General features: G+C 45.7%; 1 protein-coding gene and 1 long non-coding RNA gene across 4 annotated transcripts; one reads left to right on the top strand and one right to left on the bottom strand.

Annotated features, from left to right (window-relative positions):
• The first annotated feature begins 23,845 nt into the window (after window positions 1-23,845).
• On the top strand, window positions 23,846-63,289 carry LOC148137457 (uncharacterized). 2 transcript variants are annotated; one of them, XR_015754269.1, is made up of 4 exons: window positions 23,846-23,860; window positions 32,843-33,045; window positions 48,092-48,163; window positions 60,971-63,289. It is a non-coding gene; the product is annotated as an uncharacterized LOC148137457 (long non-coding RNA). The 2 variants fall into 2 exon arrangements; XR_015754270.1 differs by lacking the exon at window positions 23,846-23,860 and adding an exon at window positions 24,182-24,196.
• Window positions 63,290-67,607: 4,318 nt separating this feature from the next.
• marchf8 (membrane-associated ring finger (C3HC4) 8) lies at window positions 67,608-134,636 on the bottom strand. Of its 2 annotated transcripts, XM_043678706.2 has the most exons (7): window positions 134,338-134,636; window positions 88,386-88,436; window positions 79,983-80,062; window positions 78,412-79,230; window positions 73,473-73,653; window positions 71,572-71,719; window positions 67,608-69,702 (listed from the first exon to the last, which is right to left on the bottom strand). In XM_043678706.2, exons 1-7 carry the CDS (start codon window positions 134,365-134,367, stop codon window positions 69,398-69,400), a joined length of 1,614 nt encoding a protein of 537 aa, XP_043534641.2. In that variant the 5' UTR covers window positions 134,368-134,636; the 3' UTR covers window positions 67,608-69,397. The 2 variants fall into 2 exon arrangements, with proteins under 2 accessions (XP_043534641.2, XP_087838578.1); XM_087982452.1 differs by lacking the exon at window positions 78,412-79,230 and having other exon boundaries at window positions 134,338-134,629.
• Window positions 134,637-144,179: the final 9,543 nt, after the last annotated feature.

Genomic DNA, 144,179 nt, shown 5'->3' with positions numbered 1-144,179 from the left:
AACAAAACATCTTTACTGATACATCTTTATTGAAAGATTCTTTTAAGATTGAAATAATATGGGAGAGATGAAAGGATTTCTTTTATTCACTGCTTTTTGACCTCAGGACATATCTGGGCAATTTTCCACATTGGTAGGTAGACGCTAGTGCTGTAACTGTACTGGAACAGCTTGGCAAAGGGAACAGCAAGTTCTGGAAGACAGGTTGAGATTAACTAGGAGAAAGTGAGGACTGCAGATGCTGGAGATCAGAGTCGAGAGTGTGTTGCTGGAAAAGCACAGCAGGTCAGGCATCATCCGAGGAGCAGGAGAATCGACCTTTTGGGCTAATGAAGGGCTCTGGCCCGAAACGTCAATTCCCCTGCTCCTCAGATGCTGCCTGACCTGCTGTGCTTTTCCAGCAACACACTCTCGACTCTGGAGGACAGGTCTTCGGTACTGTTGCCAGAATGTTGTCAGAGCCCATAAACTTTGCGGCACACCTCCAGCCACTTCAAATATCACACGGAGTGAAGTGAATTGGTTGAAGACTGGTATCTGCGATGCTGAGGACCACTGGAGGAGGCAGCGATGGGCCATCCACTCAGCACTTCTGACTAAAGATTGCTGCGAATGCTTCAGCCTTATCTTTGGCATTGATGTGCTTGGCTCCTCCATCATTGAGGAGGGGGATATTTGTGGACCCTCGTCCTCCAGTGAGTTGTTTGAGCGTCCATCACCATTCATGACTGGATTGTGGGATTGCTGAGCTCTGACCATCACTTGCTGCTGAGGCTATTTGGTATGCAAGGAGTTCTTTGAATAGTTTCACCAGGTTGACAGCTCATTTTTAGGTATTCCTGGTGCTGTTCTCGGCATGCCCTCCTCCACTCTCTCTATTGAACCTGGGTTGATCCCCTGGCTTGATGGCAATGGTTGAGTGGGAGATATGCCAGGCCATGAGGTCACAGATTGTGCTGTGAAGACAGAGCTTTGTCTCCACAAGGACAGTGCGGTGGTCACTCTTACTGATACTGTCATGGATAGATGCATCTGCAGCCGGCAGATTGGTAAGGATGAGGTCAAGTATGTTTTTCTCTCTTCTTGGTTCCCTCATCACCTCTGCAGTCTAGCAGCTATACCCTTTAGGACCCGACCAGCTCGATCAGTAATGCTGCTGCCGGGTGGACATTGCGGGTGGACATTACAGGTGGACACTACAGTACAGTCCACTCTTGCGGGTGGACATTGAAATTCCCCACCCAGAGTATATTTGGCACCCTTGCCACCCTCAGTGCTTCCTCCAACTGTTGGTCAACATGGAGGAGTGCTGACCCATCCGCTGAGGGAGGACAGTAATATTCAGGGATGGTGATGGTGGCTTCTGGGACTTTTATCTGTCAAGTATGATTCCATGAGTGTAACTGTGTCAGACTGTAACTTGACCAGTCTGTGAGATAGTGCTCTCAGCTTTAGCACTAGCTCCCAGATATTAGTAAGGAGGAGTTTGCAGGGTCGACAGGGCTGTATTCTGCAAGTGTCTTTTCCAGTGTCTAGGTTTATGTCTGGTTGTAAGATTGGTTGTTTTCATTTTTAGTGGATGGTATGTCTCAACAGTTTGCTAGGACATTTCAAGGTGCAGTTGCAGCTCTGGAATCATATGTAGGCCAGATCAGGTAAGGATAACGAATTTCCCTCCGCAGAGACTGTTTATGACCATCAACAACAGTTTTGTGGTTGTCATCAGACCCTTACTCCCAGATTTGTCTGGTCTTAAATCCCACCATTGGCCATGGTGGGATTCAAAGCCAAGTCCCCAGTACAGGCCCTAAGTCAATGGATTACTAGTTTAGCTGCAACATCAATGAACAATCACCTCCCCCAAGGCAGAAGTACAAAACACCAGTCAACAAGATCCTCCAGAGCAATTTAACACAGTTCCTTCGGCAGTACATAAGCTCAATCATCAAGGAGGACAAGGGCAGAAGATGAAAGGGAGCTTCAGTAACTACAGAGCAAGCCACACACTATCGTGACATGGAAATATATTGCCATTTCTTCACTGTCACTGGGTCAAAATCCTGGTTACTCCTTTCCTAATAACATGGTGAGTGTCGCCACACCCCACGGATTGCAACAGGCCAGGAAGATTGCTCAGCCTCACCTTCTCAAAGGATCAGTCTGTGAAAGAACAAATAAGAAAGCTCACAGGAGGAAATGAGGGCAAATAACTAAAAGCTTGATTTGGAGGCGCAAGTGTTGGAGTGTACAAAGTTAAAAATCATACAACAGCAGTCGAGAGCGTGTTGCTGGAAAAGCACAGCCGGTCAGGCAGCAGCCGAGGAATGGGAGAGTTGACGTTTCGGGCATAAGCGCTTCATCAGGAATGAGGCTCGTGGGCCAAGGGGGCTGAGAGATAAATGGGAGGGGGGGGGTGGGGTTGGGGGAAGGTAGCTGGGAAAGCGATAGGTGGATGAAGGTGAGGGAGAAGGTCAGGAGTGAAGTGCTAAATTGAAGGCTTAGGATTGGGATAATGTGGGGGGAGTGAAAATGAGGAAACTGTTGAAATCCACATTTATCCCGTATGGTTGCAGGATTCCAAGGCGGAATATGAGGAGTGCTTCCTCCAGGCGTCGGGTGGTAGTGGTTTGGCGGTGGAGGAGGCCCAGGATCTGCATGGTCTTGATGGAGTGGGAGGGGGAGTTGAAGTGCTCAGCCAGAGGGCAGTGGGATTGGTTGGTGCGGGTGTCCCAGAGATGTTCTCTGAAATGATCCGGATTTCCCCGATGTAGAGGAGACCACACCGGGTGCAACGGATGCAGTAGATGACATTGATAGAGGTGCAGGTAAATTTCTGATGGATGTGGAAGGATCCCTTGGGGCCTTGGACGGAGGTGAGTGGAGTGGTGTGGGCGCAGGTTTTGCACTTCCTGCGGTGGCAGGGAAAGGTGCCAGGAGTTGGGTGTGATCTGGTGGGGGATGTGGACCTGATGAGGGAGTCACAGAGGGAATGCTGATAGGGATGGGGAGGGAAATATACCCTTAGTGGTGGGGTCTGTTTGGAGTTGGCAGAGGATGATGCGATGTATGTGAGGTTGGTGGGGTGAACGGTGAGAACCAAGGCGATGAGAGTGGGTTCTGTCCTTGTTGCTTTGGGAGGGGTGGGGTTCAAGTGCGTGAAGTAGAGGGGAGGCACTGGAGGGCATTATCAACCACGTGGGAAGGGAAGTTGCAATCTTGGAAGAAGGAGGCCATCTGGGACTTTCTGAGGTGGAATTGGTCATCCTGGGAACAGATGCGGCAGAAGCAGAGGAATTGGGAATAAGGGATGGCATTTTTTACAAGAAGTGGGATGGGGAAGAGTTGTAGTCTTGATAGCTGTGGGAGTCAGTAGGTTTGTAATAGATGTCTGTGGTTAGTCAGTCGCCGAAGATGATGACGGGGGGGTCCAGGAAGGGAGGGAGGTATCTGAGATGGTCCAGGTGAATTTGAGGTCGGGGTGGAAGATGTTGGTAAAGTTGATGAACTGTTCAACCTCCTCACGGGAGCATGAGGTGGCGCCGATACAATCATCGATGTAGCGGAGGAACAGGTGGGGGGTGGTGCCGGTGTAACTGTGGAAGATGGACTGTTTCACGTACCCGACAAACAGGCAGGCATATCTGCGTTCCATGCGGGTGCCCATGGCTACCCCTTTGGTTTGGAGGAAGTGGGAGAATTGGAAGGAGAAGTTGTTGAGGGTGAGGACCAGTTCAACCAGGCGGATGAGCGTTTCAGTGGAAGGGTATTGGTTGGGTTAGCATGAGAGGAAGAAACAGAGGGCTTGGAGGCATTTGTCATGGCGGATAGATGTGTATAGGGACTGGATGTCCATTAGTGAAGATAAGGCATTGGGGGCCGGGGAAATGAAGGTCTTGGAGGAGGTGAAGTGCATGGGTGATGACCCGAACGTAGGTGAGGAGTTCCTGGACTAAGAGGGACAGGACAGTGTTGAGGTAAGAAGATACAATACACAACAACACACACACATACACAACAACACACACACACAGGCATCCAGGCCCTCTCTCATATACTCACACATACACTCCCACACTTACACATGTACCTTCTCACAGACCGATACCCATTTACACTCACACTCAGACACATACGCACACTCTCTCACAGACACTCATATGATACCTGCCTCCACACGCAACCCACATGTACACACACACACACGCACATATACATGTTTGTGAGGTGAATTTATACTTGCAGAATTACGTTTTATTTTGCTCAAAATTGCACGATTCCATGTAAGACTCTGTAAATCCTTTTTTTAGATGAGAATCAATCTGAACATTGGGGCACAGGTAGCCTCACACCTGGGCCAATATGGCACTTATTGTTAAAGTTCACTTGAGAATGTAACTTTAAGAAAATTCTGGAACTTATATATGAAAGAACTGAAACCAACGTGTCCATTCTAAAAGATGAGAGACTCAACAAACAATCCAGGTCTTTTTCAATATATAATTTCAGTTACATCACACTATAAACTTCTGCCATAAATTCTGTGCCCTACGATCTTATATGCCACAACCACCTGATGAAGGAGCAGCGCTCCAAAAGCTAGTGGTTCCAAATAAACCCTTTGGAATATAACCTGGTGTTGTGTGATTTTTAACTTTGGACACCCCAGTCCAACACCGGCACCTCCACATCATAGAATCCCTACAGTATGGAAGCAGGTCATTCAGCCCATTAAGTCTAACCAACCCTCCAAAAAGCATTTCAACCAGGCCCTCTGTCCTATCCCAATCCTGGAACCTTACATTTCCTATGGCTAACCCACTTAGACTGCACATTCCTGGACACTAGGGGCAATTTAGCATGACCAATCCACCTAACCCACAGAGCACTCAAAAGCAGACTCAGGGAGAATGTGCAAACTTCGCACAGACCCAAGGATGGAATCAAACCCAGGTACCCAACCCTGTGTCACCTGTTAGCTGTGCTAACCACTGAGCCACCATGCTGCTGCCATCAATAGTGAGCCAATTATCAGTATCACTAAACCTTTAATCATTTTTCACACAGAGTAACCAAGCACATTCTCTACATTGTCTAAAAAAGCGCTGCTTTTTGAATTCTGTTTTTTGGTTTCAGGTGCCAACATTCGAAATGTATAATGAAAAATAAACAGATTCAGCTTCTGAATAAATATTCAGGTGGTTCTCTGAGCCAATTAACCATCGTCAAAAGTCGTGGACATGTCACCCACAGGTTTTGCAATGAATGTAACTGATGGCAAAGGCTGTTCTCAACAAATGGAAGGTCTTTGGGAGACTCGGAGTCACGATTTGACCGCACTGTCCCTTGGTTTGTAGACTTGGCTCACACTAACTCTGGGTGTTTCCATGACTCTCTTTCCGGGTGGAGCTGTGACAGGATATTTCCCTGATGATGGAGCTCCCAAATTCCTGAAGAATGAACACGAGACAAGTTCCAGAAGGTTCTGAGGAAAAGCTAGTCCACCCGAAATGTTAACTCTGATTTCTCTCCACAAACGCTGCCAGACTTGCTGAGCTATTCCAGCAATTTCTGTTTTTGTTTCCAAATTCCAGAGGAGTGAGCAGTGATCCATTCTGTCACATCACTGCCTCAATTTCTTTGTAAACTCGTGGGATGAGGGCATTGCTGGCTGGGCCAGCACTTATTGCCCACCCCTAATATCCCCTTCAACTGAGTGGCTTGTTAGGACCACTTCAGTGGGCAGTTAAGAAGCAAGCACATTCCTGTGGCTCTGGAATCGCATGTAGGCCAGACCTTGGAAGGACAACAGATATCCTTCCCTATAGGACATTAGTGAACCAGATGGATTTTTACAACAATCTACAGTGACAACGGGGTCAGCATTAGACTAGCCAGATTTTATTATTAACCTTTCACTATCGGCTATGGTGGAATCCATGTGCCCAGGACATCATCTAGATTACTAGCCCAGTGACGTTAACTCATTGCCTCTTCCTCCCAAGTCAATGAATGTATCTGGCATCCAATGCATAATTGAGCCTATGACCTTTGTGGCAGCATCCTTACCTCTGATCCTGAAGATCTGAGTTCAAGTTCCCAAAAGTGTGGTGTTGCATCTCTGAATGGGTTGGTTAGTGATTTTTTTTTTCAGTGTGTGTGACCACCGGGGGAACATATTACAGACACAATATAGAGTTTTAACGGGCCTGTGTTCTCTCAAGTTCCAAAGAATGAGAGACAATCTAGTTGAAACCCACAAAATACTTAAAGAATTACACAGGGTAGATCGAAGCAAAATGGTTTCCATGCTTGGGGTGTCTGGGACCAGGGGGTACAAATTTAAAATAATCGGGATGCTCCTGAGGGTCGAGGTGAAGAGAAATTCTTTTATTCCCAGGATGGGGAATTGTTAGAATTCTTTAACCTGGGCTGTGTAGAATGTAGAAGTCAATAATTAATTTCTGATGATTAATGGTACAAAAGGTTATATGGGAATAGTTCAGGTAAAAGGTATTGGAGTATTCAGTCAGCCACGATTGTACTAGATGGTGGACCAGACTAGTTGGGCTGAATGGCCTACTCATTCCCATGTGGGTGTGCCAGTTTTGCTCACATTCTGAAATGAAGAACAAGAAAGCTGGTAGCTGTTACCAGATAACAACACAAGCCAGGAGTAATTACAGACTTTGACCAAAGAAAATCAGAAAGCAGTAATCAGCTATTGTCTGCTCACAACTACTGCCTAAAGGAAGGCAATCAGCATCAGATTCAGATTTACAATCAGTCATAACTACAGCTGTATTAGTATTGTTTACTTGCTTTGTTTAGATACCGCTGTACCTTGGTTTGTTCTGATTGTGCTGCCTGGAAAAATTTATATAAACACACATTGAAACCACTGAACGTGATCTCCTTGATAACTGGGCTTTCATCCAGTGACTGCTCCCCATTAAGACAGTGTGATTCACTTGACAAAGGGATATGTTTTACTGAGGCATGCATGTAATAAAGGGCAGCACAGTGACTCAGTGGTCAGTACTGCTGCCTCATGGCGCTACGGACCCAAGTTCAAATCTACCTTTGGGGAAGACACGTTCTTTCCTCTAGATGCTCCAATTTCCTCCCATAGTCTAAAGATTAAATGGGGCTGTTAATCTGGTGCAAGCAGGGAGCCCTGGCTGACTGATATAAACAGGAGGGTCTGAGGTTCTGTTCAAACTAGAAGCCAACTCTGAACTAGCTGGGTCAGTGTCATGTAATTTGCTCTGGTAAATAAAGAGTGACTTGGTGATAGGATACCAGCCTTTGTGGAGTTATTTCAGAATCATACAGGCATACAGAATGGAAACAGACCCTGTGGTCCAACCAGTCCATCCCGATCATAATCAGAGTAAACTAGTACCACCCCCCCTGTGCTTGGCCCATGTCAATATTGATTAGAAATTAGAACAGTTGATTAGAAAAATAGGTTAGAGCATAGAACAGCACAGCACAGTACAGGCCCTTCGGCCCACGATGTTGTGGCAAGCATTTATCTTAATCTAAGATCAACCTAACCCACACACCCCTCAATTTACTCTTGTCCAGATTAAATTTAAAAAATTAAGAAGCACTGATCAAAGATGCTTATTGTGGGTCATTTCTCCTTGATGCAATTTTCAAGTTGCAAGTGTTTTTTTTCCCAGATGTCCAATGTCTCTTCCTTGGAGTTTTGAATCATAAACTCTACTCAAAAGCCTGAAATGCAACTGTAAATTGTAAAACTCCTCTCAAACCCCCCAACACAGCCTCTGGTCTAAAGGATTCAGTGGAGTGGTGAAGTCAGCCAGCCATCAATAGACATCCTCAATCACAGCTTTCCCAAATTCCTGTGGGTTTATGACGTTAGTATCTGCAGCCGCATAGAGAGATGCTCCAGCAGGACAGTGGGCAGCGTCCCTGCCTCTGAGTCAGTAACTGCAGGTCCAAATCCAACTCCAGGATTTTAGGGCAGGAATGTTTGTAATCTGGCCAAACATGTGCCTGAAGCAGTCAGAGTATGTGAAACTGTCTGTACGGTGGACAAAGTTAGAAATCACACATCACCAGGTTATAGTCCAACAGGTTTATTTAAAAATTGAATCAGTCTGACCTAACATTGGGACACAGACAGACTTTAACCTCACACCTTCAATGCATTACCTGAGCTGAGATGGCACCTTAAAGCTATCTTGAGAACATATCTTTAAAAAAGATAGGGATTTACATATGAAGGAACCGAAACTAACGTGGTCATTCGAAAAGATGAAAGGCTGAAGCTAAATTTGTTTAATATTATATTCCATGACACTGCAACCCTGGTACTACAAATTCTGTGTCTTATGATTCTGCTCCGCAGCTACCTGATGAAGAAGCAGCGCTTTGAAAGATAGTGTTTCCAAATAAACCCGTTGGACTATAACAGGGTGTTGTGTGATTTTTTACTTTGTTCACCCTCATTCAACACCGGCTCCTCCAAATCGTGTAGTAGACAGAGCACCTATGTACTATCCATGGAATAAAATCCCTACACTGGGGAAACAGACCATTCAGTCCAATGGCCTCCAAACAGCGTCCCACCAAACACATTCCCGACCCTATTCTTGTAACCCTGCATTTTCCATGACTAATGCACCTAACCTATGCATCCCTGGACAGTATGGGTAATTTAGCATGACAAAACCATCTAACCTGCACATCTTTAGACTGTGGAAGGAAATCAGAGCACCCTACAGAAACCCACACCGATTCAAGAAGAATGGCCAACTGTGGCGCCCATACTGTAGCTAGCTACAGCTCCAGATCACAACATGTATGTTACCAGTACAACCCAGACTCCCTGAATGAATGATGAAACATTTATGGTTAATAGCTAACTTGGTCATTTTAATCTATTGTCACCCAGGAAGGAGCAACAAATGTGTGGTAGCAGCTACAATGCCGAACAACAGAATTTTCCATGCAGAAAGAATTAAACAGAAGATGAGAAGTTGGCTCCAGTGATCTGACTGGAAAATAAATTCATTGATGAGTTAATGGCCAGTGAATGATGTACATTGAAATCAAATCAATTAGCAATTTCCTAGAAGACAAAGAATAGACCAGATCTAAAAGTTGAAGTTCCAAATTGGAGGAAGGCAATTTTGACAGAATTAGGAAAGAACTTTCAAAAACTGATTGGGCACAGATGTTCATGGGTAAAGGGACGACTGGAAAATGGGAAGTCTTCAGAAAATTCAGGGAAAGTATAATCCTGTTAGCTTAAAAGGAAAGGCTGGTAGGTATAGGGAATGCTGGATGACTAAAGAAATTAAGGATTTGGTTAAAAAAAAGAAGGAAGCATATGTCGGGTATAGATGGGATCGATCGAGTGAATCCTTAGCAGAGTATAAAGGCAGTAGGAAGAGGGAAATCAGGAGGGCAAAAAGGGGTCATGAGATAGCGTTGGCAAATAGAGTGAAGGAGAATCCAAAGGGTTTTTACAAATACATTAAGGACAAAAGGGTAACTAGGGAGAGATGAAGGGCTTATGCCCGAAACGTCGATTCTCCTGTTCCTTGGATGCTGCCTGACCTGCTGTGCTTTACCAGTAACACATTTTCAGCTCTGATCTCCAGCATCTGCAGACCTCACTTTCTCCTCCTAACTAGGGAGAGAACAAGGCGGCCTTTGTGTGGAGCCGCAGGAGATGGGGGAGATACTAAATGAGCATTTTGTATCAGTATTTACTGTGGAAAAGGACATGGAAGATATAGAATGTAGGGAAATAGATGGTGACATCTTGAAAAATGTCCATATTACAGAGGAGGAAGTGTTGGGTATCTTGAAATGCATAAAAGCAGACAAATCCCTAGGACCTGATCAGGTGTACCCTAGTACTCTGTAGGAAGCTAGAGAAGTGATTGCTGGGCCTCTTGCTGAGATATTTGTATCATCGATAGTCACAGGTGAAGTGCCGGAAGACTGGAGGTTGGCTAACGTGGTGCTACTGTTTAAGAAAGGTGGTAAGGACAAGCCAGGGAACGATAGACCAGTGAGCCTGACCTCAGTGGTGGGCAAGCTGTCGGAGGGAATCCTGAGGGACAGGATATACATGTATTTGGAAAGGCAAGGACTGATTCGGGATAGTCAACATGGCTTTGTGCATGGGAAATCACATCTCACAAACTTGATTGAGTTTTTTGAAGAAGTAACAAAGAAGATTGATTAAGGCAGAGTGGTGGACGTGATCTATATGGACTTCAGTAAGGCATTCGACAAGGTTTCCCATGTGAGACTGGTTAGCAAGGTTAGATCTCATGGAATACAGGGAGAACTAGCCATTGGATACAGAACTGGCTCAAAGGTAGAAGACAGAGGGTGGTGGCGAAATGTTGTTATTTCAAACTGGAGGCCTGTGACCAGTGGAGTGCCACAAGGATCGGTGTTGGGTCTACTATATTTCATCATTTATATAAATGATTTGGATGTGAGCATAAGAGGTATAGTTAGTAAATTTGCTGATGACACCAAAATTGGAGGTGTAGTGGACAGCGAAGAAGGTTACTTCAGATTACAACAGAATCTGGACCAGATGGGCCAATGAGCTGAGAAGTGGCAGATGGAGTTTAATTTAGCTAAATGCGAGGTGCTGCATTTTGGGAAAGCAAATCTTAGCAGGACTTACACACTTAATGGTAAGGTCCTAGGGAGTGTTGCTGAACAAAGAGACCTTGGAGTGCAGGTTCATAGCTCCTTGAAAGTGGAGTTGCAGGTAGACAGGATAGTGAAGAAGGTGTTTGGTATGCTTTCCTTTATTGGTCAGAGTATTGAGTATAGGAGTTGAGAGGTCATGTTAGGCCACTGTTGGAATATTGTGTGCAATTCTGGTTCCCTTCCTATCAGAAAGATGTTGTAAAACTTGAAAGGGTTCAGAAAAGATTTACAAGGATGTTGCCAGAGTTGGAGGATTTGAGCTATAGGGAGAGGCTGAACAGGCTGGGGCTGTTTTCACTGGAGCATCAGAGGCTGAAAGGTGACCTTATAGAGGTTTATACAATCATGAGGGGCATGGATAGGATAAATAGACAAGGTATTTTCTGTGGGTTGGGGGAGTCCAGAACTATAGGGCATAGATTTAGGGTGAGAGGGGAAAGACATAAAAGAGACCTAAGGGGCAACTTTTTTCACACAGAGGGTGGTACGTGTATGGAATGAGCTGCCAGAGGAAGTGCTGGAGGCTGGTACAATTGCAACATTTAAAAGTTAAAAATCACACTGTTGGACTATAATCTGGTGTTGTGTGATTTTTAACTTTGTACACCCCTGTGCATCTCCAAATCATAACATTCAAGAGACATTTGGATGGGTATATGAATAGGAAGGGTTTGGAGGGGTATGGGCCGGGTGCTAGCAGGTGGGACTAGATTGGGTTGGGATATCTGGTCAGTATGGACGGGTTGGACCGAAGGATCTGTTTCTGTGCTGTACATCTCTATGACTCTATGACTCTAAGTCATGTGATTTCAGCTAAATGATCAGCAGGACACCTGAGGAGATCCTTGCTGGTGTATTGCTGACTTTAGCTTTACAACCACCAGAGAGAGTGAGAGGAGGAACCGGAAAGTAGAGAGAAGAGACTAATAACAACAAAGGGGCTATTAATAATGGACACCACACAGTCAGGGCTAGGGGAAGTTGTGTGGTTCTTAGAAGTCACTGAGAGAAAGTTCCAGAAGCAGAAGGCAGTAGGAGTATCAAAGGGAAAGACATACCGCAAAACCCTTTTAGACATGTGTCTAGGGAACCCATGTTCAAGCATAGTGACCTGAGTTAGCAGTTTGCTTTAAAGGTTGCAAAGAGACACATTGACTGAAGAAAGTAGCATTTTGTGAATGTGCAAGGAAACCAATTACAGGTACAACAGCTGAACAAGAATGTATACGGTGGAGATAAGATAGATGTTTCATTGAGGTTCGTGGGTTTTTGGGTAATGTAATTTTCTGCAGTAAACTTGCGAGTTCTTTTTGTAACAAGTTCATTGATGGGGGAAACATTAGTAATTTTGCAGATGATGGTAAAATTGGTGGTGTAGTGGACAGAGATGAAGGTTGTCTCAGAACACAACAGGACAGTGAAGAAGGTTATTTTAGAGTACAAATGGACTTTGTTTGGACAGGCCAATGGGCCGAAGAGTGACAGATGAAGTAGAATTTAGATAAATGTGAAGTGCTGCATTTTGGTAAGACAAATCACAGCAGGACTTACACACTTAATGGTAGGGTCTTGGGTGTATTGCCAAACAAAGAGACCTTGGGGTGCAGGTTCACAGTTTCTTGAAAGTGGTATGTTGTCAGTGCATTATGTATAAGAGTGGGGGGGCGACATGTTGCGGTTGTACAGGACTTTGGTTTGGCCACTTTTGGAATATGACATTAAGTTCAGGTTTCCTTGCTAGGGGAAGGATGCTGTGAAACTTGAAAGGAGGTAGAAAAGATTTACAAGGATGTTATTGGGGTTGAAGGATTTGAGTGATAGGGAGAGGCTGCATGATCTGGGGCTATTTTCCCCAATGTCAGAGGCTGAGGGGGGACCTTATACAGGTATATAAAATCATGAGGGGCATGGACAGGGTAAATAGACAAGGTTTTTACCCAGGATAGGGGAGCCCGAAACTGGAGGGCATAAGTTTAAGTGAGAGGGGGAAGGTTTAAAAGGGGCCTAAGGGGCAACTTTTTCACGCAGAGGGCAGTGCATGTAGGGAATGAGCTGCCAGAGGAAGTGGTGGAGGCTGGTACAATTACAGCATTTAAAAGGCATCTGGATGGGTGTATGAATGAGAAGGGATATGGGTCAAATACAGGCAAATGGATTGATTTAGGATATCTGGTCAGTATGGATGAGTTGGACTGAAGGGTCTGTTTCCATGCAGGAGAGCTCTATGACTCTCTGACTCGAAATAGCCGCTTGTAACTATAGGAAACATTTGCGCGTCAGATGTTTAAAAGTAATATTAATACATCCCTGTATGTGATCTCATCCATAAGTATGTACACTCACAAGTCAGATATTCATAAACTGGGGATTGTCTGTCGATAATATTAGGCCAGCCATAGTAATCAGAAGTCCAAGATTCAGATAATCTGCAGAACTATTTATTACGCACCTTCATGCTACAGAGACAGCATCGAACTAAAATGAGAAACAAAGGGAGTGATTACCCCATTGTCTCAGTCATGAATGCAGCCACAATTTCCCTTTGTCTTGTTTTCCCAGCAGCCACACTTGGCTGCACCTGAAGAAGGGACAGGAATGGAATTTACGTTCACAGTTAAGTTCCGGCTTGTCGAATACTTATTGCTACTTCACCACCGTGTCATCTAATGATTTGAGATATAGGCAAAGGCAAGTTTTAATAAGCTAGGTGCAGCAGTTCAGTCACACTGAGGTTGAGGCAAGAACAGCATGAGGATTCCATGGAATTTAATCAGTTTACAAGGAGATACAGTGAAATGTCAGTATGGCAGTTTAAATGCCAGATTAGTGCTGACAGGCATGGGAACCAGGAGGGAAAGTAGGTTGGAGCTCTTTATAATATATATCTGTGCAAAAACAAAAGGATTGGCATAATCACTGGTGAATTGGCATTGTCCAGTGAGTAATATATAGTCAATAACAGTAATAAGCTTGTACATTTAATGGGAAGGGATTCATCTATCTGCTAATACAATAACACGTTATCCATGTACTAACTGCACCTACACATCTACTCATTGTCTTACACACTCACAAAGTCTGACTCCCTCCGCCACAGTGACACCCAGATATACCATTGAGGCACTGCCTCAACTCACCAAATCTCTCCAACTGTAGCTGTCAAACCCACAGCCACTAATACTTGGGAAGTCAAGAGCAGCAAATACATGGGACAGCCCCACTTGTACAGAATGAGCTGCCAATCATTCCGGACTTGGAAATATATCGCCGTTCCTTTACTGTCACTGGGTCAAAATCCTGGAACTCCCTCCGTAGCAGCATTGCACACCTCGTGGACTGCAGTGGTTCAAGAAGGCAGCCCACGACCACATTCTCAAGGGTAATTAGGGATGGGCAATAAATGCTGGCCCAGGCAGTGACATCCCCATTCCTGTGAACATATAAATTTTAAAAACTAATTCATTATTTAAAAATACTGTATGGCAGGAACTTTTTCTGGACTTGCAAGAAGTAACGTTTGTTTGATGGAATCTTGATAATAGATTGGATCCCCTACAGTATGGAAACAGGCCCTTTGACCCAACAAGTCCTTACTGACCCATCAAAGAGAAACCCACCCAGACCCATTTCCCTCTGACTAAAACACCTAACACTATGGGCAATTGAGCTTGGCTAATTCACCTGACCTGCACACCTTTGGATTGTGAGAGGAAACCAACACACACACACAGGGAGAATGTGCAAACTCTACACAGACAGTCACCCAAGGCAGGAATTGAACCTGGATCCCTGTGCTGTGAGGTAGCAGTGCTAACCACTGAGTCACTGTGCCACCCTAATGCTTGTTAGGGATAATATTACTGTGTCCAGTATTACAGAATCAAAGTACAGCATAGTTTTGGCTGTAGCTCAGAGTTCCCATCTCATTGTAAGAGACATTGAAGTCAGTTCCCAGGGGTCTTTGCCCAGAACCTCAAATACCCTTCCAGTGCAATGTACAAGTCTGAAACACAAGCAGAATTTGCTGGAGAAACTCAGCAGATCTGGTAGCATCTGTGGAGAGAAAGCAGAAAGGGTCCAGTGACCCTCCTTGCCTCCTGAAGAAAGGACTCAGCACACTGCTTTCTGTCCACAGATGTCTCCAGATCTGTTGTGCTCCTCCAGTAATTTCCACTTTCATTGCGGATCCACAGCATCCATAATTCTATGTTTTATTTCGATGTACAAGTCTATCGCACGATGAATGAGATATTAATCCACCAACCCAGGAGAATGCGCTTGATGAAAAGCAAGGAACATTTCCATGGTGGCCTGGTCAATATTAATCTCTGAAGCAACAACTCCACACCGATTATCTGGCCATGGTCTCATTATGTTTTTAAAAATTTGTTCATGAGATGTTGATGTGCTGGCCAGGTCGGTATTTATTGCCCATGCTTAATTGCCCAGAAGGCAGTTAAGAGTCATTGCTGTGGGTCTGTATTCACATGTAGGCCAGACCAGGTAAGGATGGCAGATTTTCTTCCCTAAAGGCCAGTGGTGAACTAAATGTGGTTTTCCAACAATCAACACAGTTTCATGGTCATCACTAGACTCTTAATCACAGAATTTTTAAAAATGGATTTCAAATTCCACTTTCTGCTATATTTAGATTAATTTAATATTGTCACATGTATGAAGGTACAGTGAAAAGACTATAATGTTGCCATGTTCCGGCGCCATTTTGGAATTACAGGATGTGGTGGGAATTGAACCTGGATCCCTGGATTAATAGTTAACTGATAACAGCAGTAGGCCACCCCTCCCCATATTCCTTTATGTAAGAACATTAGAAATAGGAGCAAGAGTAGGCCATCTGGCCCATCGAACCTGCTTCATCATTCAATAAGATCATGGCGGATATTTTCATGTCCTCAGCTCCACTCACCCGCCCGTTCACCCAAACCCTTAATTCCTTAATGCCCGTTCACCCTAAAGTCTGTCTATCTTTGCCTTAAAAACATTCAACAAGGTAGCCTCAGTTGCTTCACTGGGCAGGGCATTCCTCAGATTCACAAGCTTTTGGGTCCCTCCTTTGTTCAGTCCTAAATCTAGTGCCCCCCTTATTTTGAGGCTAGGCCCGCTAGTTTCGGTTTCACCCGCCAGTCGAATTAACCTCCCTGTTTCTATCTTATCTATTCCCTTCATAGTTTTATGTTTCTAGAAAATCCCTCCTCATTCTTCTAAATGCCAGTGAGTATAGTCCCAGTCCACGCAATCTCTCCTCATAAGCCAACCCCCTCAATTCTGGAATCACCCTTGTGAACTTCCTGTGCACCCCCTCTAATGCCAGTACATCCTTTCTCAAGTAAGGAGATCAAAACTGTACACAGTACTCCAGGTGTGGCCTCACTAGCACCTTGTACAGCTGCAACATAATCTCCCGGCTTTTAAACTCAATCCCTTTAGCAATGAAATACAAAATTCCAGTTGCTTTCTTAATGACCTGCTGCACCTGCAAACCAACGTTTTGTGATTCATGCACGAGGTCACCCAGGTTCCTTTGCACAGCAGCATGCTGCAATTTTTCACCATTTAGATAACAGTACATTTTGCAGTCATCCCTGCTAAAATGGATGACCTCATATTTACCAACATTGTATTCCATCTGCCAGACTCTTGCCTACTCACTTAACCTCTCTATATCCCTCTGCAAATGTTCAGTGTCCTCTGCACACTTTGCTCTACCACTCATTTCAGTGTCATTGCAAACTTTGACAAACTGCACATTGTCCCCAACTCTAAATTTGAAAATTGTAAACAATTGCGGTCCCAACACTGATTCCTGAGGCACACCATTAGCCACTGATCGCCAACCAGAAAAACACCCATTTATCCCCACTCTTTGCTTTCTGTTAGTTAACCAATCCTTTATCCATGCTAATACATTACCCATAACACCATGCACCTTTATCTTATGTGCCAACTTTTTGTGTAGCACCTTGTCAAATGCTTTCTGGAAATCCAAATACACCACATCCACCATGTTTGTAATGTCCTCAAAGAATTCCAGTAAATTCGTTCAACACATCCTGTTTTTCATGAAACCATACTGCATCTGCCTGATGGGACAATTTCTATCTAGATGTCTCGTTATTTCTTCCTTGATTATAGATTCAAGCATTTTCCCCACGACAGAAGTTAAGTGGGACTTGGCTACAGACAAATTGTCATGTTTCCCACTTACAATAATGGTGGCAATCCATCAGCTTTCCCTGTTGGATATTTAGGATACATAGAATCCCTACTTTTCTTTAAAAAAAAAGGAATGACAAATACCTAACAAATATTGAAATAAAGTTCTTAAAAAATATAATGCGAAGTCTCTATAGTCTGACCAAACCATAGGGTTGTTCTCTCACATGAGAAAGAGGGACCACTGGTGATGGTTTAACCTGAGGGCCACCGCATTTAGGCAAGGAGAGAGTCTGAGAAAGGCATCCTTCTTGGTAAACTCAGCCGGTGTAGGAATTGGCTCTATGCTGTTGGCATTACTCTACAAGCCAGACACCCAGTCAACTAAGCCCTTCCTGATGAAAGGCTTTTTCCCGAAATGTCGATTTTTTCCTGCTCCTTGGATGCTGCCTGACTTGCTGTGCTTCTCCAGCACCACTCTAACCTTGACCCAGTCAACTAAGCAAATCACCTCCCAGCTGGTGAGAATAAAGTGTAAAGCAAACTAGATATTTTATTTTAACATTTTTAAAATTTGCTTGCAACTGTCAGAAATAATCAATCTGGATGTAAGTTTGCTCGCTGAGCTGGAAGGTTCATTTTCAGATGTTTCATCACCATACTAGGTTACATCTTCACTGAGCCTCTGGACGAAGCACTGTTGATGATTCCTGCTTTCTATTTGTATGTTTGGGTTTCTTTGGGTTGGTGAAATCATTTCCTGTGGTGATGTCAGTTCCTATGGTGATGTCATTCCCTGTTCTTTTTCTCAGGAGATGGTAAATAGTGTCCAACTCAATGTGTTTGTTGATAAAGTTCAGGTTGAAATGCCATGCTTCTAGGAATTCTCGTGTGTGTCTCTGTTTGGCTTGTCCTAGGATGATGTGTTGTCCCAGTCAAAGTGGTGTCCTTCCTCATCTGTATGTAAGGATACTAGTGAGAGTGGGTCATGTCGTTTTGTAGCTAGTTGATGTTCCTGTATTCTGGTGGCTAGTTTTCTGCCTGTTTGTCCAATGTAGTGTTTGTTACAGTTCTTGCATGGTTTTTTGTAAATAACGTTAGTTTTGCTTGTGGTCTGTTTAGGGTCTTTCAAGTTCATTAGCTGCTGTCTCAGTGTGTTGGTGGGTTGGTGGGCTACCATGATGCCAAGGGGTCTGACATCCAGAAACTCTAGCCATTCTCCCCTACATCAATGACATCTCGGAAATGACTGTCACACTACTCAGACTGACTCTGTCTCACTAGTATCCTCACATACCGATGAGGAAGGACACCACTTCGACTGGGACAACACATCCAATCCTCGGACAAGCCAAACAGAGACACACACGAGAATTCCTAGAAGCATGGCATTCCAACCTGAACTCTATCAACAAACACATCGAGTTGGACCCTATTTACCACCCACTGAGAAAAAGAACAGGAAATGACATCACCACAGGAAATGACATCACCAACCCAAAGAAACACAAACATATAAATAGAAAGCAGGAATCATCAGCAGTGCTTAGTCCGGAGGCTCACTGAAGATGTTACCTAGTATGGTAATTATTTTTGTGGGTTGTTCCATCAAACAATGTTGTCATTCCACATCGTCCAGAGGAGCCCAACATCAGGAGGTGTTGGTACCTTGGGCCATGTTTAATTGGAGCTTTTTGTCAGCTCCAGACCTACGTGCCATTAATCCCCAGGCTTCTCACATCCAAGTTGGCCCACTGCCCAGGGTTCATTCATCTTAATCACTGTGACGAAGTCAGAGTAGGTCATTATTTAGAAATGAAACTGGAAAACTTGAAAACAAGTCTTTATACCTTTGGCCAAGTTGCTGCTAGTCATGTTGACGCTGTTTTGCCGGCTGTCAGCTGTAAAATGATCCTGTTTTTTTTGGAGATCTTTGAAAAGGAGCTTGTTTTTCTTTCTAACACTGGTATAGGTTGATAAAGAACTTTATCCTCCATTCTAATGTTACAATGAGAGATCAATAAAGCGCAGATCAAAACATGCATGTTCCAGCAGTAAAATTGGTGGAAATCCAGGGGAAACATTAACGTGGTTCATTCCAACCTCCTCTTCTTCCCAGGGTCATTACCAACTTTGAAGGATCCAGGGCTGCCATTAGCCATGAACTGCAGCATGTTACAGGTTGCTCAGTTTAATAGAATCCAGTAGTGCAGATGTAGGAAACCCAAAATAAAGCAGAGAAAACCCTGATGAAAATTGAAATAACTCTACAGAGGCTGATACCCTGTCACCAAGTCACCCTTTATTTACATGTGCGTAGTACTTGACACTGGTTTGACTTCCTCCGAGCTAGCTCTCAGAGTGAACAGAACCTCTGACATTCCTGTTTATATCTGTCAGCCAGGGCTCCTTGATTGGACCAGGTTAACTGCGTCAGTCAGGGAACTCTTATGAGGTCCACCTGGCTGATGTCATTACAATTGGGAGTAGGAGAAGGTGTGGTCCAGGTAGTTAATGGAAACTGTAGGTTTGTAGTAGGCGTCCACCCACTCAGTACCCTCTCCCTGTCTTCACCTATTCCCAATCCACCGCCCTGCTCCCACTCTCCCCTTTATCTGCAGCTCCTCCTCCCCCCCAATCCTGAAGAAGGGTTATACCTGAAACATCAGCTTCTGCACCTCCTAATGCTGCCTGGCTTGCTGTGTTCTTCCAGACCCAGGTAAGGGTGGCAGATTTCCTTAAAGGACATTAGAGAACCAGATGGGCTTTTCCTGACAATGAATTCATGGTCATCGTTAGACTCTCAATTCCAGCTTTTTATTACATTTGAATTCTACCATGGCAGGATTTGAACCTGGCTCCCTGGAGTATCACATAGGTCTCTGGATTCATAGCCCAGCAATAATGCCACTAGGCCATTGCTTCCCCTCAAATAACTGTCTGGGTCTCACCACTGACCTTCCTGTGTACTCACCCATTGTTGAGGCAATGCGGAGCCATAGTTTACCATGGTAAGACTTCTCTTCATTATCAACATGAGGAGGATGGCAAAGTCAGTGACTGCTGTGATATTTGCACACAACCCATCTGCAAACATCCAGTCACTACAGGCACTAAGCACTCTCTGTGCAGATCTTTCAGAAGTTCCCCTCTAACTCTTGCTTGTTTCCTGCCTTTAGTCAGGAAAAAAATATCCATCTGAATTCTCCAAATCTTTCAGTGTGTTGCAATAACATAAATCCCTTGAATGATTAACGAGCACAGAGAAACTTGGCTGACCCTGCACAGACATGTAAGATCTTCTCAAGAAGTATGGCATTCAAAGTGAATAGTCTTTGTAGGAAATTGAATTGTCGGAGAGAAAACTCAGTTGTCTGAGAAGTTGTTTTCTGAAATAAAGCTAATAATTTGTCTCAGTTAAATATCCAATTGGGATGAGAGTGCTTCGGATACTCTTGACCGATAGATGCATTGGACGTGAACTGTGAACTTATTGGGTTAGAAGTCACTAACTGACAGTCTTAAATCACTTCAGAGGCAACTCAGCTAGCATCCATTAGACTATTTGTGGATTAGCACTGATTGTTTAACTGTGTTGTGATGCCAATGTCACAGAGGCCCAGGCTAACGTTCATGAGTTCAAATCCTGCTACAGATGCTAGTGGAATTTTAGTCTCAGTGAATCTATTTGGAACTCGAGTCATAAGAGATCTACAGCACAGAAAAAGGCCCTTTGGCCCATTGCATCCACCCTTTTTAAAAACAAGCACTTAGCCAACAGCCTTGTATTCCTTGGCATTGTGAGTGCACATCTCAATACTTCCTAAGACTGATGAGGATTTCTGTCTCTAACCCCCTTACAGGCAGTGAGTTTCAGATTCCCACCATCCTCTGAGTGAAAATATTTCTCCTCACATCCCCTCTAAACTCCTCTCTCCTGATGAAGAGCTTATGCCCGAAACATTGACTCTCCTGCTCCTCGGATGCTGCCTGATCGGCTGTGCTTTTCCAGCACCACACTCTTCACTCTGAAACTCTATGCCTCAATTAATAAAGGCAAGTATCCCATTTGCCTTCTTAGACCTTTTATCCATCTTCGCTGATACCCTGACGAATTGGTGGACATGCACACCCAAGCCCCTCGGATTCTCAGTGCTTCCCAGGGCCCTAGTGTACACTTGTCTGTTGGACCTGCCTGACTGTACCACCTCATGTTTATTGACATTTAAAACTGAAAGCTCGTCTCAGTTTTGGTGACCCTGTAAGTATCATTGCATGATAAAAAAAAAACAACTGAAAGGAAATCTGCTATCTTAACCTGGTCTGGCTGATATATAGGGGCGTAGATAGGAAGAAACCTTTTCCCTCAGTAGAGAGATCAATAACCAAGGGGTATAAGGTCAAAGGCAGTAGGTTTATAGAATCCCTAGAGTGTGGAAATCCCAGGCCTTTCGGCCCAACAAATCCACACCAATTCTCTGAAGGGTAACCCACCCAGATCCATTCCCCTACCTTATTATCCTATAGTTTACCCCTGACTAACCTAAATACCCCTGAACACTACAGGCAATTTAGCATGGACAATTCACCCACATCTGTGGGTCGTGAGAGGAAACTGGAGCACCCGGAGGAAACCCACACAGGCAGTCACCTGAGACTGGGATCAAACCCAGGTCCCTCGGACTGAGGCAGCAGTGCTAACCACTGAACCACCATGCCACCCCACAGCTTTTGTTTCACTCAGAGGGAAGTGTGTATTTGGAACATACTGCCTGAGAGGGTGGTAGAGGTTGGAATCACTGTAAGAAATATATCAATGATTTCTTGAAACACTGTAGAATACAAGGCTATGAGTCAAGAGTTGGAAAGGGAGATGTGAGCAGATAGGTGTTTGATAACCAGCACATACACGATGGACCAAAGAACCTTTATTCATGCCGTGAGACTCAATCACAGCAATGTAAATGACTCTTAACTGCCTTGCGGACAGGTCTAGAAGCTGCTCAGCTCAAGGGCAATTAGGGATAGATAATAAAAACTGGCCTTTGCCAGGGATACCCACATCCAATGAAAATGTTTTTAAAAGCACTCTCCACCTCATGGTCCACACTTCGCTACTCGAAGTAAGTACTAGTTTCTTGAAAACATCATTAAAACAATGTTTACATTTGCTTTGGGAGTGTGTAGAATTATCATTTACAACGCAAGGATAATTAGTAATTATTAATCTCTTTCAAAACAAGTCCTTCAACCAAAAATGTTTGAGAAGTGTCATACTAGCAGTCAGGCCTGTATGGGTTATAAAATCTTTGTGAAGTGTTTGTCATTTTACAATGCAAGGTGGGTGAAAGATTCAAGATGGCCTCACTGTCCATATATTTCTAAAATAATTTAGAAACCACTAGTATTGTACTAAACTGAGAACCAGGGGATGCTTCTGAGACAAATTAGTGCATTGAAAACACAACTTCCTGACTTCTGCTTTTCTTCCAAGATCAGTGTGATCTCCACAGGATTGCTAAACCCAAAGATTTCTCAATCCATCCTCGAAGAGCATTTTGAACTCGTAAATGCGGTTAGATTTACAGATCGAGATGGTATAGGTGCCAAGTTAGGGCATCATTTTCCATATGAAGATACAAGGGAAAATGTCTTTTTGACTTTTCACATCCGTTTGTCTTTACTGTGTTTATAGGGAAATAAAATTATTTAATTTCAAGAATCTGAATTTCGGTTTATGAGAGAGCATGTTTGACATTATCGCTACACCAACAAAGCCTTTTCAGAATGTGAACGCAGTTAAATCTCCCTTTGTTTTTCCCTGCTTCAAAAACAATATCATTGTTTCTGGTCTCTCTACATAACCCTGGAAACATTCAGGTGAATCACGTCTGCTCCATATCCAAAATTGGGCATTCTCATTGTAACTTAGACTCCCTTCTCTGGCTGACTTCTCAGTGCTGTTTACTTCCAGTGAATTGTCAATAATCAATGTTTCCTGCATACTTTGAGCTGTTTTGATACAATTTCACCCAACCTTCCTGACGCACCCCCATCCATCACCCTCCAGAACCCCATTGGAAAGCACGGTGCCAATTGCCCTCTGTCGGACATGTCAAGGTTAATTGACAAGAGCTCTGTAGGGCAGTTATGGACTGGCAACACTTGACCAGGTGCAGGGCTGGGCCTCAAAGCAGGTTTCAGTGCCAGGAACTTTGCAATGCCCTGGCAGGGGTCAGCATTTCCAGCAGTGGCAAATGGAGAACACCACAAGTGGGTGCTACAGCAATGTAGCAAGGCGAGTGTGGGAAATCTCGCTAAGGTCTCCCTCTCCTTGGCCCTTGGCAATATTGACACTAAGCTGATCGCTGATCAAGTTGAACTCAGAGAGAAACAGAGTGAGAGAGGGCAAGAGGGGGAAGGAAGAAAAGGAGCGAGAGATGGAGAGGAAGAAAGGGAGATTGAGGGGGACAGGGGAAGGAGACTGAGGGAGGGGAGGAAGGAAAGGTGGAGAGACAGGCAAAGAGTTACAGAGAGAAGGAGAAAGAGAGTAGCAGAGAGTGGGAGAAGGGCAAAACTGTAGAGAGTGAGAGTTAAAGTAAGTCACAGTGGGACAGGCAGGGAAAGTTGGCACAGAATGATCACTAGGAGAAAGTGAGGACTGCAGATGCTGGAGATCAGAGCTGAAAATGTGTTGCTGGAAAAGCGCAGCAGAATGATCACACCAAGATGTCGAAATGAAAGACAAACTGAGAAGGATATTTTATCAGCGTTCCCCCACACAATCCTCTCCCTTTCAGCCGGAAAATAAATTAAAATCAACAGCAAAAACAAACCGCCCCACCCAGGAGTAAGCTAGGTCCTGCTCAGAATAAGCCCTTTTTCTGGGAAGCAGGTAATGTCAGACTGAATTCTAACTGCTGCTCACCTTGACAGCAACAGGAAGGCCAATTCATGATCAATGTGTAAACAGGTGAGTCAGTTGAGGTTAATGTCAGCACAAGGACAGGAATGAGAAGGGCTGAAAAGTAACCATGGTAACATAGACAACAGAGGGAGTGAGCCAAAGGAATGTTAAAGCACCATAACTTTGCACAAACAGCTACAATGCGAAAACGATGGGTGTGATACACATTAAACTGGGTATTGACGATACATCTCAAATCAAGGCACATACATCGTGTTTTCTCACTATTTGCATTCCAAACTAAAAGGCTTATCGCAAAACTTCCAGTGTCGACCACGACGAAAATAAATTATTCAAACAAATTGGGAGGAAGAGTAGGCATTCAGCTTGCTGTGCCATTTGGTAAGTTCTTATCTGATCCAACTGTGACCTCAAACCCACATTCTATCTATCCATTAAAGATAGACTTCTTTATTGGTAAGGAACCTGTCTACCTCTACCTTAAAAGTATTCGCTGACTTTACCCCTGGGGAAGAAAGTATAATAGCCCTTACATTCCTCTGACAGAAAAGCATTCGTCTCATCTCTTGTCCTAATGGGAGACCCGTCATTTGTAAACTGTGCCCCCGGTTCAAGATTCTCCCACAAGAGGAGATATCCAATCAGCACCCAACCTGGTAGGGTCCCCTCTGAATCTGATCTGTTTTAATAAGATCACCTCTCACTGTTTGGGGAGGTAGGCTGGCTCAGTGGTTAGCACTGCTGCCTCACAGCGCCAGGGACCTGGGTTCGATTCCAGCCTTGGGCGATTGTCTATGTAGAATTTGCATATTCTCCCTGTGTCTGTGCAGGATTCCTCCGGCTGCTCCGATTTCCTCTCACAGTCCAACAATGTGCAGGTTAGGTGAATTGGCCATGGGAAGTGCAACATTATAGAGTTGGGGTGGGGGTGCTGATCTGGATGGGATGCTGTTCAGAGGGTTAGTATGGACTTGATGGGTGGGATGGCCTGTGTTCTACGATTCTTTGAAATTCCAATGGATACAGGCCCAGCCTATCCAAACTGTGAGGAGATTTCTTCTCCCAGAGAAAGTCAGTGTCTGGAAATCTCTATCCCAGAGAGTCTTGGAGGCAAGATCACCAAAAACATTGAAAGAAGAGGGAGACAGATATTTGAAATACTCTTGAGTTTGGGGGTGGGGGGAAGACTATGTTAAGCTGATATGAAAACAGAGTTGAGGCCTGAAGTTATCAGCTATGATCTTGTTGAGTGTTGGGACAGGCTTGAGGGGCTGAATGGCCAACTCTTGTTCCTATTTCTTATGCCTTTATATGACTTTTTTATTGTAAGATCGCAGGAATTGAGCAGTGTAGAATTATGTCAGAGAGCCATAGAGATGTACAGCGTGGAAACAGACCCTTCAATCCAACTCATCCATGCCAACCAGATATCCTAAATTAATCCAGTCCTATTTGCCAGCACTTGGCCCATGTCCCTCTAAACCCTTCCTATTCACGTACCCATCCAGATGCCATTTAAATGTTGTAACTAAAGTAGCCTCCACCACTTCCTTTGACAGCTCATTCCATATATGCACCACCCTCTGCGTGAAAAAGACACCCCTTAGGTTTCTTTTAAATCTTTCCCCTCTCACCTTATACCTATGCCCTCTAGTTTTGGACACACTTATCTTCGGGAAAAGACTATACATCCTATCCATGCCCCTCATGATTTTATAAACCTCTATAAGGTCACCCCTCAGCCTCCAACACTCCAGGGAAAACAACCCCAGCCTATTCACCCTCTCCCTATAAGCTCAAATTCTCCAATCCTGGCAACATCCTTGTAAATCTTTTCTGAACCCTTTCAAGTTTCACAACATCCTTCCTACAGGAGGGAGACCAGAATTGTACAGCCTAACCAATGTCCTGTACAGCTGCAACATGACCTCCCAACTCCTATACTCAATACTCTGACCGATAAAAGAAAGCATACCAAATGCCTTCTTCGCTATCCTATCTACCTGTGACTCCACTTTTAAGGAGCTATGAACCTGCACTCCAAGGTCTCTTTGTTCAGCAACACTCCCCAGGACCTTACTATTAAGTGTATAAGTCCTGCTCTGATTTGCCTTTCCAAAATGCAGCACCTCACAATTATCTAAATTAAACTCCATCTGCCACTCCTCAGCCCATTGGCCCATCTGATCAAGATCCCGTTGTAGTCTGAGGTAACCTTCTTCACTGTCCATTGCACCTCCAATTTTGGTGTCATCTGCAAACTTAGTAACTACACTTCCTATGTTCACATCCAAATCATTTACATGTCTCTAAATATGAATGTAACCACCAGTTTATGAGAGCACTTTGGGTTATTACCTTTCCTGGATTGCACAGGAATCTCTCAAAAGTAAGGGTCTTGACTGCTGCAGAAATACAGGCAGCAAAACCCCACAATAACTGGGAGGGTGGGAAATGCACAACAGGGGGCAGCAAAATGAATCTTTCCCCTGCAGTCTAACCTACTTCATCAGGCTGGAGCTCATAGGATCATCCAGTTCAACACGCATACACACGCGCACACACACACAGTCACTCACTCACACACACTCACTCACTCACACACACACACACTTTCACACAAACACTCACACACACTCACTCACACTCACACATACGCTCACGCACACACACTCACTCACACACACTCACACTTTCACACAAACACAAACACTCACACATACACACACTCACACATACTCACTCTCACGCACACACTTACACTTTCACACACACACACTTTTGCACACACACACACTCACTCACACACTCACTTTCACACACACTCACATACACACACACACTTTCACACACACACACACTCATACACACACACACTTTCACACACACACACTCAGTCACTCACACACTCACTCACTCACACTCACTCACTCACACACACTCACACTTTCACACACACACACACTCACACATACACACACACTCACACTCACACACACTCACTCACACACACTCACACTTTCACACAAACACACACACACTCACGCACACACACTCACTCACTCACACACACTAACACTTCCACACAAACACACACTCACACATACACACACAATCACTCACTCACTCACACATACTCACTCACACACACACTCACCCACTCTCACACACACACTCACACTTTCACACACACACACATACACACTTTCACACACTCACACAAACACATACACACACCCACTCACACACACACTCACTCACACACTCACATACACACACACACACACTTTCACACATACACACTCATACATACACACACACTTTCACACACACACACAGTCACTCACACACACTCACTCACTCACACACACTCACTCACTCGCTCACTGACATTCACACACACACAAAAACGCACACACTTTCACGCACACATACTCATACTCACACACAGATACAATACACACTCTCACACACACACACATAAACACACTCATGCAAACACACACACATACTCAATACACAAACACTTTTGCGCACTCACACACAGACACAACAAACACACAGACACAAACACAAACAAACACACTTACAAACACACAAACATAAACACACATACATTCACACACACACATACAAACACAAACACACACACGCACACACACTGGTAAGACTGAGCTGATCTCTGCAATTTTAAGTGACAGATAACATCTGAATGAGTAAATTTCCCATTATCAGGAGTTACCACTGTTGTTAGCAATCACCTCATTCACGGGACACTCTCTTTCAAGGTTACTCAAGTTGATTTCCAGGTGCCCGATCCTCTTGATTTGTGAAACTCTGAGAGCTCAGAGAGATTCTCGGGGAGCACGACCCAAACGCACAGACACTCAGAAACAAATCGGCATCTCGTGCATGGATACACTACCACCCCAAAAGCTTCCTTCAGCACATTAATGATTCAAACTTTGAAATCAAACAGTTTATTAATGACACCAAGTTGTGTGGACTGGGAAACTGAGGAAGACTGCACCAGATTACAGGAGGGACTTTAGCAAACTTGTTGAAATAATTGATAAATGAGATTAATACAGATAAATGTGAGGTGGTTCATTTTGGAATGGAGAACAATAGAACATTATTTAAATGGAGAGAAACTGCAGAACGCTGCAATACAAGAGGATGTGGGAGGGGGACTTGTGCACAAACACAGAAAGCTAGCAGCCAGGGGTAGCAGGTAATCAGGAAGGGCTAATGGAACGTTGGCTCTTATTTCAAGGGGGTTGGAGTATGAAAGTAGGGACGCCTTATTGCAACTATACAAGGTGCTGGTGAGACCACATCTGGAGTAATGTGAACAGGTTTGGTCCCCTTATTGAGGTGAACATCAACTTGTAAATCCCTTCAAAATATGCTGGTGGCAGGCAAGAAGAATAGGAGAGACTCCTGATCACCGCCGTCGCAAATTCACCTGCACCTCCACACACATCATTTACTGTATCCGCTGCACCCGATGTGGTCTCCTCTACATTGGGGAGACAGGCCGCCTACTTGCGGAATGTTTCAGGGAACACCTCTGGGACACCCGGACCAACCAACCCAACCGCCCCGTGGCTGAACACTTTAACTCCCCCTCCCACTCCACCAAGGACATGCAGGTCCTTGGCCTCCTCCATCGCCAGACTCTGGCAACATGACGCCTGGAGGAAGAGCACCTCATCTTCCGCCTAGGAACCCTCCAACCACAAGGGATGAATGTAGATTTCTCCAGCTTCCTCGTTTCCCCTCCCCCCACCTAATCTCAGTCCCAACCCTTGGATTCAGCACCGCCCTCTTGACCTGCAATCTTCTTCCCGACCTCTCCGCCCCCACCCCCTCTCCGGCCTATCACCCTCACCCTCACTTCCTTCCACCTATCGTATTCCCAGCGCCCCTCCCCCAAATTCCCTCCCCCCCTAACTTTTATCTCAGCCCGTTTGGCACACCAGCCTCATTCCTGAAGATGGGCTTATGCCCGAAACGTCGATTCTTCTGCTCCTCAGATGTTGCCTGGCCTGCTGTGTTTTTCCAGCACCACACTTCTCAACTCGAGACTCCTGATCAGTCTTGAAAGAAATTTGGTGATTCCACCATTACTGTCTGTAACAGAATGTTCAGGAGCTGGTAGCAAAGGTGAGGGAAGGCATTGAGCCGGGCAGCTCAAACAGTTGTGTTGGGACGTAGATTTGCCAGGACTTGTCATTCAGAAATACTCCACACATCTCTTTCTCCCATTAAAGTGGACAACCTCACACTTTTTTCCCCAACATTACCTTTCATTTTCCATAACTTTTCCCTTCACTGATTCCGATTAAATCCACCTGAAATCTTCCTCACTACACAAATTTCCAATTAGCTTTGGATAATACGCAAATATGGAAATGTTACATTTCCTACCCATCTCTAAATCATTGATAAGTATTGCCAACAGCTGGGGCCTAAGAACCAGCGCATGAAGGTGATGGAGGGCAGTTAAGCAGTCAAAAGGACCTTCCCTGAAAGGGTATGCTGGGGGAAAGGAGATCTCTTGGAAACCAGACAAACATGTGAATCTTGGGCTTAATTCCATATCAATACTGTGTCTTCCATTTTTAATCGTAACTTCCTTGCATGTTTCTAATGACTTGATGTCAGTGGAATAAAGAATAAAGAATAAAGAATCCTTGGGCCATTTGTGTGTCAAAATCTGATGTTACATTTCCATAGCTCCAGACAACAACACACATGTATATCCGGTGGCTCAGAGGACAGCACAGGGCCTCAGTGGTTAGCACTGCTGCCTCACAGCGCCAGGGACCCAAGTTCAATTCCAGCCTCAGGCTGTGTGGAGTTTGCACTTTCTCCCCGTATCTGCGTGGGTTTCCTCCGGGTGCTCCAGTTTCCTCCCACAATCCAAAGATGTGCAGGTCGGGTGAATTGGCCATGCTAAATTGCCCATAGTGTTCAGGGATGTGGAGGTTAGGTGCATTAGTCAGGGGTAGAAAGTAGAATAACAGGGTAGGGAGATGCATTTGGGTGGAATACTCTTCGGAGGGTTGTTGTGAACTTGTTGGGCTGAAGGGCCTGTTTCCACATTGTAGGGATTCTATGATTTAAATGATGTGTCACCACAACAACTCTGACTCCATGTGGGGTTGGTTAGCTTAGTTAACCGGTCAAGACCAGACCGTTCTTGTTCCAGCCGGCCTAGCTTCAGGATCCACCTCCTGACCCTGAGGTCATGGTGCTGTGGGTTGGCCCACCTTCCAGGAGAGACCTCAAGAAGAAAACACTCAAAGGACAAAATAACATCTGTGGGAATGAGAAGTGATGACATCCCATCGCAAAGTTAAAGATGTAACAGCTCCTAAACCGGGAAGGAGGGGTGAGAGAAGGGCAGAGCCAAAGGGGAGATGACGGACAAGGATCAGTGACAGATGGGATGATGGTGTGAGGTAAAAGGGAAATGGCAATTGGACAAGTAAGAGAGTGTTTATATGAGGTAAAGTTGGAGAAATAACACCTCATCTTTCACTTAGGCATATTACAGCATTCCCCAATGAAGATGCTAATTTCCTGCTCCCATTTATTCGAGGGGAAAGGGGAATAGGCAATTGTCACTAACACTTCCTCAAGCCCCATCTTCTCTTTCTGCATTTGGTCAATTTCCATCCAATTTCACTTTCATCTCAAGTGACAGGCAGTGTGACATTTTTAACCATGAAAGGCGCTCTATAAATGCACAATGTTGCCTTTGTTGTTATAGTGAAGCTTTTCTGAAGTCTGTCGTTTCTGAAAGATTTCCTATAAAACCATCTGTTATTCTGGCCAAATTGAACCCTCAGGCAATGAGGTGTGCTGGGTCAGTGCGAGGGCAGATGCTATCTTTACAGAGTTCTAGAGCTGTAAAAACAGTCCAGTTCAGTGTGAATCTAAAATTGACACGCAACCTTTTCGACTTGAGGCTATGGGAAATCTGGAGTTCAGTCCTGAAAGAGTGTGAATGTTAGACCACCACTGTAAATTCGGTTAAGATTGATAGCTGCTTTGTTGGGTAAGGAGACCAACAGGTTGTTTCCCCTTTTCGAGGACCAGATAATCTCAGAATACAGGGTCACACCGCAGGGCATAATCTCAGAATACAGGGTCACACTGCAGGGCATAATCTCAGAATACAGGGTCAAACCAGAGGGGATAATCTCAGAATACAGGGTCACACCAGAGGACATAGTCTCAGAATACAGGGTCATACCAGAGGGGATAATCTCAGAATACAGGGTAACACCACAGGGCATAATCTCAAAATACAGGGTAATACCAAGGGGATAATCTCAGAATACAGGGTCACACCAGAGGGTATAATCTCAGAATACAGGGTAACACCGCAGGGCATAATCTCAAAATACAGGGTAACACCAGAGGGGATAATCTCAGAATACAGGGTCACACCAGAATGCATAATCTCAGAATACAGGGTCACACTGCAGGGCATAATCTCAGAATAAAGGGTCACATCAGAGGGCATAATCTCAGAATACAGGGTAACACCACAGAGCATAATCTCAGAATACAGAGTAACACCAGAGGGGATAATCTCAGAATACAGGGTAACACCACAGAGAATAATCTCAGAATACAGGGTCACACCAGACAGTATAATCTCAAAATATAGGGTCACACCACAGGGCATAATCTCAGAATACAGAGTCACACCACAGGGCATAATCTCATAATACAGGGTCACACCAGAGGGTATAATCTCAGAATACAGGGTAACACCGCAGGGCATAATCTCAAAATACAGGGTAACACCAGAGGGGATAATCTCAGAATACAGGGTCACACCAGAATGCATAATCTCAGAATACAGGGTCACACTGCAGGGCATAATCTCAGAATAAAGGGTCACATCAGAGGGCATAATCTCAGAATACAGGGTAACACCACAGAGCATAATCTCAGAATACAGAGTAACACCAGAGGGGATAATCTCAGAATACAGGGTAACACCACAGAGAATAATCTCAGAATACAGGGTCACACCAGACAGTATAATCTCAAAATATAGGGTCACACCACAGGGCATAATATCAGAATACAGAGTCACACCACAGGGCATAATCTCAGAATACAGGGTCACATCAGAGGGCATAATCTCAGAATACAGGGTCACACCAGAGGGCAAAATATCAGAATACAGGGTCACACCAGAGGGCATAATCTCAGAATACACGGTCACACCAGACAGTATAATCTCAAAATATAGGGTCACACCACAGGGAATAATCTCGGAATACAGGGTAACACCAGAGGGCATAATCTCAGAATACAGGGTAACACCAGAGGGCATAATCTCAGAATACAGGGTCACACCGCAGGGCATAATCTCAGAATATAGGGTCATACCCCAGGGGATAATCTTCGTATACAGGGTCACACCACAGGCCATAATCTCAGAATACAGGGTCACACCAGACGAAGTGGTGGAGGCTGGTACAATTACAATATTCAAATGGCATCTGGATGAGTATATGAATGGGAAGGGTTTTAAAGGGAAATGGGCCAAATGCTGGCAAATAGGATTAGATTTACTTAGGATATCCGATCAGCCTGGGCAAATTGGACTGAAGGGTCTGTTACCATGTTGTTATATCTTTCTAACTCCGGCATTTTGAACTTTCTCCCTGTTCAACCTGCTTCCGCTGAGGTGCACCTTCTCGAGAGAGGAATTCAAACACAGAACGAATGCAAGCACGGGGCAAAAGGAGTGACTCAGCGATCGCCAGGCATCCTCTCTATTTTTAAAAGTTATCAGGGATCCAAAAGTGGTCCTTGACTCACTTACTGGCCTTTCAATCCAGTTGAAAGTGAATTAGTCACCGTTCCTTTTTCTACAGAAACTGCTGGATATTTCCAGGATATTATTTTATCTTTCTCTCTCTCTTCAAAAATCATTAGGGTAAATACGTAGAAAAGTACTTTTGATTGACCAGGAAATTTATTGGGTTTCAGGGGAATTCCACCCCCTGCTGGGGGTTACTAAGAGGTGCCATTGTCTTCGCTTTCTGTATAAAGGCTGCTCTCAGTTCGCCTGTTGCTGTACACTCCTCATCAGGAGACGGTCAGGATGAGGACTCTCCCTGTCCTGTGCTGTGTGGTACTGATGGTTCTCTGCATGTCCTCGCTGGGTGAGACTTACGTTAAGAAATTAAGAGGTGAGTCGTGGTGCATTTGAATGTCTGGCGTTAGTGTAGAGACTAAATTTGTCCCACTCTCTGCAATACAGGTGTAAGTGACTCAAGTGATCCTTAACATTGCATTGGAGCCACAGATTTAGATTGAGATGATCACACTGCGTTTCCATTCGGTGCGGCTCCGTTTTAAAGAGTTTTGCTTTGTTTTTATTCGTAATTGTTGGGAGTGTGGTGCCCATCCGTTTAATTTAATGGGAATCCCTTGTTGAACCCACTAATACCCACTGCCCTATCCCATCCTCTTGCTAATGGGAGCGGGACTGAGGTTAAGAGCTATGAGGCTTCCTGACTCTTACTTCTGAGATACAACAACCTGCATTCAGATAGCACCTGGAACAGGGTAAAGCGTCACACCACAGGGGTGTTATTCAGCTCAACCCACACCAACCCCCGCCCCCACCCCCACCTCGTCCAACAGCCACATGCGGAGGTAGTGTGTAGGACAAGCAAACTGGTTGGACAAGCAGGTTTAAGGAGCTTCTTAAGGGTTGACATAGAAACAGTGCGGGATGAGACCATTCAGCCCATTGACTTCATGCTGAGTCTCAATCCTACAGAAGACAGTTTGGATCAGTTAGGATTATACTCGCTGGAGTTCAGACAAATGAGGTTGGGATCGCATATAATATTCTAACAGGATATTATAGACCAGGTAAACACAGGAAGGGTGTTCCCAGTGACCGGGGAGTCTAGAAGCAGGGGTCACAGTCTAAGGATGCGGGGAAGACCCCTTAGGACTGAGATGAGGAGAAATGTCTCCACCCAGAGAGTGGGGAGCCTGTGGAATTCTCTGTCACAGAGCAGGTTTTCAGGAAGGAGTTCGATAAAGTTCTTCGAGCAAGCAGGATCAAAGGCAGGGGTGAAAGTGGAAGCAAGGAACTGAGTTGGACAATCAGCCATAACTACAATGAATGGAGGAGCAGGCTTGAAGGGCCGAATGGTCTCCTCCTGCTCCCGTTTTCTCTGTATCAGTCAGTCCCATTCCTCCTGACATATTCCTGTAATCCCTGAGAGCATATTTCCCTCAAGCCCCCACTTAATTTTCTTTAAAAAGCACGCACCCTCTTCATCGCCCTCATGGACAACGTGTTCCTGACCACTGACTACTTGCTCCATTCGTCCTACATTCACTTCCTTGAAACATTGAATTCTGTTTCCCCCCCCCCCCCCACCACAACTGTGGGAGTCACAAGAGACAGAGCTGGAGAGAGGGAAGAGTATGGGAGCTGTCAGTAACTGAAGGCAGAGCCAGCAATGGTGGAGCTATTAAAATCAGACGTGCACAAGGCACAAGCTTAGAGGAGACCAGATACCTAAAGAGTTGGCATCCAAGTTCAACAGCTGGAGGTACTGTGTGCATTTCTAGTTACCCTCCTATAGGAAGGATATTATTAACTTGGAGAGGATGCTGGAAAGACTTATCTGGATGTTACCCGCACTGGAGGGTTTGAGTTATAAGGATAGGCTGGGACTTGTTTCCCTGGAGCATCTGAGGTTGAGGAGCGACCTTACAGAGGTTTATAAAGTCATGAGGGACATAGATAAGGTGAATTACCGAGGTCTTTCCCCTTGAGTAAGGGTTCTCAAAACTAGAGGGCATCTTTTTTGCAGTGAGAAGGGAAAGATGCAAAAGAGGCCTGAGGGAGATCTTTTCCATACAGAGGATGGTGCATACATGGAATAAGTTGCCAGTGGGAGTAATAGAGATAGGTACAGTTACAACATTTGAAAGGTATCTGGATGGTTATGTCAATAGGAAAGGTGTAGAGGGATATGGGGCACATGCAGGCAAATGGGACTAGTTCAGTTCAAGAAACCTGGTTAGTATGGACGAGTTAGACCAAAGGGTCAGTTTCTGTGCTGTATGACTCTGAATAGACTGTTGGCCTTTATTTCAAAGGAAATGGAGTATAAAACAGAGAGGTTGCAGTCCCTTTATCTAAAGACAGATTCACTGGCATTGACTGGTAGAGCAGCCCCAATGGGCTGAATGGCCTGCTTTGGCTCCTGCAAGTGAATGGTTAATTTTTACATTCCACCAATGGCAGAGAGTTTCCTGGTCAGACAGGGACATGTGATACCTACAGTTCCTGAGCCCTGTTAAAGGACACCACAGGCATGCACCATCAGCAAGGGTCTCCCTCATCACAACCAGGGAAGGACCATTCACAGTGTGGCCTGTTAACCAGTCTCTACGTACCAACTTACACATTACAAATAGGCCATTCGGTCCTCCAGCATGCTGTACAGAGCGTTGGTCAGGCTACAGCTGGAGTACATTGTGCAGTTCGGGTCACCTCACTACAGGAAGCATGTGATGGCACTAGAGGGGGTACAGAGGAGGTTCACCAGGGTGTTGCCTGCGATGGAGAAATTGAGCTATGAGGAGAGACTAGATGGGCTTGAGGGAGAAGCTTGAGGGGGGACATATTTGAGGTGTACAAGATTGAGGGATATGAATAGACTAGACAACAAGGGGGCTAGACAACAAGGGGGCATAGTTTTAGGGGAAGGGGCAGGAGATTCAGAGGGGATTTGGTGAAAAACCCTTTTCACTCCGTGGGTGAGGGGAATCTGGAATGCACTGCCTCGGAAGGTAGTGGAGGCTGGAAACCTTACAATGTGTAAAAAATATTTGGATAGGTACGTTGCATATCACAATGTTCAAGGATATGGGACAAGTGCAGGAAATTAGGATTAGTGCACTTTTAGTGACGATTATATTGGTGCAGACTCGATGGGCCACCTTGTAGGAATCTGTAATCTATTCCATAAAGTCATGACTGATCTGATTGTATTCCTGATTACTTTCCACCCCTTTGTCTTTTCAGGAAAGATTCTAAAGACTTCCTGAGATAAAATAAAAATGCATCTCCTCTGCCTTTCCAGTGATTTTCAAACAGTGATCCCTCGTTCTAGATTCTCACAGAAAGGGAGATCCTCTCTCAAACCTACTCTGTCAAAACTCCCTCGGAACATTATGTTTCATTCAACTCACTTCCTTCTATATTCCAGCAGCCTAGGCTGTCCAACACTTCACCACATGAAGACAGCCTCAAGTTCTATGTATTAGTCAAATGAACCTCTTGAACTGCTTCAACACATTTATATCCCTCCATAAATAAACTGACTTATGCTGTCCACACTTCTCCACTTATGGTCTCACATCTCCCGTATAACCTCTCTGCTTCTGTCTTCTTCATTACTGAAAGTGCTGGAGATGCTCAGCAGGTCTGCATGGTGGCACAGTGGTTACCACTGCTGCCTCACAGCACCAGAGACCTGGGTTCAATTCCTGCCTCAGGCAACTGTCTGTGTGGAGTTTGCACATTCTCCCTGTGTCTGTGTGGGTTTCCCGTGGGTGCTTTGGTTTCCTCCCACAGTCCAAAGATGTGCAGGGTAGGGGAATGGGTCTGGGTGGGTTGCTCTTCGGAGGGTTGGTGTGGACTTGTTGGGCCGAAGGGCCTGTTTCCACACTGTAAGCAATCTAATCTAATCTGTGGAAAGAAAGCTCATTTAACGTTATGAGTCTTCTGAATTTCAGTTCCGAACAAGAGTCTTACTAGACTTTAGAATCCCTACAGTGTGGAGTTTGCACATTCTCCCCATGTCTGTGTAGGTTTACTCTGGTTTCCTCCCACAATAACAAAGATGTGCAGGTTAGGTGAATTGGCCATGCTAAATTGTTCAGGGATGTATAGGATAGGTACATTAGTCAGAGGTAAATATAGAACAATAGGGTAGGGGAATGGGTCTGGGTGGGTTACTCGTTGGAGGGTCAGTGTGGACTTGTTGGGCCAAATGACCTCTTTCCACACTGTAGGGATTCTATGATTCTTCTGGGATTGGACCTTACCCCATCCCCTCGGAGTTGTTGCTCTGTCTCTGACCCAGTGAGTTTACAGTGTAGCATCCCATTGTCCAATCCTCATTTGGAAGCTCAGACTACAATGGTGGTTAACCAACAAACCTGGCTGAGCCCTAGTAGAAAAGACATTTCTGGGTGCAGTTTTCATGCAAATGTTGCATCAACCACAAGATGTTCTAACTTGTTTCTTCTGTACTAAAATAATACTTATAAACCACTTTAACTTTTGTGCTTATGTGCGGTTAGCGGGCCTGTCAGTCAAATTGCCATGAATAATTACCATGGTAATCAGATATCAGACCCCTGAGCCAACCAGGTTTGAGGCTTGTCAAACCAAGGCAAATCATGGAGACCTTTTGGCCCATCATGGTCGGATATGTCAAATACTGAGTTGCATTGCCCTGCCCTATCCTGTGTTTTTCCTTTTTCAAGCATTTGCCCAACTTTGAAATGTACTGTTGGTCTCCAGCAAACCCCCCCTCACCCCCCACCAACCAACCCCCCCCCCCCCCCCCCCCACACACACACACACACACACCATCATGGGGCACTGGCATCAGGTCAGGGGTAAAAAGGAGCTGTTGCACTGGGGCGGGCTTCACTTGATCTGTGCTGGGACCAGTGTCTAGTAAATCGAATACCTAAGGCTGGGATTTAACTTAAAGGACAAAGAGGGACGTCAGGCAAGGGAAAACATTGGCTTGAAACCAAAAAGATGCATGGCTTTAGCGGGTGGCTATTTTGATATTAATACCCAGAGTGGAACAGGAAGGGAGAGAGTGTACAAATATGAAAACAAGGAACAAATAGGATCAAAAGGGGAAAGAATGGTAAAAAGGTAAAATTAAATACTCTTTAATCAAGCGCATGTTGTAATCGGAACAAATTGACAGCATAAATAGAGGTTAATGGGTGTGGTCTTATAACCATAATGGTTACACTGAGATCAGAGCTGTGAACTAAATATTCAGAGGTATTTGACTTTTTGGGAGAACAGGCAGAAAGGGAAAGGTGGTAAGATAGTTTTGTTATTTCCAGAGATGGAATAAATACAATAGGAAAAAAATAGTTTTGGATCAGCTGATTTCCCAGAGGTTTCCTCCCACAATAACAAAGATGTGCAGGTTAGGTGAATTGGCCATGATGAATTGTTTAGGGCCTTGTAGGGCCTCCCACCCAACCACCTCCTCTAACCTTAAAGACCAGGGACATATCAGGTAAGCGTCTCTTCGTTTTTACTTTGTGATAAGGGGACTAGCAGGGACGGTAGTGCAGGGAGAGTGATGTTCCTTCTGCAAGATGTTTGAGGTGAGGGACGCCATTCGTGTCCCATCCAAGTACATCTGCAAGAAGTGCACCCAACTCTCGCTCCTCCAAGACCATGTTAGGGAACTGGATGAACTTCGGATCATTCAGGAGGCAGAGGCTGTGTTGGATAAGAGTTACAGGGAAGTAGTTACTCCTAGGCATGAAGAAAGCTGGGTGACTGTTCGAAGGGGGAGAAAACAGTCAGTGGAGGGATCCCCTATGGTTGTTCCCCTGAAAAACATGTATACCAGGGGTATGCAGTGGGACAGCGAGTGGTGGTTGATGGAAAATATTCAGCCTGGAGTCCGGTTACTACTGGTGTGCCACAAGGGTCTGTTTTGGGACCACTACTGTTTGTCATTTTTGTAAATGACTTAGACGCAGGCATAGGTGGATGGATTAGTAAATTTGCAGACAACACTAACGTCAGTGGACAGTGTGGAAGAATGTTACAGGTTGCAGGGGGACTTGGATAAACTACAGAATTGGGCTGAAAGGTGGCAAATAGAGTTCAATGCAGCTAAATGTGAGGTGATGTACTTTGGGAAGAATAACAGGAAGGCAGAGTACTGGATCAATGGAAAGATTCTTGGTAGTGTGGATGTGCAGAGGGATCTTGGAAACCATGTACATAGATTCCTGAAAGTTGCCACCAGGTTGATAGTGCTGTTAAGAAGGCATACGGTGTGTTAGGTTTCATTGGCAGAGGGATTGAGTTCCAGAGCCACAATATCATGCTGCAACTATACAAAACGCTGGTGCGGCCACACTTGGAATATTGTGTACAGTTCTGGTCCCCATATTTCCGGAAGGATGTGGAAGCATTGGAAAAGGTGCAGAGGAGATTTACCAGGATGTTGCTTGATCTGGAGGGAAGGCCTTATGAGGAAAAGCTAAGAGACTTGAACCTGTTCTCATTGTCAAGAAGAAGATGAGGAGGGTATTTGATAGAGACATACAAGATGATCAGAGAATTAGATAGGGTAGACAGTGAAAGTATTTTTCCCAGGACGATGACGTCAGCGTGTACGAGGGTGCATAACTACAACTTGAGGGGTGATAGATTTAAGGCAGATGTCAGAGGCAGGTTCTTTACACAGAGAGTGGTAAGGGCGTGGAATGCCCTACCTGCTAATGTAGTCAACTCAGCCACATTAGGGAAATTTAAATAATCCTTTGATAAGCATATGGATGATTTTGGGATAGTGTCGGGGGACGAGCTAAGAATAGTTCACAGGTCAGCACAACATCGAGGGCCGAAGGGCCTGCTCTGCGCTGCATTGTTCTATCCTTCTATGTTCTATGATGTAAAATCCTCCGGGTAAAGGTGAGGAATAACAGGGAAAAGACAATCCTATAAACCCTTATCAGGAGCTACACTGTAGGACAGAGAATAAATCGGGAGATAACAAAGGCGTGTAAAACAACAACTATATTAATCCTGGACAGTTTTAATGTTCACGTAGGTTAGCAAAGTCAACTTGGTACAGGTAACTTTGAGGAAGAATTGAGTGTATTCAGGTATTTTCCTAGAACAAGGTTACGCATCCAACTAGGGGTCAGACAATTTTAGACCTGGTAATGTGGTAATGAAGCAGGTTTAACAATTCATCTAAGTAAAAGATCCCCTAGGGAACATTGACTATAAGAAGGTAAAATACAGCATTCAATTTGAGAGTGAGAAACTTGAGTCAGAAACAACTATCCAACTATATATAACTGTACAACTACATATAAGCAAGTTATGTAAATAAATGTAATTGTGTAGGGATATGGGCAGAGCTGCCTACAGTAGTTTGGAAAGGGAGGCAGAAGAGAAGACCAAGGATGTTTATGAAAATAGTTTCTGACTCTCAGCAAAGATATACCCCAGTGTGGAAGAAGGGGATAAAGTGGAAAATGTGAGATCACGTACTTTGGCAGGAAGAGTAGAAGAGGTGAATATTATTTAAATAGAGAGAGACTGAAAAGAGATACAGCATAATGTTATTTATGGTCTTTGTGCACAAATCACAAACATCTAACGTTCAAGTTCAGCAGATAAAAGAGAAGGCATATGCTGGCAGTTATTTCAAAGGGAATTGAGTATAAATTAGGTAAGTCTTGTTAAAACTATGCACTATACTTGTTAGACCACACCTAGACCACTGTCAACAGTTTTAATTCCTTTATGTGAGGGAAGATATACCGGCATTGGAAACAGTTCACTGGGTTGATTCCAGGATGTTCTCATCAGGAGAAATTGAGTAGTTTGGGCTTGTACTCTTTAGTGTTCAGAAGAATGAGAGGAGACTTTATGAAAACATCCAAAACTCTTCAGAGACTTGACAGAGGATAGGTTGTTTCCCCTTGTGGGAGAGTCTAGGACTAGAGGGTACAATTTCAGAATAAAGGAGTTGTCCACTTAACACAGATGAGGAGAGATTTCTTCTGATAGAGGGTAGGGAATTCTTCACTCCAGAAGGCTATCGAGGCTGGATCATTTAAGTATATTCATGGCTGAGAGAGATATATTGTTAATTGGTTAGGGAATTAAGAGTTATGGGGGAAAGGAAGGAAGTGGAATTGATGATCAAGTCAGCCATGATCTGTTTGCGGGGAAGAACAGACTTGATGGGCAATGACCTAGTTGTGTGTCACACCTAATGGTCTAAGTGTCTCATCCAGCTCCTGCCGACATTTTGCCCACAGTTGGCAGCTTTTCCTGCACAGGATGGTAGCTGCCCAGGGGAGGGACATGGGTAGGTTTGGGATCCCCCCAAACCAATGCTTTTCCAAGATCAAACCCCCTTTATGTCCACTGGTCTCTCTCAGACCCGCTTTCCAAGCCACCCTCTCCCACTCACTCCAGCTCAAGCCAAACCCGCTCTGGTCGACCAGACCGGCCTATAACACAGCCTCCATCAGCTCCTCTTCTGCGGACAGTGTTTGTAGTCTCAGTAGTTCGCCATTGTTGGGGCATCAGGCCCAGTCTTTGAAGATGGGCCTTCTTCCCAAATTGAGTCAGACCACACACTACTTTCTCATGGGTTGAGGGTGTGGTGCTGGAAAAGCACAGCAGATCGGGCAGCATCCGAGGAGCAGGAGAATCGACATTTCGCACATAAAGCCCTTCATCAGGAATACAGTAGGGTTGAAATCAACCAGGAGCAAGTGAGGACTGCCGATGCTGGAGAGCAGTAGGGTTGAAATCCTTTTGCCCGAAACGTCGATTCTCCTGCTCCTCGGATGCTGCCTGACCTGCTGTGCTTTTCTAGCATCCCACTCTTGACCTGCAGCATTCTGCAGTCCTCGCTTTCTCCTAGGCTTTCTCATGGGGGTGTGGTTGGGGAGGGGTTGGGGTCTCTGCAGGGAATGAGGGTGCTCCGTAAATATAGCCCTTGGGTTCGAATCCCTCCGCAGGAGCTGCCAGAATAACTCTCGAGGTGAAAATCCAGTCTTAGTGACAGTGATCATGAAACATCCAGATTGTGGTAAAAATCCCACTGGGTTGAGGGGTGCTTTTTAGGGAGTGCAGTCTGCTGTCTTTACCTGGTCTGGTCTGTACCTGCAGTGGACTCCAGACCTCAATGAGGTTGACCTTTAAATGCTCTTAAGCCATTCAGTGGCAGCCAAGAATATTGGTCCCCACCACCTTCACAAGGACAACAGGGAACAAATACTGGCCAGGCATTACTTAAACTATTTAAAAATCCTTTGTGGGAAGTTAAGATTCTGCTGCTACACATTGTCACAACAACCAGATGAATAGTTATGGATGAGATTCGAACTGTCTACAGTAAATAACTATTTTAACTGTCTGGTCACAGAGCTCAGAGGGGAGTGCACAGACCAAAAGAACCATTTGGACGTGTAGCTCAGAATTAACTAAAGCCTTTAGCCCTCTCAACTCCCACCTTATCGGCAACGAAACAGCTATAGATTGATTAAAACCTTGCAAACACTCACACTGTTTACACTGCAAGGGTACAAAATAACACAAGGCACACAGGGTTTACATTTTAAATATTGATTGATCACTGAGAACTGTTTAAAGAATGTAGTCCCATTGTTACAGTACAGCAAACTGAACAATCCCGTTTTAGAACATAGAACAGTACAGGGCTCTTCGGCCCACGATGTTGTGCCGGGCAATTATCTTAAACTAAGATCCACCTAACCCACACACCCCTCAATTTACTGCCATCTATGTGTTTGTCCAGCAGTTGCTTAAATGTCCCTGACTACTACTACCGCTGGCAGTGCATTCCACACACCCACCACTCTCTGTGTAAAGAACCTACCTCTGACATCTCCCCCCAACCTTCATCCAGTCACCTTAAAATTATGACCCCTCGTGACAGCCATTTCTGCCCTGGGCAGAATTTTTAAAGTCAATTTTATCGAATTTATTTTCATAAAATAGATTTAGTAGGTACTCAAGGATGCTGGAGACAGCATCAAAACAAAATTGTAAACAAGTATGTTTGAGCTGTGGAGGTTTGGCATGGCTCTGTTGGTCACGGGCCCTGTTGGTCACGGGCCCTGTTGGTCACGGGTTCTGTTGGTCACGGGTTCTGTTGGACTTGAGCTCAGAGGTTCAAGGTCAACACTTCAGCGCCATTCTGAGGGGGTGCTGTCAACTGATGAGATGTTAAACTGAGGCGCCTTCTCTGCCTAACTGAGTGAAGATGTGGAGGTGCCAGTGTTGAACTGGGGTGGACAAAGTCAGAAGTCACGTGACACCATGTTTAAAGTTCAACAGGTTTATTTGAAATCGCAAGCTGTTGGAACGCTGGTCCCCTCATCAGGTGAAGTGGTACTTGAGTGAGCGCAGAAGGTCCCATTGACACTCTTTCAATAAAGAACTGGCTAATTCTCCCCAATGTTCTAACGAACGTTTATCCCTCCGTCAACACCACTAAAGACAGGCTGTCTGGCATCTGTGGGATCTTGCTGTGCACAAATTGATTTGCTGCATCTCCAATGTAACGATAATGATCACACTTTAAATTTTCTTCTTTGGCTGTAGAGTGTGTTGAGGTATCAAGCGATTGTGAGAAGCTGCTGTGTAAATGCAGATCTTGCTTTATTCAATAAAAACCCAAAGACCTCCCAGCGGACAACACTGGAAATCGGAAACAAAATCAGAAATTGCTGGAAAAGCTCAGCAAGTCTGGCAGCATCTGCGGAGAGAAATCAAAGTTAACATTTTTGGGTCGAGTGACCTTTCCTCAGAACTTGCTTTTTGTTCTTGCTTTACCCATTCGGACAGCTCTTCCACAGACACATGATGGGCCAAATGGCCTTCTCTTAACGCTGTAGGTCCCAAGGTGTCCATGTCTTACATTGGCGCACTGAATCCAGGTTAGCACCAGGGCGATTATTTTGTTGTGAAGTTGGATTCAATAAATCTGGTCATTTATGAACCAATAAAAGGTTTAATATTGTAATTGAGGACAGCAATATCATTGACATCCCTTTATAGAGGTCAGGTCCTGACCCCCCCAACTGGTCTGGCCTACGTGACCACAGTCTATGCTCTCAGTATTTATCTGTTTGGTGCTCTCTGCTGAATCACTCCACCGTGCCAACAATCACAGACTCTCACTGTGAGGGCCGGGCAATAAACACCGTCTTAGAAACTCGAGGACAAATTAAAGTCTATTTAATGGTGCCATGTATTTGATTCTAGTTGTGAACTGCCCTACAGTGTTCGTCCCTTGGGGGACTTGCTAAAAGGAGTTTGTCACAGCAGGAGGTGGGACACAAAATGGCCGCCTCTTCTTGCCCAGCCGGGAGCAGCCAAATGGTGACTGAAGGCCCAACTGAGGTCAGATACAATCCTGAATCTGACAGCAAGGCAGCTATCAGATGCAAGTTTATAATACAAATGACCAGAGACCAACAATATGTTTGACAGGGTGAACAAAAGGGCATTCCATCTGTTAAATTAGAAGATTAAGGAATGACATAATTAAGATGATTAAAGGAATTAATATTGTATTTGGGAGAAACAATTTTCTCTAATATTTGAAAGTGAGGAGTTTAGAGGGCTATGTAAATAGGGCTGGACAATGGGACTAACCTTGTAGCTCTCTCGGGAACCAGTACAGACATGATAGGCCAAAGGGCCTCCTTCTACAATGTAAAATTCTGTAATTACATGATTCTAACTGGGGGAGCCCAGAACAAGGAAGCATAGCCTTAAAGTTCAGAAAGACTAAGGTGATGGAAACAGGAGGAAATATGTTCATTCTGAAGATCAGTGGAATGTGTCAAAACTAGGAGTTCGAGTGAAAATAAACATTTTGTTGAAGGTTTGTCATTTTGCGTACATCAGAATGTTTGCAAGAAATACATGTCGTTCCTGTCTGCAAAGATTTCGTCTTGCGTTTTAAAATATCTGGTTTCCAGTAAATACCGATGCACCACATTGTGAGCCCAGCTAACAATCTTAAATTGGTTGCCATCTTAATTAATAGCATGGTCTGGATTATTCAGAAAATGATGTCCAATCATGTAATCAGACATCATTTTAAATTTTGTAAACATGGCCTGATTGGGTGTGAACAACTGAAGGGATATGCTGTTTGATACAATGCCCTAGTCTTTGGGATTTCCAGCATATATACATTACACACACACACACACACACTACTCTGAGGTGTGCTGGGAACTTTCCAGGACTGGCTTTTAACTCCTTTTTGTGATTTACCCAATCTGCGTGCTCTCCACGTTCAGTATGAAAAGGTAATTTCTTTAAATCGGTAATCTTGCAAATGTTCTGAAGAGTGCAAGATGAGAAACTTTGACAGAATATGTCTCTCTTCAGTTTAGCTCATAGAACCATAGAATCCCTTCAGTGTGGAAGCAGACCCTTCAGCCTAACAAGTCCACACTGACCCACCAAAGAGTAACCCACCCAGACCCACTCCCCTACTATCCTCTGTTTACCCCAACTTCTGCACCTAACCTACACATCCAGGAATACTACAGGCACAGCCAATTCACCTAACCTGCACACCTTTGGATTGTGGGAGGAAATTGGAGCACCCAAAGGAAACCCACACCGACACAGGGAGAATGTGCAAACTCCACACAGACAGTCACCCAAGGTTGGAATTGAACCTGGGTCCCTGATGCTGTGAGGCAGCAGTGCTAACCACTGAACCATTAATATCCTGTGATGACTGAGATTATTTGTCAAGGCCACTAAAGACCTTTTTGTTTTAATTCTCTGATGGGATGTGGCCAACACTGGCAAAACCAAAGTTTGTTACTGATCCCTGGATGCCCATTTCACTTAAAGAATATACCACATTACTGGGGGGGGTCTGGAGTCACATGTAGGCCAGACCAGAAAAAGATGGCAGATTTCCTTCCCTAAAGGACATAAATGAATCTGATAGGAGTTTAAAATAATACTCAATGACACGTTTGCTATTATTGAGAGTAGCTTACAATTCCACATTAAGTGAGTTTTAATTCTTCCAGCCACTATGGTATGGCTTGAACCCAGAGTATTAATCTAGGCCTCTGAATTTCTAGCCTATTGACATGACTACTAGATCACCAGCATCCTCTGGGACCACACTGAGGAGGTGGTTTAACAGACATCAAGCCATAGACTAATTGAATTGCGGAACAGGGTGGAGGGGCTAATTTAGTCACGAGCAGATTGGAGAAGACTCTGAAAAGGAATCCTATCAGACTCGAAACATTAACTCTGTTTCTCTCTCCATGGGCCTGCTGAGTTTCTCCAGCATTTTGTCTGCAGTCTGGGATTGCTTCAAACGGACGCCAGCATTTTGCTTCAAGTCACAAAGACTGACGCAGTCCGGCGCTGCAAAGCCAGCTTGTGAATTAATTTGGAAGCATGAACAATGTAGCTCCTTCCAGAACCATCAACGTCCCCTTGAAACAGGCGGTGATGGGTACACCCCCAGGAGTGGCGTTGTGTCATAGGGTTAGACAATGATGGATAGAGCACCGGGAGCCAGTCCACAGCTTCTGGTGTGGAGTTCAGTGGAGGGTTAGCCTGGTACTACTCTTTGGCCATCTGGCCTTTAGTTAGCATGAGCTTGGCCTCCAATGCCCAGTGGGGGAGGAAGCCCTGTCTCCGTGAGCCAGCTGCCAATCCATTGGCTGGCAGCTCAGCAGTGCCTCCAGAAGCCGTGGCTCCTTCTGGGATTGCAGCAAGTTGCAGAGAGAAACGATGGAGCCGGACTTTAAAATAGGACAGGGGTCTGGGGTGGGCAAGGTTGGCATGTCCTTGACGGGGGTGTGTTGATGTGACTGGACATAAAAGGGGCGAAGAGAGAGAGAGAGAGAACTGGGGGGTGGGGGCTGTAGTGGAGGAGGTTCAATTGGGTTTGTGATGTCTGGGGCTAGCTTTCACTTCCTCCGCCCTAGCCCAGTGAGTGAAGTACCAGAGGCTACCCTGAAATGGCCCGCTATCTCCTGTCTATCCCTACCTATCCCTGAACAGAGTGGCTTCTCAGGGCCATTTCACACCCTGTTTAAGAGCCAACTGGGATCCTGGAGGTCATGTGGAGGCCAGACCGGGTAAGGACGGCAGATTTCCCTCCCTAAAGGATGTTAGTGAACCAGATGGGGTTCTTTCACAACAACATTCCTCAGGTTGAATTGTATTTGCCAGTTTTCTGCTCCCTCCTGTCCAATCCGTTGAGATATGCCTGCAGTTATCTTCCTCACTATCAACCACACGGTTTCTATCGTCAGAAACGTTGTGACCACAGTCACGGTGTTTAAGAGTAAATCCCTGATACATATACATCATAAACAGCAAAAGAAACCGTACAGAGTTCTGTGGAACCCCAGCACAATCTGGAAGACAGACCAATCCCCCACTAGGGCTCCTTGAAACCGAAAAGGGCAGAGGGTTACTGGGGAGTGGGATTAAGAGGATACTCTTTCAGAGAGCTAGTCCAGGCACAATGGAAAGAATGGCCTCCTTCCGTGACAGTGCCAACCACTGACTGACCAGACCGGGAGAGGGACCGATACTAAAACGAAATACTGCGGATGCTGGAAACCTGAAATCAAAACCGGGAAGATTAGCTTAGATTACTTACAGTGTGGAAACAGGCCCTTCGGCCCAACAAGTCCACACCGACCCTCCGAAGAGCAACCCACCCAGATCCATTCCCTTGCATTTACCCCTTCACCTAACACTATGGGCAATTGAGCATGGCCAATTCACCTGACCTGCACATCTTTGGACTGTGGGAGGAAACCGGAGCACCCGGAGGAAACCCATGCAGACACAGGTAGAATGTGCAAACTCCACATAAACAGTTGCCTGAGGCATGAATTGAACCCAGGTTTCTGGCGCTGTGAGGCAGCAGTGCTAACCACTGTGCCACCGTGCCAGGAAGGTTGGAGAAACTCAGCAGGTCTGGCAGCTTCTGTGGAGAGAGAGAAACAGTTGACATTTTTTGAGAGTCATACAGTACGTGGAACATTAGCTCCGTTTTCCCACTCCACAGATTCTGCCCGGTCCACTGAGCTTCTCCAACTTTCTGTGTTTGCTTGACTCTTAACAGTGACTAGATTTCCCGAATTCAGCTTCACGTCTTGCAGAGGTGGGCTTTGAACTCTTGGCTGATGGATTCCTGAGATCACTCCCCCCCCCCCCCCCCCCCGCCCCCCGCCCGACAATATTGACCAGAAGATGGCTGTGGGTGAAGGTATAGCGTGGATGCATGTGGGGATTGTAGGCAGGGTAGAGTGAGTGTGGATGGGTGGGGGGAGGCAGTGAGCTGAGCGAGGGGGTCTGTCCATTTATGAACGATTGCACATCCCTCCGTGACTGTCTCTTTGTTTCAGGTGGAGACATCTTGTGCTGCAAGAAGAAGCTCATCCATTGCCTTCATTGTCCAACTGCAAAGGCTCGAAAAGGTAATTGGAGGAGCCCCTGATTGGACACAGCGAATACACTTAGAGAACGAATAGCAAGCCGTCACCATGACATGTCCAGTGTGTTCAATGGGTCAGAGGTCAGGTGTGGTTAGTGGAACAGTTACATGGAGGCGTCAAATCTTACCATGTGAGGGGTCAGCGGGCAGACACATGGGAGGTCAAGAGGGTAAACAGAAGGGAGGTCAAGAGAGCAGATATATGGGAGGTTAGAGGGCAAGCTCTTTGGAGATCAGAGGGTAAATATACGAGAGGGCAGACCCTTATAATAGGACATTTTAACCAGTTCACAGGAAGGGCATACAATGGGATTGAGTGAAATTCTGGATTTGTAGTCACCCTGCCAATCCCCACAGGAGACTCAGCCCAGCATTAGCCCTGATACCACCCATCTGCTAGTGGGCATTGCTGAGTCATCACCCGGACAGTCCTGAGGGGCACCAACATTCCTCGGAGAGTCACAGGAGCTGCTCCAATCAGGAGGGCCGAGGGGAAAAAGGGCTCAGCTATTTTGTCAGCATTCTCTTGTTGGCCTAGAAACCGGCTCCTGAGCTTTTCACTCATTTAAAATCACAAAAAAAGAACAAAATTCCTCACTTTAAAATATTATACTTCAAACAGAAAAATACAGAAGGCTGGTGGACAGTGGGGTTAAGAGGATAGCTCTTTCAGACAGATGGTGTAGGCATGATGGGTGAATTGCCTCCTGTGTCACATGACTCTGGAATCAGTGTTCCAGCGAAAAGGGTAAATTGGGTGGTCACTAGAACTTTAAACTAGTGAGTCGGGGGGGAAGGGAAAAGGAAAACGACAGGGAGTATGATGGTAAATAAAAAGGTAAGCATCGGGTTGGCATGTGTGCGGGAGGGTTTCAGCTCAAGACGGACTATGAAAGAAGCAAAAGGGAAGACTAACTCAGGAGATATTATTCGAGATGTTGTAAATTCATGAGGATAAAGAAAGCTAGCATAAGGACACTTTACCTGAATGTTCGGAGAAGTCACAACAAGGTTGATGAGTTAACGGCACAAATCATTGCAAATTAATATGATTAAGTAGCCATTACAGAGACATGGTTACAGGATGGTCACAACTGGGAATTAAATATCCAGGGGTACCAGACTATTCAGAAGGACAGACAGGAATGTAAGGGAGGTGGTGTAGCTCTGATATTCAAGGATGACATCAGGTGCTGAGAGATGACATAGGTTCAATGGAGCATGAGGTTGAATCCATTTGGGTGGAAATTAGAAATTCTAAGAGGAAAAAGTCACTGATAGATGTAGTCTATAGGCCATCAAATAACAACAGGGCAAAAGTGAGGACTGCAGATGCTGGAAACCAGAGTTTAGATCAGTGTGGTGCTGGAAAAGCACAGCAGTATCCGAGGAACAGGAAAATCGACGTTTCGGGCAAAAGTCCTTCATCAGGAATGCCAAATAATAACATCACATCGGGGTGGGCAATAAACAAAGAAATAACTAATGCCTGCAAAAATGGTACAGCAATTATCATGGGGGATTTTAATCTACATGTCAATTGGTCGAACCAGCTCAGTCAGGGTAGCCTTGAGGAGGAGTTTGTTGAGCGTATCCGTGATAGTTTCCTTGAACAGTATGAAATGGAACCGACCGAGGGAACAAGTTGTCATAGATCTGGTCCTGTGTAATGAGACAGGAATAATTAATGACCTCATGGTTAGGGATCTTCTTGCAAGGAGTGATCACAGTATGGTTGAATTTAGAATATAGCTGGAGAGTGTGCAGATAAAATCCAATACCAGGGGTTTTTATTTTATTCATTTGTGGGACCTGGGCATCGCTGGCTGGCCAGCATTGATAGCCCATCCCTAGTTGCCCTTGAGAAGGTGGCGATGAGCTGCCACCTTGAATCGCTGCAGTCCACGTTATGACTTTCTCGAATTGATACAGCTGAGTGGCTTGCTCGGCCATTTCAGAGGGCAGTTGAGAGTCAACTACAGTGCTGTGTCTCTGCAGTCACTTGTAGGCCAGACCAGGTAAGGATGGCAGATTTCCTTCCAGAAAGGACATTAGTGACCTAGATGGGTTTTTCTGACAATTGCCAAAGGTTTTATGGTCATCAGTTGACCCTTAATTCCAGATATTTTTGAATTCAAATTCCACCATCTGCCATGGTAGGACTTGAACCCAGGCCCCCCCCCCAGAACTGTGTTTGAAGAAGGGGGACTACAATAGAAGGAGGGAGGACTTGGCTAAAGTAAAGTGGAAACAAAGATTTTACGATGTGATAGTTGATAAGCAGTGGAGGACTTTCAAAGCAAACTTTCAAAGGGCTCAGAAAAAGTATATTCCAGTGAAAAGGAAGGACTGTAAGAAAAAGGGGTAATCTCCCATGGGTGTCTAAGGAAATAAGGGACGTGGTCAAAGTGAAAGGCATACAAAGTAGACAAAAACTTCATGAAACTAGAAGATTAGGAAAACTTTAAAGGTCATCAGAAAGGCACAAAAAGATAGAAGGTGAGAAAAAACTAGCACAGAATATAAAGGCAGATAGCAATCGTTTCTATAAATATATAAAATGTTGGTCCTTTAGAAGATGAGAAAGGGCATTTAGTTTTGCGATATGATGAAATGGCTGAGGCATTGACCAGGTAGTTTGTGTAGGTCTTCACAGTGGAGGATACTAACAACATACCAGTAACTGACAAAGAGACAAAGGTCGGTGAGGACCTGGAAACAATCATTATTATGAACATTGAACAATACAGTGCAGAGCAGGCCCTTCGGCCCTCAATGTGGCATCAACCTGTGAACTCTTTTCAGCTTGTCCCCCTACGCTATCCCAAAATCATCCATGTGCTTATCTAAGGAATATTTAAATCTCCCTAATGTGGCTGAGTTGACTACATTAGCAGGTAGGGCATTCCACGCCCTTACCACTCTCTGCATAAAGAACCTGCCTCTAACATCTGTCTTAAATCTATCACCCCTCAATTTGTAGTTATGCCCCCTCATACACGCTGAAGTCACATCCTAGGAAAAAGACTTTCACTGTCTACCCCATCTAATCCTCTGACCATCTTGTATGTCTCTGTCAAATCCCCTCTTCATCTTCTTCTTGCCAATGAGAACAGGTTCAAGTCTCTCAGTCTTTCCTCATAAGACCTTCCCTCCAGATCAAGCAACATCCTGGTAAATCTCCTCTGCACCTTTTCCAATGCTTCCACATCCTTCCTGAAATATGGGGACCAGAACTATACACAATATTCCAAGTGCGGCCGCACCAGCGTTTTGTATAGTTGCAGCATGATATTGCAGCTCCGGAACTCAATCCCTCTACCAATGAAACCTAACACACCGTATGCCTTCTTAACAGCACTATCCACCTGGGTGGCAACTTTCAGGGATCTATGTACATGGTTTCCAAGATCCCTCTGCACATCCACACTACCAAGAATCTTTCCATTGATCCAGTACTTTGCCTTCCTGTTATTCTTCCCAAAGTACATCACCTCACATTTAGCTGCATTGAACTCCATTTGCCAACTCTCAGCCCATATCTGCAGTTTATCCAAGTCCCCCTGCAACCTGTAACATTCTTCCACACTGTCCACTACTCTACTGACTTTAACATCGTCTGCAAATTTACTAATCCATCCACCAGCAGTGGTCCCAAAACAGATCCTTGTGGCAAAACCACGTAACCGGACTCCAGGCTGAATATTTCCCATCAACCATCACTCGCTGCCTTCTTTCAGAAAGCCAGTTTCTAATCCAAACTGCTATATCGCCCTCAATTCCATGCCTCTGCATTTTCTCCAACTGCCTACCATGTGGAACCTTATTAAAGGCTTTACTGAAGTCCATGTATACCACGTCAACTGCCCTACCCTCATCTACATGCTTGGTCACCTTCTCAAAAAACTCAATGAGGTTTGTGAGACACGACCTGCCCTTGACGAAACCATGTTGACTATCTGAAATCAAATCATTGCTTGCTAGATGATTATAAATCCGATCTCTTATAATCCTTTCCGAAGCCTTTCCTACAACAGAAGTAAGGCTCACTGGTCCTTAATTACCTGGGTCATCTCTACTGCTCTTCTTGAACAAGGGCACAACATTTGCAATCTTCCAGTGCTTTGGTACCAAACCTGTAGACAAAGATGACTCAAATATCAAAGACAAAGGCTCTGCTATTGCCTCCCTAGCTTCCCAGAGAATCCTTGGATAAATCCCACCCGGCCCAGGGGACTTGTCTACTTTCACTCCTTCTAGAATTGATAACACCTGTTCGTAACTAACCTCGATCCTTTCTAGTCTAATACCTCGTACCTCATTCTTCTCCTCTACAATATTCTCCTTTTCCTGAGTGAAAACCGATGAGAAATGTTCGTTTAGCACCTCTCCGATCTCCACAAGGTCCACACTCAACTTCCTACTTCTGTCTTTAACTGGCCCTATTCCTACCCTAATCATCCTTTTATTCCTCACATACCTATAGAAAGCTTTATTCTATTTGCTAAAAACTGCTTGTGTCCTCTCTTTGCTCTCCTTAACTCTCTGTTTAAATCCTTCCTAGCTGGTCTGTAACTCTCCATCGCCTCATCTGAACCATCTTGCCTCATCAACACATAAGCCTCCTTCTTTTTCGTAACAAGAAATGCCATTTCTGTTGTAAACCACGGCTCCCTTACCTTGTCACTTCCTCCCTGCCTGACAGGGACATACCTATCAAGGACACGCAATATCTGTTCCTTAAAACAGCTCCACATTGCCCTGTTCCTTTAGCTAATGGGAGTGTAACAAAGAGGGAAAGAAGGAGAGAATGAGAGAAAGAAAGAGACAGAGAGAAAGAAAAAGAAATAACTTGCAGCTTGCATTGTTCTGTGCACTCTCCAGCTAGTCTTTCCAACCTTTGCTTTACTGGAAATTCTGGCTGGGGAGGACATTCATAGTCTTAAAATAATTCACAGAATAATACCACACAAATGGAGGCCATTCATGCCGTCCTGTTAGTACTAGTCTTTGAAAGAGCTACCTAATTAGTCCCATTCCCCTGCTCTAGCCACTTGCAGAAGGCAAACCCAGTAAAACTGGTGAATGAGACACACTGGCCTGACTCCTCCACTTCATTTCCCAGTATTACCTTTTTTAAATCATTGATATTGCCATGCAAATCTTTCCGTTTGCTGTATTTATCCAATTCTCTTTACATTTTGATCCTTGCATCCATGGCTTTTTAGGATGAGCACTCCCTTTGTCCCCTCCTGCCACAGTTACCCCTGGATAGAGTCATACAGTCATAGAAATGTACAGCATGGAAACAGACCCTTCGGTCCAACCCGTCCATGCCGACCAGATATCCCAACCCAATCTAGTCCCACCTGCCAGCACCCGGCCCATATCCCTCCAAACCCTTTTTATTCATATACCCATCCAAATGCCTCTTAAATGTTGCAATTGTACCAGCCTCCACCACTTCCTCTGGCAGCTCATTCCATACACGCGCCACCCTCTGCATGAAAAGGTTGCCCCTTAGGTCTCTTTTATAATTTTCCCCTCTCACCCTAAGCCTATGCCCTCTAGTTCTGGACTCCCGATCCCGGGGAAAAGACTTTGCCTATTTATCCTATCCATGCCCCTCATAATTTTGTAAACCTCTTTAAGGTCACCCCTCAGCCTCCAACGCTCCAGGGAAAACAGCCCCAGCCTGTTCAGCCTCTCCCTATAACTCAAATCATCCAACCCTGGCAACATCCTTATAAATTTTTTCTGAACCCTTTCAAGTTTCACAACATCTTTCCGATAGGAAGGAGACCAGAACTGCATGCAATAGTCCAACAGTGGCCTAACCAATGTCCTGTACAGCCACAACATGACCTCCCAACTCCTGTACTCAATACTCTGACCAATAACCAATTATGAAAGCCTCACATGGTTTCTGAAGCCTCTCCTGTGTGTTGTTGTGCTCTGAGCAGGACAATACCAGCTTATTCAGCCTCTGGACACAACTGAAGACTCTCATGTCTGGCACAATTCTCTCAAGTCTCATCTGCTCCCTCCCCAAGGTCCAAAACAGTAGTGGACTCGCCAACTTTAAGGGAATTTAAATGGTCATTAGATAAACATAGGGTAATAATGGAATAGTGTAGGTTAGATGGGCTTCAGATTGCTTTCATAGGTCAGTGCGATATCGAAGGCCAAAGGGCCTGTCCTGCAGCGTAATGTTCTATGTTCAAAACTTGAGAGTTGGATTCCTGCAGTTTGCATCCCAGTCAGGAGAGGGAGCACTTTGCAAACTCTCCAGTCAAGATGGCCATGCCCCTGCTGACACGTACACGGAGGGGATTAAGCTTTTAAGCAGAATAAATCTCTCAGGACACTAGGAGATAAACTTGTTCCTCCTATGGGCTTGACATTTCATATTTCCTGAATGGAATCAAGAATGTAAGGCTTGCATTGAGGCTCTTCTTACTCTTGTAGGTAATGTCCCTACCTCTGAGCTAGGAGACCCGGAGTCAAATTCCACTATCCCAGAGGTGTGTCATACCATCTGTTAAAAATATCAATCAGGCCTAATCTGCGCAAGTGAAGCGGAACAAGGCCATTGGTTCAACTCAGCAGCACCACCACCAGTCCCTCTTCAGTACTGTAGCTAAAGCAAGCTTAAAAAGAAATTTTCGAAAAGAAATTCAGTATTTTCTGGTCCAGTTTCCATTTCCCGCAATTCTTCACCCCTCTCCATCTCCGTCTATCCCTCTGAGGAGGAGTCCCGGTTGGGATTTTCCCTGTTTTTGTTACTAAATTGGGAGCTGGGTGGGTGTTAGATAGAGATTAGCCAGTTCCTCCCCACCACCCACACCCCTGCCCCTGTTCCCATGGTGACTCGCTAAGAGATGACAGTGGAGTGAGGGTGGGATTCTCACCCTATCACAGCCTTCGACCTTGGTATGCCAATTAGAGGCCAACAGCACCGGCCTAATCTGGATGGGGTCCAGGACCGAGAAGCTGTCCGATGTTCATTGTCTTGTTGCAGGTTGGGGGTCATGGGGAATGGGATGGGGGGGAGGGCCGTGCGTGGGGAGTTTGCAGGGTCAAACGCAAGGACAGAGGATTAGCTTTCAGAGGCCACCCTCTGATTGGCCCCAAATCAGGGCAATTAGAGGACCCCTCAACGCCACAGGGGGTCACCCTGGTTGCCCAGAAGAACGACTCAGAGAAGACAAGTGGTCATTTTGAAGATTGAGGAGAAGGATAAATCTCGCAGCAAGCTTTAACATTCGAACAGGGACTTGACAGGGTAGATGCAGGAAGGTTGTTCCCAATAACTGGGGAGTCCAGAGCCAGGGAGTCACAGTCCGAGGATACAAGGCAGGCTATTTAGGACTGAGACAAGGAGAGATTTCTTGCCCTGATGGTATGGAGCCTGTGGAATTCTCTGCCACAGAAAGCGGTTGTTGCCAAGACAGAGGACTGCTTTGGATGATTGACGATGATCATACTGAATGGTGCAGCAGGCTCAAAAGGCCGAATGGCCTACTCCTGCACCTATTTTCGAGGTGTCACTCTTTCTCGCCTGCTGGGAAGGTGGGGTGGCTCATTGAGGCCGTGAAGTGCCCATTCATTGACCACGTTAGGGCCTTCATTGCTGGCAACTTGAGAGAGCTCCCAATGAGCCTCTGGCATGGAATGGTAGGGGTTGCACAGAGGCATTGAGTTTCTTTCTGGGATGGGGTCAAACCCACCCAATTATTTCCACTTCTCACCATGCACTTCTCATGCCACCGACAGAGATGGGAAAATTCCACCCTCCGTGTTTACATTACCTAGGCAACATAGTACAGGAACAGGCCATTCGGCCCAACCAGTCCACAATATTGTATAGAAACAGGCCATTCGGCCCAACCAGTCCACAATATAGTACAGAAACAGGCCATTCAACCCCACCTGTCCACAATATAGTACAGCCACAGGCCATACGGCTCAACCAGTCCACAGTATAGTACAGAAACAGGCCATTAAGCACAGTCAGTCCACAATATAGTACAGAAACAGTTCATACAGTACAACCAGTCCACAATACAGTACAGAAACAGTCCATACAGCACAACCAGTACGCAATATAGTAGAGAAACAGGTCATTTGGCCCAGTCAGTCCAAAATATAGTACAAAAAAGGGCCATTCAGCCCAACCAGTCCACAATATAGTACAGAAACGAGTCATTCGGCCCAGTCAGTCCACAATTTAGTACAGAAACAGGCCATTCGGCCCAATCAGTTCACAATATGGAGCATGGAGAACAAGAGTTGGCAAACTATGTTCCAGCTATATTAAATCCTTGTTAGGCCGAATTTGGAATATTGTGTGCAGTTTTGGTTGCCGCGCTATGGAAGCTTTGGAGGGAGTGCAGAGAAGGTTGACCAGGATGTTGCCTGGTCTTGAGGGCATTGTCTGTGAGGAAAGGTTAAAGAGATTAGGATTGTTTTCACTGGAAAGACGGCGGCTGAGAGAAGACCTGATTGAGGTCTACACAATTATAGATAGGGTGGATAGTCCGAGGGTTTTTCCCCTAGGGGAAGTTTCAATTAGAGTGGGGGCACAGGTTCAAGGTGAGGGGGGGGGGTGAAGTTTAAGGGAGATGTGCGAGGGAAGTTTTTCACACAGAAAGTGGTAGGAGCCTGGAACGCACTGCCAAAAGTGGTGGTGGGACCAGGCACATTGGCGATATTTAAGAGGCATCTGGATGGTGACATGAATAAGGAGGGAATAGAGGGATAAGGGCAGAAGGTTTGTTTTTTAGTTTAGCTAGGCCATGATGATCGGTACAGACTTGGATCCCTCCATTCAAGGCAGTGCTGGACTTCTCTTTTGTTTGTTTATTCTAATATAGTACAGAAACAGGCCATTCGGCCCACTCAGTCTCTGCTATCTTTATATTCCACTCTCAAGAGTGTGGTACTGGAAAAGCACAGCAGGTCAGGCAGCATCCGAGGAGCAGGAGAATCAATGTTTTGGGCATCAGGAATGAGGCTTGTGGGCTGAGAGGCTGATAGATAAATGGGGTGGGGTTTGGGGGGGCAGGGGTTGGGGGAACGTAGCTGAGATTGTGATAGGCAGACGGAGGTGGGGGAGAAAGGGATAGGTCGGAGAGGAGGGTGGATCGGATAGATGGGAAAGGTAATGGACAGGTCAGGAGGGCAGTGCTGAGTTGGAGGCTTGGATAATGTGGGGGAGGGGAAATGAGGAAACTGTTGAAATCCACATTGATCCCTGCAACCACATGGCTTATGCACAAAGCATCGACTCTCCAGCTGCTCAGATGCTGCCTGACCTGCTGTGCTTTTCCAGCACCACACTCTCAACTCTGATCTCCAGCATCCACAGTCCTCACTTTCTCCTTATACTCCATTATGTCTTGTTCCCAGGTTTCCAAAGTTTAACATTGTAGCCCACCTCAACTCTTCATTTGTTTGTCAAGCTGCTCCCTAATTCATTGCTGCTACTGCTATCATTGACAGCCAGTGGTTTGATAGTAAGAGGTCTGTACGATTATGCCTCAGAGATTATACGTGCAGCAGGTGTGTGTGTGTGTCTGTGTCTGCGTGTCTGTGTATCTGAGTGCATGTGTGTATATGTTTGTGCGTGTCTGAGTGTGTGCGTGTCAGTGTGTGTGTGCGAGCCTGTGCGTGTGCGTGTCACTGTTTGTGTGTCTGAGTGCATGTGTGTGTGTCTGTGTGTGCGTGTGCGTGTATATCTGAGTGCATGTGTGTGTGTCTGTGTGTGTCTGAGTGTGTGTGTGTGTGTGTGTGTCTGAGTGCATGTCTGCGTATGTATGTGTCTGCATGTGTATGTGTCTACATGTGTATGTGTCTGAGTATGTATGTGTCTGAGTGCACGTGTGTGCGTGTCTGTGTCTGCATGTGTATGTGTCTGAGTGTGTGTGTGTGTCTGAGTGCACGTGTGTGCGTGTCTGTGTCTGCATGTGTATGTGTCTGAGTGTGTGTGTGTGTCTGTGTGCATGTGCGTGTTGTCGGGGGGACGGCGTTACCCAACCTTTGGGAAATATCTGCTCTGTCATTTTGACAGCTGTTGTCTCAGCTTCATTTCCTTTCCTGACTGAACCCATCATAGGGAGCTCAGAGCACTGTGAACAGACAGACATAATCGAACGCTGAGCACCGCAGTCAGTTCCACACTCTTTGGCTGAAGATGTTCCTGCTCCTTATTGGATTTTGTGACTACTTTGTACTAATTGGCCTCTAGTTATGATATCCCTCCAAATATCAGCCATCCCCCACTTCCTTCTCCCAATGATATCTGTCGGGTCAGCAGTCTGGATCCTAAGCTCTAGAAATCCACACCTCAAAATTGCCACTTCCCCAAATTTATTTCTGTCTTCCTTGTTCCATTAGAAACTTATTCTGTCATAATCTTTGCTTTGATGTCTATTTTTTTCTCCAATTAGGCTTCTCCAGAGTGCCTGGGGATGTTTCGATAAGTTAAAGGGGCTATATAAATACAGGTTGACATTCAACAGGGTGGAGTTGAAATGTGAACAAAGATACTGGAATGAAGGCGGTAAACAAAGTTAATGCTCGCAATAATTTGCATTAAATACATTACCCGAATTGTGTTCAAAACGCTGTCCCAATGAGCAAGTACATCTGAAGCGTGTTTGTATAAGAGTTAACAAAACAGCAAGACACCGAACTATAGCAAGGTGGTGTCAAATCTGAATGCAGGCAAGGAGTATAGAATCTCGATGGGCCAAATGGCTTCTGTTGCCCAGCAACAAAATTGAGTGAGATTACACACGGGTTTCACCTTGCAGTTTTAGTCCCACTGGTTCTCTTTTGTCACTGGAATAATTTTGAACAAATAGATCTCACATTGAGATGGTGACTGAAGTGGTAGGTGCTGAAGGGGGCAGGGCGTTGGGGATTATCAACTCAGCCATGATCTCTTCAAATGGCGGAATTAATCCAGTGGGCTGAAATCCTACTTGCGCTCCTGTGTTTACAGGAAACCTCCGCCTCCCTGTCCAGTCCCTCAGGATCATTGAGATTTTTTGGCTTTTGTTTTGAGAGTTTTTACAGTGACTTGGAGTAAAATTGCCAGCATTCATTTGGAGAGGGCTAGAATGCAAGAAGAGTGATGTACTGCATGAAGGCTGTGGTCAGACCGCATTTGGAATATTGAGTGCAGTTTTGGGCCCCATATCGAAGGAAGGATGTGCTGGCCTTGGAGGGAGTCCAGAGGAGGTATTTCAGAATGATCCCAGGGTTGAAGTGCTTGTCATATTGAAGACGCTGAGTCTGTACCTGATGGCTTTTAGAAGAATGACAGGAGGGATCTAATTGATGGAATACTGAGAGATGTGGATCATAGAATCCCGACAGTGTGGAACCAGGCCATTTGGCCCATCGAGTCCTCACTAATCCCCCAAAGAGCATCCCACCCAGACTCAGCCCCCTACTCTAACCCCATATTTTCCATGACCAATCCACCTGACCTGCACATCTTTGGACTGTGTGAGGAAGCCGGAGCACCCAGAGGAAACCCACGCAGACACGGGGAGAATGTGCAAACTCCACACAGTCACCCGGGGCTGAAATCAAACCCGGGTCCCTAGCGCTGTGAAGCAGAGGCGCTAGCCACCCTACCATCCCAGAGCGGATGTCGAGAAGATGTTTCCACCAGTGGGAGAGACTAGGACCCGAGGGCACAGCCTCAGAGGGAAGGGATAGCCCTTTAGACTGAGAAGTGGTATTTTCTCAGCCAGAGGCTGGTGAATCTGTGGAATTCATTGCCATGGAATGCTAGAGGGCAAGTCATTGAGTGTCTTAAAGGCAGAGATAGATAGGTTCTTGGTTAGTAAGGGGATCCAGGGTTACAGGAAAAGGCATGAGAATGGGGTTGAAAAATGTATCAGCCATAAACGCATAGTGGAACGGACTCGATGGGCCAAATGGCCTCATGCTTCTCCTATGGTCTATGACGATCACTGCATGACCCTTGATTCCAAAGGAGCGCTGGCCATGAGTAAGGCTCCAATTGAAAGCGAACCTGGGCAGTGAGGAAGGCTCAAACTTGGTGTGAGGCCCATGCCTCACCTGACCTTGACTCCAATGCTGCAGTTGTGAGTAAGACAGGACAGGGTTTAGGAGGGGAGCTGAAGAGGGGAGGTGAAAGCCAGTGCAACTGGAGGTGAGTCACTGGGGACCCATTCTGGCTAGGGGTGGAAGGGCAGTAAGACACCGTGGGCGGCACGGTGGCACAGTGGTTAGCACTGCTGCCTCACAGCGCCAGAGACCCGGGTTCAATTCCCGCCTCAGGTGACTAACTGTGTGGAGTTTGCACGTTAGTCTGCGTGGGTTTCCTCCGGGTGCTCCGGTTTCTCCCACAGTCCAAAGATGTGTAGGTCAGGTGAATTGGCCATGCTAAATTGCCTGTAGTGTAAGGGAAAGGGGTAAATGTAGAGGTATGGTGGGTTGCGCTTTGGCGGGGCGGTGTGGACTTGTTGGGCCAAAGGGCCTGTTTCCACACTGTAAGTAATCTAATCTAATCATTAATAACAGCAAGAGCAGAGACGTGGAGTACGGTCTGGGTTTTAACCCACTGGGGTTGCTGAGAGAGGATGATGACTCTCAAATCTTGACGCCCTGTTGAGTTGGAAACTGGATATCCTCCCATTCCCCTTCCTGTTTGTCCAGTGTTAGATGCTGCAGTCACTACCTTGAATGGAGGGATCCAGGGGGCGAACGTTCTTCCCTGACCTCTCTCTTTGTTTCCTTGCTGTTACAGCCAGGGCTCCAAGGGCACTGATAAAAGGGTGTGCGAGGTGCTTGAAGGTGGAATCTCACAAAAGCCGCAAAAGACACTGGCCTCCGATCATGCCGCTGCCCGGAGTCTAGAGGAGGAGCCCAGCCCTCGGGATCATTCCAAAAATCTTCTGTCAGCAAGAAATATGTATCTCTTTTTTTTATAGCACTCCAAAATGGCACCATGCTTTCCCAACTGTAGCATCTTCCAGTAAAAAGAATTAACTCATGTGCTGCATATCCTTCATCCATAGCTTCCTCATTATTTGTCGAGGTAATCTGCTCCATCCACTACTCAAGATCATAGAATCCCAGCAGTGTGGAAATAGTCCATTCGACCCATTGAACCCATGCTGACCCTCTGAGGAGCATCCCAGGCAGACCCACCCTGTTCCCGTAACCCTGCATTTCTTATGGCTAACCCACCTAGCCTGCACATCCCTGGACACTATGGGAAATATAGCATAGCCAATCCACCCTAACCTGCACATCTTCGGACTAAGTCAGAAATCACATGACACGAGGTTGTAGTCCTGCAGGTTTGTCTGAAATCACAGATTTTTGGAGCATATCCTGTTTGTCAGGTCTTTTCACCTGATGAAAGGGCTACCCTCTGAAAGCTTGTGATTTCAAATAGAACTGTTGGACTATAACCTGATGACATGTGGTTGCTGACCTTGTCCACCCCAGTCCAACACCGGCACCTCCACTCATCATCTTTGGATTGTGGGAGGAAACTGAAGCACCCCCATGCATAGAATATACAAACTACACATAGTTGCCCGAGGCTGGACCCAAATCCGGGTCCCTGGCATTGTGAGGCAGCATGCCTGGAATATCCAATCCAGCATGCAAATGACACATACTTGTCCAACTTGTTTTGCATCTCTCAGAGCAGTGTTCCAAGACAACCAATACACTCATGTTGCTGTTTTGTTGCTAACTGATTACCAACAGGATGATGCATGAATTATGCCAGTTACAGCCATTCATGTCTCATGGATGTCAGTGGGAGCCTTCCTCCCGCTATTCCCTTGCCCTGTTTTGCCTCATGCCTTTCCAGCCTCTCCATTCTGGGACCCCCTTTCTGATGTTACCGTTGAATCCCTACCGTGTGGAAACATTCGGCCCAACAAGTCCATACTGAACCTCCGAACACCAACCCACGCAGACCCACTGCTCCACCCTATTACTCTACATTTGTCCATGACTAATGCATCTAACCTACACACCCCTGGACAGTATGGACCGAACCTGCACATTTTTGGACTGTGGGAGGAAACCGGAGCAGCCGGAGGAAACCCACGCAGTCACGGGGAGAATGTGAGGATAATCTCATTGATGGAAATTTCAAGGGGACTGAGAGGGTGGGGGGGAGTGTAGGTGCAGGAGACTAGAACTCTGAGGCACTGTTTATAAAGAAGGGCTCCCCCACTTAAGATGGAGAGAAAAAAAGTTTTATTTTCCTCTCTCTCTCTCAGATGCCCGTGAGTCTATGGACTCCCAGAGAGCACTCTCTTTCAGCATTCTTTGAAGGTCCAATCAGATGCTCTTACTGAATGACATAGCAGGCCTGAGAGCCAAACGGCCTACTCCTGCTCCTGTTGGTTCATACTTTTTACTGAATCTGAATCACCAGCAAAGCAAAATTTGAAAGTTAACCATGAGCTTTCTCCTGGGCGTAATGTGTCGCCCCTCCCACATTGTTCCACTGAGGGGGTGGGGGGGGGTTGTCCATGTTGGTGGGGGGATCACGTGTGGGGAAGGCCTGCGCAAAATCCTTCCGTCATCTCGTCGGTCAGACAGCTCATTCTGGTAACTTACTGGCATCGAGCCTGCAGACAGCTTCCAAATGGTCCAGACGAGTTAAGAAGCTGTGATGGGCTCCCTGAAGTTCATTGGTGTCAGATAATAGGCTGCATATGTCCTTGAATGGTCCAATCCTCTATGTCAGGCAGTGCTGTGTAACTTGAGTCGGGAATACTGATAGGTCTGAGCATTTCTCAACATATTGTTGAGGCCTAAATACGCAGAGCGTGAACTTCTTCACTAGTCCACAAATGTAACAACATTTGCTCATTTCCAAATTCTCTGAAACTCATTGCTATCTGAAGAACAACTTGCACTGGTGCGTTCACAAAGCAACAAAGAGCATTGGCACACCACTGTAACAACACCATGGTGACAAAGCGTTTGCTTTCTGAATGACTTGTGGGTTTCTGTCGCATGTCTGTGACTAATGGCTGTGCATGAACTTTCAAATTGAGAGCATTTGATTCCTTAATTAAATACATTTACCCTTCACATGTTGCTTTCTTTGAGAAGTTGTGCGACTGGAAGAGAAATCGCTCACAACAAATGTTCCTCAGAATCTGAACGTTTCTTGCAATCTCCTAAAGCCGCATCTTCCAGCCAGTCAGAAACCCATTGTGTCAGCTTCAGGTCAAGTTAAATGTTCATAAAGAGACGGGAGTCTTCAAAGAACAGTATCATCTAAGGGCTAACTGTGTGGTGGAATGAATTAGTCAGGGGAGTAGGAGGAACCTAGACTTGTTTGGGGAAGAGAGGGCATCTCCGAAGTGGGGAAAATGTTTCCCCTTGTGGAACAATCTAGAATGAAGGGCAATGGCTTTAGGATAAGGGTTAGCAGATTTAAAACAGAGGTGAGGAGAAATTATTTCTCTCAAAGAGTCATGAATCTGTTGGAACTCACACTCCAGAGTAGTGGCTATCAGGATACTGAAAAAACCTGAACAGGAATTGGACTTATTTTTAATTAGCAATGGGTCAAAGGGTTATGAAGAGTACTACGCTATGAAAATGATTTGAGGAATGGCCAGTTTATTGTCCTAATAGGTTGCTATCCTCTAGCTCTGAGCAAAGGCTGGAGGATTTATGAGGAGGAGGCGTGTCGCAGCCAACACGATGTAGGGAATCCTTCACAGACTAACTGTTCCATGTGGCGATGGGAAATATAGATGGGGCTGAAACACAATAAAGGGAAACATGCTGGGACTAGTAACCACTCTCTGTAAATAGTTCTGGAAGAGCTCTTCAGCAAAGTGGGTAGCGTCCCTACCTCTGAGCCAACACTTCTAGGTTAAAGTCACACTCCAGGAGCTTGATGAAGGAAGGTAATGTGGCCAAACTGGTTGAGCATCAACCTTCCAATGGACACCAATGGCTGGGCCAAAGAGTGGGAGAGGGTCTCGTCAGTCATGTGACAAAGGCCTCAATGGCACTCCCCAAACCTGAAGAAGGGCTTATGCCCGAAACGTCGATTCTCCTGTTCCTTGGATGCTGCCTGACCTGCTGCGCTTTTCCAGCAACATATTTTCAGCTCAATGGCACTTGTGTCAATCCATTATTGACAACCAAACATGTCTTGTAAACTTTCAAAACTTGATCGATTTATTGTCACATGTACTGAGATACAGTGAAAAGTTTTGTTCTGCGTGCTATACAGGCAGATTGTACTATACAAAGTGCAAAGTACACAGCCACAGAGAAGGTGCAGAGAGAGCGAGAGATCAGAATTAACATTTGAGAGGTCTGTTCAAAAGTCTGATAACAGTGGGGAAGAAGCTGTTCTTGAACCTGTTTGTACATGTTTTCAAACCTTTATATCTACACAATGGCAGAGGGTGGAAGAGAGTGTAACCGAGGTGGGAGGGGTCTTTGATGATGTTGGTTACTTTCCCGAGGCTGTGGGAAGAATAAATGGAGTCAATGGAATGAAGGCTGGTTTGTGTGATGGACTGGACTGTATCCATAATGCTGTATAATTTTGTACAGTGTTCAGAAGAACAGTTGCCATACTGAGCTGTGATGATCTAGACAGGATACATTCAATGGTGCACCTACAAAAATTGGCAAAACTTGGTAAAAATTGGTCAAACTTCAAACAAATTGGACACTTGACCTCTTTTGGAGTGTCAACCTTACCTCCTAGTTACCGCCCGTTATAATTCCCCTTCCCAACATGACCACCCTCAGCCTCCTTCATTGCCACAATGAACCAAACCACAAATTGGAGGAACAACCCCTCATCTTCTGCCTGGGCAGCCTACAGCCCAGAGAACTCAACATTGAGTTCTCCAAGTTCAAATAACCTTCCGTCCCCATCCCCGGTTCCATTTCCAGCCCCTCCCCCTCCCTTTCACTCCACCGACCGACCCTTCCTTCCAGCCACTGACTGGATGCATTCCTCCCATTGACCAACCAGGTCATACCCTCTATCTGTGTTCACCTATCACGACCTCACCACTCCGCCACTGTCACAAAAAACCCTCCCTCACTGCCTCCCCCTTTACCTGCAGCTCCCCTTACACCCAGCCCAGTCCTGAAGAAAAGTTATACCCGAAATGTCGACTTCTCCACCTCCTAATGCTGCCTGGCTTGCTGTGATTTTCCAGCCTTCCACTTGTCTACTTTGGAGTGTCTGAGGGCTAATAGTCAATGTATAAATGTTCCCAGAACCAATCTCAAAAGAGGACTTATAAACAGTAATCTCCCCCTGCGAACTATCACTGAGTAATGAATAGTGTCTTCAAACCCAGCCCCTCTGTAAACAAGCTAAACTCGAATTTCTCTCACCTTGACCAGAGACACTTAAAAAAGCGAGCAACCAATGAAACAAACATTCCAGTAAGAAGGGGCACTGCAACCAAGCAATAAAGAAACCCGAACAAGTTAAATTGAAACCTCATTCCTGGAGCTGGTTCCAGTGATGCCATTGGGTTGTGAGACATCTCAATTGGGACATTGTGCATAGCACAGGGGCACACCAGCTGGGATGTAAGTTCAGGGGAGGGGGAGCAGGCAGGGGTTCGTTGAATTGAACAAACCCCTCCACAGCCATCTGGGCCAGACCCAGGAGGAGGCCTACTCGTTTGGACTGAAGGGTCTTTTTCCATGCTGTATAGCTCTGAGTTACTCCAGGCGGAGTGACCAAAGGTCAGGAGTGTTGGGCTAAAGTGCAAGTGAATGTCAAGGAGCAACCCCTTCAAATAAAACACCAATGAGGTGCTACAATCTCACCAAACCTGCGGCAATGCAGGAAATGGACACAAGATCTTAAAAAAGACAACTGACCTGGGATCGCCCTGACCATTTTAGCCAAAGTGATTGGTGGAGATCATGCGGAAACAGAGACTTGACGGTCTACGTAACCTTTTTTGGAAGGTGGTGGGACAGGCTGTAAAAGCCGGCTTTTCTGAAAGCGAATAGACTAGGTTTTGCTAAATCTTCAATAAATACTGGAAACGTTCCAGTTGCTTTAGTTTCTTCAGCACGTTAAGAGAGTTGTCAAAGCCTGGGAGATGCAGATTGACTAGAATGGGAGTGGGTATGGGGCACCTCAGACTGGAAAAGCAGAGGGAAGCTGTTCTATTTCGAGCAGGGAGGTCAGGTTAGATTTGATGGCAATGTTCAAAATTATCGATGGAGTAAATAAAGAGTTTCTGTTGCCAGATCAGAGTCAATACCAGATTTTTTTTTTGAATTCATTCATGGGAATGGGGGTGTCGTTAGTTAGTCCAGCATTTATTGCTCATTCCTAGTTGCTCAGAGGGCAGCTAAGAGTCAACCCCATTGCTGGGGTCTGGAATCACATGTAGGCCAAACCGGGTAAGGATAGCAGATTTCCTTCCCTCAAAGACGTTAAAGATTCAGGTGGGCTTTTCCCAACAGTCAATTCATGGTCATCATTAGACACCTAATTCCAGATTCTCTACGGCAAGATTTGAACCCGGACTCCAAGGCATTGGCTGAGTTTCTGGATTAATAGTCTCGCAATAAATCCACTGGGACATTGCCTCCCCAATGGACTGTGACTGGTGAAAATAAGATCAGAGATAACAGGAGAAAACATTTTAAAAACTAAAGTGTTTGTGTGAGCTGATGCCCGAAAAGCTACAGGATAATCGGGTAATAATGGGATAAGCAGTATATTAAGAGGGGTAAATGCCATGGGGTAATAGCACTGAGTTCGTAAGCCTGAGGCCTAGCTCAATATTTTTGGAACATATGTTAAATCCCAACATGGAATTTAAACACTCTTAGTAAAATCCAGAATTAAATGCAAGTTTCAGTGATGTAACCATGATTGACTGTTGCAAAATGAAACTTCCAATGGGTTCACTCATGTCCTTTAGGGAAGGAAATCTGTGTTCTGGTCCACGTGACTCCACACCCACAGCAATGTGCTTGACTCTGAACTATCCCCTGAAATAGTCTAGCGAGCCACTCAGTTCAATTAAGGATAGGAATAAAAATGCAGGCCTCACCCAGCGACGTCCACATCCCACAAAGGAATGAAAAAAAAAAACAGACAAAATGATTCCAGGGCTACAAAGAGATAGGATTAGATGTAGCAAAAGGGTTAGACCACCCCTAATGACAGACAGGTAGAAGCTGGAGTATAATATTGTCCTCAGGACACCCAGACCGGGTAGGGAGGGGAAGTAGGTGGGAAGCCCAGTTGTCATTGTCTGATTTGCACTGGAATGTGCAATTGTGAATGTCAGAGTGAATGCAGGATTGTGATGCTCCCACAGTCAGAACCTGCCTATTCCAATTCAATTCAGGTGCAATCCAAGTCCACAAATAAATCACACGTGTACAACAAAGTCAAAGTTTATTGGGAAACTATGCAACAATGTAGTAGACTATACATTTAATACTGTACTGTGAAATAAAAACACAATGAAGTACAAAACTATACATTTTAAATACAGTTCAAATGACTGTACCAAGAAATTCCTTTCACCCAACTAATGAACTAGGTGCAATTCTCATCCCAAAGTTGCACTGACCACTCCTTGAACAGCCATGGAAATCCATTCAAACAGGAGCCTTGAATTTAATTTAGCTTTCCTTTTTAAAAAAAATGCAGAATTGCAAACGCAGGCTAGAGCCATTTGTGACAACATTCACAAAAAGTCAGGATTGGTGATGGATTGCTGGGTTATAGTTGCAGTGTAGTTAAAGAAGAAACAATGGCAAGAATACTTTTAGCAGGTGAATCTTTTTTCCAGGTAATGATATCGTTCTTCTTTCACATTGTTAAAAAAATGTATCATTTTCTTTGAAGGAATGCTTTGATTAAATGTTTCGTGTTTATGAGAAATTGGTTTTGCTAATTGACAATCCTGGGCGTGTTGGCAACATAGAATTTTCTCTCTCATAAAATGGTATATTTCCAGATTCCCTGACAACAAAAGGGGAGTTTGGGCTTTAATCTCCATGGCAACATGAGCCTGGTGGTAAGTCGGCCATTTTGGAGGCACAGCCTGCACATAGGTACTGGGCGTTTGAGTTCAAAGGTCAGTGGTAAGTGGCCACACAATGCCCTCGAGTTCAAATATTGGAGGTAAGTGACAATACAAATTTAGAAACTTTAGATGCAAAAAGCTGCTACATTTATAAACAAATAGAAATAAATGATATCTTAAAATTTATATTAATAACTTATAGAAGTAGTATTTGTTTCCCTTTGTCTTGCTGCTTATAACAATGACTAAATAACAAACCTGCATATAAAAGGAAAGATTCTGGTCCCAGACTTTCCAAGTGCATCTTTTTACACATGTATTTTCCAATAAATAATTATCCAAAACAATGGAAAGACAACAGAAGGAGCTGGTTTCTAAAAATGGAGACATCATAATATTAGAAAAGAAACAATTCAACAAAAAAAGGGGAATAATTGCACTTGAGATGTAGCCAGTGAGATTATCTTGGTAAATAAAATCTTTCTCAAGGACCTTTTGGAAGAATCATTGAAAATAATAAACCTGACTGTCGTCAGGTTTAGTTGTCCCCAGTCTGAAATTATTACAACTTTCGTCAAAAACTTCTTCAACATGAAATAAAAAATATTGGGACAGTGATTTCCATACAATCAGAATTACACCGAAACATACTGTCACAGAACACACAAACTTCGATACAAAAGAAAGCCTCATTAAAAGTGCTAGTTTGCTACTTGGTGTTTCGGTAATTGTGGAGTCTATTTTGTTTTTTGCAAAGTCACTGGCAAAACAGAGTCTTTGTTTGAGATTGCAGTGGTATCAGCAAGGGATCACCTCAGTAGTATGTTGAAATGTTGATTGGAACAGTGGGTTTCCGAAGATCAGAAGTACCTCTCACCCTGTTGCAAAACTTTAGGGTCACAGAGAAACAGAGGGAAGAGAGCGAGAGAGTGTGAACGAGAGAGAGAGAGAGAGCGAGCAGGGGAATAATCTTAACCATGATTGCCAGACATGACGTGATCACCCTGTCCATCTTCACTGGAGTTCAAAATTAGGCCTACCTGGAAATCTAGTGTTGCACACCATCTCAGCAGTAACTGACAGGGTACGTTGGGTCAAATCTGCTCCCCACATAGAGAGTCCATGTAGTGTAAACCCTACACGTTCAGTATCCCCACCCCACAGTCCTCAGGCTCTGTGCAATGCAGAGAGTTAATCCCTAACCGTTGGACCGAAGATGCTTCCTTGTTCTCCAGGTTCTGCTCAGTCAGTGGTGGCTTCTCCCCGACGCATTTCCTGCTGCTCTCTGGGCAGTTCTGCACGTAGATGACCCTGTTGTACGCCTTCAGTCTCTTCCACAGTTGCACGTACACTTTGCACTGCACGTACATGAACACAAGTCCCCCAGTGAAGCCAATTGCCACAACCACCAGCTTAGTCCAGAATGGCCACTCCAAAATACCTGCAAGGATGGATTAAAAATGCGTAATTTAACACGTGGTCATCACCAGTTCATGTTGCCGTGTACTTGGGCTGGAAGATGGAAAGAAAACACCATCAAATTATTCCTGATACTATGAGACTTTAATTCCCAAAGTTCTACCTTAATATCTTTGTCCCTCAGCCTTGCCTGCCTGAAACCACAGACACACGAGGAGCATAAGGAGGCCATTCAAGGCTGTGTTGTCTTTCCATAGGATCGTGGATAGTATGACAGTGTTTTGCATTCCACCTTCCCATCCACCCCTGATGATCTTTGATTCTCGGGCCGAGCAAGACCTGAGCTATGTCTACCAAAAAAATATTCAAGGACCCCACCTCTAGTGCCTTCTGAGGCAGAGAGTTCCAAAGTCACACAGTACTCACAGCAAAGACCTTCCCCAGGGCTTTCTACATCTCCATATCCAACCCTCAGCTCCCACATTCCTCTCAGCCACTCCCACAACATCCACACAGCCAGTCCCAGCCCGAAGGCCATCACACACCTCCTCCCTCTGATATCGTTCCTGAACGTCTGTGAATCTTCAAGTCCCACCTTTCTGCAACATCTGACCAATGTTACTCAACTCTTCACTCTTCAGAGTCAAAACGTGTGGTGCTGGAAAAGCACAGCAGGTCAGGCAAGCAGCCGAGGAGCAGGGGAGTCAATTTTTTGGGATGAAGGGCTTAGGCCCAAAACATCAATTCTCCTGTTCCTTGGACCTGTTGCCTGACCGGTTGTGCTTTTCCAGCCTCACACTCTTCGGTTCTGACTCTCCAGCATCTGCAGTGCTCACTTCCCCTTCACTCATCAAATCCGGGCTCACATTCCTTCTACTCCAACATCTGAACCAGGAGATCGCACTCTCACACTGAACACACTGAAAACCAGTACTGTACCCCAGTGTTATACAGTGACAGACCTGTCCCCACCAGTACTATATCCCAGTGTTATACAGTGACAGACCTGTCCCCAACCAGTACTGTACCCCAGTGTTACACAGTGACAGACCAGTCTCCACCAGTACTGTACGCCAGTGTTATACAATGACAGACTTGTCCCCATCAGTACTGTATCCCAGAGTTACACAGTGACAGACCTGTCCCCACCAGTATTGTACCCCCATGTTGCACAGTGACAGACCTGTCCCCACCAGTATTGTACCCCCATGTTGCACAGTGACAGACCTGTACTTAATGGTATGAATGATCAAAGGTCTCTCCATCAACTGGCAGTTCCCAATTTTAACTGAGGAGCTGAGGAGGCAGAATGAAGTGTCATTGACAGCTGACAGGGTCATGCTCCCACCCCAGCTCCGCCATATGCCCCAAGTGCAGCCAAGCTGCAGGTTTAAGGGAATGGATGAGATATCCATCCAATGCAACCCCCCAACACCCCCCTCATATAACCATATATTTTTCAAAAAGAACCATCACAAAGGGAGTTCTCCACTGGGAGCCATGAGGAGGATCTCAGTCTCCTCTCGATGAGTTCAAGCAGGCAATTCAGCCAAGCCTCAGCAGCTAGGCCTCAGCTGTCTCAGAACCGCCCCCTTCCCCCTCCAACCCAGAATGGGTGACGTGTCAGTTGCACACTGAGGGAGGAGGTGAGGATTTAGTGAGGCATGGATTAAGTGGAGGTGCAGAAATTAGAAACACCCAGAGACTTCATCCCTGGCTTCAACAGCTGGGTTCCTAACCCACATCCCATAGAGACAGGCCCAGAGTTAAAACAAGCTGTTCTGAGAGATTTACCTTTCAACTCACAGATGGGAACAGAGACATTCCGAAAGGTATAAAGAATCTCTCAGATATTTGGAGGGGAGGAGGAGGAGGAGGGGTTTGCACGTACCGCTGGTCTGGCCTTGTTTTATCTCCTCCGCTGTCCTGTCAATGAGGACGTATAGTGACCACACCACACAGGTAATGGCGATGATATGGAATGTGACAGAGCACAGTATCTTTCTCCTCTCACTGGACGTCATCTGCAACCTCTCCCACTGTGTAAAGGAAGATGACAATCATTAGACTGAAAAGAGGTCATCAGACCGTAAGCTATTGGAGCAGAATTTGGCCTTTCAGCCCATCGAGTCTGCTCCACCATCCGATCATGGCTGATTATGTTTCTCGACCCCATCCTCCCTACGAACCGCAAAAGCACCAGCTCAATCTAACTTTCGTTTCTAGATTCACAGGAATGTCAAAATCTTGGTCATTGATGGACAGCTTGGCTCAAGTTGGCAGATTTCAGCCGTGCCAGAAAATGGCCTGTGTCAGCCCAGGGCATGAACACAATCTAGATCAATACTTCAGTGCTACACCAGAAGGGTATATCAAGATACCCCCGGTCAGCTCAGGGCTACTTTGAATCCCAGGTATGTATCACCCGATGAACTTCGCTAACTCTGGTTGATATGCTTGCCCACTAATTGAACTTCATACGTACATTAGAAAAACTGTGCAATGGTTTTGAACAGGTAAAAGTTGCTATTTATATATGGATTCTCTCTTTTCAATAGACCGACAGGCTAATGTAGATTCAATCCTTGACCAACTCACTTCTGGATGTGAACAGCACAAAGTGGGAGGCACCCTTGGGCACAAAGTGCATTGTCTCCCTGTCCCTGTAACAAGGACAATTTGCCCTGTTCCAAGAACAGGCTTTCCTCCCCCCGCCCCCACCACACGCACGCAGACATACACACACACAGACACACACACATGCGCAGACGTAGACAGAGAGATTTACACACACATAGAGACACACAAAGACACACAGATACAGAGAGATACACACGCACACACTGACACATGCACACAGATACACACACACACACCATTTACACAGACATAGACAGAGAGATACACACACACAAATACACACACACATATAGACACTTACAAGCACACAGAGACAGATACAAACACACACACAACCCACAGCTAGAGACACACAGACACACACATAGACACACAGACACAAACACAAAGTCATTGCATAATAGAACAACAATCAGAAAAATAATTTAAGCAAAAACAAAATCAGAGTCTGTGTCTCTGCAGCACCTCCCACAGCCTCAGGATGTCCTGAAGGACTGCACGCCAGTGAAATACACTTCTCAACTGCAATATGGGAGCAGGGAGGGGTCCGGACAATCTGCACAATCTGCAAGATCCTGCAGTTTTTGAGGGGTTGGTTCAAGGGATAAACGTCGGTGTGGGCACTGGGCCCGCTTTTCCAAAATCATCCCGATGGGAACTTTGCTCTACCTGGGATACTGCCAGGGCCAGCCACAGCAGAAACTGGCACAGTTCCCTCCGGTCACTGGCTGGTTTGTCCTGTGCCAGGAGGAGTGGGTGAGGGCTCCTAATGTCTGATCCAGAGGGTGTTAAAGTAAAACAAAAAGAGGTGGCAAGATGACGCCACACCCTGGAATTCCTTCCAGTATAGCTTGGTGCAACGTGTGCCTGTTTCAGAGACAAAAAACAGAAATTGCTGGAAAAGCTCAGCACGTTATGGAGAGAAATCAGAGTTAACGTTTCGGGTGGAGTGACCCTTCCTCAGAACTGTGCCTGCAGGAATGCGTGACGTTAATTGTGGGGGGAGGAGAAAGACCACCTCCTTTCTGGAGAAAGCCTATATTCTCCTCAATGACATTTACCAAATCTATAGGCAAAAGTAGGTAATCCCACTCTGTCCTTCCCTCACCCACACCTCCACAAATCCCTACATCCTTATTGCTTTGTACTTACTTTTCTCAGTGGTTTTAATTTGGTTTCCATGATGAACTCATATTTGCAGAGCTCACAGCAGCGAGTGTCAGAGCTCTTGATCCACTGTTGGAGACAGGCTTGGTGTACGTAGCGGAGGCTCCCAGTGCAGTGACACGGCGTGATGAGGGGTCCTTCATCATCTCCTTCACAGTGACAGATCCTGAATAAAGGGTAGAGTCAATTAATCACAGCGATCCAACTCACACACATCTGCGTTAGGTTGCTGCTTTGCTTAAACCGTGGTTATGCACTACCTTCTCTTACACAGAGCTTCATCTACCGCGGCCAAGACATCAGCATAAACTATTCACTACAGCAGCGGCAAGTACTAATAAAAGATAATCGGGGGACAGAATTTGAATATCACTGAGAAAAAAAGACATTTTGTTGAAGCTTGCATCAGGACACTTCACAAGAATGCCAGAACACAAATAATTATACTACATGAGAGGACGGCAAATGGAGTCTGACTGCTTGACATGTTTCCATGGAGAATACACCAGTTAATTGACTGATTATTACACTTGCCAATCAATTAACATTCTCCTGTACAGTATAAATATTGACTTTTCCCTTGAATTGGTATTCTTGTGAATTGTTCTGATTCACCAATGTTACCCAAACAAGTTTAGTCAAGGCACTCATGTAAAAGTTGAGCCATCGCTTCTGTACTAAACTCAACTGGATGAGGAGCACAAAGTGACAGTGGTCAAGTGGACAGGGATTGAGATGCCAAGAGGAGGAGGCAGGAGTTTTATGGAAATGGGAAAAGCAAAGCTTTCTTCAGAGCAAGTCAACTGGCCTCATTCAAAGTGCAGCTCAAGGAGTTCAAAGTTCACAGTCAATATTTGACAACCACAGGCTGGTAACATCATGGTTCCTCCAATTTCCCCCTTTATTTGGGTCTCTTGTACTTCATTCAGGACAATAAAGAAGCACAGGTTAAAATAATTCCCACCTAATGCCACAGTTGTTCACTCACTGCCTCTGGCATAAACCTCCTCCAGTCCATGTCAAAGTCCTTGGAAAATACCACGATCGCTTTACATCGAGACTTGATGTCCAGTCTGGATTATAAACTCTAAACCAGGTCTCGATTCCCTCCAGGATGAAGGTCATGTGCAGGCACCTCAAAACGTGGAAAATCAAGAAGGGCAGCATCCCACCAAATCCCATCTCCTCAAAAGGTTTCCTCTCACTCTCATTTACCCCAACTTTGGCCCCAGTCATCTTTCTTCCAGTTTCTGATGGGACCTCCGCTGATGATTACCCCAACTTTTTAAAAAATTGTTCTTCCAATGGGACGTGAGGGCAGCATTTGCAGCCCTGGTATTGAGAGACTTGCTCAGTCATTTCAGTTAAGAGTCAACCACATTGCTGTGGGTCTGGAGTCACATGGAGGCCAGACCAGGTAAGGATGTCGGATTTCCCTCACTGAAGGGAACCAGATGGATTTTTCCAACAGCCATTCTCATCACTGAGTCTTGGATCATTCAGGCATGTGAGGTCTTGACCGTGTTTGGGTGGTTAGTTCAGTTAAAGGCTTCCTTCAAGATCCTCAGTCGTGTCTGCACCTCCGAAAGTTTGCGACTTCAAGTGAACCTTTTGAACTATAACCTGGTGCGACATGACTTCTGGCCTTGCCCACCCCAATCCAACACCGGCACCTCCACATCAAAGAAGCAACAAACATTTCATTGAATATCTTTAAAATAAAAACGGAGCTTGTTGCCAGCTCTCACTGGACCCCAGAGGCAAAGCAAATTCAAAAACAAACTTAGATCCAAACGTGCCTGCAATAACAACATTCGATAGCCGCTCATGACTTGACAATTTCCTTTTGATAATTTGAGCAAAACACAAATGTTTATACAGGAGAGGAGAATGCTTATTGGTTGGCAAGTGGAGTCTGATGGGTTGACGTGTTGCCATGGAGAATGCACCAGTTAATTGGCTGATTGATCTGGAAGAAGCGAAGGCTTTGCATCACCAAGCCACAGAAACAGGCCCATCACAAATGGGACAGTGCGATCAAACCAGAGCCTGGAAGTCATCTTTCTTCCAGTTTCTGATGGGACCTCCGCTGATGATAAGCCTGGGAAGGGCTTGGAGGGAGGTAGACAAAAGGTGATTGTTGCAGCCCTCAGTAATATTTTGATCCAGAAAAGCAAATACTGGAAGCTAAACGGTGACATCCACCCCCACCGTCACCCCAGCACCATCCCTCCACCCCCATGCTCCCCAATTCTCACTTACTCATTAAAACAGTGAACACAGAAACAGGGCATCTGCCCCAACAGGTCCATTCTTGTGCTCATATTCTACAAGTGTTTTCTCCTATCTGTGAGAACTTCTTTTAATCCCTTTTCCTTCATAGTTTCATCTAACGTCCCCTTAGACATTGAAGTGTTTCCCCTTCAGTGGCTCCTGGTGATACTGAGTTCCACATTATCAGTAAGTCTCTGATTAAAGAGGTTTCTCTTGAATTCACCATTGGATGTAGTGGTGCCTCTCCCAAATTGATAGCCCCCGGGTTTAGAAGCCCCCAGAAACTGGAACATCTGAATCAATTCATCAAGTGCCAACCTGGAGTGTGTTAGGTGTTGAGTACAGTGATCTCGCCAGAGAGCAAATGCCATGGGGAATGAATAAGATTTTGCAAGGTCTCCATTCCTCTTTAAACTCCAAAGACAGCCATGTTGAAAATTGGGTAAACCATTACCTGCCTCATTTAGCTTCTGAGAGTTATTCTCTTCAGGGAGTTGTCAGGTACATGGCAGTGAGGGGAATGTTGGCCTTGGTAAATGAGGTCCCTGGGCCCAACCGCAACATTGTACCCCAGAGTGAAACACATCATTGTGTACTGGCTGCCCATTACACACAGTGAACTTGATGGAAGTAAAAACCTTGAGAGATGAGTTCAAAGATATGCAGGCTAAGGGGATTGGCCATCCTTAACTGCCCTGTGATGTCCAGGGGTGGTGGATTGGCCATGGGAAATGCAGGGTTACGGGGATAGGGTAGGAGTGTGGATCTGGGTGAGATGCTCTTCAGGGGGTCAGTGTGGACTCGATGGGCTAAATGGTCTCTTTCCACCTTGTAGGAATTTGATGATTCTATAAGTGGCTGAGTTTCAGCTGACTGTCAATGACAATGATACCATGTCAACACTTATAACATCTGCCTCCAGACTCTCTCACTCACTCTCCGACCCAGAAATCAATGAACTGAAAAAATGCCAAAGAGCCAGTACATCAAAGACACAGAGTGAGATAGATCTTTAGTCAAGAAACATCAACAGTCAACGGCCAGTAAATCCTGATCTTACAGTGGAATGGCTCATGCACAAGACACACATAGTAGCAGCAGTGAGTCACTTGTGTCTACACCACCATTTACTGGGATCACAACTGATCTGACTGTGGTCTCAACTTTGCTTTCCTGTCAGTATAGGCATAGCTTTAAGGTGAGAGGGGAAAGATTTAAAAGGCACTTAAGGGGTAACTTTTTCACACAGAGAGTGCTGCATGTATGGAATGAGTTACCGGAGGAAGTGGTGGAGGCTGGTACAATTACATTTAAAAGGCATCTGGAAGGTTCTGATTCCTGATGAAGAGCTTATGCCTGAAACTCCTGCTCCTCGGATGCTGCCTGACCTGCTGTGCTTTTCCAGCACCACACTTTTTGAATCTGGATGGGGACATGAACAGGAAGGGTTTAGGGTGATATGGGCTAAACTCTGGCAAATGGGACTAGATGAGTTTAGGACTTCTGGTCAGCATGGACAAGTTGGGCTGAAGGGTCTGCTGTGTGATTCTATGACTCTATGATTCTACATGGTCTTACCACAACTGTAACGAGGGCTGGTTGTTCTCAAAAGCAGAAGTATCTCAGTTCAGTGAAGCATTACCCTTGCTACTGATAAGTTATCTTTATATACAGAGCCACCAATTAAACCTCTATCACTTCTGCACAGCCAAACTAAGGGACGTCTAATCTCTAACCAAACCCTTCAGAGACTTTAGGACACACCTCTGGAGCAGGTGTGACTTGAACCCAGGTCCCTTGGGCCAGAGGTAGGCATACTACTGCTGGGTCACAGGAACCTAACCAAGGGACATTAATTCTCTAAATAACCTGTTCAGAGATGTTATGAAACAACACTGGAGTAAGTGAGGCATGAACCCAAACAAGGGACATAACAAATTGGTTGATATTTGCCTGCAGTGTGTTCACTTTAATATTGAGATGTTTTATAGAATCTCTACAGTGTGAAAGTAGGCCATTCAACCCATCGGATTTATACTGACTAGCATCCCACCAAAGACCCAACACCCCCCCCCCCACATCCTGTTGCTATATTTCCTAAGGCTAACCAACCTAACCTACACATCCTTGAACACTAAGGGTAATTCTGCGTGGCCAATCCACCCTAACCTGCGCATCTTTGGACTGTGGGGAAAAAAACGGAGCAAACCCACGCAGACACAGGGAGAATGTACAAACTCCACGCAGATAGTCGCCCGAGGCTGGAATCGAATCTGGGACCCTGGCGCTGTGAGGCAGCAGTGCTAACCACTGAACTATCATGCCGCCCCCCCCAAAGTCCCTCAGTTTCAGCCGTATTTCAGACTCGTATTACTCGATAATCAGGTTCCTCCTGGTGAAAATGAAACGTTGGAAGATCTAGAGCGGGCAGCTGCTCTCATGAGCAAAGAGCAGGAATCCATCGACTGTTGTAAAAGCAAGCTCCTACCAAGCACCATGTTACAGTCTAGCCAATCATGGAAAGAAATAGCGTAGCACAGCGCGAGGTGCAGATGGCTTACAGTTTAAGGAGGCTTTAAGGGAGGGTGGGAGGCGGGGGGGGCAATGGGAGGGGTGGGTGGGGGGAGGGGCTATTATTTGAAGAACCAACCTGCACACTTCCCAGGATGGTGAGAGAGGGGACGTGGGGCACCATTTCAGAGACGTCAGGGAAGGACGTTCAAGGTCGCTGTCTCCCTCGAATGAGCAAAGAGGAGCTCGCTGGTCTCCAGTGTTCACTTCCAAACCAGCAGCAGCGGAATCGTCTTCGAAGACATCGTCGTCTCCGATGTCGCCGGAGCAGAAGGAGTCGGCGGACGACTTGGCGACGGGCAATCGCGGGCTGCACTGCTTGGGCTCCAGGAGGGTCTTCAGTGTGTACCCGCTGAGGGCGCGCGAGGAAGGGAAGAAGCAGCGATACAGGTACGACATCCGAGTGCTGGGCTCGCCGTCGCTGACTGCGACTTCCACGACACACAGGCCGTCTTTCGTCAAGCGGCTGCTGGATAGGCCCGAGCCAGAGGGCAGCATCTGAGAGCTCAGGCTGTACCTCCGAGCCTTGGAAGAACGCTCCTGCTTTTTGCCCCGTTGCAGTTTCTTGGTCCTCATCCCCAGCAATGGCGTTAACTTGCCATCAGAGCACGTCTTGTCACCAAAGCTCAGGCCGCTGTCGGTTCGATCGCGGGGCTTCGTGTGCACGTCATTGAGGGACTTGGAATGGTTCAGCCGATCCCCCGACCAAAGGAAATGGGCCAACTCCTCTCCCACAGAGCTTCGCTTCCTGGCTCTCGGGGTCAGGTCTTGCCTGATGACGGTGCTGGTGGTGGCAGCCCCAGGTGGCAGGGAAGGGCTGCCATCGGGCCTACTCAGGAGGACAACCGCAGTCTGCGCAGGACTGTGTGCCGCACGCTCACGGGGAACAGCGTCTGAGCTGCATGCAGGGAAAGCAGGGAGCATGAACAAACGGGAAAAAGGAGGGGGAAGAAGAAATGAAGAAAAACAAAAAAAAACTCAGGATAGATCGTATTTACACTCAGGCCGGCTCTGCCAAAGTCGCTTGTAGGAACTTTTCTTTGATCTTTGGCAGCACAAAAACATGGGGGGGAAGGATAGGCTGTTACACACTGGACACAAGGGGCCAAAGGGCCTCAATTCATACTGTAGGAACTCTAGTGTGCCAAAATAAACATGCTACCACATTTTAAATAAAGCACACTATCCCATTTTAAAAGGGATTACCCGCAGCCAAAAATAAAGAAAGTTATTTGTACTAATTTAATAAGGTATTGAGACATTGTAATGCTAATAGTTCTAATCTCAAAGTTGTCCTTTTGACCAATGACCTGGGATCATGTGACTATTTGACTAGTGAAGCATCGCTGTCAACACTGATGTCATCTCCAACAAAAGACCACTGGATTAAAGAGAAAGGAATTTGTTTAACCATCTCCTCCACTTCCAAGTAGGTAAATCCGAGTGCCTCGAGTAACGTCACGCTGGGATTTTAGTTTGCACCAGACCAGACTATCCCAAGTACTAAAGCTGCAATTATCGCAGCCTGCGTAGCATCAGTGCTTCTTAAAGCAGCTATGCATCCAGATGGATGCTGAAGGGGAGAGAGAAAGGACAGCCCCAGATATTAATGGTGTTCACTCAATGACGGAGGACGTAAATGAGTTTTACCTGCAGATGTCCTGGTCCGAGGGACTGACCGAGGTCTGGGAGAAACTGCGAGGAGCGGTCACTGAAGTCGGGCTACCAACCTGCCATGACACCAGACAAGGCACGTTACTTCAACAACGCAGCCGTTTTCAACTCCCTCCCACATAAAAACAGCACCTCGCCCAGTATCATAACTCCCTTCTGTCACTGGCAGAACCACCAGCAAGTGTCGAGGTGAGAACATGCACCGTGAAGAATTAGAATTAGAATTCCTACAGTGTGGAAACAGGCCCTTCGGCCCAACAAGTCCACACCAGCCCTCCGAAGAGTAACCCACCCAGACCCATTCCCCAATCCGATATATACCCCTGACTAATGCACCTATCACCATGGGCAATTTAGCTTGGCCAATTGACCTAACCTGCACATCTTTGGATTGTGGGAGGAAATTGGAGCACCCGGAGCAAACCCATGCAGACACAGGGAGAATGTGCAAACTCCACACAGCCCGAGGCTGGAATCAAACCTGGATCCCTGGTGCTGTGAGGCAGCAGTGCTAACCACTGAGCCACCGTGCCACCCTGTGGCACAATGTACTGCCCAGTGCCAACTGTAACCCTCAGACACAGCAGGGCAGCTGAGCACCAGTCCCTAGGCAGCACAGCATAGCAGGGCATTCCCAGGTTCACATTGACCTCCGGAGGACAGCAGGGATTTCAGCGCCATCGCTCAAAAGGTGACCCAAATAATATTTTTATAAAATAAACCTGTCCCATGGATCCTGTGCTGCAGAAATCACCCCTGTGCCATGTGACACACATGCTCTGTCACATCATTGATATTATTCATTCCCATCACAGGCAAGGTCAGCACTTGCTGACAATCCTTTACAATCCCTGAGGTGGTCACAGTTGACCAGCATCTGCAGGAGCCTCTGCTGTTTTTAAAACACCAGCTCACAGGTTGAGGGCATTGCTAGCTCGGTCAGCATGTATTGCCCGTCCCTAAGTGCCCTGGAGAGGTTGGTGGTGAGCTGCCTTCATGAACCACTGCTCGCCATGTAGTGTACCAACAAAATTGTGTGGGAGGGAGTTCCCGAATTTTGACCCAGCGCTGAAGGAACAGGGGCGATATATTTCCAAATCAGAACGGGGAGACACTTGGAAGGGAATTTGCAGGTGGTGGTGTCTCCCAAGTATCTGCTGCCCCTGTCCTTCTAGATGGTGGTGGTTGTGGGTTTGGAATGCGCTAACAAAGGAATTTTTGTGAATTCCTACAGCTCATCTTGAAGAGGGTACACACTGCTGCGACTGGAGGGAGTGAATGATGATGCTGGTGGTGGATATGTCTAGAGTTTCTTGAATGTTGCTGGAGCTGCACTCATCCAGGCAAGTGGGGAGTATTCCATTAGAGTCCTGACTTGTAGATGGTGGAAAGGCCTTTGGGAGTAAATTTCCCAGCCTCTGAGCTGCTCTTCTGGTCACATAGAGTCATAGAGATGTACAGCATGGAAACAGACCCTTCAGTCCAACCCGTCCATGCCGACCAGATAGTCCCACCTGCCAGCACCCAGCACACACGGCTGGTCCAGATCTGTTTTTGATCAATGTTAATCCCAGGATGGTGGAGGACCTCAGTGTTGGTCATGCAATACAGGAGTACAAAAGAGGCCTTGCTCCACTGGCATTTCAGAGCAGATTACATGGAATGGGAGCTACTGGAAGCCCCAGACCAGACCAGGCCTTCCTTCCCCATTGGATATTGGTCTACCCAATGGGTTTTGATTACGTCTTCGGGTGGTCACGTTTATGCGCGTCAACTTTCGCATTCCAGCTTTTATTAAAAGAATGGAGTTCAAATTCTCAAACACACTCCATGGGATCAGAAGGCCAATGGTCGAAGTAACATGGCCACAGTACAATCGGACATTTCCAGTCAAGTTGCAGTGCTCTTCCAATGTCCTTCCCTGGCGAGTTCTGCACTTTGTTTAGTTGCAGGGTATTAAGATACAAGCAGGCCACTGTGATACTATTATGGGTTGGCATAATGGTAATATCTCCCCCCCCCCCCCCAGCTAGTAACTCAGAATGCCAGGCTAATGGTGAAACAGGGCAAACGGTGTGGTGCTGGAAAAGCACAGCACCCTAGGCAGCATCTGAGGAGCAGGAGAATCGATGTTTCAAGCAGAAGCTCTTCCTCAGGAATGTGATGAACTGCTTATGCTCGAAACGTTGACTCTCCTGCTCCTCGAATGCTGACTGACTGACAGTGCTTTTCCAACACCACACTTTTGGACTCTGAACTCCAGCATCTGCAGTCCTTACTTTCTCCTAATGTTGAAAAGGCATGGGTTCAAATCCCGCCCCTGCAACTGGTGGAATCTCAATTTAATAAATAAAATCTGGACGAGTAAAGTTAGTCTCAGTAATGTTGACCATAAAGCGATCAGGGATTGCAAAAACACATTTGGTTCAGTGATCTCCTTTAAGGAAGAAAATCTACCATCCTTACTGCTCTATATGTGACTCCAGACCAACAGCAATGTGATTGACTCTCAACTGCCCACTGAAAACTTCAAGAAAGACACTGGAATAAAGGGTAAATTGGAATGGGCAACAGCAGCGACCCCCACATCCCATGGAAGAATAAAGAAAAGCTTTATAAAGGACCAGGTACCCTAATGGTAGGTAGGCTTTACAAGCATAGTTCCAGGAATGAGCAACTTCAGTGATGAGGATACATTGAAGAAGTGTGACTGTTCTCCTGGGGATGGCATGGCGGCTCAGTAGTTAGCACTGCTGCCTCACAGCACCAGGGACCCAGGTTCAATTCCTGCCTCGGGCAACTGTCTGTGTGGAGTTTGCACATTCTCCCCATGTCTGCGTGGGTTTCCTCCCACGGTCCAAAGGTGTGCAGGTCGGGTGGATAGGCTGTGTTAAATTGCCCATAGTGTTCAAGGATGTGCAGGCTAAGTGGGGTAGCCATGAGAACGGGGGTGATCTGGGTGGGATGCTCTTCAGAAGATGGTCAGTGTGGAATCGACAGGCTGAATGACCTGCTTCTACACTGTAGGGATTCTATGAGAGAGCTCATAGAAATTTTCAAAACCATGAGTGGGCTGGGAAGTTCAGAGAGAGAAACTGCTTGAACTCTTAAAACAAGCAAGAATAAAAAGGACATAGATATAAAATGACATGCAAAAGAAGCAAGAACAATGCGAGAATGACTTTGTTTCACACAGCGAGTAGCTAGGGTCTGGAATGCACTTCCCGTAAACCTGGTGGAGGCAGGTTCAAATGAGGCTTTCAAGAGGATATTGGATGGTTAGTTGGATAGAAACTGTGAGCAGGAAAATGGAGCAAAAGCAGGACATTGGGACTCAGGAATTGAACCTCGCTGTGGGTCTGGAGAGCTGCATGTAGACCAGATCAGGCACGCACGGCTGATGTTCTTCTCTGAAGGACATCAGGTACAATGGGCCAAATGGCCTCCTTCTGCACCATAACAATCCCAAGATTTGATTAAGTTACACTTTTAGACGGTTTTGTTTTGCTCTGGAATCTTTTTAAAAGGAGGCTTTGAAGCATTGCTGCATCTGTGTCACCTTTGAAATTAATGCCCGTCAGTCGTGTGAAACCACAGCGTTACACCCTCACCCCTGCAGGGAACAGCCAGCACCAGCATATTTCAGACAAAAGGAAGGCAGCGCTATGGAAAGCTCACTCAGATTGCTGGCTTCTAAAGGGAAGTAGTTAAAGGAGGGAGGAGGATGGAAGGTTATGGGCCTGGAGTCACATGTAGCCAGACCAAGTAAATATGGCAGCCTCCTTCCCTGATGTGTTTTTTTTACTGCAATGGTTTCACGGTCATCCTTAGATAGAACATAGAACATTACAGCACAATGCAGGCCCTTCGGCTCTCAGTGTTGCGCTGACCTATGGAACCAATCGAAGCATATCTATCCATTTTCATCCATATGTTTATCCAATGGTCATTTAAGGTGGGACTAGATTAGGTTGGGATATCTGGTCAGCATGGATAGGTTGGACCGAAGGGTCTGTTTCTGTGCTGTACATCTTTATGACTCTAAATATCCTTAAAGTTGGCGATACTACACTCTTAATTCCAAATTTTTGTTACATTTAAAATTCACCATCTTTTGAACCTGAACATTCTCTGGATTAGTAGCCCAACAATAATACCACTAGGCCAACGTCTGGTGTGTTGAGTTTGTGAAGTGCGTCCCACAATTTGACCCCTGCAGACCTGACCACCATTGGCGAGGCAAACAAAGTTTGGAGGGGGAGGAGCTACAGAAAAGACCAGAATCACAGGAATGGCAAGTTCAGGGTGGGGAGCGGCAAAGGGGTTGGCAGGATTGTAGGACATTAACTCAACAACTGTGTGGTCTGCAGCATAATATCCTGTGATAGGGCAGGGGAAGCACCCATCTATCCCTCCCACAGCGGCTACTCAATCTCAATGAGATGGCAGTGTTGGAGGCTGATTGTTAAGACTTCACTATTCGCCTACGATTCTCTACCAGGAGAATAAAGCTTTGGGATTAAAACAAAATCAGCACACATTGTAATCTGCTGCAGGGATTTCAATCCCTGAGTATGCGAGAAGATTGAAAACTGACAGGGCCCACAGCCTGATTTCTCCTAATCCAGAGAACTGTCAAAGGCACAAGGTTCCAGTAGCAACTTCAAAAGGAGGTAGGCCAAAGTGGAAATCCAAAACCTTCAGGCCCAGGATGCTGACAGCATGGCAACCAAATGGTGGTGTGATTAAAACCAGGGGGACAAGATACAGCGAGGCAGTGGCACATTGTGAGGTGGGGTGGGAGGAGAAAAGGGGAATGTTAAAGGAAGACAAGTTAAAGGAAAGATCTCTTACGACTCCTGGTCAAACCACACAGGCACCAGTCAGTTTGTAGCCCACCTTATGAGCAACTAGGGCCGTGAGACACAAGAGCATAAGAGATTCTGAGGGAAAGCTCCATCAGTGAGTTTGAAAATTGAGACCCAAACCCAAGGTTCATTTAGACAAAGCAGTTGGAGGATATTTTATGACATCTCTCTCAGTGAATTTTTTAAAAAATTCATTCACAGGATGAAGAGTGTATCTGGCTAAGTCAGCATTTATCCCATCCTAATTACCCAGAGGGCAGTTAAGAGTCAACCACATTTCTGTGGGTGTGAGTCACATGTAGGGCAGATGGGGTAAGGATGGCAGTTTCCTTCCCTGAAAAGACATTAGTGAACCAGATAGGTTTTTCCAATGATTTCATGGTTATCATTAGATGAATGATGACATTAGACACTTAATTCCAGATTTTTATTGAATTCAAATTTCACCATCTGCGATGGCCAGTTTATAGCCTGGATCCCCAGAACATTGCCTGGGTTTCTCGAGTAATAACCCAGCGATAATACTACTAGGCCAATTCCTCCCATTACAGTATTAAATTTAACTATTTAAAAAGTGATTCGAGCTGGAATACGTGAAGGATAAAGGTCCCTGAGCTGAGCAATGCCTCAACTTGTTCGTTGATACAAATCACAAATCACCAGAAAATCTCCCTTAGGTTTTTGGACCCTTTTATCATCAAAGTGTAAAAGTTGGTTTGTTCACTCACTAAATACAGTAGCAATCCGACCTATTAGAAAGGGTCAGGCTGTAGTAAAGCTGTGGTCACTACTAGTTTAATTCCCTCAGCACTTGCTCAATCACTTAATGCTGCTTTCAGAGAGAACAAAATTGCGATTTCATTTCCTCCCCCACCCTGTGACACAGAGGTAAGTAGCTGGTGAATTCAGCTTCTGGTTCTGAAGGCCTGGGAATGCAACAGTTAGGTATTTAGGCTCTGTCTGAAGTGGTTAGGCCTCAGGGGAGCGGGAAGAGGCCTGTGGTCAGACTTTGAGCCTCATGTGGGTTCTGTGCTGTGCATTGTTAAGATCTAGGGCTTGCAAAAAGAAACCAGAAGGCTACAAAAAAAAACTATTAATAAATTTTAAACGAAAAAGGTCATGATACTGCATAATCCAGCAAAGGAAAGATAATTAGTGATGAGCTTCTGTTTGGATTTACCAGAATTAAAAGGAAAGAGAGAGTGTTATCGAAGAGCTTTGTGCTTTGTGAAGAAATGTTGTTTGGCCAAATGTCTTTTAAAGGTTTTAATCCAGAGACAGAGAAACTCTCAACTGAAGGTAATCTTCTGAATGATTCTAAACATTAAACAGCAGATGTTGAAGTAGCTGAATTATTGTGAATCGGATCAAACCATGGAGCTGCAAAACTCAGCACAATACACGAACCCCACATGACCAGGGATTTGTTTGCCTCTGAACTGTAGCAGCGCGGAGAGCAGCTAGAGATGAGCAGTGAACACTGCCCTTGATTGTCACACCCAAATCCAGGATCGAATTTTCCAAACGAAAGCCCATGTGGAAGTTGAGTCAGCTGTATTGGTTCAAGGGAGATCGGAACAGAACAGCCAAGGTGTGTCAAGGCAAGCGAACGAGGTATGTCTCCTGGAGGTTATTGCCCACATTAAACAGTTGGGCAACAAAGGAATTGGGGCCGTTAAAATGGTCACTGAAGCAAGACAGGCAAATGAAGTCAAGAGGCAGGCCAGGGTCTGGTTGAATTAGCTAAAAATACGGGGGATGCTGAATTAAATCTGAAATAAAAATAGAAAACGCTGGAGAAACTCGGCAGCATATGTGGAGAGAGAAATGGAGTCTGATATGACTCTCCCTCAGGCATGATTAACTCGCCTTTTACTAGATTCCCCCTGAAGATGTGACTGGGGGGGGCCCTGTCAGTGTGTGCTTTGCAATCAAAACTGGAAAACAACTCGGTAACTCTTGCAGGTTCCAGAAATCATACTTCTCTGGGCTCACTTCTTCATTAGTGGCAGCAGTGATTAACTGGATAATTGTTCCAAGTGCCAAGGACAGTATTAGTCAGCCATTATCTTAAATCCAAACGAACACTGGTGTCATCCTCCTGTCAAGTCAATCAGTCAGTAGAACTTTAACCAGCAGCTGATGGGACTGAGGTTTTTAATCCAAGGAAACGTGTACACTAGGACACGAGGAGCCCTTGTGGCTCAGTGATAGTGCCCCTGTTTCCGGGTCCAGGAGATTCTGGTTCAAGTCCCACCTGCTCCAGAGGTGTGTAATAACTGGTTGATTTAAAGTAATTATATTAAACAGGAGTGCAACAGCAACAGTGATTTATAATTAAAGTACCTTAATTGTTATCTAGCAGTTTGAAATATATCAGTTCTTGGGGTGCAGAGGTACTGTCCCTACCTCTGAGCCAGGAAGCCTGGTTTCAAGCTACCCCCATCTGCTCCAGAGGTGTGTAATGATATCCCTGAACAGTCTGGTTAGGGAAATGTCGATATCGTGTCTTGTATGGAGCTAATGCTTCAGTTATCAAGTAGTGAGAACACATCCGGAGTACTTTGTACAGTATTGGTCTCCATATTCAAGGAAGGGTGTAAATATGAGGGGCCATGTGTTCACACTGAAGGTGGTGCGTGTATAGAATGAGCTGCCAGCGAAAGTGGTGGAGGCCGGTAAAATTACAATGTTTAAAAGGCATCTGGATGGGTATATGAATAGGAAGGGTTTAGAGGGATATGGGAGAAAGTGAGGGCTGCAGATGCTGGAGATCAGAGCTGAAAATGTGTTGCTGGAAAAGAGCAGCAGGTCAGGCAGCATCCAAGGAGCACGAGAATCGATGTTTCATTCCTGAAGAAGGGCTTATGCCCGAAACGTCGATTCTCCTGCTCCTTGGATGCTGCCTGACCTGCTGCGCTTTTCCAGCAACACATTTTCAGCTTAGAGGGATATGGGCCAAGTGCTGGCAAACGGGATGAGGTGAGTTTCGGATATCTGGTCGGCATGGACGAGTTGGACCGAGGTTAGAGGCAGTTCAGAGAAGCTTTACTAGGTTAATACCTGGTATGGAATGGAATATCCAGTGATGAAAGGTTGGGCAGGTTAGGCTTGTACCTGGTGGAGTTTAGCAGGGGGGAAGTGACTGATTGAAACAGGAGTTCCTTGGGGTGGTGGAGAGTCCTGACAAGAAGGAGAATCAGAGCATCTAGAACTAGGGGTCACTGTTAAATAATCAGAGGTCACCCACTTAAAACAGAGAATGGGCAATTTTGTTTGCTTGGAGTTTTACTGAAAGGTTGATGGAAGCAGAGTTCTCAACTAATTTTAAGACGAGGTAGGTAGATCCTGATTAAAAGGGTGAAAGGTCATCAAGGGGCTTGTCTGGAATGTGGATTTAAGGCCTAATCAATTCAATTGGGATCATGTTGAACGACAGAGCAGGCTTGAGGGGTGGAATGACCAACTGGGTGTTCAATGGCAAGGCAGAAATCAGAAATTCAGGACATACCTTTGAGATGTTGCTGGAACGACTGGCAGAATGGCCCAGAGTCTTTTCATTCTGTAAAGGAAAGAAATAACGGTGTTATTTCTCCTCTTTAAGATGCTGCTGAGTCAAAGGTGCGCCGATGGAAACCGTGCCCTTCAAAGCCAGCTTGAGAGCTGACACACATCTGGAAAACCAAGCGAGAAACAAACAAAACCTGCATTTATGCAGCACCTACTACATGTCCCAAAGCTCGTCATTTGGTCGCCATTCCTCTACATCTTGTGTACACAGCAATCTTCTTTTATTTTCAAGGTGATAACAATCCGAGCAATTAGATTCAGTGGTCTGGCATGAGGGGTAAGTATTGGCTGGAACTTCAAGGAGACCTTCCCTTCCCATTTAAGAAAAAATGGTGTCACAGGATTCGTTCCTGCTACCTCACAAGTTCCAGGGAGGCAGTGGCCTAGTAGTATTCTTGCTGGACTGTTATTCCAGACACTCAGCTAATTGTCTGGGGTATCTGGGTTCAAATCCCACCATGACAGATGGTGAAAATTAAATTCATTTTTTTAAAACTCTGGAATTAAGAGTCTAGTGATGACCGTGAAGCCATTGTCAATTGTCAGGAAAAGCCCATCTCTTTCAGGGAAGGAAACTGCCATCCTTACCTGGTCTGGCCTACAAAAACGTAAACTCACATACCAACAGATTCAAAACTAGCTTCTTCCCCACTGCTATTACATTTGAGCAATGCTTAGATTCCCAACAGTGTGGAAAACAGGCCATTAGACCCAACAAGTCCACACTAACCCTCCAAAGAGCATCCTATGCAGACCCATCCTCCTACTCTGTAAACCTACATTCCCCACAGCTAACCTGCACATGTTTGGGCTATGGAAGGAAACCAGAGGACCCAGCAGAAACCCACACAGACACAGGGAGAACGTGCAAACTCCATACAGACACCCAAGGGTGGAATCGAACCCAGGTCCCTGGTGCTGAGAGGCAGCAGTGCTAACCACTGAGCCACCATGCCTACTTTCTGAATGGCCCTCTCAAATCTTAAGTATAATATTTATCTTGCTCTCCATGCCCTTTCTCTGCACTGTGACACTGTATTCATCGCTCTGTTCTTTTAACCTACTGCATTTCTGGTCTGCCTGTACTGCACACAAAACAAAACTTTTCACTGTAAATAGGTACATGTGACAATAAATCAAATCATGTGACTCCAGACCAAAAGCTACATGGTTGACTCTTAACTACCCTCTATGGATGGGCAAGAAATTCTGGTCTAGCCAGCGACACCCACATCCTGCGAATGAATGAATTAAAAACAAAACATGACAGGGAAATGCTACTTCCACTTTAGCAACCTTAATTTTGTTCAGCTCTCAAGTTCAGAGACTTGAACTCACAACCTTCTCAAGGCGGCTGCCCACTGAGCTGATCAATTGGTCACCTGGGTTTGGATTCACTGCAGGTTAGAAAAATGAGAACGGATCTCACTGAAGTGTACAAACTTCCGACAGGGATGAACAGACTGGATCCAGGAATGATGTCTACTTTGGCCAGGGATGTCCAGGACAAAGGTCTCAGGCTATGGAATAGTAATTTTGGATCGCAACGAGGAGAAAGGTCTTCATTCAGAGGGTAGTGAATCTTCCGGAATTAACCAGAAGGCTGTAGAAGTGAACTTTAAGAAATTGATACGGTTCTAGAATCTACAGACAGCAAGGAATTATGCTGCATGACGTGGGCTCAAAGGGCCGAATGGTCTGTTCCTACTCCTACTTTTGAATCAATGTGGGAAAAGGCTATTTGGTCCATCGAGAGAGCACTGACCCTCCGAAAAGCATCCCACACAGATCCAGCCCCCGACCCTATCCTTGTAACCCTGAATTTCGCATGGGCATTCCACCTAGCCTGTACACCCCTGGACAGTTAAGCATGGCTAATCCACTTAGCCTGCACATCTTTGAACTCATCTCTCAAGATTTTTACTTCCATCACCTTCGCCGTGTGTAATGGGCAACCAGTGATGCGTTTCACTCTGGGGTATAATGTTGAGGTTGGGGCCTAGGGATCTCATTTACCAAGGCGAACATTGCCCTCATTGCCAGCCTTTGTTTAGTAGAAGCAGCCGTGTACCTGGCAACTCCCTGTACAGAATAACTCTCAGAGGCTAAATGAGGCAGGTAACTGTTTACCCAATTTTCAACATGGCTGCCTTTGGAGTTTAAAGAGGAATGGAGACCTTGCAAAATCTTATTCATTCCCTGTGGCACGATCACTGTACTCAATACCTCGCCTTCACACACTCTTTAGTTGTCACCCTGCATTTCCCATGGCTAATCCACCTAACCTGCACACTATGAGATAATTTCCCTTTACCAATCCAACTAACCTTCACATTTTTGGATTGTGGGAGGAAACCCACGCAGACACAGGGAGATGTGCAAACTCCACACAGGCAGTCGCCCAAGGCTGGAATCGAACCTGGATCTCTGGCGCCATGAGGCAGCAATACTAACCACAGAGTCACCATTCACCCCGCTAGATCATCTAGGTTTTCTAGATTTCTAACCCGAGCCCTATGCGACAGAGGATTGTGAAACATGAATCCATTCTGGTGGAGGAAAACTCAAAGGAGACTGAGCTCCAGCTGTCGGTGAAATAGGATAAAGCAGAGTCTGGTCCCAGATTGGGTCCCAGCAGCTGAGCAGACCTCCCTCATTCATTGACTGCTGAAAACCACAATTATTGGCTACCCAGCAGACTACAAAGGGCAGCTGGCCAATGCAGTGTGAGTAAACAGGGCGTGAGAATGGTTATCCATGGAGGGCATCCTATTCGGTTACCCAGAGGAAACGAAGAGGAATCTCTAGGCGATGGGATTCACAATTATTTGGCCCACCTACAATAACTATTCATATTTATGCTGCACCTGTAATGTACAAAACAATCCAAGCCAGGATCTTATCAGATTAATTAATGCCAAGCTAAAGGCAGGACTCTTGGCTGGAGAAGTGTGCCCACATTTAATGGTGGTGGTTCCACTGACCAGACAAATCCCATGGCAGCCATTTCCAGAGGCTCCGAGTTAGGCTTGTCAGGCCGTGAGCTGCCTGTCACCAGGCCTTGAAAAGGTGAATGGTCTATCTCCAAGCAGCAGGAGGTGGTGCAGGTGACAACCGAGCCAAGCGTGGGGGAGACAGGCGCAGAGGGCAGCCTCACTGTGGCGAGATCAACCAGGCAAGTGCTGGTGGACCACACAGGGTTAGTGTGAAGGGCTAGTGAGAACTCTTGAAGCAGGGGGGAAGGATGGCATTTGCTGCCGGGGTGACATCAGTGGGCACCCAAGGCCCGGCCCCCAAACACCACAGGACAATGCCAGCATGTCCCTGCACACATGGAGTGGAGCAGGCCTTGACTGGTAAAGGAGCAGCAGAGGTGGCAAAGAAATACAAACCTTAAGTTGGTCATCTCGATCAGAAGACTCTGATTTGGTGGCAGGGAGAGGTTAATAAATGCAAACCCACAAATCAGGAGTGAGAGTAGGCCCACTTGTTCTGCCATTCAACAAGATCATGGCTGGCTCAACTGTAGCCTCAACTCTACTTTCCCTTTGACTCCATTGACCCAGCGCTGCCTTAAACATATTCTATCCCCCAGGAAAAAGTATTCTACAGACTCACGACCTTCTGACGGAAAAGATTTCTCCTAACCTCCATCGAAAATGAGAGATTGTGTTCCAGTCTCGGCCCCTAATGCCAAACATAACTTCAGCATCCACCTGACTAAGTCCCTGAGGATCTCATCTGTTTCAACACCTTTCGACTGGATCTCTACCCCACCCCTTTCCACCCGGCCACGTACCTCCCCTGTTTCCGGGACTCTTCTAAAGGGACATTAATTAAGATTAGATTACTTACAGTGTGGAAACAGGCCCTTCGGCCCAACAAGTCCACACCGACCCGCCGAAGCGTAACCAACCCAGACCCATTCTCCTACATTTATACCTTCACCTAACACTACGGGCAATTTAGCGTGGCCAATTCACCTAACCTGCACATTTTTGGATTGTGGGAGGAAACCGGACCACCCGGAGGAAACCCACGCAGACACGGGGAGAATGTGCAAACTCCACACAGAGAGTCGCCTGAGGCGGGAATTGAACCCGGGTCTCTGGCGCTGTGAAGCAGCAGTGCTAACCACTGTGCTACCGTGCCGCCCACGGTATTAACTTTCAAGAATTCTAATTGTTGGCAAACAGAGATCATAAGGTTTCAGGAGGTCATTACATTGTCACCAACAGTGGGGCAAATAGAGAGCAGGAGTTGAACAAAGTTCCAAACAAGACCTTAAGTAGGACCAGGTTTATGTTGCACAAATCCGAGTGGACATATTCTGGGTGGTCTGACAGATATAGAAGCAGAATTAGGCCATTTGGCCCATCGGCATCATTCAATCACGGTTGATCTGTTTCCCAACCCCATCTCCTGCCTTCTCCCTTTGATCTCCTTACTAACAAGAGGATACTTGTTTGGCAATGCCCTTTCATTCACCTCATCAGCATCAGAGAAGCTAAGAATCAAATGCCGGCACTCTCAGTTTTAAGCCAAGGGATTTTGAGAACTAGAAGGTTTCCTGTTATCAGGGAAAGCAAATTCAAGGGTTACTCTCAGCAATACCCGAATGAGCCGTCTGCTATCTCTGCAGACTCCTGGGCCTTCATCTACAATCCTGTCCACCAGGCACAAGTCAGGAGTGTGATGGAATGCTCCCCATTTGCCTAGATGGGTGCACTTCCAACAACGCTGAAGCAGCTACACCCTATCCAGGACAAAGCAGCCCACTTAATTGGCACTACATCCACAAATATCCACTCCCTCCACTACCGATGCTCAAAAGTAACAGTGTGGACCATCAAGAAAATGCACTGCAGAAATTCACCAAAGTTCCTTAGACAGCACATTCCAACACCACAACAACATCCACCTCAAAGGACAAAGGCAGCATAATAATGGGAACACCGCCAGCTCTCCAAGTTCCTCTACAAGACACTTACCATCCTAACTTGGAAATATATCACCATTCCTTCACTATTGCTGGGTCAAAGTCCTGAAATTCCCTCCCTCAGGCCAGTGTGGGTCAATCTACAGCACATGGACTGCAGTAGTTCAAGAAAGCAGCTCGCCAACACCTCCTCAAGGGAAACTAAGGACAGGCAATAAATATGAATGATGCCCATGCCCCATAAATGAAAGGAAATTCTGGGATGGTCGACAACCCAAACTCTAACCTGCTTTTGTTGATTTTTGTCTGATATTTTTCATTTCAAATCAGTTAGCACCTTGGTCTGCTGTATTTCTCAAGAATGATCACATTCCCTCTTCAGCCAGATACTTTATTCTAACACAGAGTATTAAATATTACTTCCTTCCGGACATCTTAATGTTTTCAGCTTATTATTTGCAAATCACACTGTCGCTACAAATTACAATTCCATGGCTAGGGCCACTGTTATGTTCCATCAAGCTGAAACTTGGATGTAAAATGCATTGGTTTGTGCATCGAACACTAATTTTCAAGCGTGAAATTTTAAAATCGAATTGTGCAGCAAAAACAATTGGAGGTGGTTCCTAATTGTCGAACGAATTGGGGGTGAGAGGAACTCCAGGGCAGCTGTTGGGTATTTAATAGCCAATCTCTCAGGAGCATTCAATTCGTTGATGAGTGACTTCACCAGCAGGAAACACGCTGTAAGAACCTGTAGTCACTTCCATCATGTGAGTGGTTCACGGTACATTAGCTCAGTAACACAGAAGCTGAACCTGAAATGATGGTCTCAGTAGTTTTATTATTCAAGCATATATAGGGGCAATTGTGTTGGCAAAAGCATTTAACACTAACGGTCATCTCCTAACTATAACCACTAACCCTCCCCTGTAATTACTAACCCTAAACCCTCATCTCAACCACTAACCTCTCACCTTCACCCTCAACCACAAATTCCAAAAATCCCATCCTCAACCATTAACTCCAACCCCCATCCTTAACCATTGATCTCAAACCCTCACCCCAACCCTAAATTGCATCTTTAACCAGCGACCCATAACCCTCACCACTGACTCTCTATCTCTCCATCTGCCACTCCTCAGCCCATCCAACCAAGAGTGTGTTGTATTTTCAGATCACCTTCTTCACTGCCCACTATGCCCACAACCTTGATGCCATCTGGAATGAGAGAAAATGAATTACAGTAAAATTGCAACATCACTGTCCCATTTGTAAAAGGATCTGGTGTGATTGAGGATCGGAGAGAGCCAGTGAGATTGAATGTTAGAGAAATCTAGTGATCTCAAAGACCAGGGAGGTTCTGATGAGATTGAGAGTCAAGAGAATCTAGTGAGATTGAAAATCAGGATGATCTGGTGAGATTGAGGGATAGAGACATCTCGGCGATATTGAGTGCTGGAGGGATCTCGGTGAGATCAAGGGTGAAAGAGATCTCGGTGAGATTGAGGGTGAGAGGGATCCTGTGAGTCATAGAGATGTACAGTATGGAAACAGACCCTTCGCTCCAACCTGTCCTTGCCGACCAGATATCCCAACCCAATCTAGTCCCACCTGCCAGCACCCGGCTCATATCCCTCCAAACCCTTCCTATTCATATACCCATACAGATGCCTCTTAAATGTTGCAATCGTACCAGCCTCCACCACTTCCTCTGGCAGCTCATTCCATCCTGGACGCACTCCGTTGTCTAGCGATACATGAATTCAACAGCAAAGGCAGTAACTGCTAACTCTGTCAGTTAGCAATGTGGGTTTCTTTCTCTCTCTCTCTCTCTCTCTCTCCCTCTCTCCTGCACTGACCTCACCATTGAAGGGGAAAGAAATCTGGGTGAGATTGAGGGTAGCCAAATGTTGCTGGCTTTCTCCCTCTACAAAGGTTTCAGTGAGTCCCTCTCTCACTGCACCCCCCAGGTAACTTTCTCCCTCTACAAAGGTTTCAGTGAGTCCCTCTCTCACTGCACCCCCCAGGTAAGATTCTCCCGTTCCCTAGATGCTGCCTGACCTGCTGCGCTTTTCCAGCAACACATTTCCATCAAATGTTGCTGGCTGCCTATGAGACTGTTCTAATGAGACTCCATTTATATAGCACCTCAATGCAAGGCGAACAGTTCACTGAAGAGTCAAATGACCACAATCCTGTCTGATGTGCCATTATTTTAAATGAGATATTAAACCAAGGCATCAAGGTGGAAATTATTGACAGAAGAACAGAGATGTTCTCTCAGACATTCTGATCAATATTTATCTCTCAAGCTAAAACTCATTAAAAACAGATTATTCAGGCAATGCCTGTTGTGGGACCTCTTTGTGCACAAATTGGATCCAGCGTTCCCTATGTTTTATATAAACCACAAAATCACTGAATTGGTAACAAAGGACAGGGATCTTGGGACATCATGAGGTCAAAGTAGTTCAGAGAAGATTCACTCGACTCATTCCTGGGATACATGTCATTTCTTATCAAGATTGATTAATCTACCTGTTCCCCTTGGAGTTCAGAATAACCTGCTAGGGTTTTCAAATTATAAATGCTGAGGGGGCACGGGCTGGGTAGATACAGGGAAAACCGTGGGAGAGACTTAAAACGAGGGGACATGACCTAATAATAAAAGGTTGGCCCTTTGAGAGAGAGATGAGGAGTTTTTTTTTTAATCTCTGAGAGCTGTTAAATATGGAACTGCTAAAAAACAATGGAGGCTGGGTTTTGAATTTATTCAAGGCTGAGATAGATAGGTTTCCGATAACAGATAAAGGGAGTCAAGGCTTTCAGACAGAAAAGTGCAGCTGAGTCCACAAGCAGATCAGCCATGATCTCATCAAATGGTAGAGCTGGTTTGACAGGTCAAATGTCCGACTCTGGCTCCTATGTTCATAAAAAGACTACTATAGTTGCAAGTTTTTCTTTTGGGATCAGCAAGTGGTGAGTGGGAAACTCAACACTGGTGCACGTGTACAAAAGATCATTTATTCAAATTCTGAAATACCTCCATTCAGGCACACTACAATCGCAAGTTTAGAATTATATTTCACGCTGATCTTCTCCTGGGCCAGGCATCATCTGCTGGCAAATACTAACTGCACGGAAATGTACAAAACAGACCATTCAACCCAATGAGTCCACATTGTATTGATACTCTACACAAGCCTTTTCCTCCCACTCTCTCACCTTCTAACATTTCCATCCTCTATCTCTCTCTCTCTCTCCCCCTCGTGTACTAACAATGCTCTTTTTAAAGGCTTCGATATTGCTGGACAAGCAAAATTGTGGTTCCAAGTGTAACAATCAAAGACTTGAGGCCGACACAACTTGAAAATCACTCTGTCCAAGACGGAGGAGTTGAGAGTTGAAAGTGCAGCCGCAAACAAAACAAAGGGATTAGGTATTTCCCTTTCACATCGTTGGGGGTGGGGGTGGGAGGGGGAAGGTATAAATCGGGAACAGAACCATATCCTATGTAGAATCAATTGGAATGACCACCCAGGACTTTGGTGAGGGAGAGGTATGGGTGGTTGGATTTGCTGGAAGCATTGGCATTTAGGAGGAACTGGAGACCTCTGAGGGGAATGGAGAGGAGGGGAGCAGAGTGATCTTTAAACAGGTGAGAGTAGCATTGTAAGATTTGCTCAAGGGGACGGGAGGCCCTATATGGTGTGACACCCCCCTGGGGCAGCTCTGATAGAAAGCGTTGAATGCATGTACTGTATATGAATGTTCCCATTTCGTTAAAATGCTCCTTTTTTCTGTTCTTTCATGGAATGTGGGCATCACTTGCATTTATTGCCAATCCTTAATTGCCCTTGAATAGAGTTACTGCCCTTATTGCAGTGTAGCCCACTCGGGGTAAGGAAGGCAGATTTCCTTCCTTAAAAAGGAGATTAGTGGATCAGGTGAGCATTTACAACAGATCAACATTACGGAGACTAGTTTTCAATTCCGGAATTGTCAATTGAATTTAAATTTGTCTAAATGGTTGTACTCAAATCCATCGTCTTCAGAGCACTAGCCTGGATTATTGACCCAGTGACATGACCACTACACCCCTGCATTTGTAAAACTAAACAAAACAGAAAACATGATAAATATTCAGCGGTCTGATGAAATGGTATTAAACTGAAAGGCTATCTCAGCATCCATCACCACAGATGCCTCTGGAACTGTAAAGTGCTTCAACCACAATCTTTATTACGACGCATTAGAAATTCCTTGTTACCAACCTCACGGGATTCTGAAAGAGACTGCAGGACATAACTGTGTGCAAGAGCTGTAGCTAGGTTAAGAATATTGCGTTCATTTAAATTTTTTTTTTAACACATTTGATTTTTAGTTGTACCTGCGTGGCTCAGAAGATTCACTTAAGTGGATTAACGGACACTGCAAGTAGATTATTTTTATTTGTTTGTGGACGTTGCTGGATAGATCAGCATTTATTGCCCTGAAAAGGTGGTGGTGAGCTGCCTCTTGAACTGTAGCAGTCCGTGCTCTGTAAGTTTACCCACAATGCCCTTAGGGAGGGAGTTCCAGGATTTTAACCCAGCAACAGAGAAGGACCGCAATATATTCCCAAGTCAAAAATGGTGAGTGTCTTCGAGAGGAACTTGCAGGAGGTGGTGTTCCCATGCATCTGCTGCCCCTGTCCTTCTAAATGGAAGTGACCATGGGTTTGGAAGGTGCTGTCTCAGGACCTTTGGTGAATTTCTGGAGTGCATTCTGTAGGTTGTACACACTGCTGTTGCTGAGGGTCAGGGGAGGGAATGGATGTTTGTGAACAATATGCCAATCAATCTGCTATTCCACATGGTGTCGAGCTTCCAGTGTGTTGTTGGAGCTGCACCAATCCAGGCAAGTGGGGAGTATTCCATCACACTCCTGGTCTGTGTCTTGTCGATGATGGGGACAGGCTTTTTGAGGGGTGATCAAAATAAGATAAATGGCCGGCATCGCAAGAGGATTCATGTACAGGAGCAGGGTTACCTTGCTGCGATTGTACAGGGCTTTGGTGAAACTATTAGATGCAATTTTAGCTTCACTACCTGAGGAAGGATGCTCTGGTTATGGAGGGGAGTGCAACAAAGGTTTACCAAACTGATTCCTGGGATGGCAGGACTGATGTATGAAGAGAGAGTGGATCGGTTAGGATTATATTCACTGGAGTTTAGGAGAATGAGGAGGGATTTCAAAGCTATAAAATTCTAACAGGACTCAACAGGGTTGGGATAGAAAGGATGTTCCCAATGACCAGGAAATCTGGAATAACGGGTCATAGTATAAGGACATGAAGTAGGCCATTTAGGACAGAAATGAGGAGAAATATCTTCACCCAGAAAGTCATGAGCCTGTGGAATTCTCCACAGGAAGTGTTTGAGGCCAAACATTGAATGCTTTCAAGAAAGAGTTAGATATTGTTCTTACAGCTAAAGGGATCAAAGGGTATGGGGACAAAGTGAGCTGAAAATGTGTTGCTGGAAAAGCGCAGCAGGTCAGGCAGCATCCAAGGAGCTGGAGAATCGACGTTTCGGGCATGAGCACTTCTTCAGGAATGAGGACAGGGTACTGAGGTGGATGGTTAAGTGAGGACAGGAAACGGAGTTGGATGATTAACTGTGATCATATTGAATGGGGTAGCAGGCTCAAAAGGACCGAATGGCCCATTCTGGCTCCTATTTTGGTATGTTTCAGTGTATTCCTAACTGCATGCTGCACCAGCACGTTAATTCTCAGTGACTTATGAGCAAGGACACTTCAGAATCTCATTTAAGAAACAGTTATACTTTTCAATGTGTACAGCCTCACACTTCTCCACATCAAATGCCATCTGGAAGCTTCACACCCACCCCATTCAGTCCATCCAAGTCCCCGTGAAGACCCCTTGCAACATCTCATTACACACATTCCCATCTCGTTTTGGGTCACTCCCATCTCCCCTGAAGGGAGGTCCTTCAATGTTTCAGGGCACTGTTTGTCATTGCAAGTCCCACATTCAAGAAATCACAAAATATTAAAGCACAAAACAAAGGCATTGAGTTGATCGAGTGTGGACTTGCTCTTTCAAACTGCACCCATCTCTGTGGGAGACAGAAAAATAGCTCCTGATTGGATTCATTTTAAATTGATTGCTCCCTCATTCTGGTCTCCCTGGCAAAAGGAATCAGGTCTATGATTTTAAGTTGAAACTTTATTGCTGGAACAGCACAGCAGGTCAGGCAGCATCCAGGGAACAGGAGATTCGACGTTTCGGGCACAGGCCCTTCTTCAGGAATGAGCAGAGAGTGTTCAGCAGGAGAAGATAAAAGGTAGGGAGGAGGGACTTGGAGGAGGGGCGTTGGAAATGTGATAGGTGGAAAGAGGTCAAGGTGAGGGTGATAGGTCGGAGTAGGATGGAGGCAGAAAGGTCAAGAAGACGACTGCAGGTCAGGAAGGCGGTGCCGGGCTGGAGGGATTCTGCTGAGACAAGGTGGGGGGAGGGGGGATGAAGAAACTGGTGAAGTCCAAGTTCATCCCCTGTGGTTGGAGGGTTCCCAGTCGGAAGATAAGACGCTCCTCCTCCGACCATCGCGTTGTTGTGGTTTGGCGGTGGATGAGTCCAATGACCTGCATATCCTCGGTGGAGTGGGAGGGGGAGTTGAAATGCTGTGCTACCTGTAGGATCCCACTCCACCGAGGATATGCAGGTCATTGGACTCATCCACCGCCAAACCACAACAACGCGACGGTCGGAGGAGGAGCGTCTTATCTTCCGACTGGGAACCCTCCAACCACAGGGGATGAACTTGGACTTCACCAGTTTCTTCATCCCCCCTCCCCCCACCTTGTCTCAGCCGAATCCCTCCAGCCCGGCACCGCCTTCCTGACCTGCAGTCTTCTTCTTGACCTCTCCGCCTCCATCCTACTCCGACCTATCACCCTCACCTTGACCTCTTTCCACCTATCACATTTCCAACGCCCCTCCTCCAAGTCCCTCCTCCCTACCTTTTATCTTCTCCTGCTGAACACTCTCTGCTCATTCCTGAAGAAGGGCCTGTGCCCGAAACGTCGAATCTCCTGTTCCCTGGATGCTGCCTGACCTGCTGTGCTGTTCCATCAATAAAGTTTCAACTTTGATCTCCAGCATCTGCAGACCTCACTTTCTCCTCTATGATTTTAAGCACCAGTGTGATACCAGGTAAGTAACAGGTAAGTAAGGTGGATTATATCAAATTGCACTTCCCTTCAAACTCTCCAGAAAGCAGGACTCAAGGTTCATTGCACCTTTTCAGAATAGACAAATGCAAAAAGCACACATGGTAAATTTACCATGACTAATCATAGCCGATGTCCAACCAATGATTACTTTTCTTATGGAATAATTAGATTAGTATGGAAACAGGCCCTTCAGCCCAACAAGTCCATGCCAACCCTCCGAAGAGTAACCCACCCAAACCCATTTCCCTCCCCTAAACTTACCCCTGACTAATACACCTAACACTATGGGCAATTTAGCATGGCCAATTCACCTGACCTGTACATCTTTGGACTGTGGGAGGAAACCGGAGCAACCCCACACAGACACAGGGAGAATGTGCAAACTCCACACAGAGTCACCCGAGGCTGGAATCGAACCTGGGCCCCTGGTGCTGTGAGGCAGCAGTGCTAACCACTGAGCCACCGTGCCACCCTTAATTATTGCTGTTCCCTTTAAAGTCTGATATTCTTGCTTCCTGTTTATAATATATAAAAGAAAAAAAGCTTTGAAAGCACATTTGTTTCATCCAGCAATACTTTGTAAAAAATGCACAAGATTGGACGGTACTCCAGTTGATGTTGAACGAGTGTTATTTCAAGGTTCATCAAAACACCTTTGGTGTTGTACTGTATACTTCCATTTTTACAACCTGTATGAGTTTATAACTGTCTTCTCTGCCTGGTCTACCATGTTCAACACTGGCTTTCAAAAGGATCTTCATCCTTGTATTTATCATTGCTTAAATTGACAAGACAGGAAATAGGTAAGACCATAAGAGCTTAGGCTAAAGGAGCAGAATCAGGCCATTCGGCCCATTGGCTCTGCTCTGCCATTCGATCATGGTTGATGTTTCTTAACCCCATGCTCCTTCCCTTTTCCCCATCACCCTTGATAAAGGTTACAAGGATAAAGGGAAGAAAGACAACAGGGGACCAAGGGAATGCTGGGATAGGAGAATGGTTAGAAACATGGTGAAGGAAGTTCTGAAAAGGGTCACCTAAAAGGCTGATGGTCGACAACTCAAGTGAAATGTTGACCCCAAAAAAAAAAAGGATGGATGCAGTGCATGAAGACAACAGCCTGTCCTAATATCAGGAATTGCAGTCTGAGGACCTTCTGAAAACAAAATAGACAATCTCGCTCCATCCACAGTAAACTGCCCATATACAGAAAAACCCACCCAGCCTCCTGATCGCCAGGGTGGCCCTCTCACCTCCAACTCAGAGGTTCATGGGTTGTTCAGAGTTGACAAGACTTATACAGTGGTCTCCTCTACATCGGGGAGATAGGACACCAACTCATGGAACCTTTCAGGGAACATCTCTGGGACACACGCACCAAACAACCCCACCACCTTGTGGCCAACCACTTCAAATCCCCCTCCCACTCCGCCAAGGACATGCAAGTCCTGGGCCTCCTCCACCGCCAAATCCAAGCCACCTGACGCCTGGAGGAAGAACACTCCATCTTGGGACCTTCCAACCCCATGGCATCAACATCAACTTCACCAGTTTCCCCATCTCCACTCCCTGAACCTCATCCCAGATCCAACCCTCCAATTTGGCACTGCCCTCTTTAACTATCCAACCTGTCCATCTTCCTTCCCAGCTATCTGCTCCACACTCCCCTCTGACCTATCACCATCAGCCCCACCTCCATCTACCTATCACCTTCCCAGCTACCTCTACCCACCCCCACCCTCCTATTTATCTCTCAGCCTCCTTTCCCCACACCACCCACACATTCCTGATGATGGGCTTATATCTGAAATGTCAACTCTCCTGCTCCTCAGATGCTGCCAAACCTGCTGTGCTTTTCCAGCACCACAATTTTCAACTTCTACAATCTGATAACTCACAGCAATGCTAAGGAAGACATTAGGAGACTTTTAGAATTCTGCATTCAATTCTGGTTAACGTTCTATAGGTAGGATGCCATTAAACGTGAAAGGGTGCAGAAAATATTTACAAGGATGTTACTGGCACTGGAGAGTTTGGGCTATAGGGAGAGGCTGGATAGGTTGCAGCTATTTTGTCTGGAGCTTCGATAACTGATGGGTGACCATATACACGTTAGCACTGCTGCCTCATAGCGCCAGAGACCTGGGTTCAATTCCCGCCTTGGGCAACTGTCTGTGTGAAGTTTGCACATTCTCCCCATGTCTGTGTGGGTTTCCTCCGGGTGCTCCGGTTTCCTCCCACAGTCCAAAGATGTGCAAGTTAGGTGAATTGGCCATGCTAAATTGTCTGTAGTGTTAGGTGAAGGGGTAAATGTAGGGGAATGTATCTGGGCGGGTTGCTCTTCGGAGGATCGGTGTGGACTTGTTGGGCCGAAGGGCCTGTTTCCACACTGTAAGTAATCTAATCTAATCTATAAAATCATGAAGGGCATAGACAAGGTGAATTTCCTAGGTTGGGGGGAGTCCAAAAGTAGACGGCATAGGTTTAAGGTGAGAAAGGAAAGATTGAGAAAGGATGTGAGGTGTAACTTATTAATGCAGAGGGTAATGTGTGTCTGGAATGAGATGCCAGAGGAAGTGGTAGAGGTGGGTACACTTACAACATTTAAAAAACATCTGGCTGGGTACATGAATAGGAAGGGTTTTGAGGGATATGGGCCAAATGTAGGGACTAGATTAGGTTGGGAAAACTGGGAGAATGTGAGGACTGCAGACTGGAGATCAGAGTCAAAAGGTGTGACGCTGGGAAAGCACAGCAGGTCAGGCATAAGCCCTTCAAGTTTAGAAAAAAACCTGGTCAGCATGGACGGAAGAGTCTGTTTCTGTGTTGTATGACCCTAGTATGTTAAGAATCCATAGCAGCACCGTGCAAAAGAACAGGGAAGTTCACACAGGGTTTCTGCATAACCTTCAGCCCTCACTCAGTGTCGTCACTTAGACACATCGTCACGTAGCTTCCAGCTCACTAGCCCCAAGTTTTGAAATCATCCTCATTTCTGATGAAGGGCTTTTGCCCAAAACGTCGATTTTCCTGCTCCTCGGATGCTGCCTGACCTGCTGTGCTTTTCCAGCACTACACTAATCTTGACTCTGATCTCCAGCATCTGCAGTACCCTCTTTCATCAAACTTTGAAATTCCCACCCTCATGTCTCTCCCCTCTCTATTTTTCAGAAAGACACTCTCAGATTTCTCTCTTCAATCAAGCCTCTTCTCAACTTCTCTCATATGGTTCAGCATCAAATTTGATTCAGTCATCATCATCATCCTGAATTGAATTGAATTGAATTGAATTGATTGTCACATGTACCGAGGCACAGTGAAAAGCTTTGTCTTGCGAGCAATACAGGCAGATCACAGAGTTAGGTAGCATCAATAAGTAAATAATAGGTAAACAGCAGCAAAAACAAAAACACAGGTAAAGGTGAATGTTAAGAGTTTGTGAGTCCATTCAGCATTCTGGAATGAGATGCCAGAGGAAGTGGTAGAGGTGGGTACATTTACAACATTTAAAAAAACATCTGGATGGGTGCATGAATAGGAAGGGTTTTGAGGGATATAGGCCAAATGCTGGCAGATGTGATGTTTGACTGCTTTGGAAGTGCTCTATAAATGCAAGTTGGTGTTATAGATGCTATTTGTGGAAGCTTGCATTGTTCGAATTCACTGCGTTTATTTTTTTAAAAATTGTCCATAGGATCATAGCGTTGCAGGCCATGATTGTCCGCCTTTGTTGAGCTGCCTTCCTGACCTGCCAGACTCCTTGCCTTGTAGCTACAGCCCACAGTGCTGTCAGGGAGGGGGATTCCAGGGTTTTGACCCCGTGACACTGAAGGCACGGTGATAAATTTCCAAGTCAGGATGGTAAGTGGCGTGAAGGGTGTGTGGTGTCACCATGTACCTGCTGCCCTGGTCCTTCAACAGTGACTACATTTCAATGCAGTGCTTCACGGAATGCAAAACGTTCCAGGATTGACTGGGGTCACGGAAGGTGCTATACAAATACAAGTTCTTGCTTTCAGGAGACACACTTTCTCTTATTGAGAAAGTAGTCAGAGTCCTACACACAGAGACAGGCCCTTTGTCCCAAACTGGCCCATACTGACCAAAATGGCCATCCACACTTACCCCATTTCCCTGCACTTGGCCCATACCCTTATAAACTTTTCCTATCCATGCATTTGTCCAAATTCCTTTTAAATGTTGTTAATGCACCTGCCTCAACCACTTCCACTGGCAGCTCATTCCATATGCGTACCACCCTCTGTGTAAAAACGTTGCCCCTCAGGTTCCCTTTTATTCTTTCCCCTCTCGCCTTAAACTGACACCCTCTAGTCCTCAATTCCCCAAACCTGGGAAAAAGACTGAGTGCATTCAGTCTCTCATGATCGTATATATATATATAAGATCCCCCCTCAGTCTCCTACATTCTAAAGAAAAAAGTCTGAGCTTGTCCAACGTCTCCCTATAACTCAGACCATTGAGTCCAGGCAACATCCTTGTAGGTTTCTTCTGCACTCTTTCCAGTTTAATAATATCCTTCCTATAGCAAGGTGAAAAACGTGAACACAATACTCCAAGTGCTGCCTCATGAACATCCTGTATAATTGCAACATAACTTCCCAACTTCTATACTCAGTGCCCTGACTGATGAAGGCCATTGTGCCAAAAGCCTTCTTCACTGTCCTGTCTGCCTGTGATCCCACTTTCAGAGAACCGTGCACCTGAACTCCAAAGTCCCTCTGTTCCACTACACTCCTTAAGGCCCTACCATTCACCATGAAACTCCTGCCTTGATTTGACTTTCCAAAATGCAAGACCTCATACTTATCTATATTAAACTCCATTTGCCATGTCTCAGCCCACTTCCCCAGCTGATCAAGGTCCTGCTGCAATTCCTGATAACCTTCCTCACTGTCCACGATACCGCCTATTTCAGTGTCATCTGCAAACTTACTGATCATGCCTTGTACATTCTCATCCAAATCATTGGTATAGATAACAAACAGCAATGGGCCCAGCACCAACACCCGAGGCACTCCACTAGTCACAGACCTCCAGTCTAACAAGCATCCTTTCATTCTGCTTCCTACCATCAAGCCAGTTGTGTATCCAATTTGCCACTCCACCTGGATTCCATGCGATCTAACCTACCAGAACAGCTCATCATGGGAGTCCAGAACCAGAGGGCACAGGTTTAGGGTGAGAGGGGAAAGATATAAAAGAGATCTAAGGGACAACTTTTTCACACAGAGGGTGGTACGTGTATGGAATGAGCTGCCAGAGGAAGTGGTGGAGGCTGGTACAATTGCAACATTTAAGAGGCATTTGGATGGGTATATGAATAGGAAGGGTTTGGAGGGATATGGGCGGGGTGCTGGCAGGTGGGACTAGATTGGGTTGGGATATCTGGTCAGCATGGACGGGTTATGACTCTATGTGGAACCTTATCAAAGGCCTTACTGAAATCCACATAGACTACGTCTACCGCCCTGCCCTCATCAATGTCTCTGGTCACTTCTAACAAATTTGTGAGGCATGATCTCCTACACACAAAGCCATGCTGCTTATTCCTAATCACACTGTGTCTTTCCAAATGGATGTATATCTTACCTCTTAAAATCTTCCCAAGTAACTTTCCGACCACAGATGTTGGGTTTACTGGTCTATAGTTCCCAGGTTTTTCTTTGTAGACCTTCTTGAATAATGGTACATTTGCTACCCTCCAGTCTTCCGGGACCTCACCTGTGGCTAACGACGATGCAAAAATATCAGCCAAGGCCCCGCAATTTCGTCTACAGCCTCTTGTAGTGTTCTTGGATATATCTGGTCAGGACTAGGAGATTTATCCACCTTCATATACTCTAACATCCCCAACACCTCATCTACTGGGATATGGACTGTCCCCAAGACATCACCACTAACTTCATTGTTACCCACTTCAATAAGGGGTTATATGTGCAGATATATGTAGACTGTACCATTTTCTCTAACAGTGTACAAACTGGGTAGCCCATCATACCAGGAAAAGACAGTGGATGGCCTACTAATTGGCAGCTCTCTTTGTGCCACGGTATAGCCCATACTCCGGGTTTTGACACAAAATCAGCCCGCAACACTCATCGTGTTAACGTGAGCATTGCAGTTCTCTCTTTTGGCAATGGATCTGGAACAAGTCACAAAGGAAATCATCTATGCGACAGTTGCTAGGAAACCATGAATCTCAGGAGCATGTATGAGTGATCACTGCACAGCACAAAGCTGCTGACAGCTTTATCAGTTTACCTTTACACTCACCTTTCGAACCAAAAAAATGAATCACAAGACCGGAGAGTTTCCAGCAATACAAACATTGTTTCTGCCTCCAAATCTCTCCTGCAGCTTCTGGTTTGTAAAAAGAGGTTTTGTTTTCGGGGGTGGGATGAATCAGACACCTTCAGTGCGAGGCCTATTTGCCCAGGCTTCATTTGTGGGCAATAAACAAGCTGTTTGACCACAATCACTAAACAGTGAGCTACCCTCTAGCACTCTCTTCCTGCCCCAACACCACCTGTTTTTGCTTCCAAGTTCCAGCCCAACAGGGAGGACTTGGAACAGGAAGGTCTGTGATTTATCTAATTCATTCCTAAACAACGAAGGAGCGTCACTCAACCCAGAACGTGAACTCCGATTTCTCTCCACAGATGCCGTTCGACCTGCTGAGCTTTTCCAGCAGTTTCTGATTTGCAGCATCCGCGGTTCGTTCAGTTTTCATTCAGAAGAGAAAGGAGTGTGATCTTTCTGATTTTACAATTCATTCCTAAACGATGCTGAGTGATCGCCGACCAAAATGAATTAAAGGGGAAAGAACGAGAAGGAGAAAAAGGACAATGAGGCAGGCTTACGCTTGAATAGCACCTTTTGTGACAGTGTGCGCCAAAACGCTTGACAGCAAACTGAACACCTGCAACTGCTGTACTGTCTGACACCAGGTGCTGATTTGTGCACAGCAAGATTCCACAAACAGCATCTCGATCTCACCAAATAATCAGCTCCAGCTCTGCTAGCTGAGGAATAATATGAGGCAGGGAACTCCTCTCTCATCATTGAACAATGGTAAAGGATCCTCTACCCAAAAGGATACCCAGATCTTCAGTTTAACATCTCATCTAACAAACGGCATCTACCTGAGGGGGCATGAACAACGTTGGGGTGGCAGGGTAGGCAGTAGGCCTCTGGAGTGGAGTTTGACACTATGAACTGCTGAATGTTAAGGCTTCCAACTGAAGGTTGGGTGATGCCATAGCGACGGTGTGTCTGAGGGGCAGGAAAATGGCTGCAGATCCACCATTGGCTAAGGAGATTCCAGCTTCACGGAATCTGGACTGGGTTCCACAATTCCCAGCAGATTCCAGGTTTGGAATTGTGGAACCCAGTCAAGATTCCGTGAATTCCTGTAGAATAGCAGCAGGAGCTTGGATTAGATTACATTCCCTACAGTATGGAAATAGGCCCTTCAGCCCAACAAGTCCACATCGACCCTCCAAAGAGTAACCTACCTAGAGCCATTCCCCCTACTCTATATTTACCCCTGACTAATGCAGCTAATACTATGAGCAATTTAGCTTGGCCAATTCACCAATTTGGATTGTGGGAGGAAACCAGAGCACCCGGAGGAAACCCACACAAACATGGGGAGAACATACAAACTCCACACAAACAGTCGCCTGAGGTGAGTATTGAACCCGGATCCCTGGAACTGTGAGGCAGCAGTGCCAACCACTGAGCCACAGTACCACCCGTGGTGAGGTGAGAGAGAACATGGTCCATCCGTTCGCTAAACAGGAGTCAAGCTGGCTCCTCAGTGCTGCAGACTCGCTCTCCAAGAATGAGTCAGGGTTTCAAAGGACAAATCACTTCGTGTAGGAGACTGGGTGATCTTCCAGTTTCATCAGGGGTGCCTGAGTTCGAGCCCAATGTGGACTAGTGGGTAGAGGGTTCCTCTGTAAATTGACTGTAGACACTCTGCAAAATGCAAAATAAATTTACTGCAAAAATGGAAGTGGCAGCTTAGTTAAGTCTCCACCTTATTCCAATCTGTCACTGCAACTGCAGGAGAAATTAAAAACATGACACATGTCCCTTTCTGTTGACCTGAGCAACTCGGCTAAACAAGTCTCAAATGTGTTCTTAGGATATCCCTATAGGCTGGGCCCGATGGAAGAGGCGCTTGAGGTGAAGTCGGGCCTAGCTGCAGGACAGTAGCGGCCCAGGCAGTTCGGGAAGATTTACTAATCTGCAGCTCCTCTTGTCAGTCAAAGCTGTACAGATTAGGCTCGGGTGTTTAGGCGTGTAGGAGGTGACGTAACCGAAACATAGAAGATCCTGAGGGATCTTGACAAGGGAAATGTGCAGAGGATGCATTGTCTTGTGTGAGAATCTAGGAAAAGCCTATCCATCCTATCCTCATCAAGATATCCTACCCATTTTCTATGCATTGGTCCAGTAAACTTCTCTGAACTGCTTCCAACACATCTTTTTTACTCATTCATGGGGTCAGGGTATCGCTGACTACGCCAACATTTATTGCCCCTCCTGAATTACCCAGAGGGCAGCTAAGAGTGGTGTGAGTCTGGAGTCACACTTATGCCAGACCAATTTCCCTCCCTAAAGGGTATTAGTGAGCCAGATAGATTTTTTTTCCTACTATTGACAATGGATTCACAGTCATCATTAAACTCTTAATTTCAGATGTTTTATTGAATTTAAATTCCATTATCTGCCAATGGCAGGATTTGAACCCAGGTCCCCAGAACATTACCTGGGTCTCTGGATTAACAGTCCAGAGATAATACCACCAGGCCCGTAGCCTCCCCAATTGCAACCTTCCTTAAATTAGTAATCCAATATTGTCCACAGTAAAGCAGTCTTACTAGTGCTCTGTATAACTGAAGCATAACCCTACATTTACGTCCAATTCCCCTCATAATAAATGATAGCAGCGGTCTAAATTTATGATGGCCACATCTGTTATTGCATCCACGTGCACACTGCAGCCAGAGTGAGACTGAGGGTAGCGGAGGAAATGGACATTGGCAGGAAGTAGATGTCACAGTGACAGACGGGCAACTGATCAGATGAGACACTACATTGCCCTGAATGGTGTCAAACTTCTCAAGTTTTTTTTACATCTCCACCTTCCTGCAAGCCTCCTGACCTGTGCCTGGTGATGTGAAGGGGACAGGCTATGGGGAGACAGAAGCTCAGCTCCTCACTGCAGAATGCCCAACCTCTGACTGACGGACGTACGAAAAATGAGGAGCGGGCCATTCGGGTCCTTCAAGCCTACCCCGCCAATCAACATCTTCACTGCTGAGGGGATGACCTGAAGAAGGGCCCATGCCCGAAACGTCAATTCTCCTGCTTCTTGGATGGTGCCTGACCTGCTGCGCTTTTCCAGCAACACATTTTCAGCATCTTCACTGCTGATCCAATCGTGGCCTCAAATCTACTTTCCCACCTACCCCTGATCCTCTGGGACTGTTCAATTGCAGCCACACAATCACAAGCAAAAACAGAAATTGCTGGAAAAGCTCAGCAGGTCTGGCAGCATCTGTGGAAAGAAATCAGAGTTTTGGGTCGAGTGACGCTTCCTCAGACCATTTATAATGGTCAGTCCATTTTCAGCTTAAGATCAACAGAAACCCCAGGACGTTATGAACAACGAACAACAAGAGGCTATTTAACCCTTGAAGCCTGTTTTGCCATTCGGCCGATCTGATTTTACCCTCAACTTGATATTCCTGTGTAACCCCTATAATCTTTCCTCCCCTTGGTAATCAAGAATCCAACTGTATCTGCCTTCAAAATATTTAAAGATTCTGCATCCACTGGCTTTTGAGGACGGGAATTCCAAACTCAAAACTCTGAAAGGGAAAAAGAAATCTCAGTCTTAAATGGCGATCTGTTATTTTTAAACGATGACCCCCTAGTTCTTGTTCTTCCACACGAGGAGACATCTTTTCCACATCCTCCTGAACCCCTTTAGGATCTTATATGCTTCAATTAACTCACCGCTGACTCTTCTAAACTCCAAAGGATAGAGACCTAGCCTGCCTAGTCATTCCTCATCTACTCATTATTAGTCACATAAACCTTCTGTCAACAGCTTCCAATGCATTAAGATTCTTCCATTAAGTATGGTACTGCACACAATAATCTAGATGCAATCTCAAAGTTGCCCTGTATAGCTGAATCATAACCATCCTACTCTTGCGTTCAATCCCTCTCACAGTAAACCACTACATTCTATGAGATTTCCTGATTACTTGTTGTTGCAGAGTGTGGTGCTGGAAAAAACACAGCAGGTCAGGCAGCATCCAAGGAGCAGGAGAATCGACATTTCGGGCATATGCCCTTCATCAGGATTACGTGCTGCCCCTGCACACTAACCTTCATGTACTAGGACATCCAGATCTATCTGCATCTCAGAGCTCTTCAAAACCTTCACCGTTTTAATAATATGCTTCTTTCTTCCAGAGTGGACATACTTTCCCACATCGTGCTCCATTCACCAGATCTTTGCTCACTCTTTTAATTGATTGCGGGCTCTTTATCTCGTCTTCACAATTCATTTTCCAATCTACCTTTGTGTTACTTTACTGGGGCACGCAGGTTATATTGCCGATATTGAGGGGGAGATACCCTTTTTGTCTTACAAATGCATCCTTGTGATGCGATATTGCAAGCTATGTCAGCATTTTGGCCCACCCCTAGTTCAAGAAGCTATCTTCTTTAACTGCTGCAGTCCATAGGGGTCTTGTTGGAGATATTTTGAGGAGGGGTAGTTAGTGATCTTCACTCAAGCATTCACTTCAGATATCTGCAATGTCAAGGTACATGCCAAAGTATCCTGCTAGATCCCAGGTGGGACTAGAAGGCAACATGTTAGGATCACTATTTCCAAGGGAGCTCCAACTGAGGTACCTCTAACTACTCAAGGGGACCCAGCCTTGCTCAGATGAGGCATGGCACTCACCCACTGATTCAATCAACAAGCACATCGACCTGGACCCAATATACCGACCACTGCAGCGGACAGCTGGAACTGACAACTGGAAGCGGCAGATTCAAACCACTACAAATGCCGGAGGAAAGATCACAGAAGCGCTTCACAGGAGGCTCCCAAGCACTGAGGATGTCACCTAGACAGGGGACAAAACGTCTGTAACACAAGTTCCCAGCGCGGCGAACAGAACCACAACAACGAGCACACGAGCATCAAATCTTCGCACAAAACCTTGATCTTGCTCAGTCTCTAAATCTGGCCTCTGCAGCAGTTGGCTTTACAGGTTTTAAAAAAACCAAAATCTCCTCAAACCCCTTTCTACTCTCTCCCCCATCCACAGCACCCATCCAACCCCAGCTCCTACAGTTTCCAGTGTTGAAATGCTGGGAGTATGTTTGTAGAGATGTCACTGACAGGAAAGCACTAAACTTTGGGCCAACACTTTTCTGGAAGTCATTATCAGACGGTTATGGACTGACAGCACATGTGCACAAGGCATGCAGTCAGTCCCACCTCCTGAAGCTCCACTGGTTAGCCTGTTACGCTGCGTCTGATGTCACAGAGTTGCCCTTCACTGGGTACAAATAGCAGCGAGGACAGAGTTATGCAGGGAAAGATAAAGATGGAAAAATGGTCAGAAACCTGAAAGCTAGCCAGAGGAATGTTGAAGACACATATTGAGAAGCATGTTGAGTAGGCCCACCAATATTAAATAGTACATTAGGTAGAACATTCTTTCAATAATGCAACAGTACACATGACAGCTCACAATACATTGACCTGGCAAAGCTATGGTGTATGGAACCTCAGGCTAATGTCCAGAGGACCTGGGGTCAACTCCTACTGTGGCAGATGGTGAAATGTGAACTCAAAAAAAAAACAAAACTGGTCTAAAACATGACCATGTAATCATTGCCAATTGTCGTAAAAACTCACCTAGTTCACTCATGATGCTCATGGAAAGAAATCTGCCATCTTCACCTACAGAAATCTGGTTGGCCCTGAACTGCTGTCTGGGGATGGGCAATAAATACTGGCCTAGCCAGAGGTGCCTACATCCAATGAACACATTTTTAAAAAGGAAGATTCGAGCTTGATATTTCTGAGATACCATGTGTTGTCGTTTTTATAGAGTGTTGTATAGATACCCAATCCTGAAGGAAGTCCTTCAGTTGGAAGGTCAGGAGCGTGGAATAGAAAGTGTAATGAGGAGAATGAGCTTTGTCTTCTCAACCAGTCTATATTGACCCCAAACCTATGGATGAGCATCTCAAGCCGCACAACAAAAGATCAATTTGTTAGGAGTATTGCCTTCCCCACTGCACCATTTGTCAGGGGCAATGAGTCCTTCTTGCCCATACAGGAAGGGTTCCAGCCCACTGGAACAGAGAATGAAGAGGTGGCAACAAGTTGGTAACCTTGGCGATGGAAGCCTCTACAACTGTACCTACGAGCGGCAGTCTCAGACAACTAGACCCACAAGAGGCAGCGAATAACTGAACCAGGCTGACTCTCCATTCATGGATAGACCTGTCAGGGAGACAGTGGTCTTTCCCGCTCAGGTCCTGACATGCCCGGTGGTAAGATATTAGCTTTTAGCGTTCTCCTCTCCAAACCAGAAGGTCATGGGTTCAGGTCTCACTCCAGAGTCTGTCGCACTATCCACAGAGCTGGAGACTCCTCTGTTGAATTCTGGCCAACATTTGCAGCTAATCCCATTATTACCATAATGTGGGCGCTTGCTGTGTCAAAGTTAATTGCTGCTATTTCCATATTACAACAGGGACTTTGCTTCAGAGTGTTTGACTGCAAGGGTCCACCCTGAATGATATGGAGAGAGATTCAGGTCTTTTTGTTGCAAGATTGGACTCTACTGACCCAGCCTCCTGACTCCCTATCCCTGTCAGCAATGGGGCCCCTAGGTCAGGGGATTGGCCCTTCCCTTTAGGAATAAATACCTCTATTTAAAAGTGCAGATTCAGAACATGAGTGTTGCAGATTGGCAATAATAAGTAGCAACTGTTAGGGACCACCATCTGCGTGGGAAACTATGAGGTTAGATGGTAACTCTGATCCCAATCCTATACTTTCCTCTCAGCAGACCAACCAGAGTCTGCGTTGGGTTGTCCTCTCTCAACATGGGGTGTGGAAGGTTCCAGACAACAGACTGGAATGAGAGGATACATTCCTTGGAGGTTTGCAATCTGTAGAAATTGGAGCCAGATGGACCTCTCTGTTCTCCTTTGTATGCTGAGGAGTATTTCAAATGTGAGTCAGCCACCGACTGACCACAAAAAGGAAGAGGGAAAAGTCCCTTTGCAAGACCAAAACAACAAAAAAAAAGCCCTGCCTTTGTTGCTTCTTAACTGAGAAAGGCCCTAAAGATGGCACGGACTCTCCAGAGATTGGAGTCATTCCTGTTACACATTGCATTTACTCCTTCCCAGGAATGCCAGATGCGATGTGGGATCTCTGATCCCCACTTTCCAATACAGCCCTCCCTCAAATGAATGATCACAATGGTAGAAGTGTTCAGAATTACATGTTGCAATTGATGAGAAATGACTCAATGATGAAACAAAAAGCTGCCAACTTCTGGCACTACACCCTCCCCAACTGAGGTGCCATTCATGATGACTTTGGGTGCCCCCGGGTCTGGCTGGTCAAACTCTGTGCCCCCCTCCCAGAGGAATGGCCTTTGGTAAGTTGGCATCCCCCTCTGACACACCCTCTCCCACCACAGCCTTCCGCAGAACTGAGACACCCGGACTGTAGTGCGTCAACTGGAGAACCACCTGGTGGCTCAGTGGTTAGCACTGCTGCCTCACAGCGCCAGGGACCCTGGTTCGATTCCAGCCTCGGGCGACTATCTGCGTGGACATTCTCCCCTGTTTGCATGGGTTTCCTCGGGTTTCCTCCCACGGTCCAAGGATGTGCAGGTTAGGTGGACTGGCCATAAATTGCCCATAATGTTCAGGGATGTGTAGGTTAGGTTCATTAGTCAGAGGTAAACGTAGAGTAATAGGGGAATGGGTCCGGGTGGGATACTCTTTGGATGGTGGGTGTAGACCCATTGGACCAAATGGCCTGTTTCCACACTGTGGGAATTCTATGATTCTGTTAGATGCATAAACACAAAATAAAGAAGGACAGATGCTGGAGAGAAAAGCAGAAACTGCTGGAGGTAGTCAGCAGCATCTGGGACAGTTCAAGAAGGGTTACTGGACTCGAACTGTTAACCCTGCTTTCTCACCACAGATGCTGATTGTGTTTCAGCAGCAATTTGTGTGTTGGGGGGGGGGGGGGGGGGATTTGAGAACTTGTAAAATGGTACTTTTTTTAGCGGTTTATGTTTTTTTTTAGATTAGATTAGATTACTTTACAGTGTGGAAACAGGCCCTTCGGCCCAACAAGTCCACACCGACCCGCCGAAGCGTAACCCACCCATACCCCTACATTTACCCCTATACCTAACACTATGGGCAATTTAGCATGGCCAATTCACCTGACCCTGCACATCTTTGGACTGTGGGAGGAAACCGTTACTGTACATGATTGAAGTTATTGAACAAAAGCTCAAGGCTGTTCCTTGGGCTAAGCCTGATCTATTTGCGTCGCTTAGGAGAAATTGGTTTGGGAAATACCCGATTGTCTGACTGACTGAAAGAAGGTTGAATGTCATGTCTGATCACCACTTCCCCACGGCTCCGACGGTGGAACAAGATTTGCCCGTGTCGACTGTGAGTAGTCGGAGCAGGAGATCGGCCCCTATCCAGTCACTCCCTCAGTGCCCGGACTAACATTCACCTCTCAAACAACAAAAAAAAAACCCCATGGGTCTGACTGCGCATAAATTGGTTGCCACATTTTCTACGCCTATAAGTGACTTCCAAAACAAAGCCATTAATTTCAAAATGAAGTCATTAGTTTCAAAATATACCGAGGCTTCCTGAAATCAGAACAAGCATTTTGTAAGATCCAGCCTGTCTGTCTTTACTTCGCCAACGCCCAGACATTCTTCAGATCGATGACCAGCAATAATTAATCACCACTTGAAATATCTTCTTAAATGTGCTCAACCACTGAACAGGTCATTAATAGAGAGCAGACATCCCGTTGCATTCCCTGCTGTTCATCATTAATAGGATGATGCATCATAGCCTTATATAGGTCCAGGCAGAAGGTGATTACTGGTCTCTCTCTATCTATATCCAACCAAGCAACCTCCCTCAAAATCACATTCAGGGAAGTATGTGGCTATCAGCCCTGTGACCCAGGAACTTGAAGAGAAAGTGATTACTGCAGGAGCCTAAAGGGAACCGGGCCCAGGCAGAAAACTCAGCCTCTGGGAAAGCTCATTTCCACACAAAATTAATGGAACAAATTTTTCCAGCCTTCCACAGCATTCCTACACTGCAGGCCTTTCGGCCCATCGAATCCATGCTGCCCCTCCAAAAGCCATCCCACACTATCCCCCGCATTTCCCATGGCTGATCCACCTGACCTGCACATCTTTGGACTGTGGGAGGAAAGCGGAGCACCCGGAGGAAACCCACCCAGACACGGGGAGAATGTGCAAACTCCACACAGCCAGTCACTGAGGGGAAAAATCAAACCCAGGTCCCTGGTGACGTCGGACAGCATGTGTTGCTAATCACTGAGTCACCATGCCGCATGTGCTCAAATCAGTTGCTTGGTTACAATATAAATGCTGACACTTGCCAGGGTTATTCAGAAATTCTAAAATAGCCAAGTATTTCCCATGTTCTCTCATAGGATGTTGGCATCACTGGCAAGGCGCGTATTTGTTGCACATCCCTAACTGCCCTTGAGCTGAGTAATTTGCCCAGCCATTCGAGAGGGCAATTAGGAGTCAACCACATTGGCTGTGGGTCTGACTCACATGTGGGTCTGACTCACATGTAGGCCAGACCAGGTGAGGATGGCAGATTTCCCTCCCCATAGGTCAGTGAGTAAATTGGGATTTTACAACCAATCAATGATTGCGGATTAGTCACTGTCACTGGGATTAGCTTTCATTCCAGATTTTAATGAATTGAATTTAAATTCCACTAGGCATCAGAATGGGATTTGAATTCATGTCTCCAGGGCATTAGACTGGGATCTCAGGATAATTAGCCCACTGACATGACCGCTACACCACCATCCACATTTACTTTAAGTACACCTGTTACATTTCATGACTCTTTTATTCATTCTACACATTGTCTGCACTTCAAAAATCATTGTTGTCAGTTTGGCAAAATGGCCACCAATTTTGACACACTCAAACTCATCTGTTCTAAGGTTCTTGACCTAAAAGTTAAACTTCCCCCACAGATGCTGCTAGGTCTGCTGAGCACTTCCAGAATGATTTGCTGTTAGACGATAAGATGCAGGAACAGAAGTATCAAATCTACAACAATTCCCCGACACTAATTCCACTTTCCAGCACTAGTCCCATAGTCTTGAATGTTGACAGTAGAAGTGCTCATCCATGTACTTTTTTAAAAATGTTGAGGTTTCCCATGTTTATTACTCTCCCAGACAGTGCATTCTGGATTCCCATCAACCTTCAGGTGAAAAAATTATCGTCCTACCCTTCACCTTAACATTAATGGATTGGTCGGATGGGCAGATGGAATTTCACCTTGAGAAATGTGAGATAGGAGAAATAACAAGGAATACACAATGAATGGTAGGACACTTGGAAGTTCAGAGGGAGAAAGGGATCTTGAGGTGCTTGTCAACACATCCCTGAAGGTGGTGAGGCAGGTTAACAGGTAATTAAGAGGGCATCTGAATGCTTGCCTTTATCAATTGTAGTTTCCACTTGTATGTCACAGCAATCAGTGCTGGGCCCCTTGTTGCTTGTGATATACACAAAGCACAGGAAGAAAATGTGGCAGGATTTGTTTGGGGGGGGGGGGGAAAGAGGGTGGAGGAGTGATGACAAGTAAATTTGCAGATGACACAAAAACTGGTCAGGTGGTTAACAGTGAGAAAAAAAGCAGGATTTTCTACAGGTTCAGGCACTTTAGTGGAGCAGGGAGCCAAATTATTTTATCCAGCAATTCCAGGACATTGAAAATGTTTCTGTTCATCTCAGTCTGAATTGGCCTCCCACATATCCTGACCCCTTTGCTCTGGAATTCCAACCAGGCGAAATAGCCTCCTTGCATCCAGTCTGTCTAGGCCTGTCAGCATTGTATGTATGTTCATGAGATCCTCTCTCGTTCTTCCAAACCCCAGTCAATACAGGCCTAGTTGACCCAACGTCTTCTCATGTGACAATTCTAGGAATCAGCCTGGTGAACCTCTGCTACATTCCCTCTTTGGCAAGTACATCCTTTGTTAGATAAGGAGACCAACACTGCACACAATACTCCAGGTACAGTCTCATCAAAGCTCTGTATGGCCGCAGTAAGACCTCCCTGCTTCTATACTCAAACTCTCTTGCAAAGAAGGCCAACCTACCAATAGCCTTGCTAACAGCTTGGCTACACCCACATGCTTATTTTCAGTGTGCACCAATATTTCTGAAATTATCACTATTTAAATAATCATCTACACTTCAGTCTTTCCGACTGAAGTGAATGACTTCATATTTACCCATGTTCTATCATATTTGGCAAGTATTTAGTCATTCACTCCAATCTGTCTAAACCACTCTCACGCTTCTTCACATTCTCACCAGTCACAATTCCTTCTAATCTAGCATGGTCAGCAAATATTACATTTATTCCCTGATCCAAATTATTGACTATACATTATAAATAGCCGGAGACCAAGCACAGATCCCTGTGGTAACCTATTAGTCACTATCCTTCACTCCAAAAAGACCCTCTTATTCCTACTCTCGGTTTCCTGTCTGCTAACCAATCCTCAAACAATGTCACTACATCTCCTGTAATCCCATCCGTTTTAATTTTGCACATGAACCTTTCATGTGGGACTTTATCAAAAGCTTTCTGAAAATCCACATTGACTGATACCCTCTTATTTATTCTGCGAGTTTACATCCACAAAATCTCCAGTTGGTTTGTCAAGCATGATTACCCTTTCATAAATCCATGTTGACATTGTGTAATCCTATCGAAAAATTTCTAAGTGCCTTGTTAACACATCCTTTGCATTTTCCTTGCTACTGATGTATCACTAACTGATTTGTCATTCTGTTTTCTCCCTCCCTTCCTTTTGGAAGTCACATTTGGAATATTACGTGCTGTTCTGCACTACCAGAAGAGCGTGGATGCTTTGGAGAGAGTGCAGAGAAGGTTTACCAGGATGTTGCCTGGTCTGGAGGGTTTTAGTTATGAGGAGAGGTTGGATAAACTTGGAAAGACAGAGGTGAAGAGATGACCTGACAGAGACCTACTAAACAATGAGGAGGATGGACAGGATGGATAGTCAGAGATTTTTTTTTTCCCAGGGATGGAAAGGTCAACTACAAGAGGCCCCACATTCAAGGTGAGAGGGAGAAAGTTTAGTGGAGCGGTGTGGGGAAAATTTTTCACACAAAGGGTGGTGGGTACCTGGAATGCACTGCCAGTGGGGGTGGTGAAAGCAGATATGTTAGGAACGTTTAAGGTGCATCTTGATAGACATGAATGGGAGGTAAACAGAGGGACAGAAACCATGCATGGACAATACGTAACGGATCTAAATAAAGACTAGAATTGGCACAGACTTGGTGGGCTGAAGCTGTCCTACATTGTATTGTATCGTATATCTAGTTATTAATTTCTTTTGGTTCCTCCTTTTCATCATACTCTTGGTTCCCTTACATTTCTGGAAAGTCATTTGTGTTTTCTTCTGTGAAGTCAGCACAAAGGTAGTTGTTTAATTGCTTTCCCACTTTCAGATTCTCTGTGATCAATTCTCATATTTTAGACATTAGGAAGCCTTTGCTTTCACAATTTTTTTTTACATAATTGCAGAAGCTTTCGTAATCTGCTTGTATGCTCCTTGAAATTTTACAATGAGCTCAGGTCCTCTTTGCTGGATTCTAAACTGCTCCCAGTCCTCAGGCTTGCTACTTTGTCTAGTAACTTCACACAACTTCTTAATGGATCTAATAATTTCTTTTGTTAGCAATTGTTAAACCACCTAATATGCTGTGTTTTTGTTTACACCAGAAAGGAATACATAACTGCACACTCATGCCTGAATTATTATTTCAATATTTATCATTGCCTTTCCAGCATCATGCTTTTTAATGAAGTTTCCCAATTTATTGTAGTCAAATCAATCCTCAAATCTTCAGAATTTCCTTTATTTAGATTTAGGACACTAGATTGGGCTGCCTCATTTTCCATCCCAATGAAGAATTCCAGATGTTATGTATGAAGGATTCCATGCACAAAAGATTATAAATTAACTCATCACTGCCAAATCTAAGATAGCCTGTTCCATTGTTGGTTCCTCAATGTGCTGCCAAAACCAAAATCACTCCAGGAACTCATCTCCACAAGTGTTATTGCTAAAGCGGTTTGCCCAGGCTATATATAAATTAAAATCACCCTTTCTTATTGTCACACTCCTGCTAAAAGCTTCTCTAATTTCCCATGCAACACCATCCTCGATCTCATCAGTAATGTTTGGAGGCTTGTAGACAACAGGCACGGTTGCTTTTTTTTTGCCCCTTATTTCTTAGCTTCCCCGCTGACTGATTCCACATCGAGATTTTCTGCAACAATATCCTTGCTCACCATTGTACTGATGTCACCCCATCTTCTTTTCGTTTCTGCCTGTCCTTTCTCAATATTGAATACCCTTGGATATTCAGTTCCCAACCTTGATCACTCAGTGATCTTCCTAATCACAGTCATATCTTAGAACTATTTGCGGTGCTAATTCATCCACCTTACTATGAATGCTCCATGCATTCAGGTGCAGTACCTGCAGGTGCGTCATTTTAATGTTTTTACTATTTGCCGCTAATCTTTATTTGCTGTGCCTTCCTACTTTTGTTGTGTGTCATATCTGTGTCTGTCTCCGCCTCTCATGTGTCCATGCTCAGGTTCACACGTGCCCTCCTGCTCCTCTAGTTGAAGCCCGCCCCATAGGACCAGTGAATGCCCTAGTGAGGATATTGGTCCCCGTCCTGCTGGATTGCAACCTTTCCAGCTTGTACAGGCCACATCTTCTCCTAAATGAGTCCCAATGCCTCAAGAATCTAAGTCCGTCCCTCCTATATCATCCCTCCAGCCACGCTTTCTTCCAGTCTGTCCTCCTATTCCTGATCTCACTCGCACCTAGCATTGGGACCCATCCTGAGAGTCAACGGAAATCGGGGCAAACTCTTCACTGGTTGGAGTGATACTTGGCATACAGGAAGATGGTCGTGATTGATGGAGGTTAGTCATCTCGGTTCCAGGACGTCTCTGCAGGGAGTGTCCCTCTCATCATAGTGTCCCAGACCCAATCACCTTTAGCTGTTTCATCTACGACCATTCCTCCATCAGAAGGTCAGAGTGGAGATGTTCACTAATGACTGTACAATGTTCAGCAACACCCGTGACTCCTCAGATACCGAAGCAGTCCATATCAAAATGCAGCAAGACCTCGGACAACATCCTAGGTTGGGCTGACCAGTGGCAAGTAACATTTGCGCTACTCAAAAGCCAGGCAACAACCATCTTCAGAATCTAACCATCACATTCAATAGCATCACCATCACTGAATCCCCCACCGTCAACATCCTAGGGTTATCATTAATCAGGAACCGATCTTGATTAGCCATATAAATCCCATGGCTATAAATACAGATCAGGTGCTTGGAATCCTATTGGAAGTAACTCCTGACACCACAAAGCTTATCCACCATCTACATAACTCTAGTCAGGAATATGATAGAATCTACCCCAACAACACTCAAGAAGCTTGACGCCACCCAGGACCAAGCAGCTCACTTAATTGGCACCACATCCACACACATCCATTTTCTCCATGACCGGGACTCAGTACTAACAATGTGTACCAGCTAGAAAATATTCTGCACAAATTCACCAAGGCTCCTCAGACAGCAGCTTCCAAACCCATGATCTCTGCCATTGGTAAGAACAAGGGCAGCAGATACATGAGAACACCATTACTTGCAAGTTCCCCTCCAAGCCATTCGCCATCCTGACCTGGAAATCTATCATTCCTTCACTATTGCTGGGTTAAAATTCTGAAACCACTCCCTAACAATGCTGCGGGTGTACCTAAACCAAAATATAGCTGTAGAGACAGCTCTCTGACATCTTCTGGTGGAATCCCCTATCATTAATGCCACCCGCTCTCATTTCTCCATCAAAATATGGTGCCAATGAGCCACTTATGGACTTCTCTGTGGCTGCATCCTCCTGCTAAACCACTTCCACCCCCCTCACCCCCCCCATAGTATCCAAACTGGCAAATGTGATACAGGAGTTCATGGAGGACTTTAAAGAATACTATACTTTGTCCCCCATTGAACACTGGCAATGCTAAAATGGCCAAAGACGAGAATCATCCAACTGGGAACCAAGGGTCTGTTTGGACGCCATGGAGTGTGGATAAGCAGGACACACTGAGGTTGAGAAACTAGGGCATTTGATAACAGAAGTAAGTGGGGAGGACGGTCAGAGGTGGCACGGATTGATAAATTCTTAATCTCGTAAGGAATTAAGGGATACGGGGAGACTGCGGGTAAATGGCGTTGAAATACCCATCAGCTATGATTGAATGCCGGAGTGGACTCGATGGGCCGAATGGCCTTACTTCCACTCCTGTGTCTGTGTCTTATGGTCTTATGGCATGTCACGTGATGAAACTTCCAAGTTGACAACTGCACCCTGGTTGTTGAGCTTGTATTTTACCTTTTCGCAGTAATAGAACCTGCCTGCTTACTTCCACTCCCCTCAATGTGAACCCTTCCAAATGGTGGAAAAGCTCCCACTGTTTTCATATTTCCAACAGTTGACTGGGGCCTGGGCTAATTTCAAGCTTCCAGCTCAGTTGACAATCTGCCTTCGCACCTGTTTCAATATTTCTCTCTGCATTTCCCCTCCGCTGATCAATTTGCCTTCACCACCTGTCACTAGGATAGTTACCACCCACGAGAACAGACCCAAGTCTGAACTAAAGGCTCCAGATGCAAAGGTGCTACAGTTCCCCTGTAGACATCAAGGCCTCTGGGATTAAAGCTCAATGGGTTCCACAGGACCTCCACCATGTCACAGAATGTTGTGTGAATGATGGAAGATTCCAGTGTTTGATATATTTTTGGTTTCATGTGACAAGTGAGGGCGGGTTAACGTGTAGGTCATTAAAATGGATACGCATTGTCAGAGAAAACTGCTTAACAATTTGTTCGCTTGCTTTTGTTGTCCTATAATTGGTAGGTTTTCCACTGTTTTGCTGCAGTCACTGAGTAATGCTTTCTTTGATGTCATGATTTCTCTCTCAGATAGTGTCTGAATCCACAGGGGATTTGAAGCAACAACCATATTTTGTCTCAAACTGAACTTTTAAAGGTGTGACCCCTTTGAACAAGCTTCAGGCAACGACTTAATTACATAGGAGGGATGCCTTCGGCTTTACAACACACTACTGAAAACTCCCGTCCTGGTGTTCAAATCTTTGCTGGGCCTGCAGCCTCCTCTAGCCAAACAACCCTCCAAGATTCTCCAGAGCAGGTCCCTTTTTATCCTCTTTCATGGGACGTGGGTATTACTGGAAAGGTCAGGATTCGTTGCCTGTTTCTAATTACCCACGGACTGAGTGCTTCTTAGGCTACTTCAGAAGGCAGTTAGAAAACAGCCAAATTCCTGCGGTTTGAGAGACGCATGTAGGCCAGACCGGGTTAAAAACGGCAGATTTTTGTCCCTAAAAATGAGGTATTATTTCAACGAGGCAGGCTTTTTTTAAAAATATTCAATCACGAGATGTGAGCATCACTGGCTTGGTTTAACGGGCCAGAGGGCACTGGTGTGGATCTGGAGTCACATGTAGGCCAGACCAAGTAAGCAGAATAGACCTCCTCCTCTAAAGAGCATTAGTGAACCCAACGGGTTGGTACAACCATTCGCATTTACAACACGGTCACCATTAGATTAGTCGCGATCACATATCCCACCATCACACACAGCAATGTGATAAACGGTCCGATCACATATCCCACCATCACACACAGCAACGTGATAAACGGTGCAGTCACATATCCCACCATCACACACAGCAATGTGATAAACGGTCCGATCACATATCCCACCATCACACACAGCAACGTGATAAATGGTCCGATCACATATCCCACCATCACACACAGCAACGTGATAAACGGTGTGATCACATATCCCACCATCACAAACAGCAATGTGATAAATGGTGCAGTCACATATCCCACCATCACACACAGCAACGTGATAAACGGTGTGATCACATATCCCACCATCACAAACAGCAATGCGATAAACGGTGTGATCACATATCCCACCATCACAAACAGCAATGTGATAAACGGTGCAGTCACATATCCCACCATCACACACAGCAACGTGATAAATGGTCCGATCACATATCCCACCATCACACCCAGCAATGTGATAAATGGTCCGATCACATATCCCACCATCACACCCAGCAACGTGATAAATGGTCCGATCACATATCCCACCATCACACCCAGCAACGTGATAAACGGTGTGATCACATATCCCACCATCACACCCAGCAACGTGATAAATGGTCCGATCACATATCCCACCATCACACCCGGCAACGTGATAAACGGTGTGATCACATATCCCACCATCACACACAGCAATGTGATAAACGGTCCGATCACATATCCCACCATCACACACAGCAATGTGATAAACGGTCCGATCACATATCCCACCATCACACACAGCAATGTGATAAACGGTCCGATCACATATCCCACCATCACACACAGCAACGTGATAAACGGTGTGATCACATATCCCACCATCACACCCAGCAACGTGATAAACGGTGCAGTCACATATCCCACCATCACACACAGCAACGTGATAAACGGTCCGATCACATATCCCACCATCACACACAGCAACGTGATAAACGGTGCAGTCACATATCCCACCATCACACACAGCAATGTGATAAATGGTCCGATCACATATCCCACCATCACACACAGCAATGTGATAAACGGTCCGATCGCATATCCCACTGTCACACACAGCAACGTGATAAATGGTCCGATCACATATCCCACCATCACACCCAGCAACGTGATAAACGGTGCAGTCACATATCCCACCATCACACACAGCAACGTGATAAATGGTCCGATCACATATCCCACCATCACACCCAGCAACGTGATAAATGGTGCAGTCACATATCCCACCGTCACACAAAGCAATGTGATAAATGGTCCGATCACATATCCCACACAGCAATGTGATAAATGGCATGATCACATATCCCACCGTTACACACAGCAACGTGATAAATGGTCCGATCACATATCCCACCATCACACCCAGCAATGTGATAAATGGTCCGATCACATATCCCACCATCACACACAGCAACGTGATAAATGGTCCGATCACATATCCCACACAGCAACGTGATAAATGGTCCGATCACATATCCCACCGTCACACACAGCAACGTGATAAATGGTCCGATCACATATCCCACCATCGCACACAGCAACGTGATAAATGGTCCGATCACATATCCCACCGTCACACACAGCAACGTGATAAATGGTCCGATCACATATCCCACCGTCACACACAGCAACGTGATAAATGGTCCGATCACATATCCCACCGTCACACACAGCAACGTGATAAATGGTCCGATCACATATCCCACCATCACACCCAGCAACGTGATAAACATTCTGATATCCTGTCTGAGAAATGTTGGCTGGCGGTACACTATTCTCAGGAAAAGCTTAACTGCTCTTAAAGTCATAGAGATGTACACACGGAAACAGACCCTTCGATCCAACTCGTCCATGCGGACCAGATATACCAACCCAATCTAGCCCCACCTGCCAGCAGCCGGCCCATAATCCCTCCAAACCCTCCATTCAAATGCTTTTTAAATGTTGTAATTGTACCAACCTCCACCACTTCCTCTAGCAGCTCATTCCATACACGTACCACCCTCTGCATGAAAAAGTTGCACCTTAGGTCTCTTTTATACCTCCCTCCCCCCCACCTTACCCTAAACCTATGCCTTCTAGTTCTGGGCTCCACCACCCCAGGCAAAAGACTTTGTCTATTTATCCTATCCATGCCCCTCATAATTTTGTAAACCTCCATAAGGTCACCCTTCAGCCTCCGACGCTCCAGGGAAAACAGCCCCAGCCTGTTCAGCCTCTCCCTGTAGCTCAGATCCTCCAACCCTGGTAACATCCTTGTAAATACTTTCTGAACCCTTTCAAGTTTCACAACATCTTTCCAATAAGAAGGAGACCAGAATTGCACGTAATATTCCAACAGTGGCCTAACCAATGCCCTGTACAGCAGCAACATGACCTCCCAACCCCTGTACTCAATACTCTGACCTCTTCTCTGAAAAGTGGAGCTTGACCATTAATAGCCACCTCACAGGGCAGTGAGGGTACTGCTTCACAGTATATCTGATGAGAGGCACTTCAGACAGTGTAGCACTCCCTCAGTGTCAAGCAGGAGCAAAACTCAAAGTGATAACCTTCTGGGAGTGTTGCTGAAGTGCAGGTTCATAGCTCCTTGAAAGTGGAGTCGCAGGTAGATAGGATAGTGAAGGCGGCGTTTGGTATGTTTTCCTTTATTGGTCAGAGTATTGAATACAGGAGTTGGGAGGTCATGTTGCGGCTGTACAGGACATTGGTTAGGCCACTGTTGGAATATTGCGTACAATTCTGTCTCTTCCTATTGGAAAGATATTGTGAAACTTGAAAGGGTTCAGAAAGGATTTACAAGGATGTTGCTGGAGAAGCGCAGCAGGTCAGGCAGCATCCAAGGAGCAGGAGAATCGACGTTTCGGGCATGAGCCCTTCTTCCTGAAGAAGGGCTCAAGCCCGAAATGTCGATTCTCCTGCTGCTTGGATGCTGCCTGACCTGCTGCGCTTTTCCAGCAACACATTTTCAGCTCTGATCTCCAGCATCTGCAGTCCTCACTTTCTCCTTTTACAAAGATGTTGACAAGCTTGGAGGATCTGAGCTACAGGGAGAGGAAAGACAGGCTGGGGCTGGAGCGTCAGAGGCTGAGGGGTGACCTTATAGAGGTTAACAAAATTATGAGGGGCATGGATAGGATAAATAGACAAAGTCTTTTCCCTGGGGTTGGGGAGTCCAGAACTAGAGGGCATAGGTTTAGGGTGAGAGGGGAAAGATATAAAAGAGACCCAAGGGGCAACTTTTTCATGCAGAGGGTGGTACGTGTGTGGAATGAGCTGCCAGAGGGTGTGGTGGAGGCTGGTACAATTGCAACATTTAAGAGGCATTTGGATGGGTATACGAAGAGGAAGGGTTGGGAGGGATATGGGCTGGGCGCTGGCAGGTCCATATCCCTGCCAGGGATTAGGTTGGGTTGAGATATCTGGTCGGCATGGATGGGTTGGACCGAAGGATCTGTTTCCATTCTGTACACCTCTATGACTCTATGACTCAGAGGCAACTCTGCTACGAGCTCCGTCGTGATACTGTTTAAAGTTTGGTTCAGAAAGTAACAATTAGATCCAGTTGCCGTCAGTACTTCTGGCAGCTTGACAAACGCCATCTCCAAAACCAGAGATTCACCGTGCTCAAAGTCCTGCAGGTTGGGACACAATCTGGCAATTATCCAATGACAGTTAGCTGTTGGAGTGGGTAACACTCTCTTGTCGGATTCCTACCTCACTCCATAGACTGGAGCACACAATCCAGACAGACCCTCCAGTGAAGTACTGGGGAAGCACCATGCAATCAGATACCGTCTTTCAGACAAGATGGTCAACCATGACACCCGTGCCATTTTCTGAGGGCCATAAAAGAACCTTTTTTCACAAAGACTTCCCCGTTCTTCTTTTGGGGTCCCGATCAATTGAATTGAATTGAATTCATTGTCACATGTAATGAGGCACAGTGAAAAGCTTTGTCTTGCGAGCAATACAGGCAGATCACAGAGTTAAATAGCACAGATAAGTAAATAATAGGTAAACAGCGGCAAAAACAAAAACCCAGGTACAGGCGAATGTTAAGAGATTGAGAGTCCATTCAGTATTCTAACAACAGTAGGGCAGAAACTGTTGCGAAACTGACTGGTGCGTGTGTTCAGGCTTCTGTACCTTCTCCCCGATGGTAGAGGTTGTAGAAAAACATTGCCAGGGTGGGATGGATCTTTGAGAATGCTGGCAGCCTTTCCTTGACAGTGGGCCTGATAGATGGATTCTATAGGTGGGAGGTTGGCCTTTGTGATTGTCCGGGCCGAGTTCACCACTCTCTGTGTAACCGTCTCAGATCTTGAATTGTGCAGTTGCCATACCAGGTAGTGATACATCCACACAGAATGCTCTCGATGGTGCACCTATAAAGGTTGGCGAGGGTATTCACCGTCATGCCAAATTTCCTCAGCTGCCTGAGGAAGAAGGGACGTTGTTGGGCTTTTGTAACCAGTGCGCCCACTGGTTTCCCTCAACCCATACTTTTCAACAGACATTAAACATAGAATGCAGGAAGTACTCAGCAAGTCAAGCACCATCCATACAGAGAGAAACAGAGTTAAAATTACAAGTCAATTGGTGTAGACCAATAGTCTAAAAAACAGAAGCAGGAGTAGACTGTTAGCTCCTCAAACCTGGGCCACCATTCAATAAGATCCGACGCTCTCCATGTCAACTTTCCTTCCTTTTCCCCATAACCCAGTGATTCGGAATCGGTCAGGTCCCTTGATTGCCTGGTCATTTATTGCTGTGCACACATCAGCTCCCATGTTCCATTACAAGCGCCTTCCCAAATGAATTTGGGTTTCACTTGCTGCACAGTGTCAGCAACCTGGGTTCGATTCCAGCCTCGGGCAATTGTCTGTGTGGAGTTTGCACATTCTCCCCATTGTCTGCATGGGTTTCTCCCATGGTCCAGAGATGTGCAAGTTAGGTGAATTGGCCATGCTGAATTACCCATTGTGTTCAGGGGTATGTAGGTTAGGTGCATTAGTTAGGGGTAAATATAGGGTAGGGGAATGGATCTGGCTGGGTTACTCTTTGGAGGGGTGGTGTTGACTTGTTGGGCCGAATGATCTGTTTCCACACTGTAAGGATTCTATGATTAATCCATTTTTCTGGAGGTTGAGTTATTTAATGCTGCACTTGTATTTGTAAACCGCTCCCATTAGTTAGAGAGGTACTAGTAACTACATTTGTCCAACCCCTCCCTTTCCAATGGAGCAGAATTAAATATCAATATTATTGGAGAGTCAAGCACAAGAGGGCATAATCCCAGAATAAGAGGGCATCCAATTAACACAGAGAAGAGGCAGTGGGTCCTGAATCCATGGCGCTCCTAATGCACTGGGCGATCAAGATTAGGTCACTAAATGTAATCATGGCTGAGAGAGATGATTTTTAAATAGTTAAGGAATCAAGGATTTTGGAAAAGACAGGAAAGTGGATTTGAGGATCATTGGATCAGCCATGATCCCATCAAATAGCACAGTAGAATCGAGGGGTTGAATGGCCTACTTCTGCACTTACATCACATTGTCTTAAGGCCACTCCATTGAGATTCGTTGTGATGTCCTTGACGCCTCTATTTATAAAAGCTAGGACCCCGCATGACTTTTTAATCACGTTCTTAACCTGTTCTTCCACCTTTAACAACTTGTGCATAAAAACCTGTGGGCTTTTGTGAATTTGGGCTGTGCAATGGTTAGTTTGTGCTAAACTGGGGAGGAACAGAGATCTCAGATGGAGAGAGAGGGAGGGGGGAAACAGAGATCTCAGGTGGAGACTGAGGGAGGGGGGAACAAAGATCTCAGATGGAGAGAGAGGGAGGGGGGAACAGAGCTCTCAGATGGAGAGGAAGGGAGAGGGGGAACAGAGATCTCAGGTGGAGAGAGAGGGAGGGGGGAAACAGAGATCTCAGGTGGAGGGAGAGGGAGGGTAGAACAGAGATCTCAGGTGGAGAGAGGGGGAACAGAGATCTCAGAGGGAGAGCGAGGGAAGGGGGGAACAGAGATCTCAGGTGGGGAGAGGGGGGGGAAACAGAGATCTCAGATGGAGAGGGGGGGAAAACAGAGATCTCAGGTGGGGGGGAAACAGAGATCTCAGGTGGGGGGGGAAAACAGAGATCTCAGGTGGGGGGGGGAAACAGAGATCTCAGGTGGGGGGGGAAACAGAGATCTCAGGTGGGGGGGGAAACAGAGATCTCAGGTGGGGGGGGAACAGAGATCTCAGGTGGGGGGGGAAAACAGAGATCTCAGGTGGAGAGAGAGGGAGGGGGGGAACAGAGGTCTCAGATGGAGGGGGGGGGAACAGAGATCTCAGACAGAGAGCGAGGGAAGGGGGGAAACAGAGATCTCAGGTGGGGAGAGGGGGGGAACAGAGATCTCAGATGGAGAGGGGGAGGAATAGAGATCTCAGATGGAGAGAGAGAGAGAGGGAGGGGGGAACAGAGATCTCTGAAGATGGACGAGGGAGATCCAGTAGATGTAGTGTACCTGGACTTTCAGAAAGCTTTTGATAAAGTCCCACATAGGAGGTTAGTGAGCAAAATTAGAGCGCATGGTATTGGGGGCAAAGTAGTAACTTTGATTGAAAGTTGGTTGGCTGATAGGAAACAAAGAGTAGTGATAAACGGCTCCATTTCGGAATGGCAGGCAGTAACCAGTGGGGTACCGCAGGGATCAGTACTGGGACCGCAGCTTTTTACAATATATGTTAATGATATAGAAGATGGTATTAGTAATTACATTAGCAAATTTGCTGATGATACTAAGCTGGGTGGCAGGGTGAAATGTGATGAGAATGTTAGGAGATTACAGGGTGACCTGGACACGTTGGTGAGTGGGCAGATGCATGGCAGATGCAGTTTAATGTGGATAAATATATGGTTATCCACTTTGGTGGCAAGAACAGGAAGGCAGATTACTACCTGAATGGAATCAATTTAGGTAAAGGGGCAGTACAGAGAGATCTGGGTGTTCTTGTACACCAGTCAATGAAGGTAAGCATGCAAGTACAGCAGATAGTGAAGAAGGCTAATAGCATGCTGGCCTTCATAACAAGAGGGATTGAGTATAGAAGCAAAGAGGTTCTTCTGCAGCTGTACAGGGTCCTGGTAAGACCACACCTGGAGTACTGTGTGCAATTCTGGTCTCCAAATTTGAGGAAAGACATTCTGGCTATTGAGGGAGTGCAGCATAGATTCACGAGGTCAATTCCTGGAATGGCGGGATTACCTTACACTGAAAGACTGGAGTGACTGGGCTTTGTATACCCTTGAGTTTAGAAGACTGAGAGGGGATCTGATTGAGACATATAAGATTATTAAAGGATTGGACACTCTGGAGGCAGGAAACATGTTTCCGCTGATGGGTGAGTGCCGAACCAGAGGACACAGCTTAAAAATACGGGGTAGGCCATTTAGGACAGAGATGAGGAGAAACTTCTTCACCCAGAGAGTGGTGGCTGTGTGGAATGCTCTGCCCCAGAGGGCAGTGGAGGCCCAGTCTCTGGATTCATTTAAGAAAGAGTTGGATAGAGCTCTCAAGGACAGTGGAATCAAGGGTTATGGAGATAAGGCAGGAACAGGATACTGATTAAGGATGATCAGCCATGATCATATTGAATGGTGGTGCAGGCTCGAAGGGCAGAATGGCCTACTCCTGCACCTATTGTCTATCTCAGATGGAGAGAGGGGGTGGGGGGAGGGAGAGGTGGTACAGATCTGTATATAGTTAGTAGCACCGATGCAGTCAACCTCAGTCAGCCCGAGACTGCAAGCGAAGCATTCAAGAAGGAACCAGACCATGACCCAAATGAATGTGTGGGGTCACAGGGCGAAGGCAATAGAATGACACTTGATGAATTGGGAGTGCAAGGACACACACAGTCGGGTGAAAGGCTGAATGATCACAATGAGACAAACCTGTGATTGGTTAAAGAAAGCACAAGAAACAATTCTAGGTTAATGCTGCGCTAGTAACCGTGTGACCATTTAGTTAGAGTCACACTAATAATTAGACTCCAGGTTAGTTAATTTGTCTGCAGGTAACTTGCTATAAACCTCCGCTCCCCATTCTGAAGCATGTTAGTGAGTGAATAGTTCCATCGAGCCTAGTTATTTCTAAAAGGACATCTACGGACATGTATTTCATAATCAGAGACATAAATTAGAGGCTTTTTAAAAATAAATGCAGGGCAAAATCATTCACAGGAAGCTTCTCTCAACATTTCCCTCCCCACCCTCAGAGTTAGTCCGTTAGTTAATTACTGAACTGGTAGTGTTAACATGGCTGGGATTGACAACTGAGAATAAACAGAGTGCAGATTAAATCCCCTGACACAGCACGAAACAGGACCTGCCCAGCTGCATAAACCTATCCGAACCAAGATGCCAAACCTGATTCAGGTGCTACTCATAGCAACTCTCCCTGAATTTATCTAGCACCTTGAACACAGCTTTGTTTCAATTCATTCACCAGATGTCGTCCAGCCCTAATTGCCCTGAGAAGTTGAGAGTCACTACATGTGACGCTAGACCCATTGCAACGACAACAGTTTCCTTCCCTAAAGTGCATTAGGGAACCAGATTTTTTTTTAAAAACCCACAAGTGACAACATTAGACTCGTAGTTCCAGTTTTTATTGAATTCAAATTCCACCATCCTCTGTGGCAGGATCTGAACCAATAATACCATTAGGCCATCACTGTCCCACACTAACACTTCACAGGAGCATTATGAAGCAAACAGTGCACACAACACAGCCACAGAAAGCACCATTAGAACTGGTTATCTGTGTCCGGGAGCCTTTTTAAAAGGAGGGAAGACAGACTGGCTTAGGGAAGGAATTCCGAAGCTTTGCACCAAAGCAGCCAATGGTGGAACCTTTAAAAACTGAAATGCTCAGGAGGTCAGAATTTGATGAGTGCACATATCTGAGAGGGTTGTGGGACTGAGACAGGGGAGAGGCGAGCTGCATGAAGGGAACGGACATGAAAAAAGGATGGGAATTTTTGAAAACGACGCCAGGAATCATTGTTGGTCAGTGAACTCTGGGTGAGTGGGAGTTGATGCAACTGAGGCCAGTGCTGACACCAGATTATCACGACAGTTATTCACACGGCCCTCAGAGAGATTTTGGTGCACTCTCTGAGTGGCGATGGGAAAAGAGATCCCTTTTCCCGTTACAACCCCACACTGTATCGGAGCCAAGTAAAGCCACTAGCCATAATCCCCTCGCTGCATTGGTGCAGGTCGCCGGGCACAGTTTGGACGGCTGCACTCCCGCGCTGTGGGCCCGCGGTTCCGGGCGGCGCCAGAGCAATGCAACTCTTCCCACTCACGATCTCTCGCTGCCGGTTGGAGGTTCAGCAAGAACCCACTCTTCGCCATCACCGCCACCTCCCCAACGATGCCGATAAAGGGTCAGAACCCACGGCACCAGCTGCAAAACAGTCGCCCAGTTCATCCGAACAAATCGTGTTGTTGAGATTAACCTGTAATGTGCTGCATTTGAAAAGATCTTCCTAGAAACCCAAGCAGCAATATTGGATTTCAGGACGACTCAATCATTTTCCTAAGGTTTCTAGTGGAAAGCGGACAAAACATGTCTTGTGCATTAATTTTCTTTTGAATATAAGACCCTACTGAAAAGACAAAAGCTCACTAATCTGTTCAGGAGGTAGTTCAGGGATGGAGGGAGAAAGCTATTAGGAACAGCACCTGCTGCAAATCTCACACACACACACCTAGGTCTGCTGCTGAGAAACAGAAAAAACAACTAAAACAAACGTGGGCAGCACTAAAACAAAGACAGCAATAAATGGAGGGCAAGCCACGCTCACTAATTTACCCTGTCTCCGTGTCAAAAAAAAAGCTGCTTATTCTAATGACAACTCAGGATCCGGCCTCCATGTTTAAACAACACCTCTCTGATGGCACAGACAGACACAATCCAAAACACACACATTCTGCAAAACCCCCACCCCCCCCACTTGCATTAACACATACTGCTTCTTATTCAATACAGCAATCCCTCAGCCCCCTCCGCACTCCTGATGAAACCCTGGGGTGTGGGGGTGCATTATGCAATTTTTTTAAATTGACACATTTCAAACAAACAAAAAGATTTATTCATTTTTCACTTTTCACAGCCGCTCAAGGGCTGCATTTATCAAAGAGTCATGTACCTTTCAACAAAATGGGAGTGGGAGTGGGGGGGGGGGGGGGGGGAGGAGGACACCCGCAAACAAATCTAATGCAGACCAAAACCAAAATAATGTCGAGCCTCTGAAGAGGGCTGCCAGATCAGACTGGGCCGACAAACAGGAAGAAGCAGATTCAAAACTGCCTGATAAAGGCAGCTGCAGAGATGTCTGATCCCACCAGCACAGTCTCTTTTGTTCAGGCTGACAGAGCTAAGGCGACAAAAAAGGATACCCGAGCTGCCCAGGGTTGTATCCAGGTTATCCCTCCCCTAGACGCCAGGAAGGCAGGATCGTGACAATACCTGCAGTTTCATTTTCCAGCAGCTCTGCATCTGCGTTCCCGGAGTCTCGAATATTTCCTCCCTTCGTTATCACATGTTTCCTTTTCGATTCTGGGGGTGGGGGGGGGGGGGTATAGGGGGGGTTTAGGGATGGGTGGTGAGAGATAAGCGATGACCCAGACCGACTGCCCTACATTTGTCAGCGAGAAGCCACTGGAAAGCAGGAGCTGCCTGGGCTTGTTTCAGACGCTGCAGTGTCAAAGCGTTGTCATGATCAGCCCCCACGGTGCGCTGTCTTCCTCCAGCTGATTGCCAATGAAAGAGGCGAGAGTTATCAATTATTCAGGCCGCTCCTACCATTCCCCTCCCCTCTCCCTCCCTCTCTGATCTCACAAACCCTGCTGTTTCTCTGCAGCAGCTGAGACAGAGAGAGAGAGAACAAAAAAAAACATATTTCCTGTCCTTCAAACAGAGGAAACTCTGCTTTGCTGCTGGCCAGAACGCTCCAGTTCCTCCCTCTCTGCAGATTTTAACCCTGTCCAGAAGTTGCCAACACTCTTGCAGCACCGGCCTGGAGTCTCCAGGAATGGGTCGTTTCCTTTCTAAGGTGGAGAAGCCCATTTGAGACTGCCCCCCCCCCCCACCCAGTCATTGAGCAGCACAGGGGGAAAAAAAAGCCCTTCGGCCCATCGCGTCTGTGCCAGTCACTAGCTAGTCTGATCCCATCTTCCAGCATTGGTCCCTGCCCTTGGCATTCAGTACAATCAATGGCTGACCAACTTCATCCCCTGTTCCTGCTTTCTCCCCATACACTTACAAAATCAGCAGGGGCAAGTGGGAGGGTGAATAGCCCAATGTCTTTTTCTTAGGGTGGGGGAGTCCAGAACCAGAGAGCATAGGTTAGGGTGAGAGGGGGAAAGATTTAAAATGGCCCTGAGTGGGGGGGAGAAGGTGGTGCGTGTACGGAATGAGCTGCCAGAGGATGTGGTGGAGGCTGGTACACTTACAACATTTAAAAGGCATCTAGATTGGTATATGAATAGGATGTTTAGAGGGATATGGGCCAAGCGCTGACAAATGGGACGAGATTAATTTAGGATAGCTAGTCGGCATGGACGAGTTAGACTGAGGGGTCTGTTTCCGTGCTGTACATCTCTATGACTTTGATCCGTTTAGAACTACAGGACACTGTTGCAAACAGCAATCCCAGCAAAAGCAAAATCAGAAAGGCTGTTTAAATTCCCTTTCTCTTTTTTTCTGTCCAATGCTATGAAATTATCATTTCTGAAAACGTAATAAGGCTGGTAACCAAGTATTAGCCAATCCTTTGCTTTCTATTTGGGGACTGTCACAGAGATGGACATGTCGGGTGACCAATGGCTGGAGAGTTGGGAGGGGTGGGATTTGATCGAATCTCCAGGGATACATCCAGCCAGAGTTGATAAGTCTGCTCCCCATGGAGATGGGTTCCTTACTGTCCACTGTATCCCGCGGTTTTAACCCACTTCCCGCAGCAAGAGATTCACTTGATAAACATCAACTCGTAATTCAATCATCACTGACAATGGCCAGTGCCTAGTTATCCTCAAACTGAGCAGTTTACCTGCAAGGTTGGAGTACACCACATTGCCATTGATTTCCTTTCCTAAAGGGCATGATGGGAACAAGATGGTTTTTTAACAAAAAGAAGATACTTCTGTGCTGTCAATTCCTGGAACTGCCTTTTAATTTGAAGCATTTTGATTGAATTAATTTAAACCCCAGCCAACTGCCTTGGTGGGATTTGAATCTGTGTTCTGACAATTTTAAACTAGATCCCTGGATTACTACAGCCAGTGCCATTCCCACTACACCACATTCTCCCCAGAATCATAACGGCGACTTGTAAACTTTTCACTGCACTCATGTGAGTACATGTGACAATAAACCAAATTCATTCATTTATTCTTACTGACATGAGGAGAGGTGACCAGGAAAATGGGAGGGTGGATATTGTCTCCAATGGCTGGTATGTGCTTTTCCAGGTTGCACAAGGAATCCTTGGGTCTCCTTTCATAGAACTCCCACAGTGTGGACCAATAAGTCCACACTGACCCTCCAAAGAGTAACCCACCCAGACCCATTCCCCTCCCCTATTGCTCTACATTTACCCTTGACCCTGAACACTATGGGCAATTTGGCATCACCAATTTACCTAACTTGAACAACTTTGGATCATGGGAGGAAACCAGAGCACACAGACACGGGGAGACCGTACAAACTTCACACAGACAGTTACCCAAGGCTGGACTTGAACCCAGGTCTTGGTGCTGTGAGGCAGCAGCGCTAGCATACTGAGCTACTGTGTCTCCCACACTAGCTTCCCAAACGCCTCCCTTCCTAGCTGACCTGCCTGATGGACAGCAGGACAAAGCATCGACTCAGTTTGACAGCCAGAACCGATTGTGGATTGAACCCAGGGTTTACAATGGCACAGGCTCCTTACTCAGTGATAACAAACCAGCATTCAGGCTTTAGTAAGACAGCTGCAGCTCAGGGTGCATCAGGAGCTAGATCAATGAAACAGGCAGCTAGATCAATGAAACAACAGTGTGGATTGACATTTTATAACTTTCAAAAAGGCGCTAGTGAAATGCAGAGCATTATCTCCATCCTTTGCAGACAGACTAAGGTGAGGGGGAAAGATTTAAAAGGGACCCGAGGAGTAACATTTTCATACAGAGAGTGTTGCATGAGGAAGTGGTGGAGGCTGGTACAATTATAACATTTAAAAGGCATCTGAAAGGGTAAATGAATAGGAAGGGTTGAGAGAGATATGGGCCAAATGTGGACAAATGGACTAGATTAGTTTAGGAAAGCTGTTGGGCATGGACAAGTTGGGCCAAAGGGTCTGTTTCTATACTGAGTGACTCTCAGAGAGAAAGATTTACATATTTTGAATAGTGGGGCAATGTGGCTGTTCAGGCAACATTGTTGAGCCATCCTGCAGAGTTTAGAACTAGCAACAAAATCGGGGGGATGGTGGTGTAATGATAATGTCACTGGGCCAGCAATCCAGAGGGCCCAAGTTCTATGGCCATGGTTCAAATGTAAATTAATTTAATAAATCAGGAATGTCAAACTAATCTCTGTATTGGTGACCACAAGAACAATGTTGATTGACATAAAAATCCAATGGCTCATGATCCAGTCTGGCCAGTTTCTGACTCCAGACCTATAGCAATGTGCCCCTGGAATGGCCTGCACTCATAGAGTCAAAGAGATGTACAGCTTGGAAGCAGATCCTACAGTCCAACTTGTCCATGCCGACCAGATATCTGAAATGAATCTAGTCCCTTTTGCCAGCATTTGTCCCACATCCCTCAAAACCTTTCCTATTCAAATACCCATCCACATTCCTTTAAAATATTGTAATTATAGCCGCCTCAACAGCAATTAGGAATGGCTATTAAATGATGGCTGCTATTTCTTCATTTGCGAGATGTGAGTGTCACTAGCTGGACAGCATTTATTGCCAATCCACTATTGTCCTGAGGTGCTGAGCTGCCCTCATGCATTGCTGTGGTCCATGAGATGCTATGAGGAAGGGATTTTGACCCAACCACAGTGAAGGACCGGTGATATATTTCCAAGTCAGGCTAGTGAGTTTCTTGGAGGGCAGAACACAGCTGGTGATGTTGGCAGACACTTGCTGCCGTTGTCCTTTGAGGTAGTGGAGGTTATGAGCTTGGAAGGTGCTGTTGAATGAGCCTGGGTGAGTTAATGTAATGTACCTTGTGGGGTACGAGCAGCTGCTACTGAGCATCATACAGAGGGAGTATTGATGTTAGATAAGGTGCTAATCAAACAGGCCGCTTTGTCCTGGATGGTATCTAGGTACTTCAGTGTATGAAAATGGAGGGTATTCCATCATAGAAATGTAGAGGATAGAACCAGGAGTAGGCCATTCGACCCCTCGGGGGTCATGGCTGATTATTGAGCTCAATCTCCTTACCCCCCAGCCCCATATCCCACAATCCCATTAGCCACAAGTGCTATACCTATCTCCCTCTTGAAAACGCATGATGTTTTGGGCTCAACCACAGACTCACCACTCCCTGGGTGAAGTGCCGGAAAAGCACAGCCGTTCAGGCAACATCCGAGGAGCAGGAGAGTCGACGTTCTGGGCAAAAGTCTCTCTGCTTCTGTCTTCTTCATTACTGAAAGTGCTGGAGATGCTCAGCAGGTCTGCCATGCTGTCACAGCGGTTAGCACTGTTGCCTCACAGTGTCAGAGACCCAGGTTCAATTCCCGCCTCAGGCGATAGACTGTGTGGAGTCCTCCCCGTGTCTGCATGGGTTTCCTCCGGGTGCTCTGGTTTCCTCCCACAGTCCAAAAATGTGCAGGTTAGGTGAATTGGCCATGCTTAATTGCCCGTAGTGTTAGGTGTAGGGGAATGGGTCTGGGTGGGTGCACTTTGGCGGGTCGGTGTGGACGTCTTGGGCTGAAGAGCCTGTTTCCACACTGTAAGTAATCTAATCTAATTCCTCATGAAGGGGTTTTGCAGGAAATGTCGACTCTCCTGCTCCTCGGATGCTGCCTGACCTGCTGTGCTTTTCCAGCAACACACTCTTAACTCTAATCTCCAGCATCTTTCTCCTACTCTCTGAGTGAAGACATTTCTTTCCATCTAAAAGGTTTATCCCTTCTCCTTAGACTATGATCCCTGGTTCTGGATTCTCGTACCATCGGGAGCATCCTTCCTGAATCTAACCTGTCTGGACTTGTTCCAATTTTATAGGATTCTATGAGATTCCACCCCCCCCCCCTCCCCCCAACCACCTCCCCCCCATTGTTCTAAACTCCCGTGAATATACTCCTAACTGACTCAATCTCTCCTCATACATCAGTCCCAGTATCCCAGGAATCGATGTGGTAAACCTCTGCTGTACTCCCTCTACAGTAAAACCATCCTCAGTTTAGATAATCAACACTGCACATAATCCTCCAGCAGTGGTCTCACCAAAACCCTGTACTATTGCAGCAAGACATCCCTGCTCCTGGTACTCAAATCCTCTCGGACAACGTACAGCATGCCTTCTTCACTTTCAGGTGACTGGTGCAGGAGGACACATTGAACATGCCCCTTCCTCAATTTATAGCCATTCAAATAATCATCTGTCTTGCTATTTTTGCACCCTAAGTGGATATTTAGCCACCATTACATTGTATTTGCCCACTCACTCACCCAGTCCACATCACATTGCAACATCTCTGCATCCTCCTTACCCTTCCACACAGTTTCATGTCATCTGTAAATCTTCATCTCGTCTAAATCATTAACATATATTGTGAATAGTTGGGATCCTAGAACCAATCCCTGCAGTGCCTCATTAGTCACTACCTGGTATTCAGAAAAAAGACCCATTTATTCCTACATTTTGTTTTCTATCTGCTAATTAATTCTCTACCCATCTCGACATGCAACCTCCAATCTGATATGCGTTAACTTTACACATTAATCTCTCATGTGGGAACGTTTACCTTTATTCCTTTATTTTTCCACTTAATATTAGGAAAGACTGTAATGTTAGCCTTTAAATTTATTTTTCTACTTATACTAAGGAGAACTATAATGCTTCACTTTTAATGTTATTTCTCTATGTTACTACACATACCTAAGTTTTGTACCTAGCTACCTCATACCTAAGATAGCACAGTGTGTGGTGACAGTGTACACTATTCACTCTACCCTTGCACTGTGCTTCTGTACTTGAGTACATGACAATAAATTGTAAATCTTGTCGAAAGCCTTTTGAAAGTCCAAATAAACATTGCCCACTGGCTCCTCCAATCAACTCTACTAGTTACATTCTCGAAGAACTCAAATACATGTGTCAATTATGATTTTCCTTTTGTAAATCCTTTCTGACAGTATTTGATTCTATTGTTTTCTAAGTGCTTGATCATAAAATCCTTGATAATGGACTCTAGCCTCTTCCCCACTACTGACATCAGACTCATTGGTCTAAAATTCCCTGTTTTCTCTTTAACTTCCTTTTAAATAGTGCGGCTACATTAGCTACCCTACGATCTGTGGGAACTGTTCCAGAGTCGAGAGAGTCTTAGAAAATGACCACCAATGCATCCACTATTTCTTGGTCAACTTCCTTAAGTACTCTGGGATGTAAATTATCAGGTCCTGGAGATTTATCGGCCTTCAATCCCATCAGTTTCTCTAACACAATTTCTCTGCGAATACAGATTTGCTTCAGTTCCTCCCACTCACTAAGTCCTGTATTCTCCAACATTTCTGTAATATCCTCCTTTTTGAAAACAGAATCATCATAGGGTATTTAATTTGTCAGCCATTTTTTTGTGTCCACAATATAACTTCCCCCATTTCTGCCTGAAATGATTTGTCTGAATAAGTGACCTGGGTTCAATTCCAGCCTCGGGCAACTGTCTGTGTGGTGTTTGCACATTCTCCCCACATCTGTGGGGCTTCCTCTAGGTTCCTCCCACAGTCCAAAGATATGCCGATTAGGTGAATTGGCCATGCTGAATTTCCCATAGTGTTCAGGGATGTATAGGTTTGGTGCATTAGTCAGGGGTAAACGTAGAGGAATGGGTTTGGGTGGGATACTGTTAGGAGGGTTGGTATGGACTTGATGGGCTGAAGAGCCTGTTTCCACACTATAAAGATTTTATGATGATTCTAAGTAGAAGCTGTTGCTATTTCCAATCATAGCTAGACTTGCCCAATCTGAATTGGGGTGGGGGAGAGAGTAGGATATTGGTAATACCTTTGTGCTAGCAATCCAGAGGCCCAGGTAATTGCTCTGGGTGGGCATGGGTTCAAATCCCACCAGAGCAGCTGGTGATGTTTAAATTCAACCAATAAAATCCAGAACAAAAAGCAACAAATGGGTTGCCATAACTACTAATATCAACTTTTGCAAAAACCCACCTGGTTCACTAAAATCCTTCAGGGAAGGAAATTTGCCATCCTTACCTGGTCTGGCCTACATGTAAATCCAGCCCCACAGCAATGCGGCTGATTCCTAATTGCCCTCTGAAATGGCGTCGTAGCCAATCAGCTGGAGGTGGGTTGGGAGACGGATAACAAGCACTGGCCTTGCAGGTAATGTCCACATCCCATGAAGGTGGGTATCTGTCACCAAGTCACCCTCTATTTACACATCAACAGCCCTCAACTTTCTTACTGCCCCATTCAAAGTCAAGTGTTGTTACCCGGTTACTGCCCACGGCAACGGTTGTTGGTTCAGCTCAAGGAGGAAAGAGTCAAGTCCATATCCACAAACAATTGACTTTATTGCTCAGTTAGAACAGACATACAATTCACAGCGTTTGGTTATGAAAGGGATAAAAGCAGGCAGGCAACTCATTCAAAACTAAAATCTATGCACACGCCAACCAGGTTTCTCAGACATTCCCTGAACAGTCACAGAAAATAAAGGCTATTACCTCGAAAGAGGAGCTCACTCTGACCAGGCCGTTCCCCAGCTTCTCCGTGTAATCTCCTCATTTCCAAACCTAGGGTTCTCCACTTCGGAGAAGGTTAACCTCTGGGGTTTTCACAGCTGGCACGTCAGAAATCTTTCACTTTCATCCTTTTCCCTTATCTTCCTGAATAGTGGTGTCTTGCTCTCGTTGGTTCTGGTTCATCTAGCGAGCCTGTGTCTTTTCATTGTCGGCTCCGACCCAAGGACACTGCTCATTACCTCATTACTCTTCCACCAAGTAAGGATTTACACCTTGTGCCACTCCCCTGAGCCATCCCTGAGCCATTCTGTGACTGTGGCTGAAATTGGTTCCAGCCAACACTAGATAGTGGCTGGGGCACGGGTGACTCGAGTGCACACTCTGCCACTTTAATGTATGAGCAGCCCCTGGCCAAAGTATCTCTGACACTGACCCTTTTTATATGTCAAGTGAAAGTGAGGACTGCAGATGCTGGAGATCAGAGTCAAGATCAGAGTGGTGCTGGAAAAGCACAGCAGGTCAGGCAGCATCCGAGGAGCAGGAAAATCGACATTTCGGGCAGGAGCCCTTCACTCATTCCTGATGAAGAGCTCCTGCTCAGAACGTCGATTTTCCTGCTCCTCGGATGCTGCCTGACCAGCTGTGCTTTTCCAGCACCACTCTAATCTTGACTTTTTATATGTCAGCCAGGGTTCCCTGATTGGAACGGATTAACAATCCCCAATCAGTGAACTCACATTTTATGAGGCCCAGCTAGCTGACCTCATTACAATCACTAGAATATCCTGACGTGGGCATATAGTTTTGTAAAGTGGCTCTGTTTAACAGAGGTATCCTTGGGTCCTTTACCTTATTCTGCTTGGAGGAGAGAGAGAAAGAGACAGAGGAGCAGTGAGTCCTGAATCCATCCTATTATACGTGGCAAGGCCCACACATTATCGCCCTGATTTCAAAGCAAGGAGCAATGGACCATAGGGTTCCTCAGCCCTAGCTCGATACAGTTGAATGATCAAGCTCTGATGGATAACCGAGCAGTGAGTTATAGTGCATCAGATGTCCTCTAATTTTATTCTCCTTGCGCGAATTCTATTGGGTATAGAATCTGCAGCTAACCAGGGAAATGACAAATTAATAACACTAGCTTTCTGCAGGATGCACAATACAAGTTAATAATCCTGTCCATGTATTGACAGGTTGAATCTAATCGACTTAAAACAGGTATTACATATAAATGAACATCTGAAATACTTTGCTGATTAAAATTTGACATAGAGTGAATATTTCTTACTGTATCCAATTAATATGGAGGACCCACTTTAACATAGACAGGTGGCATGTGGATCAGATTAATGCCAACAGCATTGGAGGGGGGGTGGGGGGGAAGGGTTGTTCTCCACTCCAGCTGAGGCAGATTCAGGGCTTCTCTGAAAAGAAATTGCGGGTGCTGAAAATCAGAATCAAAATCATAAATTGCTGGAAAAACTCAGCAGGTCAAGCAACATCTGTGGAGAGAAAGCAGAGTTAACGTTTCGGGTCCCGTGACCCTCCTTCATAATTCAAAGTAGAGTCTAGTTCTGAAGAAGGCTCACTGGACCCAAAATGTAAACTCGGATTTCTCTCCACGGATGGTGAGTTTTTCCAGCAATGCAAGACTTTGTCCAGGGTCTCTCACCCCAAACCCAGAGCTTAGCACTGCTGTCTCACAACACCGAAGGTTTGACTCCAGCCTTGGGTAATGGTTTGTGTGGAGTTTGTACGTTCTCCCCACGTCTGGGGGGGAATGTCCTGTGGGTGATCTGGTTTCCCCCTACAGTCCGAAGATTTGCAGGTTAGGTGGGATTAGCCATGGGAAATGTGGAGACATAGAGTCGGGGTGGGATTGGGTGGGGTGCTCTTCAGAGAGCCAATGCAAATTCAATGGGCCAAATGGCTTCTTTCCACACTATAGGGATTCTAACATTATCTGTGTTTTTTTTTTAAATGGTTCAGTGTATAACGACCTGCCATCAGAGTGAGGACTGAGAGAGGAGTACAATAATTGCATTAATAGATAAAATTAGATTTGTGTCAATTTTGCAACTTTCAAAATTAATATTTATGTAGCATTTATATTTTTATGCATTTTCTTTAATTTATTTTTAACAAGCTAATTGAAGATTTGACTGCTTCAAATGTGATGCCTGTTCTGTTTGGATTAGCCCTTACAGATAATCTGAATACTTTGCTGTTTCTTTTTGTTGGTTCTTGCTGAGCTGGAAAGTGCCTGTACTTTATCACGGAGAGTAAAAGATGAAGGCTAATGTATCGGCCGAATGAACCTGATATGGAGCACCACGCTACCTCCTGTGTGGAAGTAGGAGCCTATGAACAAAAATAAT

Source organism: Chiloscyllium plagiosum, unplaced genomic scaffold, assembly GCF_037043375.1.
Source record: "Chiloscyllium plagiosum isolate Xiang-an unplaced genomic scaffold, Cpla_swu_hap1 HiC_scaffold_43, whole genome shotgun sequence".
In the NCBI taxonomy this organism is placed as follows: Eukaryota; Metazoa; Chordata; class Chondrichthyes; order Orectolobiformes; family Hemiscylliidae; genus Chiloscyllium; species Chiloscyllium plagiosum.
The sequence above is the reverse complement of the archived record's forward strand: the minus strand, read 5'-3'. Positions and strand labels throughout refer to the sequence as shown.

Coding starts and splice junctions, on each gene's coding strand:
- marchf8 (XM_043678706.2), bottom strand. CDS start 134,367: ATGCAGAGCTGCTGGAAAATGAAACTGCAG. Junction 80,063..88,385: donor GTTCCAGCAACATCTCAAAG/GTATGTCCTGAA, acceptor GTGTCATGGCAG/GTTGGTAGCCCGACTTCAGT. Junction 73,654..78,411: donor CCATCCTGGGAAGTGTGCAG/GTTGGTTCTTCA, acceptor CCCTTTATTCAG/GATCTGTCACTGTGAAGGAG.